General features: G+C 45.2%; 2 protein-coding genes and 1 pseudogene across 3 annotated transcripts; 1 reads left to right on the forward strand and 2 right to left on the reverse strand.

Moving 5' to 3' along the window:
- Positions 1–3,724: 3,724 nt before the first annotated feature.
- CRTAP (cartilage associated protein) lies at positions 3,725–26,239 on the forward strand. 2 transcript variants are annotated; one of them, XR_008794495.1, is made up of 8 exons: positions 3,725–4,276; positions 12,958–13,107; positions 14,737–14,908; positions 16,188–16,316; positions 22,372–22,517; positions 23,471–23,554; positions 25,452–25,654; positions 26,024–26,239. XR_008794495.1 is itself a non-coding variant. In XM_056129471.1 (7 exons), the coding sequence occupies exons 1-7, from the start codon at positions 3,788–3,790 to the stop codon at positions 25,503–25,505; spliced, it is 1,224 nt and encodes a 407-aa protein (XP_055985446.1). In that variant the 5' UTR covers positions 3,725–3,787; the 3' UTR covers positions 25,506–26,016. The 2 variants fall into 2 exon arrangements, 1 of the variants encoding a protein (XP_055985446.1); XM_056129471.1 differs by lacking the exon at positions 26,024–26,239 and having other exon boundaries at positions 25,452–26,016.
- LOC130037584 (translation machinery-associated protein 7-like) lies at positions 7,339–7,521 on the reverse strand (annotated as a pseudogene).
- Positions 26,240–36,136: 9,897 nt separating the features above from the next.
- SUSD5 (sushi domain containing 5) lies at positions 36,137–99,841 on the reverse strand. The gene is made up of 5 exons (XM_056129568.1): positions 99,578–99,841; positions 83,631–83,808; positions 78,604–78,722; positions 51,523–51,711; positions 36,137–37,524 (listed from the first exon to the last, which is right to left on the reverse strand). The coding sequence occupies exons 1-5, from the start codon at positions 99,666–99,668 to the stop codon at positions 36,233–36,235; spliced, it is 1,869 nt and encodes a 622-aa protein (XP_055985543.1). The 5' UTR covers positions 99,669–99,841; the 3' UTR covers positions 36,137–36,232.
- Positions 99,842–143,417: the final 43,576 nt, after the last annotated feature.

Raw genomic sequence — 143,417 nt, forward strand, 5'->3', positions numbered from 1 at the left:
GAGATCTGGCGCGTTCAGGGTGGTACGGCAGAGCCTGGCAAGCTCTCCGTGATGTATTCGATATGCCAAACACAGTAACAACAAGTCTCATGATAGAGATGTTACTGGGCCCGCTCGAGCAAATCGATGAACAACGGGAGGACCGTGATCCCATATGCCCTGGAGGACCATGTGGTTTGGGTTATCAAACTAGGGCCTCCCACGTGCAAAGCCTGTGCCCCTCCAGTCCTTTTGAGTCGTCTCCCTGGCCAAGGCACATTTGCTACGATCATGGTCCATTGACATAGCATTGCCACTGAATTTCTGTGGTTTACATGAGGGCTAATCTTGGTGTTGTACATTCTGAAAAATTGGAAACGACAGTTTCTCACATGCAGGGTAATCTCGGTGTGGAAAACCCCGTTGTCCTCTGCCTGTTTGTCACTCTCTCCACTGCCTGCAGCTGGCAACCTCTGAATCTTTTACTATCTTTATGTATCTGTATATTTCTTTATGTCTTTTCCAGAATGTCACACAGCATATTGCCTTTTTGGATTGGCTTCTGGCACTTATAATACTATTTTACTATTCATTCCTTTGGAAAACATAACTCAAATCTTCCGAGCAATAAGTAGCATTCCGTTATCTGGATATTTCATTTTCATTTCATTTCATCATCCTGTTATTCGTCGATTGCCTCGAGCAGGCCCCAGTAACGTCTCTTTCATCCTAGCCCTGAGATTATATTCAAGGCTACTTAGGAGAATGAGACCCATCATTGTTACTGGTATTTGGCATATTTGGTACGCCACAGGGAGTTTGCCAGACTCTGCCCTGTGGGCAGGCTACATTTGATAGCCTGCAAGTTTGTCCAAAGTAGGAATGAGACAATAAGATGTCATAAAAAAAGGTTCTGATAAGATGTCGCGCGGGGGGGGGGGGGGGGGGGGGGGGGGTCACACCCACCACCTGGTCCCCTGGCGCCGTGTAATCCCATCAGCGGCCAAGACTCAGAGACTATAAAATCCAGATCCCAGACGAGAACAGTGCAGTCTTCTGCCCCCGCGCCTGGGTGTTCCTTCCCGGAGCCCCTTGGAGGGGAGCGGGTTGAGCTTTCCTCCCCACCCCGACCAGGGCTCCGGCAGCGGAAGACCTCCAGGACCAGCCACCACCATGCTGAGACCACTCTCCGCACACATGAAGGTACTGGCAGAGAGACAAAGCCACGCGGGTTCCGGGGCCGAGACCTCCAAGCCTACTAGAATTGGAGTCGAGCATCTTCCACCCAGATCCTCCAAATTCCAGTAGGCGGGGGTCACACCCACCACCTGGCCCCCTGGCGCCGTGTAATCCCATCAGCGGCCAAGACTCACAGACTATAAAATCCAGATCTGGATATGTTCCAGTTTATTTATTCGTCAATCAAAGAATGTTTTGATTATTTTCAATATGGGTAAATTCTGAATAGAACCACTGTATGTATTCATGGATATGCTTTTGTATAGACATAATTTTACAGCTAACAAGGTTTATACGCTCATTTAAAAATTATAACATTGTGACTGCCAAATTGTTCATAATAGTTGTTTCAGGCATTCAGTGTTCCAACACAAATCACACCACCAGTGTGACCTTCCCTCCACCAAAGTCCCAATTTCCCATCCACCACCCAGCCTGCTCCCTTCGTAGTCAGAAACACATTTACTTCATATTGTTTGTTTCAATACAAAGGCAAATGGAATTATAAAAGAATAGATCAATTAAAGTCAATGTGTGATAACTGTCATATCTCACAATGGTGTTACTAAAATCATTACCTGAGAATTTACTGGCCTGTTTGGTGCTAGCTGAACTTTCTATGTTACTGGTTTTTGCTTGTTGAACTTGGTGGTTTTCTAGGCAACTTTCCCATCAGATTTGCTGTGGTTTTACTGGGCTAGAGCAATAGCACAGCGGTAGGGCGTTTGCCTTGCACGCAGCCAACATGGCTGACCTGAGTTCGATTCCTCCGCCCCTCTCGGAGAGCCCGGCAAGCTACTGAGAGTATCTTGCCCGCACGGCAGAGCCTGGCAAGCTCCCCATGACGTATTCGATATGCCAAACACAGTAACAACAAAGTCTCTAATGGAGATGTTACTGGGCCCGCTCGAGCAAATCAACGAACAACAGGAGGGCCTTTACCTTACCTTTTACTGGGCTGACAGTACTATAAAAGTTGGAGGTATCGCACAGCTGCATATGTAGACAAGGACACTCCAGGAGTTATTGAGCTGAAGTGATTTGGTGACTTGGTGACATGGTGAGGTTCATTTGTGGGGCTGGGTCATTTCTATGTCTGATGGCATCAGGTGTGGTTGGGTGCTGCTGTGCCTTCAGGCCCAAAGGGGATTCTGCGTAGGAATCCCCATCCTCGTTCTGAGAAGGACCCAGAATTTTTCAGTGGGTAGACTGGTCCCACTTGGGAAAATTCAGTTGCTTATGGCTCTTTCTGAGATTATTTGTGGATTGGGCCATTTCCTGTGCCTGCAGGTATCTGGTGTGTGACTGGGGACTGCTGGGCCTTCAAGGCAGAAAAGGGAACCTGCCCTTGTTTTGTGTTTTTCAGGCCACTCCTGGTTCTGTGTTCAGGGGTTACTTTGGTAACGCTTGGGGAACTATCGACCAAACCAGGTTTGGCTGTGTGAAAGGCAAATGCTTTAACCCCTGTACTATCTCTCCATCCCCACATTTCAGCTAATTTGGATAAATACTGAAGAGATTAGGAACGCTTGGTAGTATGGTAAAAATGTTTAGTTTGGTAAGCAACCACCAAACCGTTTTCCAATTTTGCATTCCCATCACCAATAAATAAGAATTCCTGTTGCGCCATATCCGTGTCAGCATTTATTGTCATCAGTGTTCTGGATTCTGAGTACACATCCTCATAGGTGTGTGCTGGTGCTGTTCTGGCCTGTGTTCTTCAAACATGTCAAGGAGGTCCAGAGAAATAGCTCAAAGGACTGAGCAGAGGCATCACATGCAGGAGACCTGGACTCAGTCCCTGTCACTGCATGGTCCCTGAGCATCTCCAGAAGTGATCCCTGAGCACAGAGCTAGGAGTTGCCAAATCCTTTGTTGCTACCTTGCAGAGTGAAGAACAAACCTAGGGTCTTCGGGACTGTATTCTGTAGAGTGGAGTCAGAGTCCTAAGGTGTGCCGGCTCGACAGTTTACAAAAAGGCCGCTGACATCTGATTGATTTTGTTTTGGGGGCCATACCTAGCCATGTCCAGAAATTACTCCTGGCAGGGTTGAGGAAATGGATTAGAGGGGAAACCTATGGGATGCTGGTGATCCATCCCGGGCCTGCCGCACGCAAGGCGAGCGCCCTATTCACTGTACTATCCCATGGGGCCTCAGATTAACTATTTCTAACTCTGTGAGGCTCCCGACAGTGGTACCCAAGTGTGCACCAGGGGTTCGCAGCCTGAGCCGCCTGAGACCCTGGGGCGATGGATCGGGTGTCTGGATTTTTTACAAGTCCTCCAGGGGCTGCCAGGCCGTGGGTCGCAGCGCTCTAAACCGTGTGGGACTTGCAGACGGCGAGTCCGCAAACGGAACCCCGCGGCCCCGACGTGAGCGAGCCGGAGCCCGAGCGCACAGCAGCGGCGGCGGCGCCGGCGCCGACCCCTCCGGCGGGCGGGGAGGGGCGGAGGCTGCGGTCCCCGCCTCTCGGCCCCGGGCCCGCCGCGTAGTCGCGCGTCCTCCTCCTTCCTCTCTTCCTTCCTCTCCCGGCGGGCTTGCAGGCGCCCTTCCTTCCGCCGGGCGCGATGGGGCCGGGGCGCGGGGCGGCCGCGGCGCTGCTGGCGTTGCTGTGCGCGGGGTGCGCGCTGCGCTCGGGGCGCGCCCAGTACGAGCGCTACAGCTTCCGCAGCTTCCCGCGGGACGAGCTGATGCCGCTCGAGTCGGCTTACCGCCACGCGCTGGACCAGTACAGCGGCGAGCACTGGGCGGAGAGCGTGGGCTACCTGGAGATCAGCCTGCGGCTGCACCGCCTACTGCGCGACAGCGAGGCCTTCTGCCACCGGAACTGCAGCGCGGCGCTCGAACCCGAACCCGAGCCCGAGCCCGAGCGCGCCGCCGCCCTGGCGCGCCACCCCGAGCTGCGCCTCTTCGGGGGCCTGCTGCGCCGCGCGCACTGTCTCAAGCGCTGCAAGCAGGGCCTGCCCGCCTTCCGCCAGTCGCAGCCCAGCCGGGACGTGCTGGCCGACTTCCAGCGCCGCGAGCCCTACAAGTTCCTGCAGTTCGCCTACTTCAAGGCAAGTCGGCCGCGCCCGCCCCGGGCCCGCCCCGGGCCCGCCCACCCGCAGCCCGGGCAGCGCCCTCCACGCTCCGCTGCTTCTCCGGGCTTTGGGGATGACTTGTTTTTTTCCAGACAGCCCCTCCTGGCTACTCCTCCAAATCCTCCAAATCCTGGCTCCTCCCCCCCCGCCCCCACCTCCCCCCACCTTGCCACCGCTTTCCACCCAACTTTACATCAGGATAAAGTACTTTTCCCGAAGGGGTGTTCTGAGACAGAGAAGACGAACGTAGGGTGTTTAGCTCAGTGCGTGGCGCCCGGCTGGGGGCCGATCAGTGCCACCAGGGACCGGTGCGCACACGCTCCTGTGCTCGTACACGCTGCCTTTGCCCGGGGAGCGCGACTTTCCGTAATAAGGCGGCCGAGGACTCGAGGAACGGGCTTGCCCGGTGCATAGGAAGAAGCAGGCCTGGCAAGGGGCACCGGGGCACGGGGTGGATGAAGGTCAGATTTGTGCTCAGTGATGCCCAGCTGTCTTCGTGTGTGTGTGTGTGTGTGTGTGTGTGTTTCAATACTTCTGGATGCTGCTGGCTAAACTTAGCCGCTAATTATAGTTCTTATTCTGGGGACCACAGAGGATAGGCTGAATTCTAGATAAAAAACTTTGATTTAGTCTTCAGGAGAGTGCCCTCTCAAATAGCAGTTCCTGTTTTAGCGCCTTTAAACAGTTGTGGGGTGTGTGTTTTAAAGAGATAAAATGTGTGTGTTTTAAAATGTGTGTGTTTTAAAGAGATATAGTGCGTTTATTTTCATTCATTCATTCATCATCCTGTTATTCGTTGATTGCCTTGAGCAGGCCCCAGTAAGGTCTCTTTCATCCTAGCCCTGAGATTATATTCAAGGCTCTTTAGGAGAATGCGACCCATCATTGTTACTGGTATTTGGCATATTTGGTACGCCACGGGGAGTTTGCCAGACTCTGCCCTGTGGGCAGGCTACATTTGATAGCCTGCAAGTTTGTCCAAAGTAGGAATGAGATAATAAGATGTCATAAAAAGATGTCCCGGGTTCCGGGAGCTGGATTTTATAGTCTCTGAGTCTTGGACGTTGATGCGATTACACGGCGCCAGGGGGCCAGGTGGTGGGTGTGACCCCCGCCTACTGGAATTTGGAGGATCTGGGTGGAGGATGCTCAACTCCAATCCGAGTAGGCTTGGAGATCTCGGCCCCGGAACCCGCGTGGCTTTGTCCCTCTGCCAGTACCTTCATGTGTGCGGAGAGTGGTCTCGGCATGGTGGTGGCTGGTCCTGGAGGTCTTCCGCTGCCGGAGCCCTGGTCGGGGCGGGGAGGAAAGCTCAACCCGCTCCCCTCCAAGGGACCCCGGCGAGGAACAGCCAGGCGCGGGGGCAGGAGACTGCACTGGTCTCGTCCGGGAGCTGGATTTTATAGTTTATTTTAATGAGTATAAAAATACAGCTTCATGGTGTAGGTCCGAGTCTGGAAGCAGCCATATGGTGACGCTTACATGGAACCTTATTTATTTATTTATTTATGGCTTTTTGTACCACACTTGGCAATGAGGAGTGGTTACTCCTGACTCTACACTCAGAAATTACTCCTGGCAGTGCCTGGGGGACCATATGGGATGCCAGGGATTGAACCTGGGTTGGCAGTGTTTAAGGCCAGTGACCTGCCTGCCATACTAATGGTTGGTTCCTGAATTTTGGAGTCCTTGGGCAACTAGATGTGTTTTTCAGATCCCCACTGAGATGGTCCACTGTATATTGTATTCATTGGAGCCTTCCAATGGCACAAAACCTCAAACAGAATGAAAGATGAGGTATTTCTGTTTCAGGTTTTGTATGAAGTATTTGCTTTGTGAATGTTTTGGCAATAATAGGAATTTTACGATAGAATCCATGATAAGATTTAGTTGCAGGACAGTGAAAAATTATGACGGGCTCATGCAGCACTATTTTTTGGGGATGGGGAATCACACTAGTGGTGCTCAGGGGTGACTCCTGGCTCTGGCTCAGGGATCACCCCTGGTGGCTCTTGGGGACCATATGAGGTGCCCGGCAAATGCCCGCCCACTGGACCACTCATCTCCTCTTTTCTCCTTTTAAACAAAACTAAACATTTGTTTGTTTGATTTTGATCCACACCGCAGAGTGCTCAGGGATTGCTCCCAGTGGCCCAGGTGTGGGGTGTGTGTGTGTGTGTGTGTGTGTGTGTTGCAGTGTTGAGGATGAAACCCGAAGCTCCACATGCAATGTACATGCAAAATATAGCCCTTTGAGCCAAGTCCTGGCCCTTATGTCCTTTTTTCAGTGCCGAGCCAGGGCTTCATTCATGTGAAGCACGTGTCTGCCATGAAGACACACCTCTGTCCTGTAATTTCTCTTCAAGATCCTTGTTACGATTATTTACTTGAAAGTTTGTAGACTAGGAGATGTTTTGATATTTTATGCTTTCTATAGGGCAGGGACAAGGTGAGCATATTATAAAAGGATCAAGGTCTTCACTAATTGCTGTCACTGAAAATCAGTGGAAATGGGATTTTTTTTAGGTGGTGTTATTGTGTGGTTTGTTTTTTCCTGAGTGAGACCTAATTCTTTCTTTCTTTTTTTTTCCCCCCAAATGAATTGGTTTCATTCGAGATGACATAGAATCCATGCTAGATCAAACACTTGAGAAGAGTATATACTTTGGCACAGTTCTGGGTTAGGTTTACTGACCTCAGGAAAAATAGCTGAGAACCAAAGGAAGAGCAACCTTACGAATTCTTCCTTTTCTTCTCCTTCTTCTTCTTCTTCTTCTTCTTCTTCTTCTTCTTCTTCTTCTTCTTCTTCTTCTTCTTCTTCTTCTCCTCCTCCTCCTCCTCCTCCTCCTCCTCCTCCTCCTCCTCCTCCTCCTCCTCCTCCTCCTCCTCTTTCTTTTATTTACAGAAGTTTTTTCTTAAGTGTACAATAAGTTCCAAAACACTTCATTCTAGGTACTGCTGGCAACAGAAGCTATGCAGGGAATCCAGATGTTTAATCAGAATTAAAGATCACCGTTTTCTCCAGCATGAAGAACAGCTTACTTTTTGCCAGATTTCTTAATTCCGCCAGTGGCCAGGAGGCCTTCTCCACGGTCTCAGCTTTTAAGTTCCTGAGTTTCTTCTGCTCCTCCTTCATTTCTGCTTGAATGCCTCATCTTCCTGGTCCTTTTCCTTGGCCTGCTTCTTGGGCTGTGCTTCTTGCCACCTTCGCAGCTGTACATGGCACCTGCTTCCCCTTGCCCTAACATTTTATTTTTTTTTCTTTTTGGATTACACCCAGCAATGCTCAGGGGTTACTCCTGGCTCTGCACTCAGGAATTATCTCTGGAGGTGCTCAGGGGACCATATGGGATGCTGGGAATCGAACCAGGGTCGGCCACATGCAAGGCAGATGCCCTACTGGCTGTGCTATTGCTCCAGCCCCAACATTTTCTTTTTATTTTTCTTTTTGGATTACACCCAGCGATGCTCAGGGGTTACTCCTGGCTCTGCACTGAGGAATTACTCCTGATGGTGCTTGGGGGACCATATGGAATGTCAGAGATCGAACCCGGGTTGGTGATGTGCAAGGCAAATGCCCTACCCGCTGTCCTATTGCTCCGGCCCCTAACATTTTCTTTTTAAAAAGTTAATTAATTAATTGAGGTGATGGTAGTAGTTGTGGCCGCACCTAAGACTGTGCTCAGTAGTTACTCCTGGCTCTGTGTGAGCCCTGGCAGTGCTCAGGGGACTGTAGGTGGTGCTCGGGATTTGAACCTGGGTTGTAGCTGAAATGACCGCATGCAAGGCAAGTGCTTCACCTCCTGGGCCACCCTCTGGCCACTGTGTTTCCTGTGTCAGTCTCTTGAGGAGGAAGAAAGTGGCTGGATAGAGGCTCCTACACTCTACCTGGCCCCTGCCCGCTGAACCAGGTGGCAGGAGCTGCATCCTCTCATTCCACTGATGGAGGCAGAGGTCCGAGTTGAACATGGGAGTGGAGATGGTGGTTTGGACGTTAGGATTGGGGGTGGGGTGGGGTGGGTAGACTCAAGCTCTCCTGGTCGTAGTCCCTCAGCATCAGCAAATGCAGGCGAGTCCCTGAGTGTGAGTTCCCTTGAGCTACACCCTGCCACTGCTTCTCATCCCTGCTGCAGGGAGACCGTGGGCCCCATCCCTTTATCAGAGCTTTAATGGCTTTGAACTCCGAGCTTTGACCCTATTTCATAGGCACTGTCCCCCTTCCCTGTTCCTGGCCCCCGCAAACCCCGTCAGCTATCCTCACAGAGAGGCTGACTTTGCAGAGAGTCACGGGCCACTGGCCGGGGTCCTCCTGGGCATCTGGTCCCTGCTTTTCCCTTTCCCCTCTCTTCTCTCAAACCTGCCTGGGGTCTGTCGGGTATAGCCTAGGTGTTTCCCAGACTCTGAGGTGCAGTGGATAAAATCAGCCTTTCCTCCTCAGGATGGACTTTCCTGCTGTAAAACTTAGGCCCCAAGTCAGAGGCTGTGAGACGACCACTATAGCTCCTCTGAGACTGCTCCAGTGATTTCATCACACTTGCTGTTCTAGGGCTGCATTCATGTCCTTGTAGCTGCTGCATGAACCTTTTTCCAGCCAGTGCTGGAAATTACTTCCTAGGACTCTGTCAGAGTGGCTTCCCACAAGACTCAGCACGGATATCTGGGCATCTCTCCTCACCACGCCTGGTGCTCCTCCAGTGCAGACTCAGCCTGGATCCCTATCTGGCTTCTTCCCCCCTTCCATGCCCCCTGCTATTTCTGCTCTCACCCCCCTGTGTCAAAATTCCAGGCGAATTAGAAAAGATGAAGTCATGAAATTTACATACAAGTGGTACTACGTGGAAAGTATCATGTTAAGCGAAATGAGTCAGAAAGAGAGGGATGGACATAGAAAAATTGCGTTCATCTGGGGAACACAAAGTAACAAAATAGGAGACTAACACCCAAGAGTGGCTGAGATTAGTACCAGGAATTTTGCTCCGTGGCTTGGAGGCCAGCCACACATGCTAGGAGAAAAGGGAGCTCAGACAGAGAAGGGAGCACCAAATAAAGGGTGTTGGGAGGATCCTCCCAGGATGGGAGAAGCATGCTGAAAGTGACTACAGACCAAACATGATTGCCACTCAGTGCCTCTTTTGCAAACCATGACACCCCAAAGGAGAGAGAGAACAAAAGGGAGTGCCCTGCCACAGAGGCAGGGTGGGAAGGGGGTGGGGTGGGAGGGATACTGGGATCCGTGGTGGTGGGAAATGGGCACTGGTGGAGGGATGGGTGTTTGATCATTGTACAGTTGAAACCCAAGCACAAAAATTTGTAAGTCTACAGCTGTACCTCATGGTGTCTCACTAATAAAAATTAAAAAAAAAATTTCAGGTGATATCCATAGCCAGGATGTCACTGGGGGCTGGAAGACAGCGCAGTAGCTTAGCACAGCCTCCTTGTAGGAGTTCGATCCCCAGTGCCACCACATGCACCCAGCTCGATCCTGGTGGTGCTGCTGTCAGAGACTCCAGTGAAGGTGGTCTCCTGTCACACTGCAGCCAGGCACATAGAGGAGCAGCACTGGTATCTGAGCACTGAGGCCTCGAGTGTGACCTCTGCAGACACATTTGAATGAACTCATATAAACACATGTGCAAGCACCACCACCAAGAGTCAGGACCCTCAGCTGCTCTGCGAGGATCACAGCCTGGCCCCCTGGTGGGTGCCCCCCTAGGTCATCACAGCTACAAGGACAATGGCGAGTAGAGAGGAAGGTAGGGCAGGGGGCCCTGTGGTGGTTGGGGTTGTGGACAGGTAGGTGTCTCTCCTCTGGTCTGCTTGCCCTTGTCAGCACCCCCTGCCCCCTTCTTTTAAAAATGTATCACTTGTCACTTGTCATGCCGTTGCTCATCGATTTGTTTGAGTGGGTACCAGTAACGTCTCCGTTTGTCCTTGTCACGTGCTAGTGTAGCCCAATGGTGTCTGCTTGCTCCAAGAGCATCAAACCGTTTGTTCAGGGTCTTGATGAAGTCCGACCATCTCATAGGTGGGCGGCCAGGCGTTCTATTGACATCCAGTGGAATCCAGTTGGTAACGGCTCCAGTCCAAGGGTCATCTCCAAATCGCAGTACGTGTCCAGCCCATCTAATTTTAGAAACCTTGGTAAACAAGGCAGGGTCCCTGATCCTTGATTGTCCATGGAGGTTGGAACTCTGGATTCCTTCTCACAGTTGAGTGAAGCGTGATACTCCAAGCACAGCTCTTTTGATTACTCTTTGGGAGACCTGAATAGTGTTCTCATCCTATTTTCGTAGGGTCCAGGTCTCTGAGGTGTATGTCAGTGCAGAAAGAATGGTGGAGTCGAAAAGATGTTCCCGGAGCGGGAGGTTCTTCGTCCTCTTAATAACTTCTTTAACACTCTTGAAGGTGTTCCATGCTGCTCTCTTCCTCCTGCGCAGATGTGGTGCCATGTTTGGGTCGCACCTGACAATACTCAGGGTATACTCCTGGCTCTGAACTCAGAAAGCACTCCTGGCTATGCTCGGGATCATCTGTGATGCCGGGGATTGAACCCAGGTTGGCAGTGTGCAATGCAAATGCTTTAACTGTTGTGTTATTTCTCCGGTCCTCACCCTCTGCTCCTTACTATGGGTCTTCCTTGGATTTCTGTCCTCCTGGGCACTACCCCCCAAGTGCCACCCTTGAAGCTCAGGCCCATAGCCTAGGGCTGCTCTCACAGAACCCACGGGACTCGTGACCCTAGGCTGGGGCATTTCCGCACTCCTCTTTTCACACTCAGCAACCCCCCTTCCCTCTTCTCCTGCCCCCTGCTGAGTTCTCTCTGGTGCACAGAGGACTTTTGTCCTGTGGTCATTTCAGTGTTCAGACCGGACACGTACATTCCCTTGTGTCATCAGATGCAGAGTGAGCTGACAGCTGCCTCAGGATGAGAGGAGATGAGGATGTGAATTTATTTGTGAGAACATGGATATGGTGGTTGTGGCATGTCCGAAGCTCTGGCACTTGGGTGTCCTGCCTCGTCCCAGGACGTGTGTCATGGGCCTGGAACATGGTTGCTCATGTTGCCCTCAGGGATGGTAGTCAGGAGGCTGGCAGGCATGTCCAAAGTGACGCTGTCCTACCACTGAATGAGACTATGAGTGGTACAGAGAGCAGAAGGCAGGACAGGTAACACCAAAGACAGACTCTGTTTGGTCTGTTTGCTTTTAGTCCACATGTGTCCTGGGTCAGGGGCGGGCTGCTCCCAGCTTAGTGCTCAGTGGTCACTTGTAGTGAGCTCGGGGATCGACTGGTATCTCCTGCACGCAAAGTCTGCACTGAGGTGTTGAGCTCTCAGGCCTCAGAGGATGCTGGGAGGTAGAGAGGGAGAATTTACTAGAATGATGGAGGCCAAAGGGAGGGATTTCTTCTTCCTGTTTTGCTCACCATTCAGACTCATTTTGGTTTTTCTTCATTTGTTTTTTGCATATTGGATCACACCTGGCGTTGCACAAGGGTTACTTACTCTTGGCTTTGCACTCAGGAATTACTCCTGGTGGTGCTCGGGGGACTATATGGGATGCTGGGAGTTGAACCAGGGTCAGCCATATGCAAGGCAAATGCCCTACCCGCTGTTCTATTGCTCCAGCCCCTCAGACCCACTTTGAAGAATAGCACCAGTTTATGGGGTAATCCCCACCAGCATCTGCTGGGTGGAGAGAGGAGGACATGGGGGTAGGGGTGGGGCGGAGCTGCAGACAGTGTTGCTGCGGAAGAAGCTCTGTGAGACACTGGATGCATATTGGGCTTTGCCGGGTTCCAACAGGAAAGGAAAGCACTGGGCATTGGGGGTGGCTTGGGAAACACTAACTAGGACGGTATATGCGGGGTCCACGAGGTATGTGTTGTAGCCCAGGCTGGTGGCTCGAGGCTGGAAGGGAACGGGAGAAAGTACAATGGAATGTGGGGGCCCACGAGAGGTGGGGTGCTATCCATGCAGAGGCCTGGTTTGAACCCTAGAACTCTATTCTCTGGAGTACTGTGTCGAGTGATACCCCCTTACCTCTAGCACAGCGCTGGGATCTTTCCCTGAGCACCACTGGGTGTGACCCAACACCCCCAACCCAAATTGGAAACTGAAGGAGAAACCCACCCCTTCCCTCTCAGCGCCAGTGACCATCAGCGAAGGGACATTAGCAGGGAGGGAGTGGAGGGATGGCTACTCAGTCACGCTAGTCCCTTCCTTCTGTGTCCCTCCCCCCCACCCCCGCCAGGGTTTCTCATGGATGAACCCCTGAAGGCTGGGGCGCCCCTTGTCATAAAGTTGTTCAGGCTGGCTGTGTGGTGCAGGGCAGCCCTGAGGTGGTCCTGATGGTCAGGACACTAGGTTGGTCTTTGATTGGGGCACCCTGACCGGAAACTGGAAACCTAAAGGGATGGGTGGGCTGATTGTTCTTGTTTTTGTTGTTGTTGCCACTTGGGCCACACCTGATGACGCTCAGGAATTACTCCTGGCAGTGCTCAGAGGTCCCTATGGGATGCTGGGGGTCGAACCTGAGTTGGGTTGGTTGTGCAAGGAAGATGCCCTACCTGCTGTGCTGTCTCTCTGGCCCCTGACTGTTCTTGTTTTGTGAAACTGCTGCTCTGTTGATTGGCTCTTTCTCATCTTTGTACTTTAGGCAAATAATCTTCCAAAAGCCATTGCCGCGGCCCACACCTTCCTTCTGAAACATCCAGAGGATGAGATGATGAAGAGGAACATGGCCTATTACAGGAGCCTGCCCGATGCCGAGGACCACATCAAAGACCTGGAGACCAAGTCCTATGAGGTCTGTGTACATTTTCACCCTGTGAGTTGAGGTTGCTATTTTGGGGGTCTGTACTTGGCACTGCTCAGGGCTGACTCCTGACTCTGTGCTCAGGGGTCATTCCTGCTGTTGTTCGGAAGACCATTTGGGGTGCCAGGATTGAACCTGGATTTGAGGTTTATTTATTTATTTATTTATTTTTGCTTTTTTGGGTCACACCTGGCAATGCACAGGGTTACTTCTGGCTCTGCACTCAGGAATTACTCCTGGCGGTGCTCGGGGGACCATATGGGATGCTGGGAATCGAACCCGGGTCGGCTGCATGCAAGGCAAATGCCCTACCCACTGTGCTATCACTCCAGCCCCTGATTTGATTTGAGTTTTACAAGCAGCATTCTAGAGGCATAATTAATCTTTTGGAGTCACAGGTAAGTATTCATTTACAACTTGGCGAATTTTGGCGGGTATATGTCATCGCCTCCATCATCACGAGAAAGAATCTTTTCATCCCCGTTTGGGTGTTTCATGGTGCTGTTTTGCAGCCAGACCCTTTTAACCTTAATGAATGAACTGATTTGCTTTTCGTGGTGTTGGGGTGGAAACCAGGATGTTCTAACGACAGGGCAAGTGCTCTACGACTGAGCCTGCAGTCTGCGTCCCACAGTTTGGCGTTGGTGCGGACTCCGAGCCCTGCAGGCCAGTCCTTGGATTTCTGTCACCGTAGACTTTCTTTTTTACAGTGCTCGGGAGTTGCTCCCAGTGGTGCTTGGGTGACCAGGCAGTGCCAGGGTCAAACCTGGAGCCCCTACATGCAAAGCATGTGCTCCTGGCCTCTTAAACCTGAAGTGATTATCAAGCACCTGCTATTTTTTTTTTCTTTTTGGGTGGTGTTGTGTTAACCCAGTGATGCTCAGGGGGTTACTCCTGACTGTACTCTCAGGAATTACTCCTGGCAGTGCTCAGGGGACTAAATGGGTTGCTGGGAATCAAACCTGGGTTTGCCGCGTGCAAGGCAAATGCCCTACCTGCTCTGCTAGCTCCAAGCACCTGCTACTTTTGAAATTACTAGCTAACTGAATAAGTAGTGTCCCATTGTAAAGAAAATAGAAAAAGCTGGAGAGGGAATGGAGAGATAGTACAGTGATCAGCGTTCTAGCCTTGCATGCGCTGACCTGGTTTCGATCCCTGGTACCCCATGTGGTCTGCCGAGCATTGACGGGAGTGATCCCTGAGTACAGTTAGGAGCAACCTCTGAGTGGGACTGGGCGGGACTTCAAAACAAACAGACTGAAAAATAAATAGTATGGCAGGGAGGGCACTAGCTTTTCATACGCTGACCTGGTTTCGGTCCCTGGCATCCCATATGGTCCCCCAAGCATTGATCTCTGAGCACAGAGCCAGGTGATGTTCCTGAGCGTCACTGGGTGCGGCCCCTCCCAACAAAACAGGACATGGGGTGTGGACCAACCCTCCCCTTCTCCCCAATAACAACAGCAGCAGAACAATAATCTGGAGAGAAGCCGCTTCTGGCCGTGCGTATTGCTTCATAACTTGCCTGAATGGAACCCGCTGCCGGGGAATAGTCCTTGTGGGGTGGGCAGGCTGTCCCCTGCACGTCAGGAGCCTCACCTGCTTCTCCTTGCCTTCCAGAACCTGTTCATTCGTGCCGTGCGGGCCTACAATGGGGAGAACTGGCGCACATCCATCACCGACATGGAGCTGGCCCTGCCTGACTTCTTTAAGGCCTTTTATGATTGTCTGGCAGCCTGCGAGGGCTTCAGGGAGATCAAGGACTTCAAGGATTTCTATCTGTCCATAGCAGGTAGGGTGTGTGTGTGTGTGTGTGTGTGTGTGTGTGTGTGTGTGTGTTGTGTGTGTGCGTATGTTGTGTGTATGTATCTGTCTAAAGTAGGTATGTGTGTGTATGTTGTGTGTGTGTGTATCTGTCTATAGTGTGTGTGTGTGTGTGTGTGTGTGTGAGTGAGACCATCATCAGCACAGTATGAAAGGGAGGGGAATGTGAAAGAAAAGAAAATCCAAAACACCGCAAAAATGCTGGGAGACAGTGCAGCATGCTGAGCGTGGACTCTGGTGTAGGAGGCCCGGGTTCGATCCCTGGCACTGCACGGTCCTCAAGCACGGCCAGGAGAGACCCCCAAGCACTGATCTGGGGGTAGTCTCTGAGTACTGCCAGTTATGACCTAAAATAAAAAAAGAACCAAAAATGCCACTCACTTAAAGAAAAGTCCTTTTGTATTTGTCATTTCTGGTTTTTGGGCCACACCTGGCATAGTGCCCAAGGTTTCCTTCTTCTGGCTTTGTGCTCAGGAGTCACTCCTGGTGGGGCTCAGGGAACCATGTGAAGTACTGGGGGTCTGAACTAGGGCTGGTTGCCTGCACAGGAAGCCCTTTGCTCTCTGAGCTATCTCTGCTCCCTGTATTTCTCATTTTGGGTGGGGGAAACTTCCCAAGCAGTGCTCAGACATTCAGGGGCTACTCCAGGCACTTCTTTTTTGTTTTTGGGCCATACCCAGCAGTGCTCAGGGCTTACTTCTGACTCTGCGCTTAGGAATTACTCCTGGTTGTGCTTGGGAGACCATATGGGATGCTGGGGATCAAACCCGGGTAAGCCACATGCAAGGCAAATGCCCTATCCGCTGTACTGTTGCTCCAGGCCTGACTCTGGGCAGTTCTTGTTGCATGACTCAATGCAGGGCCCGGTGCTGGTTTGACCCATGGTACCACTAGGCTGTTCAGAAGGCTGTGTGGTACCAGGGATGGAATTCTGGTCCTTGTTCATGTAGGCCATGCACTCTCACCCCTGAGCTATTTCCCACCCCTGTAGCTTTTATTTCTTCATTATAAACCTACTTTTGCACAGTGTTTATGAACCACTTTTATAATTCCCTTTGGTAATAATCCTTTGGCCTTGAAAAATATTGGTTGCTTTTTTTTAAATTGATTTTAAGGAACTTTGTGTGTTAAAAAAAATCTAGCCTTATAGCAAAGTGGCAAGTATTTCATCTTGTACGTTTGCGTGGGGAGGCAGAAGTATTAAGAAAATGAATGAAAAGAGGAAAATATTGTGTCTCTTCTTCCAGATCATTACATAGAAGTTCTGGAATGCAAGATACAGTGCGAAGAGAGCCTCACACCTGTGGTTGGGGGCTACCCAGTGGAGAAATTTGTGGCTACCATGTATCACTATTTGCAGTTTGCTTATTATAAGTGTGAGTAATCCTCTTCTCCAGTTTCTGAGCGAGCACCTGCAGCCTTCTGGGGCCCGGCTCCCCTCCCTGGAAGGACCTACCCGAGGCTGTTGTAAGCACAGCTGACAGCTGACTCAGGATGCAGACCTGGGGCCCCAGGGGGCCTCGAGGTGAGGGTTCAGATTCCAACTTGCTCCCAATCCCCGAGAAAAAAAGAAAGCCATGAAGATTCCAGCTCTTGCACCTGCTACCTGGTCGCAGTCTTAACTTCCTCCTCTGTAAGGTGGAGACAAGGCCACCAGGTGTGGCCCTGCTGGTCCCCACATGGACCCCGCGGCAACCAGACAACTAGAGTTAGGACTAAGGTCCTAAAGTTGTCCCGGGTACATTGGGTTCACAGCCCCAGCTCTGGGTGCTCCTGTGTGGGCAGGGAGTGAACTCTAGACCGGCTTCCACTCTTCCTCTCTGAGTTCCTGCATGCTGTATCTTTCCCAGCCCTTCCTTCCGGTGGGCCCTGCCTTGATTGGAGGGTTGAGGGTTCATCCTTCAGAACATTCCAAGTGGACAGCAGAGAAAAACCATGAGGGAGGAAGTAGCTCTCTGTGCAGATTTGGGGTTCTGCTGCGCTGGAATGATAGCCCAGCGAGTAGGGCGATTGCCTTGCACGTGGCTGACCCAGGTTCGATTCCTCTGCCCCTCTCGGAGAGCCCGGCAAGCTACCGAGAGTATCCCGCCCGCATGGCAGAGCCTGGCAAGCTCCCTGTGGCGTATTCAATATGCCAAAAACAGTTAACAACAAGTCTCACAATGAAGACGTTACTGGTGCCCGCTTGAGCAAATCGATGAACAATGGGAGGACAGTGCTCCAGTGCTCCAGTGCTGTGGCTGGCGTATATGGGTGCAGCCATGGGAGGGCATGCGGGCAGGAAACCACGGTCGCCTACCTTAGCTGCATGCTAGTGTCTGCCTAGGTCTCTCCCCCTCCCTAACCAACTCTCCCCCTCCCCCCCAACCAACTGCTGCTCTGGAATTCCAGGAGGTATGGGACAAGTGGGAGCGGGGAGTGGGGAGCAGGAGGTGGCTCTGACCACAAAGGTCCTGCTTCTGCTGTTGCCATTTTATTCTTTTATTTATTTATTTATTTTTTGTTACTACTGAAACACCATGAGGTACAGTTGTAGATTTACAATTTTTTGTGCTTGGGTTTCGATTATACAATGATCAAATACCCATCCCTCCACCAGTGCCCATTTTCCACCACCATGGATAATATCCCTCCCACCCCCATCCCCCCATCCCCCCTGTCTCTGTGGCAGGGCAATCCCCTGTGTTCTCTCTCTCCTTTTGGGTGTTGTGGTCTGCAAAAGAGGCTTTGAGTGGCAAACATATTCAGTCCATAGTCTACTTTCGACATGCATCTCCCCTCCTGGGAGGATCCTCCTAACACCCTTTATTTGGTGCTCCCTTCTCTATCTGAGCTGCCCTTTCCCCTAGAGTGCCCGGCTGGCCTCTAAGCTATGGAGTAATCCTCCTGGTGCTGATTTCAGCTATTCTTCGGTATTAATTTCCTATTTTGTTACTTTATATCCCCCAGATGAATGCAATCTTTCTATGTCTATCCCTCTCTTTCTGACTCATTTCGCTTAGCATGATACTTTCCATATTGTACCACTTGTATGTAAATTTCATGACTTCATCTTTTCTAAGAGCTACATAGTACTCCATTGTGTATATGTACCAAAGTTTCTTTAACCAGTCATCTGTTCTTGGGCACTCAGGTTTCTTCCAGTTTCTGGCTATTGTAAAGAGTGCTGCAATGAACAAACAAGTGCAGATGTCACTTCGACTATACATTTTTGCCTCTCTGGGATATATTCCCAGGAGTGGTATTGCTGGGTCAAATGGGAGCTCAATTTCTAATTTTTTGAGAATCGTCCATACTGTTTTCTAGAAGGGCTGAACCAGTCGACATTCCCACCAACAGTGAAGGAGTGTCCCTTTCTCACCACATCCGCGCCAGCATTGTCTTTTTTTTTTTAAATGTAGGAGTACTACTATTTATTCAGCCACTGATTAGCTGATTGAATTGGGCATGAACTCCACCTTACTTTTCTTTTATTTTCATTTTTTATAATTTTATTTAATGAATCACCATAAGAGCAGTCATAAAGCTTTCAGGTTTAAGTCTCCATCATACAATGAAACACCTGTACCTTCACCAGTGCCCATTCTCCACCACCAAAACCCCCAGTATGTTCCCATCCCACGTCCTCCCCCTACCTGTGGGGCAGATGATTTCCACATTACGCTCTCTCTTTACTTTGATTACATTCAATATTTTGACATCAGACCCACTGTTGCCATTTTATTCTTGGTTGGGACCCTCCTTTGGTGATGGTCTCCTACCTTTAATTTAGAGAGGGGGAGTGTATTTGAACCATTCCTTGTGGTACTCAGGGCTTACTCCTGGCTCTGTGCTCAGAGATCACTCCTGATGGGGCTCAGGGGACCCTAAGGGGTGCCAGGGATAGAACCTGGGTTGGTTGCAGGCCAAGAATGTCCCCTATGGCTTACTGTCTCTTTGATTCCCCCTTCGCCTCCCATCTTTTCATCCTCTCTCCTGCCCTTTTTGGGGAACACTGAAAACCTTAATTGCTAAAGTGAAAAAAAAAGTATGTATATGTTTATTATATGTTTTTGTTTTTATCGATAATCAACTTTTTTAATTAAAAAATTCTTTTTTTTTTTTGGCCGGGGGGGGGGGGGCACATGTGACTTTGCTCAGGGCTGACTCCTGGCTCTGAGCTCAGGGATTTCTTCTGGTGGGCTCAAGGGGCCATATGGGGTGCCAGAGATTGAACCCGGGGTTGGTCATATGCAAGGCAAATGCCATACCCCTGCTCTGTATTATTATTGCTCCAACCTCAATAATAAGCTTTTTCAATTAATTTTTTTTAACCCATATGCACTTTTTTTTTTTAATTAGTGAAACACCATCAGGTACAGTTGTAGATTTACAAATTTTTGTGCTTGGGTTTCGATTATACAATGATCAAGTACCCATCCCTCCACCAGTGCCCATTTTCCACCACCATGGATCCCAATATCCCTCCCACACCCACCCCACCATCCCACCCTGCCTCTGTGGCAGGGCATTCCCTTTTGTTCTTTCTCTCCTTTTGGGTATTGTGGTCTGCAAAAGAGGCATTGAGTGGCAATCATGTTCAGTCCATAGTCTACTTTCAACATGTATCTCCCCTCCTGGGAGGATCCTCCAAACACCCTTTATTTGGTGCTCCCTTCTCTATCTGAGCTGCCCTTTCCCCTAGAGTGCCTGACTGGCCTCTAAGCCTTGGAGTAATCCCCCTGGTACTGATCTCAGCTATTCTTGGGTATTAATCTCCTATTTTGTTACTTTATGTCCCCCAGATGAATGCAATCTTTTTATGTCTATGCCTCTCTTTCTGACTCATTTTGCTTAGCATGATACTTTCCATGTGGTACCACTTGTGTGTAAAATTTATGACTTTATCTTTTCTAACAGCTACATAGTACTCCATTGTGTAGATGTACCAAAGTTTCTTTAACCAGTCATCTGTTCTTGGGCACTCAGGTTTTTTCCAGATTCTGGCTATTGTAAAGAGACGCACTGGTCTTTATGGTTACTCCGGGCTTGATGCTGGGGGCACCGTATGATGTTTTGGTGTTTTTAGGTTGTCCATTGGAGTGGGTGTACCAGCAGGATGCTGGGAGGTACCATAGAATGTCGGACTCTGAGCAGTCTCCATGTCTTCTCCTTAAGATTGTTCATGAGAAATTTTCGGAGCTGACATTCACACCAGGTCTCCCTGAGGAAGGGAACAGAAGCTTCTCAGCAGCCACGAAAAGCTGCTGCCCTGGTCGGGGCAGCACCAAGATTCTGTTGACCACGCATGCTCTTTGCAGAATTTCCCCTGCCTGGGTGCCTGGTGGGAGTAGCTGCAGTAGCCCTGGCCCCGGATGAGAGGCCAGTTCTCAAAAATCTTTGTGCGTTTTGAGGGCTGGAGCAATAGCACAGCGGGTAGGGCGTTTGCCTTGCACGTGGCCGACTCAGGTTTGATTCCCAGCATCCCATATGGTCCCCTGAGCACCGCCAGGGGTAATTCCTGAGTGCAGAGCCAGGAGTGACTCCTGTGCATTGCTGGGTGTGACCCAAAAAGCAAAAAGTAAATAAATAAATAAAACAGGACATTAAAAAAAATCTTTGTGCTTTCCTATGAGGCAGCAGAGAGCCCCCCCCACCCAGTTTTTAGGATTTCATTGTCATGCTAAGGGGCCAGCTTTCTCCTCGGCAGTGTTTTTGCTGTGAACAGTCCCCTCTTAAAAATATGAATGATTGCTCATTTCTTTCAAAGAGGCTTGTTTCTTTCAGATAACCAAACAACTCAGACCAATACCGAGAAATACCCAAAGCAAGCCACCTCCCCGTCTCCCCACTTCCCTTTCATCCACTTGGAAGAGCCTTGTGTCAATGAGAATTGTGAAAATTGTGTGGGTGGTGTAGAAGAGTTATGGTATTTAAATAGGGGCATTTGCGCTGGGAGGCCCATCACCCTGATTCAGCATCCTGCACTTTGGCAGTCTTGGGCTCACAACCGAAAGAGTTTTTGGGGAGATGAAAACACAAGCTAGCGTTTTAATTTCATATGCATGAAAACCTGTGGAGTCCTTGGCTGAGTGACCCTTGGGGCACTCAGGAAGGCGCCCCTCAGGCTGCTCATCCCTCTGGGCATGGCTGGGACCAGTGAGGCTGGAGCTGGGCACACAGTGATGTGGAGCATATCCAACTTGCCTGCAATACCAGCGTTGGGGGAAATTGTGGCAACGGCTTCTTGGCGGATAAGTTCCTTTTACTCGACGTACTCCTTCCTAGGGCTTTTTCATTTTTGGAATTACAGGCAACCATGTGTATAAAATTCATGTCCTGGGACTGGCTTCTTGAAAGTGTGGCTCATCCTGAGCTCTTTCTAGATGGTCCACAGATGTGAACAAAATGAACGCTGTCATTACAGAAAATGACCACTGGGTGGTGCGCTTGAGTCACCCGCATCCTGGAGTTTCTTGGACCAAACCCCGCTTTACTCAAAGCTGGTGGGATGTACCGGAATGCAAAGGTCTTGTCACCTTTTCCCTCTGCACTCTTCAGAATCACAGGTGGGGGTGACCAAAGAGGGAGGAGCAGCCTCCGAGGGATGAGAGGGCAAAGGTGGATTTTCATCTCCTTAGTGCAGAGTCCAGTGCTTTTTGGGTTTCCTAGTCTTGGTTGAGGTGTTCAAGGGCTACGTAGATCTGAGACCTTCATCCTTGATCTAGATACAGTCTCCCATCTTCTTGATAATAAACTTTTAAAATTATTTTATTTATTTATTTTTTTTACCTAGGCTCACTGCTATTTATGGCTACTCCAGGCTTGATGCTAGAGGGACCATGTGATGCTTAAGTGTTTCTAGATTGTCCATTAGTGTGGGTGTACCAACTGGATGCTGGGGGGTACCATACAATGTCAGACTCTGAACAGTCTCCCTGGCCTCTCCTCAAGATTGTCATGAGAAACTTTCAGAGCTGACATTCACACCAGGTCTCCCTGAGGAAGGGACCAGATGCTTCTCAACGGCCATGGAAAGCTGCTGTGTTGGTTGGGGTAGCAACACCAAGATCCCGTTGTCCACAGATTCTATTCTCAGAAGTTCCCCTGCCCCCTGAGAGCCCATCCCTGTGTCCCATCCTGCTCAGGCCAGGCTCTGCGGCCCCTCAAGTGCTTACACGTCATGGCGTCCATAGGCTGTCTCAGGAGATGCTTGTGTAACTTCATCCTGGATGTCAGGTTGCCACGGAGACGCCTGGCACCCTGTCACCTGCCCCTGGAAGTGTCATTATACCTGGTGACCTTCCGAGGGACAGGCTGCAGAGAATGAGATGGGGCAGGATCATGATCTTTGGCTTGAGGAAGGTGCCCTTCCAGGTGGGTGACTGGACAGGCTGGGCCCGACAGCCATGACTGAATTCCTGCTCCTCTTTCTCCCCTGACCAACACCAGTGAATGACCTCCAGAACGCAGCCCCCTGTGCTGTTAGCTACCTGCTCTTCGACGCCCAGGACAAGGTCATGCAGCAGAACCTGGTGTATTACCAGTACCACAGGGACAAGTGGGGCCTCGCCGATGAGCACTTCCAGCCCCGGCCGGTAAGAACCACAGGCCGCGCTCTGGGTTTCCACCTCCCCGAGGCCATGGGCTGTTGCAGATATGAGGAGAACCTCCCCCTCCTGTCGTTTTTGTTTTAGTCTCCTAACAGTTTGGTCTTTTGATTTCTTCAGCCTCAGGAGAAACTGAGATATGCTTCATGTCTGATAAAAATCACCTTCTCCAAATATACAGTTTATTTAAATTTTTTTTTTATTTTGGGGGGCTTTTCTGGGCCACACCCAGCGCTGCTCTGGGGGCTACTCCCAGCTTTGTACTTAGGAATCACTCCTGGTGGTGCTCAGGGGATGCCAAGGATGAAACGTGGGTTGGCTGCGTACAAGGCAAACTACCTGCTGTACTATTGCTCCGGCCCACAGTTTATTTTTTTTTTAATTTTTTAATGCTTTTATTTTGCTTTTTTGGGTCACACCCAGTGATGCACAGGGGATACTTCTGGCTCTGCACTTGGGAATTACTCCTGGCGGTACTCGGGGGGAACCATATGGGATGCTGGGAATCGAACCCGGGTCAGCTGCATGCAAGGCAAATGCCCTACCCGCTGTACTATTGCTCTGGTCCCCACAGTTTATTTTTTAGTTTGGTTTCTGGACCACCCCTGGCAGTGCTCAGGGCTGCTCCTGGGGCACTTGGTGCTTGTGAGGTGGTCCTGATGGTACTCCAGGAGACCTTGAGGTTCTGGGGAATCAAACCTGAGCCTCCCCCATTCAAAGCAGGTGCCCAGCCCTGTGAGCCATCTGCCCAGTCCCTGGAGTGTGTAATGCATAAGGGGCAAGGGGAAATGTCTTTTATTTCCTTGGCATGAAGTCTTGCAAGCACTATCACTCTCTGAGTTCAGATGTTTCCGTCACTGCCCCGGATAAATCTGTAAAGGCCACTTCCCCTGCTCCGTCTTGCCACGATTGGTCATCATAGCTCTTCTTTGTCTGTACAGGAAGCAGTTCAATTCTTCAATGTGACGACACTCCAGAAAGAGCTGTATGACTTTGCGAAGGAGAACCTCATGGATGATGACGAAGTGAGTGGCCATGCCCAGCACACAGCTGCAGGAGAGGATGCGATTCCCCTCTTGGCTGTCATCCCGGACCTGAGAAACAGGCCTGTGGAGAAGCACAGCTTCTGGGGGTATTTTTCTGAGAGGCAGAGCTCGGATGAACATGGCCTTCTTGGAAAGCAGGCCGAGTGCTGTGAGGCTTCCTGACAGCGAGGATGGAACCATACTCAGGGATCCCCTGCACTCACCTTCCTATCTCTTTTGTCTGTTTGTTTCTGGATGGTTCCAGGGGGAGCTACTCCTGGTTCAGTGCTTACAAGGCAGAGAAAAGTTGTCTCCCTGGCAGTGCTCAGGGAGCATGTGGTGCTTGGGATTGACCTGGGTCTCCCACATGTAAAGCCTGGGCTCTAGCCCTTTGTGCTCTATCCCTCTATCCCTGGACCCAACTGTAAATTTTTTTTTTTTTTTTGGATGGAAGGGTCCTCCCAGTTGCCCTCCCCATTGATTCCCCAATGGGAGCTCAGTTGAGACTGATGGTGCTAGGGATTTCCAGGACCACAACCAGTGATGCTCAGATGATTATGTGGTTCGAGAGATCAAGTCAGGATTGGCCACATGCAAGGCCACATGTATCTCTTCAGTCCTCAGTTGTCATTTTTAACTTACCTTGCATTCTTAGGTCGGATAGATAGTACAGCGGGTGGGGGACTTGCTCTGTACCTTGACCTGGTTTTATCATACATGGTGCTGCTGGGGACCTCCAGGGCTATACCTGTAGAACTGGTTGGGGGTGGGGATCGGGAGCCACACCGTCGTAGCCAGGAGCAAACTCCAGGCATGCATTCTGTTGCTGTGAGCTTGCCTTTTGGTTGCAGATCAAGCTCTTTTTTTTTTTTCTTTTTGGGTCACACCCAGCAATGCACAGGAGTTACTTTTGGTTCATGCACTCAGGGATTATTCTTGGCGGTGCTCAGGGGACCAGTGGGATGCTGGGAATTGAACCTAGGTCGGCTGCGTGCAAGACAAATGCCCTACCCACTGTGCTATTGCTCCAGCCCCGATCAAGCTCTTTTTAAAAAACTTTTTTGAGGGGGTCTGTGGAGTTTGGGCAGTACTCAGCAGTACTTGGCTGTAATCTCTGACCTGAGAAACAGGCCTGTGGAGAAGCAGTGCCAAGTGCTTAGAGTCACTCCTGCTGAACTGTGGTCAGGGTAAGTGCCTTAACAGCCCCATACTCTCTTTCCGGACCTCTGGATCATACTCTTTTTTCTGTTTGTTTGTTATTTTTTTTATTTCTGGTTTTTGGATCATACCCAGCAGTGTCCAGGGCTTATTCCTGGCTCTACACTCAGGGCTTATTCCTGGCTCTACACTCTACACCTCTCTGGAGTGCCGGAGAGAGGGTCTGGAGTGGGTAGGGTATTTGCCTTGCATGCGGTGGCCCAAGGTTCGATTCCCAGCATCCCATATGGTTCCCTGAGCACTGCCAGGAGTAATTCCTAAGTGCAGAGCCAGGAATAACCCCTGAGCATTGCCGGTTGTGACCCAAAATGCAAAAAAAAAAAAAAAAAAAAAAAAAGGGCGAGAGAGCAGCAGGTGTTTCTGTGTGAACTGCTTGAGAGGGGGTTATAGGGGGCCTGGGGCAATACGGAAGTGGGGACAAAAGTCAGGGTCTCTCCGAGGTGACTGGACTGCCTGTTCCACTCAGGTCATCTGTGGAAGATGCAGGACACTGAACTCTAAGTTCACCTGAGGTCGAAGCCAGGAGAGCCCAGGAGAGGGGCCTTGGGTCCTGGGCAGTGGTGACAGGCTGGTCCTGCTTGCAGAGGCAGCTGGGGAGTCTTGTGGAGGGTCTCTGCTCCCCAGAGCTTGATGGCCCCCATAACAGACGCTTAACGGAGTGCCCCCTTGACTCTTGCAGGGAGAGGTAATTGAATATGTGGACGACTTCCTGGAGACGCAGGAGACAGGCTAGTCACGGCAACCAGAGACCTGCCTTGGACATTCTGGAAGCAGTCTGTGTCTTCCTTTGCTCGATAGGCCGCGTGGCCGATACCTCAAGGTCTTCTCTTTCCTCTGTGATGTGGAAGGAAAGGCCCCATTTCTCACTACACACAGCCCAGGGTGAGCCTGCCGTTCCTGTGTCCACATCGCCTGTCCATCTTCACCCCTGCCTCCTGTGTCCAGACCCTCATCTTCATTGTCACCCCAGTGTTTCCCGTGTCCACATCATCTTCCCCCTGTTCACGCTGGCCTTCCTTGCCATTTTGGGTAGAAGCAGTCTTCGTGGTTTGTTGTTTTCCCCAGGCAGGAAAAAACAAAAAACAAGACAAAACAAAACAAACCCCCAAACAGTATTTTTAAATAAGAAAAATACTTGAAAAAGATTATTATGAAAACCTAATTTGATCTTCCTGGGCACCCAAGACTTTAGAACTTTATCCCTATTTCCTGAACCAGAAAAGATGGCGGAGGTGCTCTTCTGCTCCCCAGGGTGACCTGCACACGGGCTGACCTGGACGGTTTCTGGAACCCACTGGAAAAGAAGTTGGGTAGGCCACATAGTATACAGAAATGGGACTTTTGCATCTCTGACGTCTTTCAGTAGTTGGTTGATCCCATGGGAGGACCTTGCTCAGGTCTTGTAAGTATAAAAGTTGAAAATAGATGAAAGGAAAAGGAGCCTAATTGCAAACATTTTCTCAGTGAGTATTTATTGAGTACCTACTTTGCTCTCGGCATTGGGCCGGCCACTGGTGATACAGAAAAGACTCTTGCCTGCATGGATCCAACATTCTACAAGGAGGGACAGACTGCCAGTCAGCAAAATACAAAGGCGAGAGATCAGCAGGTCATAATCATGATGGAAAAAAATCAAAACCCAAAGGAGGCTGGAAGGTCTAGAGATAACACTGTAGCTTGAACTAGGTGGGCTGGCTGGAGACGGATCTCAGCAGTAGACCACCTGCCTTGCATGTGTTAGACCCTAGTTTGAATCAATTAACCAAGCATCACAGTCACTTAACCAAGCGGTGGGTCAGGAAGGCCTCACAGTGTCAGATCAAAGCATAGAGAGCAAGTGCAGAGAAGCAGGCCTCAAGGAAAAATACTCCAGACAGGAACACCAGGTGGGTATCGTATTTGGAATGGTCAGGGAACAGAAAGGACGCCAAGGAGTGGGCAAAGGGAAGAACAGGGAGGGAAGGCAGAGAGGCCTGAATGTCTGGGATGGGTAGAATAAAGACCTCCTTAGGCCTGGTAAAACTTTGACTTCTCCGCTGAGTAAGATTAGGAGTCTCTTGTAAGTATAAGCAGAATATTTCTTGATTGACTGGCATTACATTGTACCAGTATGAAAAAATCAACACGAGCAGGGGGTAGTAGATGCAGGTAGACCAGTTAGCCCCGCTATTGCCAAGTTCCAATCAAGAGAGATGCTACACCAGACCTGGGCAGTAGTAATTGAGATGATGGGAAGTGGGTCAATGCATTAATTTTGACAGCAAGACCAAGATTGGCATGGCAGGTAAGAGAAAGACTTGCACACAGTGTCCTCAAGGTCCTTGGACTGAATAAAGGGAATCATGGAGCTGCCACTTCTTGATGTGGGGAAGGTGGTTGTTGAGTGGCTAAGCCAGGAAGCTGGCACAGAGCAGGCAGCTGGGATTGAGAAGGGGAGTTCCCATTAGCAAATAAAACTGGAGCACTTTCTCACAACAGGTCTTGAAGGAGTGCTTGAGATGGTGACCTGCATGCATGTGCTTTATTGGGACCGGGAGTGTATTCAGAAGCCCGTGAAGGCCTCTCGGAGTCTGAATCTGGCTGTGGGAGGCTTCACAGGGCACAGGGGTGAATCTTTGAAGCAAAATATGGTCTTCTCAGGGCAGTTCTTCCTCAGGAATCAGTGGACGGGCGCATTTCAGGGACTATGTGGTGCAAAAGATCATTTAGCCTAGGGTTTGAACATGCAAGACTTGTCCACTAACACCAGAGTCACATCCTCCGCCCCCAAGGCCATTCTGTTTATTTGGTTGTTGGTTTTGGCCACACTAAGTGATGTTGAGGACTTACTCCTGGCTCTGCACTCAGGAATTACTCCTGGTGGTGCGCTGGGAATCGTATGGGGTGTCTGGGATTGAACCCGGGTTGGCTGTGTGCAAGGCCGGTGCCTTACTGTACTATTGCTCCAGCCCCCTGCTCCTCCTGGGCATTATTTAGTTGGGGGCTGATACCCTGAGTGCAGCCCACAGGCTCAGATGGAACTGTGAGGTGCTGCTCAAGGAGAAAGGTCTGGGAGAAGCCCCACAGCACCCCCTGCTGGGCCCAGGCGTGTAAATGGAACTTGAAGCTGAGGCTGGCTGGGTCCTCTGTGAGATAATTTGAGTCCTCTCTGTGAGGTAATTTCAAGGCAGGAGAAAAGGGCCTAGAACCTAGAATATCCCCCTAGAAGTGAGAAACATAACAAGAAGACAGAGCGGAGCCTGGGGTGCTGGTATTCAGGAGCTGCTGTTCTTAGCTCTTTTATTATTTTTATTTTCTGGGGACACAACCGTGGTGCTCTGGGGCCACTCCCAGTGCTGTTGGGAGATAGAGCGTGGGGGAACATGCAGTGTTGGGGTTTGAAACTGGGTCTCCCGCCTGCAAAGCATATTCTCTGGCCCTTTCAGCCCTTCCCCGAGTAGGCTGTCTGACTGTCAGTGGGCAGTCAGAACGAGGGAGGTCAGCTTGAGGAAGCCCAGCAGCATGCCCGGAGCGCCATGCAGGGCTGAGGAAAGGACAGCCTTCTCGGACCTGGCCTGGAGATTCCCACAGACCTGCCCACACATTGGTTTGTGTTCAGCAGACAGGTGGCCACCAGCGAACCTCAGAGCTCCGAATCCAGGTGTCCTCTGGGTTTTCGAGAAGCGGATCACTGACAAAAACCCCCAGGAAAGAATCTAAGGTGCTATCTCTAATCATTCATGCTGGACACTCAGAGTGAAGGGCTGAGGGGAGCTTTGTGTGTCTGCGGGGCTTATTGTTTTATTTCGGGCCATACCTGGTGATGTTCAGGGCTTACTTCTGGCGCTGCACCCAGGGATCACTTCTGGTGGGGATCAGGGAACCCTATGCGGTGCCAGAGATTGAACCTGGGTGAGCTGAGTGCAAGGCTTTGAACCCCTTTAGTAGCTCTCCAGCCCTGTGTTTCCAGGGGACTCTTTGGGGCCAGAGAGATGACTCAATGGCTCAGAGCATGGTTTGATCCCCAACATCACATGGTTCCCCAAACACAGCCGAGGAGTAGCCCCCAGGCACCATGGCATGTGATCCCAAAACCAAAGTAAACCAAAGTAAAGAAATGAATGAAGGCTGGAGCCATTGCACAGCAGATAGGGCATTTGCCTTGCATGCGGCCTACCCAGGTTCAATTCCCAGCATCCCATATGGTCCCCTGAGCACTGCCAGGAGTAATTCCTGAGTGCAGAACCAGGAGAACACCTGAGCATTGCCAGGTGTGACCCAAAAAGCAAGAAAAAAAATGAAAGTAACTATGATCATGTCTCCTACACTGACATAATCAATTAACAAATATTGTCCCAGGCCTCTGTTTGTGGTTTCAGTTCCCTGTGGTCCACTGGGTCTGAAAATACTGGCTGTAAGAAAATAGTGTAAGAGAGAAAGACCACATTGACATAGCTTTCCTGCATGCATGTTTTTTAGGATTGGTCTCATTGTCAGTCTGCCTAATTTCTAACTTACATTTGAACTGTAAAACAGAAACACTGCATGGTTTTGGTGCTCCCAGACACCCACGTGGGGCTTGGAACCTGTCTGAAGAAGATAAAGGGTGCATCTGTCTTTTCTAGGACTTGCCACTAACCTATCGGGCTCACCTCTGAGAGCCAGGAGAAACCACCGCGGCTGTCTTTGGCAATGTGGCTCTCAGGAGCTCTCGCTCAGATTTTCATTTTTCAGAGCACAAAAATTTTATTGAGCCCAACTCAGTGGCAAACAGAAAATGATTTGTTAGGCTGTCGATGGGAAAGCGTTTATTATGACTGCCGGTGGAATAAACAGGGGTCGGTTTCTGCCCACATTTATGGAAATAAGGTTTTTAAGTTTTAAAATGTGAGCTGTAAACCTAAGCTACTTCAGTTTGAAAAAAAAATTCAATACTTAAACTGTGGGGGAAAAGTGGCCAAGTGCCAGCGAAAACATTCTCACTTAATAGTGTTTGGGCTTGGGGCGGTGGCATAGTTCGTAGCGAGGTACTGAGAAAACCCACAACTAATCCTTCATCGCAGCTGTCTGAACTCTTGATCATCTGCCATCCCTCAAACAGCGACTTCTTTTTTCTGCTAAGTCCAGGCTTGAATGACCTAGTGTGGAGAGTTTAAACTCTATGCAAGGCGGGAGGAGGGGAAGGAAAGGAACCTTAAATAAGCATCAGCCAAAGGTTTTGTACATTGGATTTCCTGTGCCTGCAGCCGGGCAAGGCACTTCCCTACCTCGTTCGATGGCATGGGACCCATCAGGGATGACTCCACAACAGCCAGGCTTTGCCTGGACTGACCCACTCCTAGCCCCAAACAAACGTCCAGAGCTGGGCATTGTGCCCTCGTGGAGAAGCTCCCTCTCAAGACAGGCGCCCGGACCCCTTAGGCAAGCACCTCACCCTTGGGCACCTCGTACACACAGCTATGTGTCTTCCGTGGCTGCTAAATAAATGAGTTGGCTCACAGTCTTCTTGGAGCTGAGCGGGTGAGCTACTGGTGCCCTTTCTTACAAGGAAAGACGGGAGAGATGGAACCACCTGGCCCACAGCTACGGGATCAACCCTGGAGTCTCGAGGCCCACTAGAGGAGGGGCAGCCACAAGATCCACCGTGGCTGATGTCCTTCTACCTCCCCTTCTTGGGTTGGGCAGAGATGTACAATCTCACTCTTGTGGGACTTGAGGGCTTGGGAGATGGTTGAAAGAAAAGAGATTTTGGGAAAATGACAATAAGGGGTCAGAGAGATAGGACAGTGGGTAGGGTGCTTGCCCTGCACCTAAATAACCCAGGTTCAGTGCTCAGTAACTATAGCACAGTGGGTAGGGCGTTTGCCTTGCACTTGGTCGACCTGGGTTCGATTCCTCTGCTCCTCTCGGAGAGTCTGGCAAGCTACCGAGAGTATTTCACCTGCCTGGCAAAGCCTGGCAAGCTACCCGTGACGTATTTGATATGCCAAAAATAGTAACAACAAGTCTCACAATTTGTTGTGAGATGTTACTGGTGCCGGCTCAAGCAAATCGATGAACAATGGGAAGATAATGCTACAGTGCAGTGCAGTGCTCAGTACTGCATGTGGTCTGAGCACGGACAGGAGGAGCTCTTGGGCACCACCAGGCATGGCACAAAATTTAAAAAAAAATCATTTAATGTTATTTGCTTGTTCTCTTTTTTGGGGGTGGGGGTTTATTTTGTTTTGAGAAGAATAACACCTGGCAGTGCTCAGCGCTGACTCCTGACTCTGTGCTCAGGGCTCACTCCTGGTGGGACTTGGGGGATCATATGTGGTTCTGGGGATAGAACCTGGGTTGCCTGTGTGCAAGGTAAACGCCCTATTCCCTGCTTTGCTATTGCTTCAGCAATCTTGTGTGTGTGTGTGTGTGTGTGTGTGTGTGTGTGTGTGTGTGTTGTGGGTGGAGGCCCACACTCAGGTGTACTCGGGGCTTATCCTCCTGGCTCTGTACGCAGGATCACTCCTGGTGGCTTCAAGAGTCTCTGTGGAGTACAGGGGATGAAACCTGGGCTGGCTATATGCAAGGCAAGTGCTTTATCTACTATTCTAGTTCTCTACCTGTCCCCCGTTCTTTCTTTCCCCCCTGGATGGGAATGTCTTAACCACACTCAGTTATGCCAGGTTGCATGTTTATAACATGTTCTGTTTCCTGTCCTGAGATGTCTGCTGCTCATCTAGCATACAGTGTCCTCATCCCAAACTGCATAAGATCTCACAGGGGGTACTAGAGCGTGTGTGTGTGTGTGGGGTGTGTGGGGGAGGTGGGGGTGGTGTTTATCTGCCAAGTACTCATCAGGAGTCTTTCTAGAGGCAGAGGCTCACTCCTCCCCAGAAGTTTCTCTCAGATATGGGAGCCCCCGAGGAAAAATATTTGGAATCCAGGGCCTGCTTTGGCTCTGATGGGCTGGCTCATTCCTGCCAATATCTGAGACATGATAGAATAGTTCCTCCTTCAAACAAGGACTAAAAACAGCAGGCTCGGGCAGGCCTGCTGGCCACTACCAAAGCTGCGTGTGTGGCACTGCTGGACAGGCAGGAGAAAGAACCTCAAATAGAAAGAGGCAGATGGAAGCTGTAAGGAATCAACCGGTGCTGAGATAGAGAAGCATGGAGTGGAGACTGAAACCCCTGCTGTTACAAGAGGTGGAGGACAGAGGGTTTTTCTGGGTCTCAGAGGACCCCGTGGAAAGTCTGCTCTGAAATGGAGCAGCCATGTAGGGCCAAAGAGTTTGACAGCTGATGGATGGCATAGGTGGGAATCCTTTGAAGCCTAGTCTTGTGCAAGGGCTGGAGGACTTGAGAGAAGGTGCACAAGGAAAGCTGTAAGGAGCCAGCTAGTATAAGGTCTCAGTGGACACCGGCTCCTGCTGCCCAGGAGGTTGGCCAGGCAGAGGGTGGGCCTAAGTCCTAAGGGGAGAATCTCCCTGGGCCAAGGCAGTTGTCTGCGTGTGATTATGAGTGTGTTAGTAGCCACCAGGGCTGCTGGAGGACAGTTCACTGTGTAGTAAAGGGGATCTGGGTGGGCATCAATATCTGTGACACTGTTTAGCTCGGGGGAGCTCCTCATGCTCATGGGTGTGGAGAGGAAGTTGAGCAGACCAGATTGCAGCCAACAGCTTCCGAGTTGCTTCTCTCCATTTGCTCCTCCAAGACCTCTCTCTTTTTGGGGGGTGGGGAGCTTGGGCCACACTAGGCAGTGGTCAGGGCTTACTCCTGGCTCTGTGTTTAGGGGTCACTCCTGGTAGGCTTGGGGAACCGTATAGGGTCCTGGGGATTGAACCCAAGTTGGCCGCATGCAGGACAAATGTCTTGCCCCCTATACTCTCACTCCAGTCTCCACTTCTCATATTTCTTTTCCATCCTGCCCTGTACTCCAGGGGCCTTACCCTATGGTTGATATTGTCCCTCATTCACCCTGACTTTCCATGGTTGCTGGGTGGTTGCTGTATTGTTCAGGCAAGAGAATTCAGAGCGGTTCAGAAGAGGTGTGGGTCTGGCAACATTCTGCTTCCTTTAGGCCCGAGTTGGGCCAGGGCAGCCTTCCTGAGCCCAAGCTCCTGCGAAGTTCTCCTCTCTTTAACAGCCCTCTGATGCCTCTTGAGGGTCTCTTGCCCTTCCCATACTTTTGTGATTTGGTCTTGTTTAGTGATTCTTTTGAGCATTGAGTCGGTTCTGATCTCTTGAGCTGGTACATGTCGAAATTCATTTCATGCTCCCCGCATTGTGTTAAATTTAGATGCTGGGCCAGCAGGTCAGGGAAGAGGCCGAGAGATACTTAATTTCTAACAAGCTCCCGAAGGATACCTGTCTTGCTGGCCCAGGACCCACACTTAGAGTGAGTGAGGTCCTGGGCTTTCTGTTGGGTGTGAGGAGGAGGGAGGGGAGAGGAGGAAGGGGAAGGCTGTAGACCTGACTAAATTCCTGCTTCAGCAGGCAACAAGCTTAAACAGAGCTATCTTTTTGTTCTGTTCTTTTTTTTTGTGCCACACCTGGTGCTCAGGGCTTACTCCTGGCAGGCTCTGGGAATCATATGGGGTCCTGGGGATTGAACTTCGGTTGGCTGTGTGCTTTACCCACTGTACTATCTCTCTGGGTCCTTAAACAGCGATGCCAATCAAGATTACTGGAGAATCGGTTTTTGTTGTTTTGGGGCCATAGCTGGCAGTGCTCAGGGTTTACTCCTGGCTCTGAGCTCTGGGATCACTACTGGTAGGGCTCAGGGGACTGTATGGGGTGCTCGGGATCAAACCCGGATTTGCCATGTCTAAGACAAGACAAGTACCCTTGTCGCTGTATTATTGCTCTGGCCCCAGGAGAATCATTTTCTAAAAAAAAAAAAAAAAAAAAAAAAAAAATGACATTATGCAACTGTTGGAGGAAAGAATTATTTATTTTAAATATTTCAGAAGCTTTGTGTTAATGGGTGCTCTCTCCTGCCAGTTTTCATAAGCCTCAGCACATGCGTCCCAACAATTTAGTTTTACTTACATACAGCATTGCATTGTTACTTTTCTGCACAGATGTTTAGATCCTGTGACATTAATTTAGATGACATCAAACCAATAAAAACTTAAATGTATTGGGTTTATTTTGCAGTTCATTTTTACAAAATATAATTTTTACATGTATTAATAAAAGGTAAAGGTAAAGGCCCTCCCGTTGATCGTCGATTTGCTCGAGCGGGCCCAGTAACGTCTCCATTGGAGACTTTGTTGTTACTGTGTCTGGCATATTGAATACTCTCGGTAGCTTGCCGGGCTCTCCGAGAGGGGCGGAGAAATCGAACTCGGGTCGGCCATGTTGGCCGCTTGTAAGGCGAACACCCTACCCGCTGTGCTATCGCTCCAGCCCATGTATTAATATATTGGTAAAATTTATTAATACATTTGTATTAATATTACTTATTTTTGCCTTGGCATTAAGTCAGTGTTCTTGGGTTATTACAATAGTTGAACAGTGAACAACATGATCCCGGTGGTTGACATGGAGATTATCTTATATAGTTAAAAACAGAAAAGTGATCTTGTAAAAGATTAGGAAAGAACCTAAATGTATAAATACATAAAATCTCTGGCTTTTATTCTGTTGTGTTTCGCTTTGGCTACATGCAGACAGCATCTCATTCCTATTGTTCTATTGATTGGATGCACAGCTATTCCACTTGTTACCTTCGGGTCTTCATTTGACCTAGGTCTAGGCACTAGGTCTTTCTGATGCTGTACCACCTTTACGGCCCATCAGCCTATTCCTTTCCCAAGGATCGAATCAAAAAAGAGGGGACAGAGTAGAAAGTATCTTATAAAATTTTTCTTCCTCGGGAAAACACCACCGATAAAGAGTTCCACTGTGAGAAAGAGCAGGACCTCTCTCGGGCCACATAACAATGCTTGAGACTCTGGTAAGGGCTGTATTGCCTTCACTTTTCACCACTGAAAACAACTGTCTAAGAAGATGCCTTCTACCAGAAAAACAGATTGCGTTTCTGCACCAATAAGGGGAGACCACTGGTGAGGGATGTGAGGGCTGCAGAGCTCTGGTTACATCTGATTCTATGCAGGTCACAGAAGTTCCTTGGTCTCTGTGCCTCAGACTCAGACTTAAGTGTCTCAGAATAACCTGGTTGTCCCCAACTCATTTCTGTTTCCTAAGACTGGGATGGCACTTGATCCCTTACATGACTAGTGAGTCCCCTGGTTGTATGGGTGCTGCAGGTCTCAGGACTACCATGCTTGGAGGTCCATTGTCATAACTGATACTAGGGACTGTGAATGGGGCATGCCCGCCAGCCAGGATGTATTCTCCCCGGATTCATTCTGTGCTCATGGAGTCCCAACTTCCACCACAAAGTGAAGCTTTGGTGGGCCTAGATCGTCTCCTATTCTTTGATGATTCCTCTACTTCTTTATTATGTAGCTACCCATTGATAAACTTATCCTGGGATCTCTGACATAGAGCAAGAATACAAAGACATTTCTAGGCTAGCACTAGTCAAGGACAACTAGGCACCGCTAGAGATACGAGACAGTGCTTCCAGGCACAAAGGTGACTTTGTCATTTAGAAAGGATGGACTGTCTACAGAAGGGAGGCAAGCGAGGTCAGTATGTAGGAAGCCTCTCTTCTTCCCAGTGTGCGCCCCACCCTCCCCACCCCCCATTAAAATATCCATCTTACATGGACTCTAATCTCAATTGGATAAAAACCCCCAAAGCATCTAGATGATGTCCTGGTTCTTGGGGCTCCTCTGTCCTCAGCAACATCTCAACCCTAAGAGGAAATAACCCATTATTTAATTAATTTATTTATTTAGGCTTCTTGGGTCAAACCCAGCAATATTCAGGAGTTACTCCTGGCTTGGCACTCAGGAATCACTCCTGGTGGTGCTCGGGGGACCATATGGGATGCCAGGGAATGAACCCGGTTGGCCGCATGCAAGGCAAACGCCCTCCCCACTGTCCTATCGCTCCGGCCCCTAGCCCATTATTCTTGTATTAGCACATTTCCCAACATCCTAACAAAACACTGCTCTTGGTGGCTCCATTTCGCCCATCTTTTTGAAATATTCAGGTCCCAGAGTAAGTTATTTCTTTTAAAAGAAGAAGAAGGAGAGAAGTAGAGAGTACAATGAAGCAAGAGGTGAGTTCTGACCTCCTGTTGGCACGAGGGCCCAAGCATGGGTCTTGGATTAGTGCAATTCCTCCTTGGGCAGACAGTGGAGGAGACAGTGATGGGTGTGAGGGGGCACACAGGACTTCTTGCCCTGCCAGGTGCCTCCAGAAACACTTCTCAGCCTCTGAAACAGAGACTCAAGAAAGGATACAGAGGCGCCCTTTTGGCAGGCACCCTGCTGGTGGTGTGGATGCTGAGTGTTTATCTGTGGGAACTACGCGCCACCTCTTCCTCCCCAGAGGCTGTGGCCTTGCTCCCTCAGGGGGCAGCTTAGACCTTCTCCATCTCGATCTGCTGGTGGTAGTGCCGAGCCTGCCGCTGGCCCACGTTCAGCTTGTACACCGAGCTCTTGTGCTGGCATCTGCGGTAGCCCCACACGGCCCCCACCCCTGCCAGGAGCAGCAGCAGACACAGGACGGTGACAACGGTGGCGATGACGGGGCCTCGGCTGAGGTTGGGACACTCCTCCCCAAAGCAGGGCTTCAGGGTCGGGAGAAGCTCCTCACCTGCCTGTGGGCCTGGGCCTTCCTGTTCCAGGAAGTCCTCGGAGAGCAGGTAGGGGAAGCTGTCCTGGGCCTCCGGGGATGTGCTCTCCACGGGCATCTGGGTGGCCACCACGAGGGTGGAGGGAACGTGGCGAGGCATCTGCTGGACGACGGTGCCTGTGTCCAGGGCGGAGGCGGTGAGTTCAGAGGCAAGGGTGGGTGCGGAAGACTTCTCGGTGGTCAAGCTCCAAGGGAGAGTTGACTGCTTCAAGTCACCGTCCCCCCTGCCAGGGCCTGTGGTGTCAGACATGTTTACAGGAGTGAGGGCCAAAGCTTCTAAGTCGAATATTTGGGATGGAAGAAGTGAATGACGGGTCGTGTCCACACCTGGCGTGAGGGTGGAACTCTGGGGCTTCTTGACTCCCACGAGAATGGGCTGGGTGAGAGTAACGAGGACACTTTCCTCCAGCCCTACTGACCCATCCCCCTTGTCCCCGTCTTCTTCCTCCTCTTCCTCAGCTCCTGTCTTCCTCCACGCACTGTCCGTCACAGGGTAGCCATCTAACCAGGACTCGTCACTGCTGCTCACCATCGAGTCCCCAGCCCTGCTGTCATTCCTCCCCGCAAATGTCCCTGAGAGAGTGACAGAGCTGTTTGAGGCCACCTCGGCCTCCAGCTCACTGGTGGCCAGTGTGAGGCCACTGTGGTTGTCTCCAGCAGGCAAGAGCTTTTTGGTGTCATCATTCACCCCCTTTTCCAACTCGGGCTTGTGGAAGGTCTCGGCAGGAAACCAGAACAAGTACTTCTGGTTTGGTTGGGGCCCTGGCAGGGCTGTGGGGACATTGCTCCCAGCTCTGGGCCAGCCCATTGTGGGTACAAAGGTCGAATCCCGGGCCCTGTTTTCTCTCCCTGCAGCGGTGGAGACCAGGTGGTCTCGTTTGGAGGCCTCCTCAGATGCCTCTGCCTGACTCCTGTCCTCTTCCTCCTCTGTCCGGGAATCCTCCATGAGTTCTCTGAACGACACGGATCTATCATCAGGGAAATTTTCTTCATAGTCAATGTGTGCCTCAGCCTCATCTGGAAGGAAAGAGGAGAAGACATCAGAATAAGCAGAACACAAGAAAGGAAAAGGAGGGGCCACAGAGATAGTACAATGATTAGAGCACTTGCCTTTTATCCTGCCAAACCTGGTCTGAATCCACAGCACCACATATGGTCACCTGAGCACTGCCAAGGGTCTCTCTTGAGCACTGAACCAGGAAAAGCCCCTGAGCATAGTTAGGTGTGGCCCACACCCTCCCTTTCCACCCACAAAAAAGAAGAGAAAGGGAAATGAAAAGGAGATGGGAATAGATGAAATAAAACTGTCATTTACAGATGAAATGTTTTGTGTATCTCAGACAAACCCAAAGGACACATACAATTACAGTTAACCTGCTAGTTTATCATGGATATGGGGTCCAAAGTCAATAGGAAATATCTTTTATATTTCTATATACCAGCAACAAACAGTTCACAGTTGAAAGCTTGCCACAAGTTGGGGGGAGAGGACAGTTAGGATAAAATAGGGATCACTATGACAACAATAGGAGGGAATGATCACTCTGGGAAATCAATCAATTTCAATGATTGCTGAAAGTATGTAAAGGGATATACTTGATAACTTTCAGTACCTGTATTGTAAACCATATGCCCAAAGAGAGAGAGAGAGAGAGAGAGAGAGAGAGAGAGAGAGAGAGAGAGAGATAAAGAGACAGAAAGAGAGAAAGAGAGAGAAAGAGAAAGAGACAAAGTGCCTACTGTAGAGGCAGTCTGGGGGTAGGTGGAGGCAGGGAAATGGGATATTGGTGGTGAGAAATGTACAGTGGTGGATGTTGGAACATGGTATGACTGAAACCCAATCATGAACAACTTTGTAACTGTATCGCATGGTGATTTAATTAAAAAAATAAATAAAGAAAATACAAGTGCGGAGTTGAAGGTAAACTCCAAAGGACTAATACCCAGTATTTATTTATGAAGAACTCCTACCAATCAAAAATAAATAGGCAGAGAAGCCATTGAAAAGCTGGCAAGATACTTGAGTCAGCACATCACCAAAAAGATATCTAAATAGTCATCAAACATGCATAAAGATGCTCAAATTCATTAGTGCGAGAGAAATGCTAATTACAGCCATATTACGATACCATCACATAGCACCAGAATGGCTAAAATTAAACAGATTGACATCTAGTGTTGACAAGCTTGTGCATGTGTGGTGCTGTTGTGGGGAGTGTGACTTGGAGCAGGCACGGTGAAAAGCTGTCTGGGCACTGCTACTAAAATGGAACATATGCTCTATTCCTAAATATATACTCCACGGTTATGTGTGCGTATGGGTACCAAAAGGCAGGCAGGAAAATGTTCAGAAGAACTCCACACTGGAGGCAGCTCTAATGTTCATTAACTGCAGAACTCACACTTACATCATAGTCTATTTGTACAATGAAAATCTGCACATCAATGAAAATGAACCAACCATCGCTTCCCACAATGACGGGGATGCATCCCACAGTTAAGCCAAAGAAGCCAGGCACAAAAGAGCACGTTCTGTGTGAGTCTATCTAAAAAAAATTTTTTTTAAAGTAGAAATTCCACACAATGTAGTCGTCCCATTTCTGGGTATTTACCCAGAAAATACAAAAATACAAATTGGCAGGGATTTGTGGTAATTGCAGCATTTATCTACCATAGCCAACAATGGGGAACAACCTAAATGCCCACTGACTGATGGACATCTATGCACATATTAGAATACTGCTCAGCTATAAAAACAAACAAACAAACAAACAAACAAACAAATCCTGGGCTGGGAGATAGTTCAGTGGGCTACAGCACATGCTTTGCATGCATAAACTCCAGGTTCTGTCCCTCGCACCATATGGTCCCCTAAGCATTTCCATGAGTGGTCCCTAGCTCTGCAGTTGGAATAGCTTCCTGAGCACCACTGGATATAGCCCTCAAACGGATAAAAAAAATAACATGGATGGGCCTAGAGGGCATTATGCTGTGATTTAAGCCAGATGGAGGAAGACAAACACTGTATGTTTGTACTATATTCCGCTAAAGAAATAAAACAAAAATAAATTTAACCAACACCTCCCCCCCAACCAAAACCAAAAATAAAAAGACACTTCATTTTGCAACTTGGAAAATACAAATGCAAAGAGTTCTAGGATTAAGGTCTGAATGGAATGTTGGGGTATCCCATGGTGTATTCCTGGACATTTGGCTTCTTTCTAGTGGTCTTTGAAGAATAAGATTCCGTAGCTTGATGACTGAGTGGCTCAGAATTATAAATAAAATTAAAAATCCTTCTGATCTGCTATTAAACCTTCAGTCAAAAATGAAAAGCAGCGGGTGAAGAGCAAACATTGCTAATAAATGTCAATAGCATGTAGGCCGTATGCTTAGCAAACGCCAGTCAGTAAACCTTTCCCTCCACGGCGTCCAGAGATTCTCAGGCAGAAAGCGCAACAGATGGTTGGATCATTCTTCTGGGCTCACAGAAGTCAGATACAAGCATTGAGCATGGAGCAGGCTTCCTCTTGCACTCTCCCTGCTCTCTCAGACCACCTCTTGCCTTGTCCCACACTCATCCAGGTACAGCACCCATTTACTCCCTCAACAAACTTCCCTGAGAACTGTTTTGTCATTACTTGGGCTGGGCTTCAGGTCTCCAACAGGACAATCAGTTTTTGCTTTCACGGAGCATGTGAAACAGGACCCCCTGGTCTTGAGATAGATCAGGTTGAATTGCAAAGTCTGTTCACAGCTATTTTGCTGGATAAACATCAGGCTTGAGGCTGGAGAGAGCTCTAAAGGCCAGAGCTCTGCATGCTGCAGCCCCTGTTATGCCCCCCATTGTATGATCTCCCCGCACTGTTGAATGTGGCTTTCTCTACTGAAAATAAAATTAGTTTTTGCATTTAAGTACCATCTTTTCTTTCTTTCTTTCTTTCTTTCTTTCTTTCTTTCTTTCTTTCTTTCAGATTTATTTTATTTATCTATTTATTTAGGCATTTTGGGCCATACCTGGAGATGCTCAGGGGTTACTCCTGGCTCTCCACTCAGAAATTACTCCTAGCCATGCTCAGAGGACCAGATGGGACGCCAGGAATCAAACCCTGGATGACTGCAGGCAAGGTGAACATCCTACCCACTGTACTATCACTCTGGCCCTAAGTACCATCTCTTTTTTAATATACAACAAGAGGAAACGAAAGACCACTATGACAAAATTTTTCTCAAATTTACCCAGAATAGATACATTATACTGAGCCCTGCTGGAGTTGGTAGGCAACTCTGTCCTTCAGAAAATGTGCTCGGATGTCTGACTATGGGAGGTGACACAGATACTCACAATGCTCTACTCTGCTGCACCAAGTCCCTTTGTGACTGGATAGCTTTGCCTTTCACGAAGTGATATGACATTGCCTGTCTCTTGCATCTGAACAGGCCTTGTCACTGAAATAAAGGAAAGGCCTTTCCTGCTTCCACTTTCTCTCTTGGAACTCAGCCACCTGGTCACCAGAACTGGGACAGCTGCTGAAGGCTGACAGATCACGTGGGAGAGAGGGGCAATGTGTTCACAGAGGCCATCCTCATCCAGCTAGCTCTCACTGACCCTGATACTGACTTTCTCACCTGTGTGAGCTCAGCCCAGACTCGTAGAAAAATTTAGCTGAGCCAAGAACAAACAGATGACACAAGAGAAAATCACTGTCACTGTTCTCCCATTGTTCATCAATTTTGCTCGAGCGGGGCCAGGTAACATTGTGAGACTTGTTACTGTGTTTGGCATATTGAATACGTCACGGGTAGCTTGCCAGGCTTTGTCGTGTGGGCGAGATACTTTTGGTAGCTTGCCAGGTTCTCCAAGAGGAGCGGAGGAATCGAACTTGGTTTGGCCATGTTGGCTGCATGCAAGCCAAAACCCTACCCGCCTTGCTATCAATCCACCCCACAAGAGAAAAATGGAGCTAAATAAATGATTGCTGTATTAAGCCATCAAACTTTGTGGGGAGTGGCATACTAGGCAGAAAATAAAAACAAAACAAAACAAAAAATCCCACAAAAACAAAAACCAACCCAATAAATCCATGAAACCAAAATGAACTCATGTACTAGCCATGAGCTACTGGATGACAGGAACCAAGGTATCTATCTCACCCCTAGAGTGTCATGATGTCCAAACTGCTGTGGACATTTTTTAAAACAGGGTTTTTGTTTGTTTGTTTTGCTTTTTGGGTCACATCCGGAGATGCTTAGGAGTTACTCTTGGCAAAGCTCAGGAGGACCGTATGGAACGCCAAGGATAGATCCTGCGTCTGCTGCATGCAAGCCAAATGTCCTACCTGATGTACTATTGCTCTGGGCCCCTCAAAGTAGGGCTCTGATTGGTTTGATTTTTGGAGTCTCCCAAGTCATACTCAGGAGACCCCTGGGGACTCCTGGTAATTCTCAGCTAGGTGTGACTATGGTTCAATGCTCAGCCCAGGGATGCGGTTCTGCTCAGACCCTGAGGGGCCCGGAATTACCTGGGCCACCTTACAGGGCTCAGGGGACTTATGTGGTGCTGGGGATGAAGCTGGGGGTGTCTGTATGCAAGGCACATGCTTTACTCCCTCGCTGGCTCCCTCCAAGGTACTTTTGAATGATGGTGCAGGAATACACAGTACTGGGAGAAACCTATAATCATTCAGTTTCTTCATCTCACTGCAGAGCCACTCAGAACTAAGATTGATTTGGGAGCACAGTGCTCCAAAATCATGGTTTTCAGTCTTCTTAGGCCCTGGAGCAGCACCGGCTTACTGACAGGCTGGTGGCTGAAAATCCACTGCTTCAAAGCACAAATGTCGGGGCAGAGGTGGGACTGGCGGGGGCGGGGGGGACAGGGGTGGAATGGCTCAGCCATAGAACACGGCCCTCATTTGCCTGAGGCCTTCCCAGTACACAAACAAAACAAAAAATTAAAAATGGACAATGAATTCTCTTCTGAGTTATGGAATGAATTACTCTAACCATCCTCTCCTCTCACACCCCGTGCATCCTCTGAAATCAGGTCATAGTTGATCCCCTCATTGCATACAAAGCTGCCCCCCCCCCCCCCCGGCACACTCTCACACATCGGGGAGCAAATTCAGCTCCAGCCCGGCCCCTAAGAATATTCTTCTCTTCCCCATCTCCTGCTCCCATCAGCTTGAAAGGGCACCCGGGTAGAACTCCCCCCAGCTGCTGGCATATTTGTCATAATCAAGCAGAGAAGAGATCCTTCACCGTCAAAATTGAGGGGGGTGGGAGGGATACTGGGATTAGTGGTGGTGGAGAATGGGCACCGGTGGAGGGATGGGTATTCGATCATTGTACAACTGAAACCCAAGCACAAAAATTTGTAAGTCTACAACTGTACCTCGTGGTGTTTTACTAATAAAAAAAAAATTGAGTCCTGATGCAGAGGTTCCACTCCCATCTTGCCCTCATTCTGCCACAACCAGTTTAATATGCAAAAAATGTACTATGCAAAAAAACAAACAAAACCAGTTGCATTCTATGTTATCACGGAGACAAAGGATTATTTTTGCAAAACAGGATCCATTTGTCATCTGTCCCCCAGTCTTGGTGCTGTGGAGGCTAGAGAGCACAGTCCCTCTCACGGACAGGAGAGGCCTGAAGCAGGTGTCTCCACACTTGAAGGAGCAATCTGTTGGCTGGACATATCCTTCGCCATCCATTATGTCATTGTGTGTGGGCTTTTTGTTTGTTTGTTTGTGAGCCATGCCCAGCAGTGTTTGGGGGCTAGTCCTGGTTTTGTGCTCAGGGGTTACACCTAGCAGTGCTCAGGGGACTGTGTGGTACCCAGGACGGAACTGGCAAAACCTGTGCTCCAGCAATTTTGTTCTCTCTGTCCCTTGTTTTTTTTTTAAATTATTATTATTTTCTCTGTTATTATGGTGTGTTTCTGGGATCAAACCCAGTGTCTCATGCACACAAGGTGAATGCTCTACTCCCAGCCCAGAATATGAATTTTTGCGGGGAGGTTTTAGGTCATACTCAAAAGACTGGCCATACTCAGGGCTTACTCCTGACTCTGCATTCAGTGATCACTCCTAGTGGGGGTCAAGAGAACCCTATGGGGTGCCAGGGATTGTACCCAAGTTGGCTATCTGAATGAGATACAATGAATGATTGTATCCAGTCTGAATAAGAACTTTTTATTTTTATTTATTTATTTTGCTTTTTGGGTCACACCCAATGATGCTCAGGGGTTACTCCTGGCTCTGCACTCAGGAATTACTCCTGGTAGTGCTTGGGGACCATATGGGATGCCGGGGATTGAACCCAGGTCAGCCACGTGCAAGGCAAACACCCTAACCACTATGTTATTGCTCCAGCCCCTGAATGAGAACTTTTTAAATTAGAAAAACGGTTTTGCTGATAGCATTCACACAGAAAAGGGTCCAATATATTTTAACAAATTTCAAAAACTACCAATTGTCAACACTGAAGATTCTGGAGCAAAGCAAAGAAGGGCAACATGGCTAAACTCCTAAAGCCAACCAGACACTCCAAAGTCTTTACTGAGGGCTGGGGCTGGGATATGGCTCAAGTGGTAGATCACAAGCTAGACCTTGAGTTTGATCCCTATCACTTTAGCTCCCCCTCTGCTTGCCTACCCCCAGTAGTGCCAACTATGGTCCCTATTTTAAAAAAACAAGCAATATTGGAGAATCAATAATTCCTGGAGAGAAGTGAAGTAGGTGGAGAGAAACAAACTAGCAAATACCAGGTTGATTCTTCTTGAAAAAATTCTAAATGCCAGGACTCAGATGGTGAAATAAATCTTGACGCACTGTCAATTCTGAAGAGAAAATAGGGCCGAGGATTTTTCCAACCAACAGGGAGTAGACGTTCATACCTCTGGAGCATCCAGCTACCTGTCCATCTGGGTGGGAGGAGATGCATGGAAAGGCAGAGATCCAGGCTGAGAAGAAACAACTGTGGCAGGAACAGAAAGAAATCTTTCCACTGCTTCTCAAGAAGCTTCATAAGAGGTCTGAGTACAATGGGTAGGGCCCTTGCTTTTGCGTGTGACCAACCAGGGTTCAATCCCCAGCACTCCTTTGATCCCCTGAGCCTTGCCAGGGGTGACTCCTGAGTGCAGAACCAGGAGTCACCCCTAAGCATTGATAGTTTGGCCCCCAAAGTAAAAACAAACAAGAAAGAAAGCTTCATGAGAAAGGAGAGCCAGAAAATAAAACCCTGAAGAAAGGGAGCTCAATTAGGATGACACGAAAATGGGAATTTCTTAGCTTTAAGGAATCAAATGCGGACAGAAGTAACCTCATGTTTGAACTAAACAAAAAAAAAATAAAAACCAAATTAATCAGAAACCACAAGGAACAGGTCTGGCCAGGGAGTGGAGGAAGCTGAGGGGAAGACAGGAAGACGCCTATTCCAGTTACTGTGAATCTCCAGCAGAATAAATTCATGGCAAAGGATGCGCTGGCACCACACATAAAAGCTGCACAAAACCAAAGGCAGGAAGGTGTAAATGCAGCCAGGACAGCAAACTCAACTTTCAAAATAGCTGCAGTAAGCTTGAGAGGCCACTTGTCAAAAGAAAAAGTGACTCCCAGTTGTTAAAAAGACAAAGGGGTCCCACCCTGAGTGCTTCCTGTGAAAAGTTTCTCCCTGAGTGCTCAGAACAGCAGTGAGGAAAGAATAAGGTAAAGAGGTAGACAAGGGGCCCCTTTGGGTGCCTGCACAGACACACACAGACCAGGATTCAAAACATTCAACAAGAGCCAGCCCCGCTGGGAGGAGGAAATAGAATAGAATTTAAGAAGGTATATGAATTGTCTACCAAATAATAAAGGTAATCTTTTTTCTTTCTTTTTTTGGGTCACACCTGGTGATGCACAGGAGTTACTCCTGGCTCTGCACTCAGGAATTACTCCTGGCAGTGCTCAGGGGACCATAAGGGATGCTGGGAATTGAACCCGAGTTTGTCGTGTGCAAGGCAAACGCCCTACCCGCTGTGCTATTGCTCCAGCCCTGGTAAAGGTAGTCTTTGATAAAGTGCTTGTGCAGATATCCAGTGACCAATGAGAAGGTGCTCAGTAGCCCACTCAAGAGTCAACGCTGGTTAGCAGTGACAGAGCCATAAGAAGTATGGCGGAAAAAAATTAAAAAAAAAAAAAAGTATGGCAAGCGAGCCTGGCTTCTTCATGAGAAACAGTCAAGCTTATTCTTGAGCTTCCACCAAAACTTCAATCCTGCTGCTCAGATGGAGACACCACGCAGCTCTTGGCCTGCTGAGGCCTTGTTTCCAGTACCCCCCCCCCCCCCACCCCTGCTGGCCTGCGCTTGTGCTCTCCCTAATCACCCAGGGATCCTTTTAACCCTCTCCATCCCGGTGAACCCCTGAAACTTATGCTAACATAAGGGGGAGTGGGAAACCTCTGATTTAGATCAGCTAATCCAGGAAGTGTCCAGTTCATGGTTTTCTTGACAAAAATCCGGCCACTCCCATCCCCACCCCAGCTATTTATATGTAATGGTGACTTTTGGCAAACAGAGATGTGCAGACAGAGAGAAGGCAGGCGTCACGGGCTGAGGTCTGCCATCATGGTGGGGCTTGGACAGGAGCCGGCGCACACAAGGCTAGGGTCCAGAACCCCAGGGCTCTCTCAAAGCTCCAGGCTCCATCTCTATTTCATATTGCTGCCTTTCGGGAAGCCCACATACCTTCTTATTTTCCCCTCTGGTCTTGGCCACACTGTCTTTAAAAATAGCAATTTTAAAAAAGACACCCAGACAAGCCAGAAATAACCAGTGGTTCAATGACCCTCTGAACAAATATGGCCATATTGACAGGGAAATTCTAAATGTGGTTTTTAGTCTCATGCTTTTTTTCCCTTCATTCCCCCCTCCCCCCGCCGCTCCCCCCCTCCTCCCCACTCTGCCCCCCTCAGAAGGAAGTTAAGTTCAAAAGTTAGAGAAGAACAGAACTGGAAATTAATTTAAGAAAAATAAAAGGCTTTAGAGAGGAGGAAAAAAAATGAAGGAGCTTGCTGAGGGCTTGCATGGGGGACCTGTGCCCCAGTGTCCTGCATTGGGGAACCCCTAAGTGAGTGACCCCTGAAGAAGTACACAGGTGTGAGAATGGTGTTGAGGTGGATTTTCACATCCTGCCTGACTCCCCTCTGGCTCCATGACATGAGCAGACTGTTCTCTTCCTCACTTCTCCCAGGGGCAAACAGGAGCTGGCCACTTCTCTGAGGCTTGTGATGAGAGCGTGAAACTCTCAGGAGGGGCGTGAGGGCTCCACGGCACAGGGGACAGAGGCATTTTGGGTGAGTGTGGCTTTTGGCACCATGATCCAGACGGCTCTTGGAGCCACATGCTGGAGTGTCCCAGTCTTCTGCAGCCTGGATCTCTGTCCAGTCCTGGGGCCACGTGCACAGCAGCCTCCGGAAGCATGGCCGCCGTTCTCCAGAATCTGAGACGCCCGCTGGCCAATGCTGACTACTCGCCTGGGACCAGGCGGGCTATGCCAGATTGCCTTTCATGATTTGCCGCAGGACCCAGAGCCAGGACCACTCCCATAAGGGAGCAGGCACACAAGCCTGTAGATGCCTTACGACGGGGTGCGAGGTTCCTTAGTGAGTTCCTTTCCTTGAAGGGGAAATAAATGAGCCTTTATTCAGCCCTGACCCTGTCACAGGTACCCTTTGAAGCGATGTACCTTCAAAAAGCCCAGGTGGGGGACAATGGATAGTATAGAGGGTAGGGTGTTTGCCTTGTCTACCTGGGGTTCAATTCCAGACATCCCATATGCTCCCCCACCCCCACCCCCACCCTACCTGGGATGGTCAGGAATAATTCCTGAATGCAGAGCTAGGAGCAACCCCTGAGCACTGCCAGGTGTGACCTAGAAAGCAAACAAAACAAAACAAAAAGAAAACAAAACAAAAACCACCAACAACAAACAAACCAATGCCAAACCAAAAAGCCCAGGTGGGCTGACGCAGATGATCAGCTTCCCTTTCATTTCACATGAGTAACTTCTCAGTTTTCCCTTCTCTTCAGTCTTTCTCCTTGTCATTGCAATAAACTCAAGTACTTGCTACCTTAAACAACAAAAATAAGCAGGCAAACAAAATGTTCAACCCCTCAACCATTCTGATCTCCTGACCCTTGGCCTCTTGCTTCCTCCTCTTCAGGATCAGCAGAACCTCCAGAATGAGGGTCTATTGTGGCCCTCTTCTTCACTCCTCTGCATTCTGGAACACCTTGATGTAGGACTCAGGAGCGGCTCACTCCCCAAAGATATGTGGAAAGTACAAGACCTCCAGAACCTTCTTACACTGTGACACTCTTTAGCCTTCCCTGGTTTGGTTTCTGCAGCCACCAGGTTCCCTGAGCATTCCATTTGGAAACACCTTCTTCCTTTAGAGTTTCACCTTGCTTCCCCTTCTAATCACATCTAAAACCCCAGAGCCTGTCTCTGGTGTTAGAAGGAAGCATCTGGTTTACTAGAGGGTCCTCTAGTGAGGGCTGGGCAGTTTGCTCGACATACACAGCACCGAGGCCCTGATGAATGCAGGGGTATGGAAGAAGGAAAATAAGTGGTCAGTAGGCTGGTACAAGGAAGACTTGTCATCCAACCCACACAGCCCAACTTCAAAACCTGTGTTTGGCCCGTTCTCCTAAGATGGTTCTTCTTCGCGATGAGGCAATTCTCTAATCAGAGAAAGCTGAAGCACCTTGGATAAAAGAATGTGCAAAAGGTAGTGAAATTCCTGGGGAAGTTATTCTTGTAACACACCCACACACACACCCACACACACATCCACACACACACACACACACACACACACACACACACACACACACACTTCTAATGGCACAGGTACTCTGAGTGTTAAATCTCGAGAGTTAAAAATAAATAAATAAATAAAAAACCAACTGTGGCTGTTTGTGTCCCCAGCCAAGTGTCGATGCCCAAATTCCTACCCAGCAGCTGAGAGCTTGGACAGCCTCTGCCTTGCAGTGAGAAAATAAACACCATTTCAGACACACAAACCCTGCATTTAGTCCCCATTCTGCCAGGGCCAGTAAACAGTGCCCTTGGCTGAGGGGTGTGACTTCAGGAGGCAAGTCAGCTCCTAACCTCCTCCTGGAGACCCTGGGTCCTTTAGGAAGTGACAACAGGCAACAAACAGGAAGCTGGAGGCTTAGGCCTGATTTCGGCAACAGGTGAAAGACCAGAATTGGCAAAACATTCCTGCCTGCCACAAGGCAGCCACAACAGAGGAAAGTTGAGGAAAATGCAATTGAAGGATTCAGGTTGCTCCCAGAACTTGTCCCAGCTTATAGCTCTCTGTTATGGGTATGCAGCAAAGCGTACATACAGATACATCATGAGAAAGGGTTTTTAGAAGCTTTTGTGACCTTTTGGCAGGACATTTTGTCTATTTAATTTAACAAAATATTGTTTTCGTTTGTAGAATCTTTGTTTATTTTATTTTTGTATGGATTCATTTTTACTAAAGTGTGTCAGTCACTAGGCAGAATATTTTTAATGGTTGGCAGAGAATTTGGGAAGTAGTGAAATAAACAAATTTTTTTTTTTTTTTTGCTTTTTGAGTCACACCTGACGATGCACAGGGGTTACTCCTGGCTCTGCACTCAGGAATTATTCCTGGAGATGCTCAGGGGACCACATGGGATGCTGGGAATTGAACCCCGGGTCGGCTGCGTGCAAGGCAAATGCCCTACCCATTGTGCTATCTCTCTAGCCCCTCAGGTTGCTTTAGAAAAAAAAATTTGGGGGCTGGAGCGATAGCACAGCAGGTAGGGCATTTGCTTAGCACGTGGCTGACATGGGTTCGATTCCCAGCATCCCATATGGTCCCCTGAGCACTGCCAGGAGTAATTCCTGAGTGCAGAGCCAGGAGTAACCCCTGTGCATCACCAGGTGTGACCCAAAAAGCAAAGAAGAAAAAAAAAAGCAACCTGATCATTCGTCAAAGGACACTTAAGAGGGGAAAAAAAAGCCATAGGATATTAAAAAAATTTTTTGCAGGTCTGAGAGATAGTATAGGGGGATAAGGTTTATGCCATGCGCGTGGCCAGTTTCAATTCAAGCACCACATGTTCCCCTGGTACAGGCCTAGAGGCCCCCCAGCATGGCCAGGTGTGGCCTGGATGCCCTGAGCTCTGCTGGGTGGGGTTGGGGGGCGGGCTGGCACCACAGAGCTTGACCATGTCCTCAGCTCTTCACATCAAGTCACACTCCTAATTGGGCATAAGTCACGGGAAGGGCCCCCCAGGCCTCCTGAGCACAGCGTGGGTCACCCTAAATTTTTTTTTTCAACACGTGAATTAAGAAAGTTGTATATGAGGATCGGCCGCATGCAAGGCAAATGCCCTGCCCACTGTGCTATCGCTCCAGCCGATTCCTCTGCCCCTCTCTGAAAGCCCGGCAAGCTACCGAGAGTATCTAGCCCTCATGGCAAAGCCTGGCAAGCTCCTCATGATGTATTTGATATGCCAAAAACAGTAACAGTTAAGTCTCACAATTTGTTGTGAGACGTTACTGGTGCTCGCTCAAGCAAATTGATGAACAACGGGAGGACAGTGCTACAGTGCTACAGTATGTAAGGATGGGAGCGACAGGACAGCAGGTCAGCTGCTTGCCTTGTATGTAGGCGGCCTAGGGGCTATCCTCTGCCCCCCCTTATTGCCTTCCAAGTCCTTCTAGGACTGATCCCTAGGTGCAGAGTCAGGAATGATTCCTAAACACAGCCAGGGTGTGACCCCCCCAAACAAACAAAACCAAAAAGGAAAGTTTTTCTAAGAAAGAAATCCTAGCTTATGAAAGTGACAAAAATCAAGTTGATTAGAAAAAGGAGTCAACACTTCAGCAGATGTGTTATTGAGGAGAAATCAGGGTTTTTATATCTCATTTTCCTTATCGACATTTTCCTTATCTACATATATATCATTTTCTTTATCTACTTGAGTTTTGTTTGTTTTTTTGGGTTTGTTTGTTTTTTTGTTTTGTTTCTTTTTGGGTCACACCTGACGATGCACAGGGGTTACTTCTGGCTCATGCACTCAGGAATTACCCCTGGAGGTGCTCGGGAGACCATAAGGGATGCAGGGAATCGAAACCCGGTTGGCCGCGTGCAAGGCCCTACCCGCTGTGCTATCAATTCAGCCCCTCAGAATGTCACAATCTGTAGTAGCTGAGGAGGCTGTGTCAGCCCTGTCCCACATTTCTGGGACAGAGGGAACTGTCCAGAGATGCCTCAGTGCTCCCGCAGTGCCACCAATGCAGAACCTCCCACCCCCATGCTCCAAATGAGAGATTTGTTCTACAGTTACCACAGACAAGCGACCAACAGGTAGGGCAGAGCTGCATTGTACGGGCACCAGCTGGCAACAAGTCATTGTCCATTCCAGGTGGAAGAAATAAAGGGTGGAATGTTCACATGGTAGATGGTATCCAAGCAGGGAAGTCAGCACATCACAGGCAACAACACAGACCAGACAATACCAAGTGCTGTCTCCGATCCCAGGGAACTGGCAGGCAAACTGAGTCCCACTGTGTCACCTGGTGGTGCTGGAGTCAGCACTGGGAACCAGAGGCTGAGTGTTGGGGCGGGAGGGTGGGTGGGAGGGGGGGCGGTGGTGTAGTAGGAAGGTAGGAGGCCCTGGCAGAGGGTAGCGATGAGTGTTTCCAATGAGGTCAGGGAGCAGTTTCAGGAGCATCATGTTTGGCTCCATCAAGCACTTTCTCTTGGGACCCCGCGAGGCTGTGTGCATGGGGCTGCCAGGGAAATGAGGTGGGAAATTACTCGGGGTCACAGAGAAGATTGGCTTTGGCTAACCCAGCTGAGACTGCAGAGGTGGGTGGACAGCTGAGAAGTGCGACAGAGACACCCCAGAAGGAGCGTGGCTGCCTCTGAGCTCAGCTCAGGGCAAAGGCTCTGTGACCAGGGGCCTTCACAAGGCTCTTACCTTTCCCGCAGGCCTGCGCCAGGCCGTACCACTCGCCACAGCTGTTGCACAGCAAGGTGAAGGCGGTCTCTCGGCGGCCTGTGACGTGGCCCGGTGCGCACACGTACAGCAGCTCGTCCCCCATCTCCAGGCCCGTTCGTCCCTGCAGGATGGTGTGTGGGAAGGAGGGCGGGTCTCCGCATGGCTTCTCTGTGGAGAAGGAAGCACAGTTAGCTCCCAGCTTCCAACCTGCAGGACTGGCCAAAACTGCTCTCCCTCTCCTCCCCTCAACCCCAGCCCCGTGTCCTGAGCTGGGGCAGCAGACTTGGTTTCCCCTTTACCCTCGCACCCAAGGGCTGACAGGGAGCCTGGCACAGGCAAAGGTAAAGGTAAAGGCCCTCCCGTTGATCGTCGATTTGCTCGAGCGGGCCCAGTAACGTCTCCATTGGAGATTTTGTTGTTACTGTGTCTGGCATATCAAATACTCTCGGTAGCTTGCCGGGCTCTCCGAGAGGGGCGGAGGAATCGAACTCGGGTCAGCCATGTTGGCTGCGTGCAAGGCAGATGCCCTACCCGCTGTGCTATCGCTCCAGCCCTGGCAAAGTCCTCAAAAAAGAAAAAAAAATGTTTCTTAGGTGATAAATAGGCTATGCTTTTGTATTTGATTTTGTTTCCTTGGGGGTATACTCAGCAGTGCTCAGGGGTAACTCCTGGGGGTGTGCTCAGGGTTCACTCCTAATAGTTCTTAGGGGATTGAACTGGAGTCAGCCATATGTAAGGCAAGCACCTTAACCCCTATACTATCTCTCCAGCCAGGACTCTGTGTTTTACAATCTCAAAGCAACAGGATCCTGCAGTGTCCCCTTGAAAAGAGGGCCCAGGGCTGTGGCAGAGCACAGGCACAGCATATGGGAGACTCCGAGTTCAATCACAGCGCCCCAGGATCCTCTGAGCACCTTTAGGCATGTTCCTGCTGAATCACTTTCTGAAGAGAGAGGAAGAAAGAAAAAAAGAAAGAAAGAAACGAAGGAAGAGAATAAAGGGAAAAGAACAAAAGAAAGAATGAAAGGAAGGGAAAAAGAAAAAGAGGGAAGCAAAGCAAAGTAAAGAAAGAAGGAAGAGCGTATAGGAAGAGGATCCAGAGACATATGTCTGAAAACAGCTCTTTTTGCTTTGACCTCAGAGTTGACCCTGGGTCAACATGGTCTGAACTGCATGCACCCTGTTCTGTGAGAATTTTCTTGTAAACAGACAAGGTAAACATACAGAATTTTTTCCCTTAGTATTTTCTTTTCTCTAGCTTTCTTTAGTGTAAGAATATGGTATGCAACATCCATACACCGTACAAGGCATAAACCACACCTGTGATTTATGTTATAGGTGAGTCCCTGGTCAACAGTAAGCTATGTAGTAGTTAAGGTTTTAGAAATTCAAAAATTTATGCTTGGATTTTCCACTTTATGGGGGTTGGTGTCCTAACCTCCAAGTTGATCAAAGGTCAACTGTACTCACCTAAGGGAACAGTTACTTTATTGAAAGTGAAAATGTGGCAGGCCAGAGAGGATGTCTCTGCCTTTCCCCAGATTTAGCTCTAATATCACAGTTTGTTATGTACAAAGATAGATTCATATGAGCAAACATAAACACACATACACACATCTATATGTATCAGGAATACACTGCTAATAGAACTAATGCCCTGTATATGTTTTAATATACACAAAATTATGTCATATCTATTAAGTACTTATTTTATTTGGTTTTTTTTTTCTGGGACACACCCCACGATGCTCAGGGGTTACTCCTGGCTTTGCACTCAGGAATTACTCCTGGCAGTGCTTGGGGGACCATATGAGATGTTGGGGATCGAACCTGGGTTGGCCGCATACAAGGCAAATGCCTTACCTGCTGTGCTATCGCTCCGGCCCCTAACTACTTGTTTTAAAAAATAAAATAGGGCTGGGAGATAATTCAAAGGCTGAAGTGTGCATACTTTATATGCAGGAGACCCAAATTTGATTCCCAGTACCTCATGGTCTCCTGAGCACTGCTGGGAGTGACCTCTAAGCACCAAACCATGAGTAGCCAACAAGCACTTTGTTTTGGTCCAAAGGTGGCCCAAAACAAAAACAACAAGTACAGAAAGTAGTTTTGTAAAGGTAGTTTTAGGTTCACAACAATATAGAGTGTAATAACATAAATTCCCTCTCCCATACACACAATCTCTCCAGCTAGCACCATGCTGACCCATGGCAGTCCATTTGTTAAACTTATGTACTAATACCAACATGTCATTGCTTCAATCCCAGCATTTGGGTTCAGTTGATGCTCTACTTTTTGGCTTTTGATAAAGGAATTATTATGTAGCTCCACCCTTGTAGTATCACACAATTTTACCGCCCTAAATGTCTTGTACTCTACTAATTCATCCCTGAACAGACCACTAATTCTTTTAACCTCTTCATAGTTTTATTTATATGAAAAATTAAAGGAGGGGAAGATTGGGCTCCAGCTCCTATGTTCATGGCTTACACCGGCTCAAGATCACTCCTGGAGGGGTGTAGGGGACTATGTGTGATGACAGGGATCAAATTGGGGTAGACTGCATGCAAGAAAAAAGCCTTCAAGGTACAATGCTGTCAGCAGGTCAACCTGTAAGTGCGAGCGAGTGCATCAGCAGCCTGATGGTGCTTTCAGGCTTCCTGACACCCCAAAATTTCCACTGTGCCTTTGGCCAGACCCCAGCAATGTGGGACCAAGTTTACCAAGAAATTAAACAGCCAAAAGTTAGGTATGTCGGAGCCATGCCCACAAACCACCTCCGGCTCAGCTATACAAACTCATTTATTGGTCTTATTTCAGAGACTCATAAATCTCGAAAGAGACAATAAGCCACAGTTAATCTCGGAACTGAGCATGGCTCAACAGACTGGGGTAAATCGGAGGGGTCAGGTTGGCCTGTGCCTGCCCAAGCAGAGCCCCCAGCAGTCACTTGCTTCCACAATTCAAAATTATCACCATACACCCGGCCTGACACTACTGTCTCAGGACGGACCTCACCAAGATATAATCTGGTGAAAATTCAAGTATGTATGTGAGACTGAAATCTCCAGGTTTTCACGAGTTGGGGTAGGCTACCTCTCCCTACATCCCAATACACATGGAAGTACTGGAAGTCACTCCCACGAACCAACTCCAGCACCACCCTGTAAACTCTATTACTGGCCTTGCATTAGAGACCCACAAATAAATCTCAATAGAGATCAAAAGCCAGAGACACAGCAGCGAGTACTGGAAGATACCACAGAACCGGAGACCTCTCTGGGCCCCATACACAGTCAATTTCACCAAGACACCACAGATGGAGCAGATGCAGTCTCCCCGCCTACTCCAAATGAAATCCCGTTGACTAAGAGCTTCCACCAGCAAGGCCTAGGTATGTGGGTTCCAGGATTAAATTTCCATGCCACATGGTGGCAGAGGCATGAGGCTGTCTCTCCTCAGCTCCCTGCCTGCTTGTTGGTCTGGTTGTCAGTCCACAAATGTGTATCCGGGCGTCATTTTAGCACATCAACAGCCCTGGTCCAGCGATGTCCAACTGAATCCCAAAGTGGATTAGTTCCCTACAGAAATGTCTCTGGAACCCGACCATCTATAATCTAGGGTTCAGAAGTGCGCAGTCGCAGCAGCCAAGATTTAAAAAATGATCAATGGACAATAAATGACCTAGCATCTGCCCCTAGCAGGTAGACTTGAGTGATGGTGGGAAATTTTGAGCAAAACATAATGCTCCAAAGTAGAAAGAGAGTATTTTGGAAATTGCCTGCCATGGAGGCAAGGTGAAGACTGGGATGGGAGGGTAGAATATACTGGGGACACTAGTGGTGAAAAGTGTGCATTGGTGGAGGGATGGGTGTTCGATCATTGTACGGCTGAATCTTGTACATGAAAGTTTTGTAACTGTATGGTGATTTAAAAAAATAATAAAAAATAAAAGAGCCTTAATTCATGAACTATCTCTCTAGCTCCTTGTAGTTTTGTTCCCATTCTCCCCATTCCTCCCAAAATGCCTTCTAGCTGGAGCTATAACAGTATGTAGCTGTTTAGGTCAGCTTTCACTTAAACAGTTTGCATTTAAGGTCCCCCCCAGGTATTTTCCTCATTTATTTTAAGCAGTGAATAATATTCCATTGTCTGGATGTACCCACTTATCCAGTCACCTACTGAAGGATGTCATGGTTGCTTATAATTTTGAGCAATTATGAATAAAGCTGCTATGAACATTCATGGGCAGGCACTCGTGCGGACATACGTTTTTAGTTTATTTGGGCAAATACCAGGAAGCGTGATTGCTGGATCATATGGCAGGAACATGTTTAGCTTAAGAATAAGCTCCCTCTATGCCTTATTTTCATAAGCGAATAGGTACTCTTTGTCAAATGTGAAACGTTACAGACTAGAGTGGAGTTGAGCAGAGGTGGCCCTGTGTGCCAGTCTTCCAAAGTGACAATGCAGTTTTACATCCCCACCAATGTCACCAGGTTGGGATTTGGGATGTTCTAACAGATGTATGTGCTTCTCATTACTGCATTTCTAAGCACTTCTAAGAGGTTTTTTTTATATCTTACTCAGTGCCATAGACCTTCTTCCCCCCCCCCCCCCCAGGGTGATTTATGTATTTATTTCTGTCTTTACTATATTTTTTTTTGTCATAAATCTTCTAGGATAAGGTGTTTGTTCAGCTCCCGCACCTATTTTTTTAAGTTGAATTGTTAATTTTCTCACCATTGAGTTTTAAGAGTTCTTTACGTATATTTTGCACAATAGTCCTTTATTCTGTGTCTTTTGCTAGTATTTCCCAGCCTGGGATTTGTCTTTTCATGTCCCTGACACAGTCTTTCACAGAACAGATGTTTCTAATTATTAAAGAAAGTCCAGATCATCAATGATTTCTTTCATGTATTGGATCTTTGTTATTTTATCGAAAAAATAATCAGCATATGAAAGATCACCCAGTCATTTCTATATAGCATCTTCCAGGCATTTTATAACTTTCAGCTGTGGAGTGATAGCACAGCAGTAGAGTGTTTGCCTTGCACGCAGCTGGCCGGGCCAAACCAGGTTCGATTCCTCCGCCCCTCTCGGAGAGCCTGGCAAGTTACCAAAAGTATTTCGCCCACATAGCAAAGCCTGGCAAGCTACCCATGACGCATTCGATATGCCAAACACAGTAAAAACAAGTCTCACAATGGAGACGTTACTGGGCCTGTTCAAGCAAAATCAATGAACAATGGGAGTACAGTGCTACATTCTAGACAGTACTACTTAGTTTACCATAATTTCTTTTAGCGGGGATGGTACTCAGACACCTGCTGGTACTCAAGTTTTATTCATCTAAGGGTTTGGGGGTTGCTCCTGATGGTGCTCAGGGAATCCTATGGTGCTGGGTATTGGACCTGGGTCCCCTAAATGCCTACGTTCAAAGAATGTGCGCAGTTCTTTGAGCTAACTCTCCATCACCTCTACCATCTATTTTAAATTAGTTTTTTTGGGGGGAGTGAAGACCATAAGATCCATGTTTGGAATTTTCCTTTCTTCTTCTCTTCTTTTTGGCAAGTGAATTTTTGATTTTTTTAGCACCTATATTATAAAGATAATTTTTGTAGGGTGAAGTGATAATACAGCAGCAGGGCACTTGTCTTGCTTATAGCTGACCCAGGTTTCATCCCTGGCATCTCACATGGTTACTTGAACACCACCAGGAGTGATCTGTGAGCACAGATGCAGAGTAAGTCCTGAGCACCACCAGGTGTGGCCTCTAAATACAAATGAACAAAGATGGTTTTTGTTTCATTGTAATGCCTTTGGTCCTTTTTCAAGATACAATAATATGGGTCTATTTGGGAGCTATTCTGTTCTCTTGATATTTGTTCTTTTGTTGGTACCATAGATTTCCTAACCATGAGCATGGAATATTTCTAAATCTATGATGATTTTCATCAGTTTTATAGTTCTTATATAGCTCTTGCGCACACTTTATTAGATTTAAGTTGTCTCATTATATATATGTATATATACATACATATATTCTTTTTTTTTGCCTTTTGGGTCATACCCGGCGATGCACAGGGGTTACTCCTGGCTCTGCACTCAGGAATTATCCTTGGCGGTGCTCAGGGGACCATATGGGATGCTGGGAATTGAACCAGGGTCAGCTGTGTGCAAGCAAGGCAAACGCCCTACCCGCTGTGCTATCGCTCCAGCCCCAGTATATCATTTTTAAGTGTTATTATAAATGGTGCTTTCCATTTGAAATTCCAATTTGTTCATTTGCTGGTACATAGGAAATAATTGACTTTTTATTTTTATTTTTTCTTTTCTTATATTTATTTATTAAATCACTGTGGAAAAAGTTACAAAGCTTTCAAGATTAAGTCTTGGTCATACAATGATCGAACATCTTTCCCTTCACCAGTACTTATTTTTCACTACCAATATGCTCCCCCCCACACCATCCCCCAATGCCTGTGAGGCAGATGATTTCTACTTAACTCTCTACCTTGATTACATTCATTATTTTGACAAAAGATGCACCATTATTGTTTATAATTTCCCCCCAACAATCAGAATTGCTGAAAAGGCATTGCGAAATAATTTGTTTTCTATAGCTGGTTATGAGAACCATATGATGTCGTGCAGCCGTGATAGTGGCCACGCAATTTTGGATTTCTGATATTTTACTAGGTAAGTCTGGAGGGATTTCTGCAAAGAGCCAGATAATTACGAGATTGGCTTCTGTGCATCTGGTGTTATGGTCATGCTGGAGAGCTGCTCGTGGGGGCAACTCGTGACCTCGGTAGGGTGTGAAGGACGAGCTGGTACCGCCCCCCTTCCCATGAGACTGCAGTTGGCCCGTCACCGCTGGCTCATATCTGGCTTTTCAATAAGCTCTGAAGCAGCGGCCACCTTGCTGCCAGGAGGGAAGAAGGTGGAAGACTTTTTTTTTTTTTAGAATTGACTTTTCTATATTCATATATCATGCAACTTGCTGCAATTTGCTGTAATTCTTTATGAAAGATACTGATACATGATTTTTTTCTTGAAATGCCTTGGTCTGTTTTTTGTATGAGGGTAATGTTAGCCTTATAGAATGAATTATCAATCATTAATAACCTGACAAAACAGGCAAGAGTGATAGTATAGCATATAAGATATTTGTATTATTCTTATTCTCAGTTTGGCTTTTGGGCCAAATCCTGCTTTGCTCAGGCCTTCCTCCTGGTTCTGTGCACAGGGGTCACTCCTGGTGGGCTCATCAGACCATCTGTAATTGAACCTGGTTAGCTACACGCAAAGCAAATGCTTTGCCTGCTGTACTATCGCTCTAGCCCTGTTTTGGAAGTGTATTAATGATTGATTCCATTTATTTCTTTTCATGTTGAACCAGAGACTGGAGTCTGGTTTAAGAGTTCTTTCCATGTTAGCCCTACAATCTACCTTCATCTTTTGAAAGGCTTATGCTGTAGTATATATTATTTAATTAGCATGTGTGTTGATTTCCAGATTTCACTATTATAAATAATACTCACGGTCACAGTCCTCCTGTTGTTCATCGATTTGTTCGAGTGGGCCCAGTAATGTCTCCATCGTGAGACTTGTTGTTACTGTGTTTGGCATATTGAATACGTCATGGGTAGCTTGCCAGGCTCTGCTGTGCGGGCGAGATACTCTTGGTAGCTTGCCGGGCTCTCCAAGAGGGGCAGAGGAATCGAACTTGGGTCGGCCATATTGGCTGAGTGCAAGGCAAACACCCTACCACTGTGCTATCACTCCAGCCCCGTATGCTATCACACAGCAGGTAGGGTGCTTGCCTTGCATGCGGCCCGACCCGGGTTCAATTCCCAGAATCCCATGTGGTCTCCTGAGCACGGCCAGGAGTGATTCCTGAGTGCATGAATCAGGAGTAACCCCTGAGCATAAATAATACTAGTATGAAAAATATCTTAAGTATGTTTTTGTATGTATCTTTTTGTTAGAATAAGCTTCTAGATGTGGAATTGCTGCATCAAAATGATAATGACTTTTTTCGCCCCCTCAAAAGAAAATATATTTTATTCAAATTTTGTCTTCTAATTTTTTATAGTGGAAAAGAAAGTCTTTATTCCTCATATAGTGAACTTTCCTAAGAAGCATTTTTTCTTTTGATTTTTGGGTCATACCGTGTTGTGCTCAGAGATTACTGCGCTCTGGAAATAGTTCAAGGGGTAGAGCACATACTTGGCAAGCACAAGACCTCAAGTCTAATTTTCAGTACCACGTGGCCCCCAACACCATGGGGTGTAGTTGTGATGTCCCCCCAAACCACTGGGCCTGAGCCCCAAACCATCAGGTCCACACAACCAGGCCAAGTACCAAGTATCACTGAGTGTGACTCGAGGACCCCTAAGCACAGCCGAAAAGTCTCCTCTCCTCCCCACCCTCTGCCCCTATACACACACAGGAGTAGATATATTGACAAAAGTTGATAGTTGTAGTTGTGGTTGTACTTTTTTTTTGGGGGGTGGCGGCATGCACACCCAGCTGTGTTCAGGGTTTACTCCTGCTCTGCAGTCAGGAGTCACTCCTGGTGGTGCTTGGGTTCCATATAGGATGCTGGGTCCTGAACCCAGTTGGCCAAGTGCAGGGCAAGCACTCTACCTGCTATAATACTGCTCTGCACCCCTGGCTGTACTTTCTTAGAGGGTCATGTTATGCAGGTTCTTTAACATGAGAGACATTTGTTTATAAATTTTGTTTCTGTTTTGTTTTGTTCTTGTCTTTAGGCCACACCTGACAGTGCTCAGGGCTTACTCCTGGTAGGCGTGGGGGACCACATGTGGTGCCGGTGATAGAATTCAGTTTAGCTGTATGCAAGGTAAATGCCTTACCACCTATATTATTGCTCCAGCCTTATTTTAAAATTTTATAAGGGTTACCAGGGCAGCGTCAGCCGTACTCTGGGGCTATGAGGTGCCAGGCATGTTGTCAAGCCCTTTGAGCTACCTCCCCTGCTAACGTGAGACTATCTTTCAGCAAATAAGCACAGAATGTGGCTTGTGTGTGTGTGTGTGTGTGTGTGTGTGTGCGCACGCGCGCGTGCATGTGTGTAGGGGGCATACTCGGTGATGCTCAGGGGTTACTTCTGGCTCTGCACTCAGGAATTACTCCTGACGGGGCGTGTTGGGGACCATATGGGATGCCGGGTATTGATCTGGGGCACTGTATGCAAAGCAAAAGCCCTGCCTGCTATTTTTCACTCCAGGCACAGAATGTGGCATTTTAAACCAAACCTACCGTGACTGTGTAGCCCGTATTTGGACTTGATTGTGCCAATGGGGGACAGGCAGTTATTTGACGATCACCACCAATTCAGGGGTTATCCTCACTGAACAGTCATCCCTATGTCTCCTTGGTCTGGCAGGGCACCTTGACCTAAGCACCAGCCTCAGCCAGGCAGACAGGACAGAATTCCAGCTGGCACGGTGGGTCCAAAGGCTGTCTCTTTCCACCATCCTTAGCTGCCTTCAACTCACACTAGATGTTCCAGATTTTTCTCCTCCTACCAGGATTGAGCTCATGGTAACGAAAGACTCTTTATCAGCACTATTAAAGGACCAGTCTGGACTCTATGTCTTGCCCAGCCAGCTCTGTCTGTCGAACACAACACCTAGTCCTTGGAAGGAAGATCCAGAAGCAGGGTCATAGTCTGGAGAGTAGATCAAAGGCAACTTCTGGCTAACTTCTCACCTGACCAGACTTTTGGGATTAGCTCCCTTCAATTCCAGAGGCAAGGGCTCAAATTTGGCTCAGGAAATCCACAATAAGGTTCATGAGAGTCTGGATATATATTCCACATGTTTCTGGATTTCCTACAATCGTTCAAGACAGGAAACATTCTGCTTCGTAGCTGGTGTGCTTTCAGAAACCCCAGGACAGCAGTCCCTTGCGTTCACCCAAGCATGTGTGTGCCAAAACCACCACGTAGATCCAGATGCAAACTGAATTAGTTCCTTTCACTAACCTCCCCATCTTGAACTTCACAGAAAAGCAATGGAAAACAGCTGGCTATAAACCTCAGCCCTCTTCTCTCCAGGGACACTTTTTTTTTTTTTTTTTTTTTTTTTTTTTTTATAATTTATTTATTTATTGAATCACTGTGGGAAAAGTTACAGAGCTTTCGGGTTTAGGTCTCAGTCATGTAGATACCGAACACATTTCCCTTTACCGATACTCATTTTTAACCCCGAACCCCAATAGACCCCCACCTCCCACCCCTCCCAATTCTTGTGAGGTAGATGAGTTCTAGTTAATACTCTATCTACTTTGACTAGATAGATTATTTCGATAAAAGATGCACAATTATTGTTAAGAGTTTACGACCCACCCCCCCCCCCCAATCAGACATGCTGAAACAGCGTTGTGAAATGATTTGCTTTCTACAACTTGGTTTAAGAATAAAATGATGTCGCGCGGCCGCGATAGCGGCCGCGCGGTTTTGAATTTCTGCTATTTTACTTATTGACCCTGGAAGAATTTCTATTAAAAGTTAGCTAGTTAAGAGATTGGTTTCTGTGTCCTGGAGTCGTGGCCGTGCCGGAGAGCCGCTCGTGGGGGTCCAGGGACACTTTTATCCGGGCAGTCTTTGCTGCCACTTCTCCATGATTCTGAAGGTAGGGATTTTGGTTTGTGGATTTCTCAGAACTTACAACAGGCTTTCAACAGTTTCAACAGAAAGAACAATTTCTATTATTTCACCTTCCAAAGGGAGAAGATTCAATAAGAGGATTTTCGGTCAAACAAACTAAATAAAGAATGAATCACCCTTTTTGATGAAAATGGCACATTTGCTTGCCAGTTCAAGCTTTTGATAACCACTGTTTCCACATTTTAGAATGCCTATGAAAGCACTAGACTAGAGAAATAGCTCAGCGGGCTGAATACATGCTTTGCATGCAGGAGGCCTAGATTAAATTCCCGGCACAACAAGTGCATTCCCTGAGCTCCACCAGGAGCAACTCCTGAGCAGAGAACTGGAAGTAGCCCTTTGTATTCCTGGGTTGGCCCCCAAACGAAACAATGCTAAAAGTTCCAGTTTTGGGCTGGAGCATTAGTACAACTAGCAGGGCATCTGCCTTGCATGTGGCCAACCCAGGTTCGATTTGTAGCATCCCATATAGTTCCTTTAGCACTGCCAGGAGTAATTCCTGAGTGCAGAGTCAGGAGTAACCCCTGAGCCTAGCTGGATGTGACCCAAAAAGAAAAAAAAAGTTTGAGTTTTCCCTTCCAGGAGTCACAAGACTTACATCACAGGTTTTGAAATTCTAAAAGTCTGCAATTATTTTTTTGGCTTTTTGGGTTATGCCTGGCGATGCTCAGGGGTTACTCCTGGCTCTGCACTCAGGAATTACTCCTGGCAGTGCTCAGGGGACCATATGGGATACTGGTGATCAAACCCAGGTTGGCCGTGTGCGAGGCAAACGCCTTACCCTCTGTGCTATCACTCCAGCCCCTGCAATTCTTTTATAATTTCACAAACCAGCTTTTGATACAAATGCTTGGTTTTCCCTCCTTCTGCTGTTGTTACCTAAGATCTGTGAAGTTATCTTTTTTATAAGTTAACTTTCAATTGAAGTATCAGAGTTTACAATACTATTGAAGTCATTGTTTCACACTCACAGGTTACCACAGCAATCCCTGTGGACCACCTGCCCAGCTCCCTCTATCCAATTGACAACAAGCAGGGCCCTCCCCAAACACTGTGAAACACTGTCCTCCCATTGTTCATCGATTTGCTTGAGCAGGCCCAGTAAAGTCTCCATTTTGAGACTTGTTGTTACTGTGTTTGGCATATCAAATACATCATGGGTAGCTTGCCAGGCTTTGCCATGGGGGCGAGATACTCTTGGTAGCTAACTGGGCTCTTCGAGAGGGGTGGAGGAATCGAACCCATCTTGGCCAGGCTGACTGTGTGCAAGGCAAACGCCCTAACGCTGTGCTACTGCTCTAGCCCTTGGGCCCTCCCCATGCCATCAATATGTTAGTTCAATACCAGGGCTCAGATGTGAATGAACATCAGAAGCACTTTATCAATAGACAGAAACATACACACATATGGATGCGGGTTTTTTTTTTTTTTTGGCTTTTTGGGTCATACCCGGCGGTGCTCAGTGGTTACTCCTGGCTGTGCACTCAGGAATTACCCCTGGCGGTGCTCAGGGGACCATATGGGATGCTGGGAATCGAACCCCGGTTGGCTGTGTGCAAGGCAAACGCCTTACCCGCTGTGCTATTGCTCCAGCCCCATGGATGTGTTTTTGAGTTTGTGACTCAGTTGCTTGTGGTTGGAGCCCATAAATCTGCTTATCTAAGGGGAGGTTAATTTTTTCATTTAATTGAATGATGCTACTAGTCAGTTGCCATCCTCAGAGAACTGGGGTTCTAGATAATAACCTAGGTTTGTATTTGTATTAATAACCTTGGTGCCAGAGTGATAGTACAGCAGGTAGGGTACTTGTTTTTCACTAGGCTGACCCCAATTTAATCTCTGGCACCCCATATGGTGCCCTGAACTTCGCCAGGAGAGATCCCTGAGCACAGAGCAAGGAGTTTAACCCTGAGCACCATTAGGTTGTGGCCCCCAAACCAAAACCAACAGTCACAGCAACAACAACAAACCTAATGATTTTTTTGGGGGGTCATACCTGGTGTTGCTCAGGGCTTACTTCTGGCTTGCACTCAGGAATTACTCCTGGCAGTGCTCGGGGGACCATATGGGATGCTGGGAATCAAACCCAGGCTGGCCGCGTGCAAGGCAAACACCCTACCTGCTGAACTATCGTTTCGACCCCCTTAATGGTTTTTAAACCAGGCAAAACTCATATTTATGTTTGAAGAATCAGTGTCTCTAGCTTTGCTGGAGTAGGAAAAGACAGGACTTTTGGAAATAAGTCCAGGGAGCTTCGTAGGACTGGAAAAAATGTTCTCTAAATTGATCGGGTATTGATTATACAGCTGCATACATTCTGTTAAAGCTCATCAAACTTAAGACCTAAATCATTTGCTGCTATAAATTATACTTTAGTGACATTAAAATTAAAAATTAAATAAAAAATTACCTCCACTCCAGAAAACTTGTAATTTATTTGGTGCAATGCAGAAATGGATGAAAAGTATTCACAACCTCAGCCAACAGGAATTGTATTTGACAAGGGACCAGGCCTTAAATGGTTTTGAATTTGAAGGACTTGAAATTTGGATGCTTTACAGTACTTGCAAAATGTAGGTGAGTTCATATGCAAATAAATCCAGAGCAAATCAATAAATCTAAATTAATATTACATTGACTATATATACACACATAAATAATGGCAGTTACTGAGTTTTGTCTCCTACATTTCCCCCCCAAATGTTCCAGAATTTAATGACACAATATTTAGGATTTGCTTTAAAATATCTCAGTGGGGGCTAGAGAGAGATAGTATAGGGGTTACAGTACTTGCCATGCATGCTGTTAACCACAGTTCAATCTCTGGCACAACATGTAGTCCCTTGAGCACCACCAGGAATGATCCTTAAGCACAGAGCCAGGAGTAAGACCTAATTAAAGCAGGGCTATACTCCCCCCCCACCTGATTAATTAAGTATCTCTTTAAAAAATAAAAAATATCAGTGGGAGAACATTGAAGGAATCAGATGTACTAAATTGGCAAGATACTGACAATTACTGAAGCTGCATATTGAGTACATGGGGCTGTATAATACTCTCCTCTTACATTTATGTCTAAGTGTCTTCAAGATAAAAAAGGTTTTATTTCAAACCCCTCTTCCAAAAAAAAAAAGAAATAAACAAAGAGGCCAGAGAAATAGTACAGTGGGTAGGGCATTTGCCTTGCATGTGGCTGACCTGGGTTTGATCCTGGGTATCCAATATAGTACCCAGAGCACTGCCAGGAGTAATTTCTGAGTGCAGAGCCAGCAGTAACCCTTGAGCATTGCCAGATGTGACCTAAATCCCTCCCCCCCGCATTAAAAAAAAGTTTAATTTCACAGGGGCTAGTCCTCATGGAACTCTGGGGTGGGGAGCTCACTACCAGCCTGGCAGCTGATGGTCAGTGCTCAGATCCAGGGCTGCAATGTTGTTCCATCCAGCAGAGCTGGAGACTACTGGATCACATCCAGGGATGCTTGGGGACCAGCAGTGCCAGAGACTGAACTCAGGGCCTCCTGCCATCCCACTACCATTTGCGCTACCGTCCTGGCCTGCCGTGATGTCAAGTCCATAGAGGGCTGGGCCGAGAACTCAAAGGGCTCATGGGCCTGCTGAAGGCACCACTAGTAGCAGCTTCTTAAGCACTTCTGGTTATGGCCCCTGACAACAAAAAAAAGGCATATAGGTCATTTTTTGAGGGGGGTTACACTTGGTGTTGTTTGCGGGCAAGTCCAGGCTCAGGGTTCAAAGGTGGCTCAGGAGACCACACAGTGCCAGGACTAAACCTGGGGCTCCCACATGCAAAACTTGTGCTCCAGCCCTTGAGCTATATCCTTGCCCCCGCCCCCAACCTGAAACGATTCCTATTATACTAGTCAGAAAACCTGAAAACTTTACAGGGGAAAAATTGCACAGGAAACGTTGAAATTCTTCTCTGATTTGACCACTGTTAACTATTATGAACATGGTTTCTACCCTTTCAGTTTTATACCTTACACACCATGTCTTATAGTATTTTGCCACATTGTGACCTATTTTGTAGCACATTTGTTCATTGATTTTGATATTGTGAATTTTTTATCATCAACAAACATTTGCATTTGCTTCTAAATAACCATGTATCATTCATTTGCATGGATTTTTCATAATAAACTCCTTAATGGTAGACATTAACTTGTTCCCATTTGGGGGCACTGGTGGTATTTGGGCCAGATCTGGCAGTGTTTGGGGCTATTCCTAGGTCTGTGCTATAAGATTGCTCCTGGGGTACCTTGTTCCTGGGGTACCTTGCTCTGGATACCTTGCAGTACTGGGGATCAAATTGGCATTGACTACATGGAAGACAAATGCCTTCACCCCTGTACCGTCTCTCTGGCCTTTCATTTTCCCTTTAGTAATGAACACGTTTTTCCAATGATTCTTAGGAGTTACTTCTGACCCTGTGCTCAGGAATTACTCCTGGCATTACACAGGAGACCATATGGGATGCTGGGGATCAAACTCAGATTGACCATGTGTAAGGGCCCACTGTACTATCTCTCAAGCCCTAGTAATGAACATCTTTGTAACTTGCTTTTGAATTTATTATGCCAATTTCAGTAGAATCAAACAACTTTTTCTTTTTTTTGGGGGGGGGGGACGGAGGTGGTAGTGGTGGTATCACACCTGGTTGCACTCAGGTTATTACTCCTGATGGGCTCGGGAGTGCCAGGGATAGAATTTGGGTCAGATGCACGCAAGACAAGTGCTTTACCTGTATGCTATCTGTCCAGCCTCATCAATCCTTAACGTTCTTTTTTTTTTCTTTTTTGGGTTATATTTGGCAATACCCAGGGTTACTCCTGACTCTGCATTCAGGAATTACTACTGGTGGTGTTTGGGGGACCGTATGGAATGCTGGGGATTGAACCCAGGTCAGCTGTGTGCAAGACAAATGCCCTACCCACTGTACTATTTCTCTGGCTCCCCATTTCCCCAAATTCTTAACCAATCAACCAAATATTTTGGAAAAATCCAGTCAGCCTATTCCCACTGACTTGGAGTTTCACCCTGGGTTGCCATTATTACACACTTATGTATGTTGGATATGCTTTGGTGCTTTCAGTCTCTCACATGGGAACATTTGTTGATTTGTATCTCTGCGCCAAATGGCTTTGTTTACTGTGGCTTCAAAGTGTGTTTTGATATCTGACCATCTCTTTTTGTTGGAGAAGAGGCAGCAACTCAGTAAGATTGGGGCATAAAACACAAGGCAGGAAGCTGGGAGGCTTATAGTAAGGAAGGTAATGGGCATGAGTTCATGGAGAGCTGAATGAGCCAGGTAGGAAGCCTGGAGTTTGTCTGGAGGGAAGTGGGAAATGATTAAAGAATTTTAAATAGGAAATAACACAATCCCCTCAGCACTTAGAAGAAACACTGCCTGCGGTGTAGTGCATGGATAGAGAAAATGAGCCTGAGACTGGAGAGCCTGGTATAGGCCACTGGAGATGTTCATGAAAGAAGCTGAAATAGGTGCAGGTGGCAAGAGCCAATTGGGTCTGAAAGAAGAGTCTTTTCCCCACAGAATTTATGACCAGGCTTAAGAAAATTCTTCATATGAAACTTAAATGTACTGGAGTCTTGAGAGAGAGAAAAAACAAACGCTCAGTTCAGAATTTGGAGATGGTGAGGAAAGAATGAAGAATTCACACAGAAGACCACCACAATCAGAAATACACACAAAATCACAATTCAAATGAAGGGGAAATGTGTCTTAAGAAACCAGGCATGACGAAGCTCTGGAAAAGCACAGCTATTCGGGACTTTGTTACTGAGAACACTGGATTCAACAGGATGGGGAGTGGAGATACTCTGCCCATACCCCCCTGTCTCCTACAAATCAGCAGTCATGCCCATAAGCCACCTCTGGCTAGTGGCAGATAATCTCATCATCAGCCACCATCCAGATCTCCTGGAAGGAAGCATAACATTATGCTTGCCATAACCATGCCACTGGACCCCACGCCAGGCTGTTTCATTCAGAGAGCCCCGGGGAGGGGTCTCACCTGTCCCTCTCTGGGACCCCTCCCCGCCCCAAGGGACCCAGCCCTGGCAGCCAAAAACCTTCAGAACCCAACTGCTACCATGCCCATGGTCACTGTCCACATGCTCAGGCTGAGCATTACCCATGAGTGAATCTATTCCTGGACCACACGGCTGCATTTGTGACCACATGATACTGTAAGTCACACACCCTATCTATTATTACCAATATTACCGTACCACAATTGATAGGGTTCAAAGTAGGAGGCAACCAATCTTAGAGGGAAACATTATATATAAAGCACACAAGGCTCAACCTTTAACAACATGTTAGTGATCTCTTACAGAAGGGATTAATACCCCTGGGTGAAATACAACAACCTCCACACTCTTTTCTCTTAATGTCACGGTTACGGTCCTCCCATTGTTCATCAATTTGCTGGAGCGGGCCCAGTAACGTCTCCATCATGAGACTTGTTGTTACTGTGTTTGGCATATCGAATAGGTCACGGGTAGCTTACCAGGCTCTGCCGTGCAGGCGAGATACTCTTGGTAGCTTGCTGGGCTCTCCAAGAGGGGTGGAGGAATCGAACTCGGGTCGGCCATGTTGGCTGCTTGTAAGGCAAATGCCCTACCGCTGTACTATCATTTTCAGAGGTTTTTCATAACAAAAAATACAAAATATATGATTTCAGTTCTGCCTTGGCTCAAGGATTGGGGTTTTGGATGGAAACATTTGAAATATGGTTATGGGAAGGTGCAATGGTGGTGGGATTGGTGTTTGAATATTAAATGTAACGAAATGTTGTGAATTACTTAATAAAATTAAAAAATAAAAAAAATATAAAAAGAAACTAGGCATGATCGAGAACTGATGGCTGAAGAAACAGCCAGAAAAACGCAGTCTTGGAAACAGCCACTTAGCAACCACATCACTGTGGTGGTACAATTTTACTTATGAAGTCTAACCCTATGTTTACGGCAGTGATTGAGTCAAGATTTGAACCCAGGGATTCTCAGGACAGAGCCCATGGTTCTAACCACTTTGTACTCATGTTCTGAAGTGGTGTTTCCTCTGGGTATCTGTTTTAGCTCTTATGAGCTTTCTTGTCATCCATGGAGTAGGGAGGAGCACTTTGCAGAAGACAAGTCAAAAACTCTACAAAAGTTGTCCACTTTCCCTAAAACTCTTACTCCAGCAAATCTAGCACTGCTCCAGCCTTATCTTGGACTAACATCTCTGACTTGAGCCTCTAGGCATGTTCTTCAAACGCACCAAGATCTATCCTGCCCCAAAGAAGTGATTTAAAAAACAACCAAGCCAAAAAGAAAAAAAAAAACCCACAAATTAGATTATGTCATAGATTCTGAGACCTGTGTAATAGGTCTTGGAAAACTTTCTGTGTATTCATTCTCATTCCTGTCACTCCAAGTTCTCACTCCAGTCCCTCTAACTGCCATTTTCTCCTCCTGTCTCCCACCCCAACTTCCTTCCTTCCCCCTTTCTTCCTTCCTTTCGCCTTCCTTTCTCCTCCCTCCCTCCCTCCCTCCTTCCCCCCCTCCCTCCCTCCCTCCCTCCCTCCCTCCCTCCCTCCCTTCCTTCCATCCTTTCTGTTCTTTCTTTCTTTCAGTTTATTTACATAGCTTTTTGGGTCATATCTGGCTATGCCCAGGGGTGATTCCTAGCTCAGCATTCAGGAATTACTCCTGGTAGTGCACAGAGGACTGTATGGAATGCTGAGGATCAAACCAGCGTCGGCAACATGCAAGGCAAACACCCTACCAGCGGTACTATCACTCCGAACCTCTCCCCCTTTCCTTTTGTGATCACAACTATAAATTCACTCAGTACCTGGGTGTTAAGTTCAAAAGTAAAAAGTTATCTTCCCCAAGAGTAGCCTGCCCTTCTGATGGTCAGAGGTGAACCCACTACAAGTTGGAAAGTTAGATTGCAAGTTTAGAAGTTTAGAGTTTGGAAGTTAGCTCTGACTTCCCCTGAGGCCCATGTGGCCTTTGGCTTTCCACCTGACCTGAAGAAAATTTACTCTACATTGATAACAACTCCGAATCTTCTCCCAGCCCAAGCTGAGATCCAGATACCAGGGAGTGGTTTGGCATCCCCAGGGATGATCAGTACATGATTTTACAATAATATTATTCTAACTCATGCCCAAAGACTATAGAAATGAAGAGCAATAGAACTGGTCCTTTAGGAGGAATCTTGCCTATAGGGTCAGGGGCAGATAGGTCAGGGAAGGAACCACTATGACAGTGACAGGGAAAAGTGGTCACTCTGGATTAGGACTGGGTACCAAAAGGAGGTAAAGCGACATGCATGACACTCTTAGTAGCAATACAGTAAACCACAGTGCTTAGAAGGGAAAAAGAAAAAGGAAAAATTACCTGCCTGAGGCAGGCTTGAGGATGGGAGGGAAACTGGGGACATTGGTGGAAGGAAGTAGATATCGGTGAAGGGATGGGTGTTGGAACATTGTATCCCTGAAACCCAGTCTTAATAATTCTGTAATTCACAGTGATTAAATAAAATAATAATTAAAAGAAATAATGCTATTCTGCTAAATTCTACTCACTGGTCCTCCCCAGACAGGCTCCTGGAATACGTTACAGTTTTCTCCTGTCCTGTTGGTGGCATCGGCTGTACAATGTGGGACCCCACACTTGAGGGATGGTGAGGCTGGGATGGCCACGGCTGCGGAAACCAGCCCTCCGGGACATGCAGTCATAGGTGAGGGCCACTTCTCTCTAGGAAACATGCTCTGCCTGTAAAGCACACCCATGACCCTCTTCCTCTAGACAGCGCAGACCCAGTGTGCTTCACTGCAGGGAGAACTGGAGAGGACAATGCCCAGGTGTACTGAGCTGATAGGTGGTTCCAAAGTCTCACTAGGAGAGTTAGTGGTGTGGCCTGGAGCTCACAGGGTTGGTGCTTTTTTGGGGTCACAGTCTATAATGCTTGGGGGCCATTTACTCCAGCAGAGCTGGAGCTCTAGATAGCTCCCTGTGGTCCGTGGGATACCATGCGATGCCGGGGATTGAACCCAAGCCTTGCATGTGCAAAGCTTCTTTCTTTTATTTAAATTTGGGCACCATAATCTATGAAGCTGTTGCTAACAGAGTTTTGGGCATCCAATGCTTTAACTCCAAACTCACCGTTGATGGCAGTGTCTGTCCACCCAGGGACCCCAGTGCACGTGTTCTCCTTCCCACCCTGCTTCCTTGGCAAAACAGTTTTGGTTTGCTTGTTTAATTTACGGTTGACTCATGCTTACATTGGTTTTGATGATTTGGGGTTTTTCTTTTTTCTTTTTGTTTGTTTTATATTTTTACTTTTTTTTTTAAATAGGGGTTACATTCAGAGGTACAGAGCTGGGGTGGCAATATAATGCCAGGGAATCAAACTCTGGGCCTTACACATTCCAGGGAGGGGTTCCATCCCTGGGAGTCATATTCCCAGATCTCTAAATCAAGAGAGCGAAGTTCCCTCTGTTCTGTTCATGCTGGGAGCTTATGTATGTGTGCATGCATGCATGCATGTATGTGTGTGTTAATGTATGTATAGATACATGCATGTGTACACATGTGTGTGCATGCGTTCCTCTCACGTTTCCACATGGCAGAGAGTCACACATTGCTCCCTGACTGTGCTGGCAGGTCTGAAACGCAGCCCTCACCTGTCTGAGCTTTGTGGGAGTGAAGTTATCAGGCTGTTAGTTCTGACACCTCAGCTATCCCAGAGACACTTGACCTATGGGCTGAAAGACCCATTGGCAGGGGCTGGAGCGATAGCACAGGGGGTAGGGCGTTTGCCTTGCACGCAGTTGACCTGGGTTCCCAGCATCCCATATGATCCCCTGAGCACCACTAAGAGTAATTCCTGAGTGCAAAACCAGGAGTAACCCCTGTGCATCGCCGGGTGTGACCCATAAAGCACTGTAGCACTGTCCTCCCATTGTTCATCAATTTGCTCCAGTGGGCACTAGTAAGTATCCATTGTAAGACTTGTTGTTACTGCTTTTGGCATATCAAATATGCCACGGGGAGGGTGGGATACTCTCAGTAGCTTGCTGGGATCTCCGAGAGGGATGAAGGAATCGAACCTGGGTCGGCTGCATGCAAGGCAAATGCCCTACCCGCTGTTTTATCGCTTCAGCCAAAACCAAAAAGAAATAAAGAAAAGAAAAGAAAAAAACTCATTGGCAACAGCTCTCTCTCTCCCGGGGCTCCTAACTGGCTGTTAGTGCCTCAGGACCAATCTAGCCCACACTTCCGGATGTGATTTCTTAGTTCTGGAAAGCAAGTCTCTCGTTACCCAGTCCCGGGTGAGCAGCAGGGAGTGGGCATCTGTGCTGGGGATTATCTGGGCTGCCCTCTCCAGATAGCTCAGACTCGTCTGGCTGCTCCTCACTCTGTGAGCAAAGGCACAATGGCTGGCCTGGAGGGAGTTTCCTGGAACCGTTCTCTGAAGATGGTTAAATTTCTAGTGTTTTGCTCCATTTGTTCTCTTGATGTGCAGGTGCCCCTTCTTCCTTTCTTTCCCAACTATCCCCATGAAACAAAATTCTCCCAAGTTCCACTTGAGGGAAGGCTCCCTAATTCCCCTCCCCCACCTCGTGTCATTGAAATGGATCCATTTCTTACTTGTCCTTATACATGATCCTCTTCTTGAGGGTAAAGAGGAATCTTCTCTCTGCCTACCAGTCTGTCTGTCTATCTATTCATCCCTCCCTCCCTCCTTCCATCTATTTCTCTCTGCCCCCTACTCTCTATCCATCTATTCCTCCCTTTCCTCCCTCAGTCCATTTAATCACACCTGTATCTGAAGTACCCATAAATCTGAGCATTAGAAAAATAAACCAATGGCTGATGCCATTTCACTGGAAATGAACTCTGATTTTCTATTTTTCCTAGGATACTATCAGCTGTTCAAAGCAGGTGATTTTGTGTGTGTGTGTGTTTGTGTGTGTGTGTGTGTGTTTGGGTCACACCAGGCAATGCTCACTCCTGGTTTTGCATTCAGGAATCACTCCTGCTAGTGTTTCCGGAACCATATGGGATGCTGGGGGTGGAACCCAGGTCAGCTACGTGCAAGGTAAATGCCCTACCCACTGTTCTATCATTCTGGCTCCAAAGTAGTGTGATTAATAAGTTGAAGTCCTGTGATTACAGCTGGAGAATGTCCTGGTCATTCCTGACCTGATCAGTTCTCTCCAAGATCACTCAGGGTGCTCAGGGATCACTCCTAGAGGGCTCAGAGAACATATGCAGTTCTGGCAATTGAACTGTGGTTGGCCATATGCAAGGCAAGTGTTTTACTCTCTGTACTCTCTCTCTCTCTCTCTCTCTCTCTCTCTCTCTCTCTCTCTCTGGTCCTAGCTCCCTTCACAACAGTACAAAGGAAATGAATCAATCTATTTCCTGTCTTTCTTTCTTTCTTTCTTTCTTTCTTTCTTTCTTTCTTTCTTTCTTTCCTTCCTTCCTTTCTCTCTCTCTCTCTCTCTCTCTCTCTCTCTTTCTTTCTTTGTTGTTGGTTTGATAGTTTTTTTGTGGTCACACCTGTTGGTGCTTTGGATTACTCCTGGCTTTGCATTAGGGAATCAGTCACAGTGGGCTCAGAGGAACCATATGGGATGCCTAGGATTGAATCAGGGTTGGCTGTGTGCAATCTCTCTGGCCCCGTTTCTGGTTTGGGGCAAGAACCAGGAATAGATAGAAGGAAGTGAAGGGGAGGTAGGCTAGTAGGGAGGAGCAGCAGGCAGCCTCTGCTCAGAGGGAGGGCAGCAGGAACCCACCCAGAGTGGAGCCTCAGGGAAGTAGCCAATGAAGGCCGGAAGAGACCTGTGGCCTCCAGTCTAACCTCCAGCCCCAGACAAGTTGCCAAGAGCAGCAGAGCCAGAGAACCCAAGTGGAGGCAGCTTAATTCATCAGCATCCAGTTGGTTAAAAATAACTTCACTTATTAGTTTAAGTGAGATCACCATGGGGCTGGAAACTCGCCGTCAGTGAAACAAAAATACAGAGAGGAAAAGGAGAAAGGTTTACATTTATGATGAAGTTTGTTTCCCAAAAGAAATCCAGGAGGAAACTGCCTACACATTCTGCCCCATTTCCCTTCTGGGTGCGTTGGGCCTGGCAGGACTTGCAGTTTCAGAGGTAGGAGCTGCCTGCAGCCCCACTGTTGGGCCCAAAGAAAATCAGAGCTGTGTGCCATGGAGCCTCCTCAGGGATAAGGACATGCTGAGAAATAAACAACGTGGTACAGGGGCGAAGCTGATGTACTGGTCTCTACACCTGCAGTCTCCTTCCTTGCACCGAAACATGCAGCTGGTCCTGGCTATCCATGACATCTCACTGTGGAGAAGCAGTGCCCCACAGTGCTGGGGAGCACTGTCGGAGTTCTTTCCATTGGATCACCAGCCAATGCCCAGAGAGCTTATTTTGACATCCCTCCTGCTTTTTTAGAAAGGTAACCCCTCCTACCTAGGCATGCACACAGCGTCCCTTTCTTGGTCAGCAGGAAGCCTCCTCTCAAACCAGGCCCTGACGAGACCAACTCCACGCTTCCCTTACTCCCTACCCAGAGAGCCTCGCTGAGCTGGGGTGCAGGGAGTACCTATCTTCTCTGGACACAGGACCCTGGGCATTTGGTCTCTGGTACTGTGCGAACTGCCTGCTCCACCAAAGGGAAAGGGTGTTCACATTCATGAAAGGTATGAGAAATTTCCTTCACAGCTCCTACAAAATCCTAAGGATTTTTGTAAATGATGGGTGTTTTGTTTGGACCCTGGAGATCTACTCCAGGACCTCATACTTGCTCAGTAAGCATGTGCTCTATCATTGAGTAAGCTTCCCAGCCCCTGTAGAGTATTTGGTTACTGTTGTTTTGAGAAAAGGAAGAGTCCGTTCTTAAAAAATGTTGATTTTCATAATTATTTCACTGTTGGAGAGAAACGATAATAACTGCAATGTCTTGAATATTCTCTACCTCGTACACCAACGTATTTTCATTCTGTCCTATTTGCCTTATTATTCTCTCTCCCTTCCTATGTTTCTCCTTCTCCTCACCCCCATATACACATACATATATAGAGAGATGTATTGAGCTGTAGAGATAGGTAGCTATATGTAAAGAGACATATAGAATACATTCGCTATGCCAAAAACAGTAACAACAAGTCTCACAATGGAGATGTTACTGGTGCCCACCCGAGAAAGTCAATGAACAATGGGAGGACAGTGACAGTGACAGTGACATATGTTGATGTGTTTATGCATACTTGTTAATAAGCATATTGTACATTTTTAGTGGTAAGTCTATTCTGAAGTGTTTGAGAGGACTTTGTAGATCTGAAGTTCCTTTGTTCCTAAAATCCTCAAGGTGCAAATCCAAGAACAGGGATGCTTTTCTTGCACATAACTATGGTGCAGTCAGCAAAGTTGGGAAATTTAAACATTAATATATGACCTCTAATTCATAATTTCTATTCAGATTTCATCAGTTGTAGATCTTTTTGTATTGTTTTGTCTTGGGGCCACACCCAAAAGTGTTCAGGGCTCACCCCTGGCTTTCAGAGACCATTTCTGGTGGTGCTCGGGGACCATATGGTGTGCCAGATAAAAAAAATTGAACTCAGGTTGGTAGGCTACAAAGCAGGCAACCTACCCACTGTATTATCTCTCTGGCCCCTGTTGTGTAGATCCTTTATTCCTGGTCTAAGATGCAATTGAGGACCACAAATTTGTTCACAAGTCTTTTTAGTCTGTTTGAGTCTAGAACAATTGCTTGGTCTTCCTTCATCTTTTTTATCCTTGACAGATTTTAGAAATACAGGGCTGCTGATATTTGGTAGGATATTTTTAAAATTTGTTTGGCTAATTTTCCTCATGGTTCGGTTCAAGTTATTCATTTTTGGCAGGAATCCTACTGAATTGAAGCTGTTTTCTTCTAAGTGCAGTGTATCAGGAGGCACATACATTGTTTTGTCCACAAACCTAATATCATGATTATGTCAAGAGACAATATCATGATTATAAACTCAAGGTCCTAGAGGATATGGTATGGATATTTCCAACTTAGACTTCATGCACTACAATGGTGGGTAAAAGCAGTACATACTTGCATGTACACAACCTACTTGAAAGCCTATGAAGTGGGAAGCCCAGGCTAGTCTCCTGCATGATGAGAAATACTGCCTCCATCATCCTCATCACCCCAATCAACAGCCAGACAGTCATGCTACTTGAGAAGCACAGCTATAGAACCAACAACTGATGGTCGACTCATGCTTGTACCTAGCCAGAACAGAAGTTGCTTGCCCCACAGCACAGTGAACTAACTAAACACTTGTGTTTTTGTAGCCTCTAGAGTTTGAAGTGGCATATTACATAGCAAAAGCTTCATCTTCACTGCAGGGAAGAGGTGACTCAGAAGACCTAGAGATCCACTTGAGATCCCCAAATAAACAAGGTCATACTGTTTTTCTTCTAGCTCTACTGAATGTCTTCCAGAGAATGAAATCTTTGTGTATGTTTGGCATTCAAAGGATAGTCTCAATGTTTAAAGAAACACACCATGGCTATGGTTTTCCCAAGCCTTTTGAAGGCAAGACTGTACCCTACAGTTGCTTGATAAGTCAGAAGATAATAGGAGACTGTCACTGTCACTGTCCTCCCGTTGTTCATTGATTTGCTCGAGTGGGCCCAGTAGCATTGTGAGACTTGTTACTGTGTTTGGGATATGAATATGTCACGGGTAGCTTGCCAGGCTTTGCCGTGTGGGTGAGATACTCTCGGTAGCTTGCCAGGCTCTCCGAGAGGGGTGGAGGAATCAAACTTGGGTAGGCCATGTTGGATGCATGCAAGGCAAATGCCTTACCCGCTGTGCTATCACTCCAGCCCATAGTAGGAGACTATCCCAACAAATTCTTTCAGAGAAATAAGCAACTGAGGAAGCTTTTCTGCAGGAAGACCCATAGTAGGAGAGATACTTATACCAGTCAACATCTAAAAAGCATCAGCCAGGGCCTTAGATTCACTACTGATATCTAATTTACTAACCCCTCTGATCCCACCTTGGTGATAGAATTGGTGTCTTTACAGCATTGATATTTGTATTTCTACCAAGTTCATTTGGTATTTCTCATTCTTAGTAATATATGGGGCAAGACAGCATGTTAAAATTACAGGGAAGCTTAAAAAGAAATGTTCAGAACATTATATTAGAATCTCAGAGCTGGCACTCAGACATCAGTATTTCTGAAAACTTCCCAGATGAGGCTTATGTGCAGCCAGGCAGTAGAATCTAATCTGACCTCTAGAACTGATCCGTCAGCAGCTAGATTTTTCTGCAATTTCATGGGCTGGAGCGATAGCACAGCGGTAGGGTGTTTGCCTTGCACGTGGCCGGCCCAGCAAACCTGGTTTCAATTCCTCCACCCCTCTGAGAGAGCCCGGCAAGCTACCAAGAATATCTAGCCCGCACGGCAATATGCCAAACACAGTATTAAGCAGTCTCACAATAGAGACGTTACTGGGCCCATTCGAGCAAATTGATGAACAACGGGAGGACAGAGTTAAAGTGTGTTCATGAACATCACCTCATCATGACATAGTCATGATAATCAAGGTTGTACTTTTGGTCAGTGTACAAGAAATGCTACCCCCGAGATTCTTTTATTGTTAGATCCTCATTGCTTGGTTTTCCAGAAGGACGTTCAATATTCTAGGGGACATTTCCTCATTACTAAACATTTCCTTTTGGGAAAAAAGAAGTTCGTTTTTAAAGCACAGTTTTCACCACAGAGAAAGACGGCAGAGCATTGTGCATCAGTCAGATGCTAGCCGAGGTCTTCCCTAATCCCTAGAGAGCTTTACCATTCCCATGCAGAGGGGGGCACCTGAATGCTTTTGTCACAGTGGTACTCAAGCTATTGAACCCCTTCGGTTGTGCAACCCAAACTCAGAATATGCAAGGAATCAAGATCTCCTGAAAGCATCTCATAACCAGTGGCAGGCAAGTGCATCTCCCTTGCTAATGGTCAGGAAAAATGCCTGCACTAATTCCAGAGACCCTTTGGTGGGACTGAGCCAGAATTATTTCTCACCTCACCATCCATCCTGTAGACTGTGCTCTATGGCACCTTTGGTTGTCCCCATAATTTCTCTGTCCTCTAGTTTCTCTGTCCATATTCCCCAGACACTGGCTTGACTTTGGAAGACTTCTTGATAAATCATGCTTAATGAATGGATCCTCATCTGTTTCTAGAGAACACCACCTAAGGTGCTTTCACAACTTGTAAACTCCTTATAAGTACTGACCTTCATCCTTAATGCAAAGGGCATTGTATGTGCCTCCAGGAACTGGATTGTTGTCAATTCTGACATCAACAGCTCTCATGGTCTGCTGTTCACCATTCCCCTTGCTACATACAGTTGTCCTGAAATAGACAAAGAATGCATGGGGTCAAGTTAGCCAAATTAACCAAAATGTAAAATAGAAATTCTTTTCTGTTACCACTACATCAGTAGAGATATTTTTGATTCAGGGGGTTGAGTTTGAAAGTACCGATGTGGAAACTCTCTTCGAAAATATATAATCAGGAAGACATAAACAATACTTAAGCTGAGTTCATATGTTTTGATTCAAGTTTCAGATGCAATGCATTGATAATCCCTTCAAGTATATGTTTTCTATCTCAGGAAATTATGCTCTTCATCTTTTTTGGTTTCTTTCCTTTTGAGGAAGTTTGCTTTGCTGTTCTAGATTCCTTAACACAGATAATTAGTTCATGGAATTCATTCTTTTCCAACATTATTAATCTAGATTTTCCCCCAGGAATATCTTCAAATCATAATATCCTACAAGTAGAGTATATTCTTAATATAATGCAGTTGTCTATATAGCTAATTTCATCATAATTGACTTTCTGTCCCATTATTTATCTGGGGATGTATTTTATAAACTAAAAATAGTAGAATCTTAAAAAAAATTCACCGGACAATTTTTTTTTCTTTTTAAATCATATAGTCTATTTATATTTAATTAAACTACAGCTATCTCTTAAATTAAATTTGCCATATTATAAGTTCTTTCTATTTAGTTTTTTAGATTTCTCTTTTTGGGCTATTTGAAATATCTTTTCTTTGACTTTCTCTTTTTCTGTGTTGGTTTGGTAATTAGATAATCTTTTTCTGTTTTTTAGTGGTTACTCCAGAGATTACATAATGTTTCCTTGACTTGAATGTATTAAATTTAGCATTCCCATTATTTTAACACTATTTTGCTCTCTTCCCCAAAAATATAATTCAAAATAAACTATTCTATTACATATATTAAATACTTTCTGACTTTATACAATTTTTGTGATCATTATTTTTTCTTTAAAAAATAACATAATTCTATTGACATACATACTTAATCATTCCATTCATACTTTTTCACATCTCTAGTCTCTGTATTTATTTTCCTTCTGCCTAAAGAGTGTCCTATAGTGTTTCTTTCGTTGTAGGTCTGATATAATGAATTTTCTCTTTTATTTTTACTTTCATTTTTACTCTTGAAAGATACTATAACTGGGTATAAAATCCCATATTGTCAGCAATTTTCATTCAGCAGTTTGAAGTTATAATTCAATTGTTTTCCTTTTTTGCCACATTCAGTGGTGCTCAGGGGCTTCTCTTCTCCTGGATCTGTGCTGGGGGAGTTGTTTGTTCCTTGAGTTTCTCAGAGGAACATGTGGTGCCAGGGATGGAACATGGGCCTCCTACATGCAAAGCCTGCATTCAGCCCACTGAGTGCTCTCTCTGGTTCCTCCCCCCATTTTTTGCCTTCTAAGGGTGCTCACTGGGTCTTGGGGCCACTCACAGCAACTCTCAGTCAGTTAGGTTGACTGTTGGATGCTAGGACACAATGATGCAGAGATGCTTGAGCCTTGTACTGCCAGGTGCCACAGGGCCACACCTGCTAGTGTTTGTGGGCCTTAAGGGCCACAATGGAGGGTGCTTAAGAGGTCATGTGGTGCTGAGTTGGTAATCTTTATGCTATCTCCCTCCCCATATGTTTGTCTTTTGGTTCAGTTTATTGTTTCTTTTTTGAATGTATTTTCTTTTTGTTCCTATTGATTTTAATAATTTTACTCATGTTTAATTTTGTGAGGTCTCCAAAACGGTGCTCAGGGAGCCCAGTGGCAACTCTTGGCAATTCTTGACCAACTGGATAAGGTGTTTCAATGCTTAGGGCTGGAGCGTACAGAACTTCTCTGGCCCTTTGGTACTATGGCATTAGGGGTACACTGAATGTGCTTGAAGGCCTGCAGGGTCATACCTGGCAGTGCTTGGATACCTCTAGATGTTTCTCTTCATTATGGTTGTCTTGGGCTGGAGTGATAGCATAGCACGTAGGACGTTTGCCTTGCACACAGCTGACCTGGGTTCGATTCCTCCACCCCTCTCAGAGAGCCTGGCAAGCTACTGAGAGTATTCCGCCCACACAGCAAAGCCTGGCAAGCTACCCATGATGTATCTGATATGCCAAAAACAGTAACAACAAAGTCTCACAATGGGGATGTTACTGGTGCCCGCTCGAGCAACTCAATGAACAACGGGAGGACAGTGCTACAGTGCTATGGTTGTCTTATATGTTTAACCTTTTTTTCCCCTCCTGTTTAGAATTCCAATTATATGCATCTTCTTTCTTTTTACCACTTTGAATCCCCTTTCCCTCTGAAGGGAGAGAATTCTAGATTCTATATTTGTCTGCATTTTATGTGTATTCAATGTAAACTGATGGCAATACTAATAAAATCGACTATATGCCTGTAATTTCATCAATCTCAAGATATACCATACGTTAAATAGTTTTCATTTGGTTGGGGGAGACATTGGCTATGCAGGAAAGATTCCTGGTAAAATGTATATACTAATGTTCAGTTCCTTCTTAGCTACAAAAACAGTAAAACAGAAAAGACTATTTTTATTTATTTATTTTCAGTAGGTTCACAAGCAGTAGTGGCTCTTGGAGGCCATGAAACGCTGGGGATCAAACTTAATGCCCTACACATGTGCTCTACCACTTGAGTTATCTGTTCCACCTTCAAAATGAACTTATCACAGAGGCATGTTTTCTTCTTTCAAAGTAATAGCTAACCAATATAGAAATCTATTAATACTCCTCAGCATCTCTAACCACAAACCCAGAAAGGATAGCCTTTCCAATGACCCTGTCCTGACTTGTACACCACCAGGATACCCCTAACTCCAGTATAGTCTTAGAGAATTTCTGAATAATTTGGTTATCTAAGGCAGTGAATAATGGAAAAATTTATACAGGACCATATTATGCATGCACATACTACTTGCCTATTTAGGAGCAAGGGTGTAAAATAGGATGCAGAGGGGGACACATGTCTAGATTCACAGAAAAGCACTGGCAGTGGTCATGGGTGTTCTTTAAGTTCAGTTCTTGCTTCCCAGGTGGCACATGTGGAGATGTGAGTCAGTATGACTATGTATTTTCCATGGCCAACTGCCATCCAGACATCTCCAGGGTTGTTATCCACTAGAGGAAATCTTTGAGCACATTTTGTTCTTTCACATTCCTTGTGGCATGCAGGGGGCGCTTCCTTGAGACTGGCTAATAAGGCAGGCACTGGCACTGTGGAGAACTTTTCTCCTAGCTAACCACAAGATGGACTTCTCTCCAAGGAATTCATGGGTTAGGGTCCCAGACAGTGCAAATTGGGAGTAGCTCACTTCTGCTCTATAATGATGAGGTCCTGCAAGACTGGTGGTAAATCAATAGACTAATGTGGCTGGCTAGAATCATTCGATGGATGAACTGCCTATTGGCTGGGACATTGAAGTTCCTGCTGACAGTATCAACGTGAATCACTTCTATGTGGCCTTCTTCTGCAACATGGCCACTGCAGGATAACCAGACTTCTCCCCTCCATCTCACCAGTGAGAGAACCAGAACCAGAACCAGGTCTAATCTCATAAGTCATGTGGCATCATGTTTGCTGTAGTTAGCAGGCTGAGGCTCTCCTATGCAGTCTCTGATTTAAAGGGAAAGGACAGAGCATCCACTGCTTCATGAGAAGCATGTTAAAGAACTCATGGCGTTATCTAAAGCCCCCCAAACCATCTTTCTATACATGTGAATGTGCAGGAAGATGCACAGAGAAAAGGAGATAAAGAATATAAGCCAATTTTTAAAAACTTTTTACCTCTGAGGTACGAGACAAGAGAGAATCCCACTATATACTTTTTATAGATCTGTATTATTTTAAGTTTATTAGTGCTGCAAATTAAAAGGGAAATTCAAAGTAACAGAGGGTGGGAAACGGGAAGGATTCCAGAATAATTTTTTGAATGTGAACAGTCCAAATAAGAATGTTCTAGAAGCCACTGCCCACTCTACCTTGCCTGTGCTGGCAGCAGCATTTTTTTTTTTTAACCACAATTTACCTATCCTCAACAGGATAATTCTTTTAATTTACTCATGGTGAATTCCAAAATTACAAAGTTATTCTGATCCATAGTCAGACGCGTTATCCATTGCGCCACTGGCCCATCATTGGGCTGGAGCGATAGCACAGTGGGTAGGGTGTTCGTCTTACAAGCGGCCAACATGGCCGACCCGAGTTCGATTCCTCCGCCCCTCTCGGAGAGCCCGGCAAGCTACCGAGAGTATTCGATATGCCAGACACAGTAACAACAAAGTCTCCAATGGAGACGTTACTGGGCCCGCTCGAGCAAATCGACGATCAACAGGAGGGCCTTTACCTTTACCTTTTACAAAGTTATTCATGATTTGGTTTCAGTCATACAATGCTCCAAACACAGACCCTTCACTAGTGACCATTTTCCTCCACCAATGCCCCCAATTTCCCTGCCCCTTCCTAGCCTGCCTCTATGGCAGGCTCTTTTTGCTTACTTTCAGCTTTCTTGTTTCCTTCACCAGTGACCACTCTCCTCCACCAGTGTTGGACTGTACCTTCCCTGACCTGTCCCACTCCCACCCCATGTGGCAAACTTCCTACTGTAAACCAGTTCTCTTATCCCTTATTTCTATTGCCTTTGGGCATGTGTTATCTCCCCCACTATGTTTGTTTATATCCCACATCTGATCAATAGGATCATTTCTTGAGCCCTTCCTCCTATTATATATGTGTCCTGTATAAATTTTTCCATTATTCTCTGTCACTGCTTAGATAACCAAGTTATTCAGAAATTCTCTAAGACTATACTGAAGCTATATATTATAGCTATACATTAGCCCTGGGGGATATTCAGGTAGGGTGTGAAGGAGAGATTACCCCTTCTTCCTCTCAGGTTGCCATCCTTACCCGAGGGTGCCATCTGCCAGCCAGCCTGTGGTGCACACGGAGAAGGCACAGTCTTGGACTACTCTTCGCAGCTCATCCGCAGACACCAGGTGGGCGCCCCGGCCCTTGCAGGAAAGCCGAGCTGCTTCCAGCTGCAGGCCCAGAGAGCCGTTCGGAGACTCCAGCACAAAGAGCTTTCCTGTGTGAGGACAAGTACAGTATAGACTGGGTTCAGGATCCAGGGGCAATTAATCTCAGTGAACACCATCTCTGACAGGCACCTGTCAGAAGAACTGTAGCTGCTTCCTTAGCTACAGATGCAAGCAGCTCCTTCACAGTGCTCAACTCAGGGACTGACCAGGTAATGACCATTCGTATAAAGTTTTCATCCATTTTTTTGTTTTTCTTTAAGAAAACCAATTTAATCATCTGGATTAGACCTTCAAATTCTCCAGTCACATGGGTATTTGTATAACAATTTGGCAACCTAGTTCCTTGAAATCACTGTCTTGGGTGGAGCTGGGTTGGGTCATGTGGTATTCAAGGCATCCACACAGACCCAAGTTGTACCTTCTACTGATTCTATTATTGAAAAGTGTCTTTATACCCAGAAGGTTGCTTCCCTCCTGGTCTCAGAGTCTATTAGGTCCTTCCAAAATGAACTCAAGTGTTTGCTGTACAAATCCTGGTCTGGACAAGATGACAATGACCATGCCCAGTGCATCTTGGTTCACAACACATCAATATATAGGCATTAGAGGACATCAATATATAGGCATTAGAGGACGTCAACAATGTGTGACAGAAGGGGTTGGAGAGATAGCATAGCAGGTAGGGCATTTCCCTTGCATGTAGTTAATTCTGGTTATATCTCCAGCACTGCATATAATCCCTGAACATGAGCCAGGATTAAGACCTGAGCAATGTTATGTGTGTCCCCAAGAAGACAAAAACAAAAACAAAAAGAAAAGAAATGTGTGATGAATGAAGCGAGTCAGGCAGGGGTACATTTTAAAGCACTCATAAAAGAGCTCATGGAAGGAATCCAGGATACAGGGGAAGCACTGGAGCCACTGCCCCAGGAGGGACAAAGCCAGGCTTCAGGTGGCTCTATTAAGTTTAAAGTCAAGGGGAAAACAACCCAATGAGAACAAGAAATCTTCATTTCCATTTGCCGGAAAAACTTCGTATTTGTTTTACTGGACTAAGACACATAACCTATCTACAACAAAATTATGATGATACGTAAAACTCCCCCTCTCTAGTTTTTGATAAAAGGGTCTTAATACAAATGCAAGATAAGCACTAATCACAATGGCCAAAATCCCTGTCCAGGAACAGATGACTGATAAAGACACTAATACATACACACAATGGGATACTACTCAGTTATAAAAAAATAAAGAGATAAAATTGCACAATTTGCTGTGACATAGATGGGTCTGCTTTTTTGTTTGTTTGTTTGTTTGTTTCTGGGTCACACCAGGCTATATTCAGATTTACTGCTGATTCTTCACTCAGGGATCACTCCTTGTGGTTCTGTGGGTACCATATAGGTTGCTGGCATGGATGGATCAGATCTGGAGAATATCATGCTGTGTGAAGTCAGTCAAAAGGAGAGTGACAGACACAGGATGATCTCTCTTCTATGTGGGCTATAATGACTCTAAATAGGGGGAAAACAAAAGCCTAAGTCGACAGAACCTGGGTTTCAGTAGGAAGATTATTCGGGGGTCAGGGGGGCGGTGTGGGAATGGAAAACTTGCACAACAGTGGACGGAAGACTCACTTGGGTGGACAGTGTGGTACTGGAACATTTTATGTAAAAGCCCCTATTAATAACAGTTTTGTAACCTCAGTGACTAAAATAAAATACATTGTTTTGAAAAGTGCAAGGTAAAGTTCCAAGTAAACTTATCTTTGGTGACTGTTGCATCCTCAGAACTTGACACAGCTTGAATGATTAGACATGGCAGGTGCTCTCCCAGGAGAAAAGAATCATTACACTTTGCATGAGTAGTATTGGATTATGTGTGTGTGTATGGGGGAGTTATAAAAATTAAATTGAGGTTTTATTGGCCAAGGGGGATTTAAAGATCACAAGAGAGAGGGAAGCTGACAGACTTCTTGCTTCTTCACCCCCCACGACACAGAAGTACACAAATCAGGGAATCTTAATAGTAAAACTCTCAGAAACCAAGAGAACAAGGATTAAATGTAACTTCTCTCATTTTCAAGGGGCTGTTGGAAAAATTACCCTGGTAATAGGAACCCATTTGTCAGTCCTCAATGGGAATTACAATCCTAACTAACACTGATGTCTAAGACAGTTTTAGTCATAGGTTTAAAGTAGATTGAGATGGACATTCGCCCACATATATGGTAAGAATAAGTGTGAATCATTTCTGGAGAAAAAATACTCAGAGAATCCCATGCAAACAATTTTTCAGAGTAAAATTGTTACTCTGAAATTGTTAATTTTTCAGAGTAAAATAATCACTCTGTAAAATGCAGCCAAAAGTATAAGGAAGCTAGGTGTTTCCATGAATGACAAGTGACATATAACAAGCAGCAAAACTGACATAAAACAATCCTGATACATTGGTATTACATAATGATAATACCAATGATAAACAAATATGTAATGGGTATTTGGGGGTGTCATTTTACTATTTTTAAAAATTATTTTATTATTATTATTATTATTATTTCTGATCTACACCCAGCATTGCTCAGGGCTTACTCTTTCTTTGCTATGCACTCAAGGATCACTCCTAGCAGGCTTGGGGCTCATATGGGGTGCCAGAGATTGAATTCTGATGACCTGGTGCAAGGCAAACACCCTGTTTACTGCACTATCACTCCAGCCCCTTGATATTTTAGACACAAGTGAATAAAGAACTTATCCTTGAAAGGGGAATTTTAAACATTCACCAAAATGGAGTAAAGAGCAAAAAAGATGAAAAATATGATGATAAACATGGAGGAAAGGATTAGGATGAATATATATATATATAATCCATGATTTATATATATATATTTATATATATAAATAATCCATTACTTATATATATAATCCATGATTTGCTAGTAGAATCTTACAGTTATTGAAAACATTTATCAAGAACAAAAGTGAAACAAACACATTTTCAGATAGATAAAAATGAAGCCAAGTAGATCTTTATATAAAATCCTAGAAGTATTTCAGTCAGAAAGAAAATCATCTGAGGCAATGTGGACAAGAAGGAAGGAATCAATACATGGTAAAATATAAATGAACACTGTCAAACGTGTAAAATGTCACCCAACCATAGCTGAGTACACTTTACTCCTAAGAGCACATGCGATATTCTCTAGTATACACCATATGCTAGGCCACAAAAATGAGATCAGATAAATTTAGAAGGATTACAATTGTACAAAATCTGTTTCCTAATTACAGTGAGTTGGACTTAGACATTAATAACAGAAATATGTTAGGGAATTTACAAATTGGTGAAAATGAAAAAAAAAAACCCTAAATAAGTCAAAAGAGAAGTCACAGTTGAAACTTGAAACTACTTTGAGATAAATGAAAACAAACTTATTGAAACTTACCTGATATAACTAGTACAGTGCATAGGGGTAAATTTACAGCTGTGAGTTTCTGCATTAAAATAAGAAATATAGAGACTTGAGAGATCATACAGTGGGTAAGGCCATTGTTTGCACACAACTGATTCCAGTTCAATCCCAAGCAATGTATATAATCTCCTGAGCATTGCCAGAAGTTATCCCTGAACATCAGGGGGAAAAAAAGGAGAAGAAATGAGAAAAGTAAAAAGAAAGAAAGGGAGGGGGAAAAGAATTGCATAGATGATGAAGTGGGTAGATCAAACAGATCAAGGGTCTATTTGGCACTCAAAACTCAACTAACATAATATACCTATCAACAGAATAAAGAACAAAACCTTATGGATCTTCTCAGTACATGGATAAAATGCACCTGATAAAATTCAGTGCTACTTTGACAAAGCACTGAACAAGGCAGTAAAGGAGAGGAAAGATTTCTTTAATCTGATAGAAAGCAACTACAAAAATCCCATAGCTAAAATTATACTTAGTAATGAAATGTTGACTACTTTCCCCTAAGATCTTTGACAACAAGAATGTCTGTCCCTGTCATTTCTATTCAACACTCTACTGGCTGCTCGAGACAGAAAAATTTGGAAAGAAAACAAAATAGAAAGCATCCAGATTTGAAAAAAGAAACATAACCATCTCTCCTTAAGATCAATATAATTTTGCAAATAAAATTTTTTAAATAAATGTTGGAATATTGTAAGTTTGAAACTCTATTATTAACTATATGCACACCATAGTGCCTAATGAAAAATTACAAACAAATAAAAGAACTAATGAAAGAAAGAAATAACAAGAAAAGGGAAGGAAGGAAGAAAGAAAGGATGGAAGGAAGAAATTCCATTGAAAATTACTAGAACAAGTATAGCAAGGTTGCAGTACACAAGCTCATATCAGTTGTAGTTCTCAACTCTAGCAAGGGATAGTCTAAAAACAAAAGTACTATTCCATATCACCCCAGAGAACTAAAATATGTATTATTTTAGTTTGATAAAAGACATGTAATTCTGGAGGTCTCTGAAGGTCCCAGTGGCCTCCAGAACTGTGGGGACTGAGCAGCACTGTGTCACGTGCTGGACGATAGAACAGTCTGATCCAGTTCTCGGAGTGCCATAGGGAGTGGCCCAAGCTCCCTGAGCATTGCTTCAGAAGTCTCCCTGCCCTCAAATATGTAAAATGTGTACTCTGAAAATTGCAAAAACACTATTGAAAGCAACTAAAGAAGACTTAGGTAAAGGGGAATTCCTTTTCTTGGATAGGAAGACTGCATTGTTAAGATAGCAATGCTCACCAATAGATCTATGGGCTCAGCACCATTTCCATCAAAATCTCAGTTGCTTTTGTTGGTCTTAGAATTCAGAGAGAAATGTAAGGGTCCCAGAGTAGCCAAAACATATTGCAATTATCACACTTCCCAATTTCAATTGCTATGGTAATCAACTCAGTGTGGTTTGGCATATGATAGAAAAACTGGTAAGTGGAATTGTGAGTCCAGAATAAACTTTTCCAATTACAGTCAATTTGTATTTAACAAGGGTGTGAAGACCACTCAATGAGAAAAGAAGTTTTCCCACAAATGGTGATGGAGCAAGATAGCTCCATGCAGAAGAACAAAGTTGAATTTCTTCTTCACACTATAAACAGAGATTTGCTCCAAGTGAATCTTATTAAATCTAAGAGTCAAAACTATAACCCTTTTAAAATAACATAGGAGGAACCTTTGTAATCATAAATTATGCAATTATTTGACACAACACCAAAAGCACAAGAAATAAAAAAAACTTTATTTAATTTTTTAAAACAAAAAAAAATCAATTGTTTCAGTAGAAAAAATCAAGGACCAGAAAGATCACTCAACAAGCTAAATACATGCTTTGCATACAGGAAGCTCAGGTTCAGTCCCCCCAAAAGCATGGTCCGCCAAGAACTATCAGGAGTAACTCCTGAGTATTGAGCTGGGAGTATCCCCCCAAGCACCACTGGGTGTAGCCCAAAAATCAAAAACAGAGAACAAAAATCAATAAAATGAAAAGACAACCACAGAACAGGATGAAAAATTGTAAAATATATAACTGATAAGAAACTCTAAAAGGGCATTCATTCTCTTAGTCTACCAGGGATAGATATGAAGGGGCTTCTCTGTGATATTGCTGGAATTGGGAGAAATTAAACATGCAGTCTTCTGCCCCCGCGCCTGGGTGTTCCTCACTGGGACCCCTTGGAGGGGAGCGGGTTGAGCTTTCCTCCCCGCCCCGACCGGGGCTCCGGCAGCCGAAGACCTCCAGGACCAGCCACCACCATGCTGAGACCACTCTCCGCACACATGAAGGTACTGGCAGAGGGACAAAGCCACGCGGGTTCCGGGGCCGAGACCTCCAAGCCTACTAGGATTGGAGTTGAGCATCTTCCATCCAGATCCTCCAAATTCCAGTAGGCGGGGGTCACACCCACCACCTGGCCCCCTGGCGCCATCAGCGACCAAGACTCAGAGACTATAAAATCCAGATCCCGGACGAGAACAGTGCATTTGCGGCCGCGCGACATCTTATCAGAACTTTTTTTTATGGCATCTTATTATCTCATTCCTACTTTGGACAAACTTGCAGGCTATCGAATGTAGCCTGCCCTCAGGGCAGAGTCTGGCAAACTCCCCGTGGCGTACCAAATATGCCAAATACCAGTAACAATGATGGGTCTCATTCTCCTAAAGAGCCGTGAATATAATCTCAGGGCTAGGATGAAAGAGACGTTACTGGGGCCTGCTCGAGGCAATCGACGAATAACAGGATGATGAAATGAAAAATGAAAAACATGCAATTGAAGCGTGGACAAAAAAGAAACCTGCATCTCAATAGGTGTAGAACTCAATAACAACAGATCAAATAGTCTGATTTTAAAATGGGCAAAGAAGGGGCCGGTGATAAAGTTCAGGGGTTAAGGTACTTGTCTTATATCTGGCCAAACCCTGTTTGAAACCCTGGCACCACATATGATCTCCAGCACCATCAGGGGTCGCTCCTGAGCACAGAGGAGGAATAATCTCTAGTGCCACTGACTTTGACCTTTCGAAAAGGGTGATGGTAAAGGAATTGAAAAGAAGTCCTTGCCCTCACTGCTCCAAAGAAGTACATAAATAGCCAATGGGATATGAAAATATGATCTCGATCACTAATTTTTAGGAAACTGTGACTCACCACAATGAAGTAATGACTATATATATACATTAGGGTGGTTATATTTTCTAAAACATTGTCAAAAACAGCAAGTTTTGGTGAATAAGTGAGGAAGATGTCCCTCTCTGCCCATCATTGGATCTTGAGCATGGAACACACCCTACTAGAGGACAGAGAGTGGTGCCCAGGTGGCCCCCAACTATTGCAGGATCAAGCACTTCCAGAAGTAACTCAGGAAAAAGGTAAAATCAGGGACTTGGGGGATATTTGTATGGGTTCTAGCATCATGATTCACTATAACTATAAGTGGGAACAACCAAAGTGTCCAAGACCATTGAGAACATAATAGGATAAATGTGGCACTTAGGTTGTTACTGTTGTTACTGTGTCTGGCATATCGAATACTCTCAGTAGCTTGCCGGGCTCTCCGAGAGGGGCGGAGGAATCGAACTCGGGTCGGCCATGTTGGCTGCGTGCAAGGCAGACGCCCTACCCGCTGTACTATCGCTCCTAAGTGGGTATATTCATCAGTCTTGAAAGGGAATACAATTTTGTATCACTGTCTTGGGCTTTTATCTTATGGTATTTAATGCACCATAAGGGCTATACCTGGCCATGCTGGGAAGTCATGTGGTGATGGAGATCAAACCCAAGGCTTTTGTTCTATCATTTGAGTCGCATCTCCAACCCCAAAAGGAACGTAATGTGACAGATACTATGACATGAATAAATTCTGAAGACTTTGTAGGAAGTGGGGCTGGGGCTATAGCACAGTGGGTAGGGTGTTTGCCTTGCACACGGCCGACCCAGGTTCAATTCCCAGCATCCCATATGGTCCCCTGAGCACCACCAGGGGTAATTCCTGAGTGCACAGCCAGGAGTAACCCCTGTGCATTGCCGAGTGTGACCCAAAAAGAAAAAAAAAAAGACTTTGTAGGATGTGGGGGAAAGCCCGTCACACACACAAAAGTATGGTTCCATTTTACAGGAAGTTCTTAGAGCAATCAACTTTAGAGGAAAGAGAATGGTGTTTTCCAGGAATTTTTTGGGAGGAGAGGAGGGCAGGATGGAGAGTTATTATTTACTGGGTAGAGTTTTAATTTGGGAGGTGAAACAGTTCTAAAGATGGATAGTAGTGATGGGTATAGAACAATGTGAAAATTTTAAGAATTGTATGTTTGAAAGTGACTAAAATGGCAAAAATTGAACAAAAATATGAGCACACATTTCTTCAAAGAAGATATACAAGTGTCAATAAACAAATGCAAGGATGTTCAACATCATTAGCTATAATAAAAAAATAAAACCACAATAGAACCTTGCACCTTCTAAGATGGCTATAACAGGTAATTAATGATAGTGAGGATTACACAAACCTGTAAAACTAGTGATAGAAATTATATTGGTTGAGCTGCTTTAGAAAATCATCAGGCTGTTTATTTTTATTTTTTTTTATTTTGGGACACCGTGGTTTACAAACTATTATGAATAGGATTGATATATGATTGAGTCCACCATCAAACCCTTCACCCAGATGTCTACTTCCCTCCACCATTGTCAAAGGGACCCTCATCCACTATTTCTACCCCCATGGGAGACCTCTTACTGTAGACAAGTTCTAGCTTCTGTTGCTCTGGGCATATGTTATTTCCTTATTCTGTTTCTTCAGATCCTGTCTATAAGAGAGATCATTCTGTGTCTGCATCTGGCTGTTTTTCAAATGGTTAGACATAGAATCACACATACCCTCACAATCACACTCTTGGTTGAAAACTCAATATAATTGAAAACAAATATTTATATAAAATCACAAAAGTGTCGTATGAGTGTTTGATAACAGCATCATTTATAACAGTAGGCGAAAATAGAATCAATCTAGTGACCATTAACTGATGAATGGATGAACAGAACATGGTATATCTATAAAAGGGAATACTGTTTGGCAATAAAATAAGGTACTAATTTCACAAAAGATTATAAGATATGCTAAGTAAAAGAACTCAATAATAAAAATCCACATACTATATGATTCTATTTACATAAAAATATTCAGAGTAGGCAAATTCATAGAAACAAAAAACAGATTAATAGTTACCTAGAACTTGGTGCATGGGGTAGGGAGGAAATGAAGAGTAAATGCTGATGGATACAAAGTTTATTTTTGGCTTAATGAAAGAGTTCTAAAATTGTGTGTGGTGATGCATACCTCTGTGAGTATACTAAAAACCACTAAATCACATACTTTAAATGAGATAATTGTATGGCAAGTTAATTATACTTAAAGCTGTTACTTAAAAAGGCATTGTTAGAAAAAGATGGATTCTGTTAGGACAATGGTTATTTCATCAGTAATATAAAAACTTTTGGGGGGCACACCCGGTGATGCACAAGGGTTACTCCTGGCTTTGCACTCCTGACAGTGCTCAGGGTACTATATGGGATGCTAGGAATCGAACCCGAGTCGGCTGCATGCAAGGCAAACACCCTAAACACCCTACCTACTGTACTATTGCTCCAGCCCCAGTAATATAAAAACTTTAAACACAAATAAACATCTCTAGATTACAAAAGGCAATTATTAATAAAAATACAAGGAAAAAGAAAATTCACATCTTATAAAAATTTTAGTCACTATTCCTCTAGTAATTGATGAAACAGGAAAAAAATTGAAAAGGATAAAGATACAAAATTAACAGACTACACATATGGACCACTGCATAATACCATAGACTGCAGTATTCTGAAAAACCCGTTAGAAAAACTGCAAATAAACATTAATTTTAGGCACATACAGGATACTTGTAAAATTGATCAAGTACTAGGCTATGTTTCTATAAATGTGAAAAGTATGTAAAAAAATTTACATCTAAAACATATTCAAAATTAAAAATATAAAATATAAAAAATAATCCAAACCCAAAAAGGTTTTTTAATTTCCAAAAGGCCTAAATCATACAAAGCATGTTTTCAAAGTCACAAAACAAATAATCTAACATTGTTTTGCATATCATTTATTTACTAGGATCCAAATGTTGTTCAAAATCTTTTATAAAGCTTCATTAAACCAATCTTTATAACATCTCTATGACGTAGGTGTTATCATTAACCTTATAGTTAAGTTTTGGTATTAATAGTTTGTCTAAGATTACACAGTTGGTAATAAAACCAGGCAGTTTGGTTTTATAACAGTAAGCCTAACCACTGAATTATACTGCTTCTACAAAACAAAGGACAAACTAGGAAAATCCCCTTGTGTACGTAAATTACAAAACACACTTCTAAATGAACCATGAATTCAGAAGAGAATCCACAATTGAAATAATGCATCTTCACTTATGTGACAGAAACTTGTAGAAAAATTACAGTAGTATTTGAGGGAAATTTATAGCCTCAAATACTTATAATACAAAAGAACAATGGTTGCAAATCAAAGATTTAATTTCTACCTCAAAAAAAAAAAGACAAAAGAACATAAAATTAAAGGTTCTAAGAAAGAAGGAAATAAAGACAGCAGAAACCAATGGAAGAAAACCAGATGTTTTAGAAAAAAACTAAGATCCGAGTCTGCTTCTTTCTGATGAATGACAGAATTGATAAACTCCTAGTCACACTGATGAAGACAAAAGAGAAAATATAAAACAGGGGATTTTACAAAAAAAATCCCATAGATACTGAAAAGATATTAAGAAATTATTAATATCAATACATTCATATTAGTCTACATTTGACAACTTAGATAAAATGAACACTTTTTTGAGGGGGGCACACTGGGCAGTGCTCAGAAATTATTTCTGTCTCTGAGCTCAAGTTTAACTCCGGATGGGCCCAGGGGGCTATATGGCGTACAAGAGATCAAACTCTGGTTGGCTGCATAGAAGGCAAGCTCCCTACCTATATACTATTGATCCAGTTTCTGGGCAGTTATTTTTCTTTTTTAAAAACAGAACAGCATAATGGACACAAAGTGAGTAAGAAAATTTTAGTTCTGTACTGAGTCCAAATGGGGATATTCTTTTTCTTCTCTTTCCTTCTCTTCTACTTTCCAATAAACTTATATTTTCTAAAATATAGAAAATTGGGCTGGAGCAATAGCACAGTGGGTAGGGCGTTTGCCTTGCACACAGCCAACCCAGGTTCAATTCCTCTGCCCCTCTCGGAGAGCCCAGCAAGCTACCAAGAATATCCTGCCCAGACGTCAAAGCCTGGCAAGCTCCCTGTGATGTATTCTATATGTCAAAAACAGTAACAAGTCTCACACTGGAGATGTTACTGGTGCCCACTTGAGCAAATTGATGAACGATGGGAGGACAGGACAGTGCTACAGTGCTATTTTATAAAAAAAAGAAAAGACCTAATATTCCTTCATCTACTAAAGAAATTTAATTCAGAGGGCTTCAGTGTTAGTATGGTGGGTAAGGCATTTGCCTTGTATTCAGCCAACCTGGGTTCAATCCCTAGCACCCCATTTGATCCCCGGAGCCCTGCTAGGAATGATCCCTGAGTGCAGAGCCAGGAGTGAGACATGAGCACCGCTGGGGGTAATCCCAAAACAAAACAAATTTGAATTCATCATTTAAAACTTCTGCATATGGGGTCTGAGAGATAGTACAGTGGGTAGAGCGTTGGTCTTGCATGTGGCCAACCAGGTTCTATCCTCAGCATCCCATATGGTCCCTTGTGCACTGCCAGAAATAATTCCCAAGTGCAGAGCCAGGAGTAACCCCTGAGCAACATTGCATGTGGTGTCCCCAAAATAAATTAAATTTTTACATAAGAAAAAAAATTCAAACACAAGGACTCTCCCACCCAAAGTAAACAAAGCAAAACAAAAACCTCTCTTGAGCAAAAGGGAATGTCCTGCCACAGAGGTGGGGCAGGGTGGGGAGGGATGGGGGGTGGGAGGGTTAGGGCAGGGTGGGGAGGGATGGGGGGTTGGGAGGGTTACTGGGTTCATTGGTGGTGGAGAATGGGCACTGGTGGAGGGATGGGTACTTGATCATTGTATAACTGAGACCCAAACATGAAAGTTTGTAAGTCTACAACTGTACCTCATGGTGTTTCATTAACAAAAACAAACAAACAAACAAACAAAAAAAAACCCCCAAAACCAAAAACCTCTCTTTATGGAAGCCCTTTCAGAAAACAAAGAAGGAAATAATTTTTCAGTTTATTTTAGGAGCTACTATAACCCTGATGCTGGTATTTGACAAGAAGATATAAGAAATTAAAGTTATAAGCCAATATAGTTCATGAACATAGACTCCAAAGTTTGAATCTATTTTTTTCCTCCCTCTAGACTCAATTCCAGGTTATATCTTCACATAGTAGTTCCTTTCCCCAGGATTCTACTGACACACATGCTTTCAAAGACTAGTTTACACAGATAAGACAATGTTCTCCCCAGTCCAGTTCTATTCCATTCACTCCACCCAGCTTCTAGCCTAACCTTTTCTAACATGGACAAGTAAAATAGTATCCTACAGGCCTCTCTCAATCCAATCTTGCCCTGGTTCCATATATTCTCCCTATAACACCACTGGGGTGATCTTTTCAAAATGTAAGTCCCATCAGTCACTCAATTTCTGGAAAACATTCAAAAGATTCCTTTCCTTTTTTGGATTAATTCAAAACTTGGCCTACAGAACCCCACAGTGTTGCACTCATACCAATTTCCCTAGCATCATCTCAAGCCATTTCCATCCTGAAATCTTGGCTTGATCACATGTTCTTTTTGTCTCTTATCACTTCTTCCATTTTTCTTGGCCACTCACAGTCATTGCAATTCTATTCTCTACCCTGACACACACACTATTCATTCCTCCTCTATTCCCAATTCATTCTCAGTCACCTTTCAGATTCTCCTACATCAAGTTAAAAATCTCCTAAAGGGAGGCTGGAGAGATTGTACAGCAGGTAGGGCATTTGCCTTGCATGTGGCTGACCCAGGTTTAATCCCCACATCCCATATGGTCCTCTGAGCACCACTGGGGTGATTCCTGAGTGCAGAGTCAAGAGAAACCCCTGAGCATTGCCAGGTATAGCTCCCTTAAAAATTCAAAATCTGTTAGAAAGGCTGGGTATATGGCTCAAATGGCATATGAACCACATTCCTAACATATGTAAGACCCTGAATTTGATCCCCACCACCAAGTGCTCCCCTTCCCACCACAGAAACTTCAGGCCTTCAATCCATAGAGTGGTTCTTATAAAAATCTCCAATTATATAATGGTGCCTTCTGTCCATTCAATTCTGCATTGTACTAATTACTCACTTAGTAAATTCCCCCCATTGTTGTTTAAGCGCCCTAAGAGCAAGTAACTATTTCTTGTATCATTCTATCCTTAACGACAAAGAAAGTACTTCACCTGTAATAGACACTCAATAAGTTAGCTGTTGAACTAAATGGCTATTGCCTAAACAGACCTAAATTGTACTTAGTTAATGTGAAAATTTTTACCTTCATGTGAAATCTTTTTTTTCTTTTTGGTCACACCTGGTGATGCACAGGGGTTATTCTTGGCTCATGCACTCAGGAATTACTCCTGGCGGCATTCGGGGGACCATATGGGATACTGGAAATTGAACCTGGGTTGGCCGTATGAAAGGCAAATGCCCTACCTGCTGTGTTATCGCTCCAGCCCCACATGTGAAACCATTTTTTTAAGAAGCCAATTTATTTAATTTTTTTTATTTTTTGGGTCACACCCAGCAATGCTCAGGGGTTACTCCTGGCTTTGCACTCACAAATTACTCCTGGTGGTGCTTGGGGGACCATATGCGATGCCGGGGATCAAACCCGGGTCAGCCGTGTGCAAGGGAAACGCCTTACCTGCTGTGTTATAGCTCCAGCCCCACATGTGAAACCTTTTTTTGTTTAAAAATATTTTAAGTGTACAGTAGCATATCTTTTCATGCATAAGAAGCATGTGTAGTTAGTCAAAAGCAAACTAAATAGGGCTGGAAAGATCGTACATGCAAGGTAAGGTGCTTGTCTTGCATGCTGTTGGCCCAAGTTCCATCCCTGGCACCACTTCTGATTCTCTGAGCCCATCAAGAGTGATCCCTGAACACAAGTCAGGAGTAAACTCTGAGCACAGCTGGGTGTGGCTCCAAACCAATAATAACAACAACAAAGTAAACAATTTCATTAGAATTGATCTCACTGACTCATATTTGGAAAGAACTTTTGTCCAGCTCTCTCCAAACATCATGTCTGTAATACCTCACAGTTCAATGAAACTTTTCTTCCTTCTCCTCCCATCACTGTAGCCCATACTAACTAAATGTGGAAAGTGGTGACTGTTGAGCATATATTTAGTAAAGAAAAGAATCCTTTCATAATACAGGTTATAATTTCTCAATGGCCCTATTATAATGTTGAAATAGAGAGTGGAGTTTCTTGAAAAGCTAGTGGATCTAAATTCTCCACTGGGAAAGAAGGAAGAAGGAAAGGAAGGAGAGGGGAGAATCAGGCATTTCTGAAAGTCCTAATATCTGCTTGGGGTACTTGTTACTTTCCTCCTTGTCCAGTATTCCTCCCCTTATATTTTTATGACTCATATCAAACCAGTTAGGCACCAAATATCAGTCCATATCCATCTGGCATTCAATTCAAGTTGTTAAAAATAGGTGAAACCAAAAACCTCTTGGATTTCTAGATAGTTTTTAAAGGAATTAAAATGGTTATAACAGTGAGCACTGTTCGAGAGTCAATGCTTCCTCTAATTTATTCTACTTGCATTCCTTAAAAACCAGTTTCATTTTCATGACTTAATGACAAACAAAAAACAAAAAAAGTAAATAATAAAACTGTTGATAGGCATGTGATTTCTTTTTCGGGTAAGAAAATGTTGAGAATTAGATGGTGGTGATGGCTGTTCAACCTAAAAAAACTGAAAGTCATTTATTGCACATTAAAAAATAATAGATTTTATGGGAATCATGACTTAATTGCAAACTTAACGAACACTAACAGCCTTCAAAGTTAAAAAGTGTTCTCTAGCGCTCTAAAGAAAAGGAGAAGTAAGACATTCACTCTTAAATAGAAGCAAAGAGTTTATCAAGCTGGCACTTGGTACAAAAAAGTGCCGAGAAATCCTAAGATACTGCGTGAGATTTCTCCTTGTTTTTTCTCTTATGCTTATCAGCAAGCCTCTTTTTTTCAGTCTTCTGGCTTCACCCAATATTGCTGGCACAGTCACATTAAAAGAAAAAAATCACGAAGAACCCTCAAGATAAACGCACCCATAGTTAACCAAGGGGTTTTCTCCTTTAGGCATCTAACTTGCCCCTAGCGAGCTCCAACCTACTAGAACCCCCTCAAACATGCAAGAACTGCCGGCTCGCTCTCCTCCAGATCCTGCTAAGCCAAGTCGGCTGGGGTGGGGGTTCGGCTCCAAGCTCTCAGTACAGCAGAACCCGTTTAAGGAAACCAATTAGTAAAGGGCTCTGACCCTGCTAATTTAAGGGAAGTTAAGTCTTGCGAGCTACATCTAGTCTCAAAACAGGCGGCTCTTGGCCCCGCGGACCTGGTTCCGGTGATTTCCTCTCGCGTCCTCGGGCCGCTGGCCGGCTCCCCTTCCCCCGAGGACGCTCACCTCTTCCCTTTGCCTAGTGGGTGTTCACTCTGCTCTCACATCTTCCTGGACCGAGCTCCAACACTAGGGAATCTTCTAAGCACCAGGCTTGCTGGCAGCAACACATATTGTCCGAGCTGTTTCTGAGCCACACCTGTGCTCCACCCAAGCTGTGTGCAGGGGGTCTCTCCCGGCACGCCCGGGGGCACCGACTCGGGGGCCTCTGGCGTGCAGCTCGGTGCGTCGCGCGAGCTCCCGGGTTCAGAGACGCCTTTTGCTCAATGTGGAAGAGAACGCGTTTCTCTGCCCAGGAGGTTTGGGGGCACCCTTAGACGTGATTTCATGAGAACCAAACCCAACAGCCTGGGGACGGAAGCATCCGAGTGCGGAGCCAACGCACAGGCTTGTTGGGGCGCGCGCCCCAGATCGGGAGACTTCGGGGTGGGGGTGCGCCGGAGACTTTGTGGGGGGAGTGCGCGTGGCTCCGGTGGGACGGGGAGGAACCGCTCCCCTCGACCCGGTTCCCAGGCGCGCTGCCTCCCGCCGCGGGCCGCTGCATCCCCCCCTCCCCGGCCGCACGCGCACCCGGACACTCACCCTCGGCGCGCACGGCGAGGCGCGGGAAGCCCAGCAGGAGCAGCGCGGCCGCCCAGAGCGGGGTTCGGGGGCCGCGTCCCGGCGCCGCCATGGTCCCGGACTCGGCCCGGACGGAGGGCGCCGCTCGGCCGTGCGCGCTGCGCTCTGCTCGCGCCTCTCCCGCCGCGAGGGAGGAGCGCGGAGACTCGCGGGAGGCCCGGGGACACCGCAGCCGCCGCGCCGGGGCCCCCCAACTCCCGGGGGTCTGGGCCCTGGCGCCGGCGAGGCGGCAGGAGCCGGACTCCGCCTTCGTGCCGGGCACCTGGAGGTCTCGGTGCCAAAAAGAGGCTCCGCCGGGGCGGAGGGTGAGGGCGCGGGGGAGGCGGGGAGAAGCGCGGGAACGGCGGCAGGGAAACCCCCCGCCTGCCCCCCGGACCCGCGGCCAAACGCTGACGCAGTCCGAGAGGCCGGGCTTCTCCGGCAGGCCCCGCGGGGAAAGCGGATCCGAACTCTGTCCAGCGGGCGCCCTGCTAGAGAAGGGACCGCACGGAGAAGAGGAGGCTCGCTCGCACACTCGTGCCAAGACGCGAAACGCGCGCTGCAGTCATCGCTCTGCCTTAGACGCCCGCGCCGAAGGTCCTCCCCTCCGAAACGGCCTCCCCCGGACGTTTCCTTCGCCGCGTGTCCAGGTATCCGCTGACTTGGCTCCAGGCGCGCCGGGAGACAGGTGGGTGCGCTGGGTGCTCCAGCTCCGGTCTTGGCGCTTCTGACCTGGAGGGGGCTGACACTCCCGGTTCCCAGGGCATTTGCGGCAGGGGCCCTGCCTCTAGGAGCCCTTCCTTCCACTGGTTCCACCTCCACCCCCAGCCCCGCCCGGGTCTGTCCCGTGTTAAAAGAAGGTGGGTGTGCACGTCTCCAAGGATGCTTAGAGCTGCGGCGGAGAGGCACTGGACACTTTACAAATCCGGTCCAGTTTGTCCTGCTCCGCTAAGACACACTGCGAGGCCACCTGCCTGCCTCCTGCGAGGGATCCCGAATGAGGGTTCAATCAGTCGCGACACTGCAGATTCAACGAAGTGGGACATTGTCCTGGGAACATTGCTTACTGTGCTTGCCCCTGAGGAAATTGCAGGTGCCATTTTTCAGCCTACGTAATTTGGGGGTGCGGGAGGCATTCATTTTTAGTCACAGTGACTTAGGGTATGTTGCTACCTCACATTCACCATCACGACACCCCCATCCTCATCCCTCCATTTCCCCCCTACCCCCACCCCTTGCTCCATCTGTCTACAGGTCATCTTTCATCCACTCTATCCCCTACTTAGCAAACTTGGCTCAGTCGGGTTCTCTCAGGGTTTGTTTCTGGCCATTTTTGTTCCTTCACTGTATTTCCTTACACTCCTCATAGAGGAGAAATCATTCGCATTTGTGGTTTATCATGTGGGGTGACTTATTTCACCCGGCTCATGAATAATACGCTCTGCCTATTTCCATCCACCTAGCAGTGAACAGCAGGATTTCATCTTTTCTGACAGCCGAGTAGTATTCCATTGTGTGTACATATTTCCACTTGGACACTTGTTTCCAGATCTTTTGTTTGTTTTTGGGGTCACACCTGGCAGTGCTCAGGAGTTACTCTTGGCTCTGCTCTCAGGAGTTACTCTTGGCAGTGCCTGGGGGACTGTATGGGATGCTGGGATGGAACTTTGGTCCCCAGTGTGCAAGGCAAATGCCCTACCCACTGTACTATCACTCGGGTTCTGTTTCCAGATCTTGGCTAGTGTGAATAGCACTGCAATGAACATAGGAATTCAAATACTTAATGAATTAATGTGATTTTCCTTTTGCTCTTGGGGTAGATGCCAAGGAGTGGAATGACTTGCATAATTTGGAGGGATTTTTTTTTGGTTTTGTTTTGTTTTTGGGATACAATGTCATGGTACTCAGGGCTTACTCCTGGCTCTGGGCTCAGGGATCACCCCTGGTGGGGCTTGTGGACCATATGAGGTGCTGGGGATCAAACCCAAGTTGGCTGTGTGCAAGGCAAATGCCCTACTAGCTATACTATCTCTCTGACCCCATCTATCTACCTATCTACCTATCTATCTATCTATCTATCTATCTATCTATCTATTTTGGCTTTTTGGGTCACATCTGGCGATGCTCAGGAGTTACTCCTGGCTCTGCACTCAGGAATTATTCCTGGTTGGGCTTGGGGGACCATATAGGATGCCAGGGTTCAAACTTGGTCAGTCGAGTGCAAGGCAAATGCCCTACTTGCTGTACTATCACTTCGGCAACCACAAAAATTTTGATGTGCACTGAAGTCCCAAAGTTCTCATCTTTCCCTAGTCTTCCCCAAATTTCATCCCCAAGACTATTATTAGTGATTCATTCCTTTATGAAATAAAATGATGTGCATAAAAACACAAATACTTTGGGCCAGAGTCATTAGTACAAGGATTTAGGTGCTTTCTTTGCATGCAGCCAACTACTGTTCAATCTGTAGCACCACATAAGAATCCCCCAAGCACTGCCAGGAGTGATTCCTGAGCACAGCCTGGTGTGGCCCCCCAAATCAAAATAAATAAATTTCAAAGATATACTCTGTGGTTTTAAATTTAGAGACATGGAAATCATTCACATGTGAGTGTAAATGAAAGTACTTAGCTCTTTCTCTTCCATCAGCTAACTGGCAGCCTGAGATGTGAGATTTCGCATGTCTGGCTGGAGAGGATCTTTTAAAGCATGGTTATTGCTGAGGTGGGAAGGGAGGGGCCAAAAGGCACCTGAAGCATCTACTCACTGTCCTTGAGCTGCTCCAAGTACTTTTAGATTAATCAGGTGGATATTACTATCCAGTTCTAATGGTATTAAAATTCTGTTTATTTACTTTTTTTTTAAAATAATTCTGGTCATTGCCTTTACCATTTTTATCATGCTACTTAAATCACAAATCAAGTCATATAAATGGAGCAGACATTGCTTTTTATTTTTTTCTTTTCATAAAAATGGTTTGGTACTACATAGTTTGTTTTGTTTTTTTTTTGTTTTTGTTTTTTGTTTTGTTTAGTTTGCTTTTTGGGTCACACCCGGCGATGCACAGGGGTTACTCCTGGCTCATGCACTCAGGAATCACTCCTGGCGGTGCTCAGGGGACCATATGGGATGCTGAGGATCGAACCCGGGTCAGCCGTGTGCAAGGCAAATGCCCTACCCACTGTGCTATCACTCCAACCCCTGTTTATTTACTTTTTTTGGCCTCAATCTTTGTAAAATCTCTCCATGAGAATCCCCACCCTCAATTAAAAAAACATCCCCTCATCACTTCTGTCCTTTACAGTGTGGTTGTCATTAATGTTGTGATGATGACCTGACATATGGGCTTTCTGAAGCAGAAGCTGCACATCAGGCTATGGGGTTGTGTGTATGACATAGTGCACACCCAGGTTGGCACTCCTCTAGTTGAGATGCTTGAACAAGTTGGGGTGTTCACAGGGGGCTGCAGCAGTGCTCACACCTGTGCTTGTCAGAGCCATGTTTCTTGGTGGTGCCACTTACAAATCTCTGTTCCCCGCAGTGGCACCCCCTTTTATTTTTGGGGTAGGGCGTTTGCCCTGCACGCGGCCGACCCGAGTTCAATTCCTCTGTGCCTCTTGGAAAGCCCAGCAAGCTACCAAGAGTATCTTGCCCGCACAGCAGAGCCTGGCAAGCTCCCCATGGCATATTTGATATGGCAAAAACAGTAACAACAAGTCTCACCATGGAGACGTTACTGGTGCCTGCTTGAGCAAATCAGTGAACAACAGGAGGACAGTGCTACAGTGCATACAGCTAGTTGTATTGTCGCTGGAATTTGCTTGCAGTGCTATTGCTCATGGACAGCTGGCAGCCAGGATGGCACTTGGTCCACATATGGGACTCTGGGGATTTGAACTGGTGACCATATGCTTGCAAGGCACATGGTAGTACTCCTGTGGCATTCTCTAATCACATTTTATTTTATTCATTGTGTGTGTATTGTGTGTGTTGGGGATCAAATATATTGGGGATCAAATCCAAGCTTTCACACATGCAGCACACCTCTGTCACTGAACCAGAGCCAACATTCACTCATATATATTTTTTGGGAGCACTACAGTGTTGTTTTGGGGAGCTGCTTGCAACTGTGTGCTTGGGTGTTGCTCCCAGAGGTGTTGGGGGACCACGTGGTGCCAGGATTCAGACCTGGATTTCTGGCAGGCAATGTACTCAGTCCATTGAACTGTCTCCTCTGACTGCTTAGTGGGTTTATTAAAGCATTTTATTTATTTATTATTTTGTGTTTGGGATCATACTTGGTAGTGCTGAGAGGCTACTCCTAGCTCGGTCAGAAAACAATTCGAGCTACTGACTACCAATTTATTGACACGTCTCTGCTCATTTACTGATGAAAGTATTTCTCACTTTGCCCACTGAAACCTCCCAATTCCTCAGGCTAGACATTGTGGGGATGGGATACAAGACTTTATTAGGTGGGTTATCTATGTGTTACAGAAGAAGAGTGCTCACTTCTTCCACCTCCACTGCTTAGCTCACAGACCATGTGTTATGTCTGTAAGAGAAATGACACCATATAGGGACTGCTGTTTCAGACACACACAGTATTGTGAATGCCCTGATCTCCCCATCTGGTTACCCAGTGACCTCACCTTTCTTCTGTCAAGGTATCTGCTTCTGGCTAATGGGGCGTATAGTAAAATTCATGGACATGAGTCCATTGTCTTGATGCTCTGCTCCCAGCCCCATTTCCTGGTTACAGAGGCAGTGATGTGGGCTTCTGTGATAATAGGTCAAAAATCTTAACTAGTTAAAAGTCTTATCTAGTATGTTGCAATGAGGACAAGTAGCTGTGATCTTTATTTTAAAAAGAAAAAAATATTTTATGTAAAAATCACACCTGCTCATTCATATCCTCTCCTCCTTCTCCTTCTTTCTCCTCTTCTCCCCCTCCTCTTCTTCCTCCTACTCCTCCCCTCCTACTCCTCCTCTCCCCCTCCTCTTCTTCTTCCCTCATCTTCCTACTCCTTCTCCTCTCCTCCCCCTCCTCCTCTTCCTCCTTCTCCACATTTTCCCCTCTCTTTCTTCTCCTCTTCCTCCTCTCATCCATCCCTTCTGGGCATTATGGTATGCAATAATTTTTCCCCACCCAGGAACTTGTGGGGGCCTATACAGTTGGCATGTTAAATAGTTCAGCAGTAGTGGTGATCTACTCAGCAGTGGTGGTGATCATATCAAGTATTAGAATGGAGTTGATGTTACAGCATTCCTGTATAGCTTCCATATCCTCCACAATGGCTCTTAAAACATGGTTCTATGTGACTGTAAAAGGAGACAACAGACAGCTACATGATGGTTCTAATTCTTCAAACATCTACCTGACTGTTAGTGCTGCCCTCCTCAGATTAATGTCTCAGAGAGGGGAGACTACATGGACATTCATAGGCTACTCACTCCAGGACACCTACATGATGAATGTCCTTTGAGCAAGAGGTTATTCCATAGCTTTGCTAGTGGTCTTTCAGTCTCGAACCTTTTTCTAACCAACATGAATGCCTTTTATTGCTCTTGGCTTTATTACACCGATGCAGCGGTGATTTTTTTTAATTAAAGGTTTGTGGCAACCCTATGTTGAGGAGTTTGTTGGTGCCATTTTCCCCACAGCACGCACTCACTTCACATCTGTCACATTTGATTAAGGTATATGCATTTTTATTTAGCACAATACTAGTGTATGCTTAATAGTACTAGTACTATTGTAGACACAATTAGTACTGTGTAGACACAATTTTTATACAAATGGGTGAACAAAAATTATGTAACTAGAGGTCAGAGAAATAGTTCAGCCTGGTGTGCCTCCAACCTGGGTTCAATTCCCAACACCCCATAGTTTTCCAAGCACCTCCAGGAATAATTTCTGAGCGGAGAGCCAGGTGTAACCCTTGAGCACAGCCTGGATAAGATCCAATACCTGCTATTCCTCACCAAGTGTGACTCACTTTGTTGAATATTTGCTTTGTTGAAGTGGTCCTGACCGAAGATGCTACATTGCTAAGGAGTACCTGTACTGTCTTTAGCAACACCAGATCAAAGTGGCAAGGCAATTTGCTGTTACTCTGATTTGTTTCCCAAACGTTGTGCCTTCCAGATTTCCACAGTGTACATGGTTCCTGTCCCAACTAAATTTTTCACTCATGGTGGTGGTACACAGTTTGCCTCTAGAAACAGGACTGTGATAACACAGCGAAAGTGTACTGCTCACTTTGCTAGATGAAAGCATGATCTTTGCTAATGGAATTAGAAATAATCCATTTGGATAATAGAGACAGGGGCCCGGAAGATTTCTCCACAGTTGGAAGCCTGTCTCATGACCTGGGGGAGAAGGCATCTGGGATAGAGAAGGAATCACTAAGTCAGTGATGATTGGAGGAATCGCTCAGCATGGGACATGTGTGCTGAAAGTAGACAAAGGATCAAATATGATGTTCTTCCAGTATCTGTATTGCAAGTCATAATATCCAAAAATAGAGGGAGAGAGTAAGAAGGACATGTCTGCCATGGAGGCAAGGGGTGGTGGGGGGCTGGAGGGGGTGGCGAGAGGGATAATGGGGACATTGGTGGTGGAAAAATGTACACTGGTGGAGAAATGGGTGTTTGAGCATTGTATGACTGAAACCCAATCATGAAAGCTTTGTAACTATATCTCATGGTGATTTGATAAAATTAAATATATATATATATAAATTTGCTATCAGGTAGGGTAGTATAGTAGATAGGATAGTACATTTACCTTGCACACAGCCAATCTGGGTTTGATCCCCCGAGCACTTCCAGGAGTAATTCCTGAGTGCAGAGCCAGGAGTTACCCCTGAGCATTGCTGGGTGTGACCCAAAAAGAAAGAAAGAAAGAAAGGAAAAAAATAATAAACCATTTGCAGTAGATCCCTTTTAATCATGGAGGAATGTGTTCCAAGATCCCTAGGAACTGAATATAGTACTGAGCTCACATCCTATGCTTTTCCTATGCATACACACATATAATAAAGTTTCATTTATAAATTAGCCATAGTAAAAAATGAATAATAATTAGCAATAAGATAAAAGTGATTACAATGTACCGTAATAACAATTAGGGGAATATGATTTATTAATAGCCTGTGGGTCTGTATTGAAAACTATAACACCCAAAAGGAGAGAGAAAGAGGAAATGTGCCTGCCACAGAGGGTGGCAGGGGTGGGAAGAAGTGGGGGTGGCAGGAGGGATGCTGGGAACAGTGGTGGTGGAGAATGGGCTCTGGTGGAGGGATGGGCATTTGAACATTGCATGACTGAAACGTAATCATAAAAGTCTGTAAGTCTAACTGTATCTCATGCTGATTCATTAAAATAAAAATTTAAAATATAGCCTGCGGAATAATTATTTTTTTATGTGGCAGATTTTGAGTAACTGAAATCTTGAAAACAAAATTTCAGATAAGGGTGATACTGCATGGATTAATAGCTATGTAATAGGTGCTGTACTGACTTCTTCTAATAGTGATAATATACTTAGTAAGGCAGCTGTAGTTAACATCAATTTCTGATTAATTTAATGATAAATCACTAATATTTCCAAACTCTTTGCTCTGGCAAGCAGGAAAGAAAAATTAAATTGGCCAAATATCCTGGCTTGTATCCGGATTTATACCTATTGCCCCAGCATCCCATCCAACTTAATAGTTAATGTTTCATGGCTGAAAGAAATATTAGCAATAGCAGAATAAACATAAGTTGGAATGGCAGTTCTTATTTTGCAGTAGGAACTTCTGCATGTGCTACTTTAGTTATGTGTAATGAATTGCAGTCCTCACTTAAATGCTCTCTTGAGCATGAAAGATGATCAGTGACTTGTCTCATTTTCCATTCTCCCATTCTGATGTCATGCTGCCAACTTTTTCCTTTTAAAGTCAGGTATGCGGAATAATCAATGTGCTGAATAAAGTGTATCATCAGATAAGAGTAGCAAGAAGCAACTCACTCTTTTCCCTTAGTCAGGGTGAAAAGAAATTAGAAGTCCTTGCAAGTAACTTCTTTTTTTTCTAGGTTTTGTTTTTGTTTTTGTTTTAGACATCTGTAATATTGGTCTTCAACCATCTGTCCACTGTCCTGTATTGGTCTTCAGGTGCAGGAAAGTTGAAAACCACTGTTAGACCATCTTGCGGATTGCTATGTAGGACAGGAGCTGGTCTGCAGGTGGCCAAAAGATTGAGGAATACTGGTCTATACTATGTATGAGTATTCCAAGAGTAGTGGTTTAAAGTAGAAGGCAACCAATCTTAGAGGGAAATATGTTTTTACATATATATATATGCACAACCTTTAACAAATGTTCGTGATCTCTTATAGAAGGGTTTAGTACCCCCTGGGTGAAATATAACAATCTTTACACTTTCCTCAAAGGAAAGTTTTTTGGAATATTTTCAGTGGTTTAATCATAACAAACAATACAAAATAAATTATTTCTGTTTTGCTTTGGGGCAGGGGTTGGGATTTGGGATGGAAACATCTGAAATATGGTGGTAGGAAGGTGTAATGGTGGTGGGATTGGTGTTTGAATATTAAATGTAATCAAATATTGTGAACTACTTTATAAAAATGAAATTAAATTTTTAAAAAGTTCTAAAAACACACAGCAGAAACACCATCTGCACCGCTATGTTCATTGCAGCACTATTCACCATAGCCAGAATCTGGAAACAACCTGAGTGCCCAAGAACAGACAAATGGATAAAGAAACTATGGCACATCTACACAATGGAATACTATGCAGCTGTCAGGAAAAATGAAGTCATGAAATTTGCCTATAAATAGATGGACATGGAGAGTAGCATGCTGAGTGAAATGAATCAGAAGGAAAGGGACAGATATAGAATGACTGCATTCATTTGTGGTATATAAAATATATATAGTAGAAGAATAATATCCATGGCCAGGGTAAACAGGGGGTTAGGAGGACTGGTCAGTTGTTGGAACTAACCACAGGTGTGTGTGGAGCTGAGGGTAAGTAAGATAGAGAAGAGACTGTTATGACAATAATAGCTGGGAACAATCATGCTGGACAAGATCTGAGGGTTAAAAGTAGGTAAGAGATATTCCTAATAACCTTTCAGTATCAATATTGCAAACCACAATGCCCAAAAGGAGAGAGGGAGAGAGAGAAAGAGAGAGGGAAGGTAGGAGAGAGTGACTGAGAGAGGGAGACAGAAAGAGAGAGAAAGTGAGAGCGAGAGAGAGAGCGAGAGAGCAAGAGAGTGAGAGCAAGAGAGAGTGAGCAAGAGAGAGAGAGAGAGAGAATAAAAGTGCCTGTCAAAGAAGCAGGCAAGGGGTGGAGGTTGGGGGTGATGGGAGGGAACCTGGGGATACTGGTACTGGGAAATGTGCACTGGTGGAGGGATGGCTATTGAAATATTGTATGACTGAAATTCAATCATGAATAGCTTTGTAATGTTCTAAGAATAATTAAAAAAATTTTTAAAAAGATATATGAGGAGACCAGTCAGTAAGTCAGTGGGAAAAGTGGGTCATTGGAGGTTGGGTTTATGTACATAAATGCTGAAAATAGAAACTTGAAAGGGCCAGAGCAATAGTACAACAGATAGAGTGCTTACTTTTCTTTAAATCGAATCATCATGAGATATAGTAACAAAGCATTCATGATTGAATTTCAGTCATACAATGATTGGACACCTATCCCTCCACCAGTGTACATTTTCACCACCAATGTTCCCCAGTATCCCTCCTGCCACCCCCACCCTATACCACCCCCTGCCTCTATAGCAGACAATTTACTTCTTAATCTCTCTACTTTTGGGCATCATGGTTTGAAATACAGATACTGAGAGGCCATCATGTTTGGTCCTTAGACCACTTTCCTCACACGTCTCCCATCCGAGCGATCCCTCCCATCATCATTAACTTGGTGATCCCTTCTCTATCCCAGTTACCTTCTCTCCCAGCTCATGATGCAGGATTCCAGCTGTGGAGGGTGCTTACTTTGCACACAGCCAACTGGGCTTGAGCCTGGTATACAGTATGGTTCCCTGAGCACTGCCAGGAGTGATCCCTGAGTGCAGAGCCAGAGCCAAGTACTGAGCACCGCTAGAAAGAAAGAAAGAAAGAGAGAGAGAGAGAGAGGAAGGAAGGGAGTGAGGGAGAGAGGGGGGAGAGGGGAGAAGGAGGGGAGGGAAGGAGTGAGAGGAGGAAGGGAGAGAGAGAATAAAAAAGGGAGGGAGAAAGGGAGGAGGGAGGGGTTGAAGAGGGCAGAGGGAAGAGAGGGATGAAGGAAGGATGGAAGGAAGGAAGGTAAGATGGAAGGAAGGAAAAGAAAAGAAAGGAAGGAAGGAAGGAAGAAAGAAAGAAAAAAAGGAAGAAAGAAAGAAAAAAGAAAGAAAGGGAAGAAGGAAAGAAAGAAAATAGTGATATGGAGAGTTCTATCCTAGACCACTTACTTAGTTCATGGTTAGGTTGGTTTTTCTTGAGGGAGGAAGGAGTTTCCAAGCAGTGCTTGAAGTCTGAGGAATCACATCCAGCAATATTTGTCTGGACATGAGGGCCTGAAATTGAGTGCTTGGACCTAGTGTGTAGATATTACCAGGGTTACACCTGACAGTGCTTGGGAGGCCATATATTGTTGTGGATAGAACTCAGGGCTTGTTCATGCTGAGCATGTGCTCCTGCCCTTTGAACCTTCTCCCCAGCCCCTTTGTACATAGTTTGACTATTACTGCTACAAAGAATAATCGTTTATTGCATGGTGTAAATCCTGGACTATTTTAGTTATTTGTTAGGTAACTTTTCACGTTGTAATGAATCCTTTTGATAGCAACGAGTCTAAGAAAGGAAGGGTGGAGGGCAGGAACATCTTCCCCAAAAGGCTGGCGTTCATGTTTTACATGCCAGAGTCCTGGGTTCCATCCCTGCCTGGTGCTCTGAATACGGGACAGTGAGTAGCCCCCAGTGCTTCTAGGTGTGACCCCTTCAAAAGAAAAAAAGAAGCACATATTAATTGAAAAATTAAGTGTTGTATTTTTATTTCTTCTTTTTTTGAAAGTAGAAAAGTTAATTGGAAAGTAGAAGAGAGAAGAAAAGGAGCTCCCAAATGGGAAGGAACTTAGTATAGGACTAAGTTCTGTATTTTTTATTTCTCAAAATAGTTAATAGTGAACATAATATGTGCCCAAAATACTTGTCAATACCATTCATCATGGACCCGATGGACAGCACCAAAAACACCAAACTCAAAATACATGAATATGCTGAAGAAGCATTAACAACTATTTCCAAAGTGGCCAGTTGTTTTAAGAACATAGTATAAAGGCATCATGTCAACACGTGCAATGCAGAAGGTCCCTTTCTATGCCATTCTGTGAAATATAGCCCTTCAATGAGATCAAATGACTGTTCTAAATTATTTTCCTCTTTTATTTCAAAGTTTCTTATGCACATCTGTTGACTTCATTCACAGTTAAATGATGCCAGTTTTACTTAATATCAGCAGACACTTTCAATCTGATGCTTAACTTTTTAATTTCTAAAGAAAATCTGTTAACTTGAACAATAATTTAATTTTTAATACTCATACATGAAATGAGATTAATATTATTCTGGCAAGAGAAAAACACTGGTCATTATTAAAATGCTATTATATATTTGTTTTATTTCTTTCTGGTGAATAACAATATTGGCTCTGTCCCCATACCCCTAAGGTGAGAATCCCTTTTTCACCACTAGGGCGAAGAGGAGGTGAACAAAACAATCAGAAAAATCCAGCTTCTGAGTCCATGGGCTCTGTTTTATTCTGCACTGCTTCCCATAGTTCTCAAAGTTAAAGTAGTACTTCCTCCACCACCCCAAAAAGCTAGGTATAGGGGGAGACCTAGACTGAAGCTTGAGGATGTTACAGGATGACACATCTAGAACTTTGCCTTTCACATGACCCAGAAAATCACCCAAGACCACTCGCCCTAACATTGCCCTGGCAGCCAAAAAGCTCTAGAACCCAATCACTGCCATGATTGGATTTGGATGAGCCTCATCCATGAATGTTGAAAAACTCAGGTATGTGGGTTTTGTGACCAGAATATCCAGGCTTTCATGGAGTTGGGGATGGGGATCTCCCCCCCATTCCTCTGTTCTCTGAGAGCCTGGCAGTCACGCCCATGAACTGCCTCTGGCACCACATAAGGTCATTAACTGACTATGATCCAGACTCACAAATAAATCTTGGAAGAGACTGACAAGCTTCAGAGATGCCTCAGATCCCAAAGTCATCATCCAGTTAAAATTTCATCATCCTATTTAAAATTTTAAAATTCCTGGAGATGCAACTGCATTTGCAGCCATGTGACATTGCATACTTTATACTACTGATGTACCAGGAGTAGCACTCATTGGATAGGATGTAAGGTAGAAGACAACCAACCTCAACTAAAAAATATTAGCACACAAGGCTCAACCTGTTAACAACATGTTAGTAATCTATACAAAGGCTCAATGGCTCCAGGGTGAGATACAACAATCTTCACACACTTTCTTCTAAGGAAAACTTTTGGGATCATTTTTAGAGAATCATTCATAATAACCAATACAAAATAATCATAATAACCAATACAAAATAAACTATTTATGCCTGCTGTTGGGGCAGGCTTGGTTGGTGTTTTGAAAACTTGGTTGGTGGTAATGGGTAAGGAATAATGGTGGTAGGATTGGTGTTGGAATATTGAATGTCATAAATTATTGTGAACAGTCTTAAAGGTAAAGGCCCTCCCGTTGATCATCGATTTGCTCGAGCGGGCCCAGTAATGTCTCCATTGGAGACTTTGTTGTTACTGTGCTTGGCATATTGAATACGTCACGGGGAGCTTGCCAGGCTCTGCCGTGCGGGCGAGATACTCTCGGTAGCTTGCCAGGCTCTCCGAGAGGGGCGGAGGAATCAAACTCGGGTTGGCCATGTTGGCTGCATGCAGGGCAAACGCCCTACCGCTGTGCTATCACTCCAGCCCAGTGAACAATCTTATAAAAATAGGCCCTCCCGTTGATTGTCGATTTGCTCGAGCGGGCCCAGTAACGTCTCCTTTGGAGACTTTGTTGTTACTGTGTTTGGCATATCGAATACGTCACGGGGAGCTTGCCAGGCTCTGCCATGTGGGCGAGATCCTCTCGGTAGCTTGCCGGGCTCTCTGAGAGGGGTGGAGGAATCAAACTCGGGTCGACCATGTTGGCCGCTTGTAAGGCGAACGCCCCAAAAAATTAAATTAAAAAATTATCCAGGAGTGCTACATTAATGTGTTCAGGCACAAACACATCACCTGTGTCCAGTAGTAAAAGAGCCTTGCAGTCAGTCTCCTACCTCCTTGGAAAAACTAGAAAATGTCCAAGAAGCAATTTGCAAAGATTCTGATGAAGCTGTTTCATTGGCAGAAGGCCTCTTCATGGGACTTGAATCCCAGAGAACTTGTGTTTCCCACTGGGATTGCGTCAGAGCACACCTGTTCTTTATGCTTGTCTGCGGATGTGTGATAGGCAGCTAAGATACAGCAGGGATGGAAGGAAAGTGAGAGGAAAAGAAGATTTGTCTAATCCCATGGCAGGACTTTTAGAGTTTTTATAGACACCCCTGGGCTGTCAAAAGCTGGGGTGGTCGAGAAAGGAGACTTTACACAGTCACCAAAGGTGGCTGGGGGAAAGAGCTGACAGTGTTCACAGCTGAACTCGCATACAGACTTTTCACTGACAACCAAACAGAGAATGAATGGAAACCAACACACCAACTAAAGAGCGAGTTCCACCTTTGTTTTCAGAGTTTCTTTCTTTTTGGTATCGAATAAAGCAGATTCAACAGTTTGCTCAGTTTTAAGGAAACATCAGTTTTTTCCAAGAAAAAAATAATGTAAAAAGGAATGATGTGGAGGGACTACCAAAATCAGCGACGAACTAAAACATGAAAAGGGAAAACCCAGAAGCCACCAGTGGTGTTCAACCTGAAGCCAGCCTCTTGGAGGGGGATTGGACGCCCACTTTCTCAGTGAATTCTGAGCTTTCATGCCTTCACAAAACCTTTCCCGAGGACACATATGAACCAGACAGCTGTGACATAGGTAAAGCATATCTTATACCTCCAACAACATAGTTGGTGTTTCCTTGTGATTATGAGAAGAAATCTCTCTTGAAGAACAGTGGAGACTACCCCCAACCCCACCTGCTCTCCCTCCCACACCCCCGCAGCTGTTATTCAATGGTAATTACCCTGGAAAACCCATAATTTTTATTATTTGAATAATGAATATGCAAATTTATTCATTTATTATATAAAATAAGGTTTTTCTATTCTGCAGGATCCAGATGCAATCGTTCAAGTAACCATCAAGTTCCATGAAAATACCCAAGTTCACCCAGAGGTTTCTAAGAACTTCAGACCCTTGGGTACTCAGAATCACCTCTGTTTGTCATTCCTGCCCTTCTTTATTTCTTTCTTTTTTTAGTTTCTAGGCCATACACAGCAATGTTCAGGGCTTACTCCTGACTCTGCACTTAGGGATCACTCCCAGTGCACTCAGCGGACCATAGGAGTACCAGGAATCAAACCCAGGTCAGTTGCGTACAAGGCATGCACCCTACCCACTGTAGTATTTGTCCGGTCCCTCTGTTTTTCATTTTAAAAAAGTAGATTTCTGGAATTGAATAGGGCACTTGCCTTGCATGCAGCTGACCCAGTTGATGATTCCCAGCATCCCATATGGTCTCTCAAGCACCACCATGAGTAATTCCTGAGTGCAGAGCCATGTGAAAGCCCTGAGCACTGTCAGGTGTGGTCCAGAACAAAAATAAAAGCAAACAGCAAGTAAGAAAGATAGCTTTTCAGGAGGATGCCGAATAACTTTTTTCTGAAAAGGGGTTGATAGGCCAATTAAGTCTGGATGCATTCCACTTAAAGTTTTTTAATCTACTCTCTCTCTCTTTCTTTTTCATTTCCTTTCTCTCTTTTTTCTTCTTTCTTATTTTTCTGGGGGGAGGCACCTAGTGATGCTCAGGAATTATTCCTCGTGGTGCTCAGGGGACCATATACCTTACCAACAGTACTATCTCTTGGGCCCAACTTTTTTTTTTTAAATGATGTACGAGTACTGCAATTTGTTCAGCCATTGATTAAGCTGATTGAATTGGGCATGAACTCCACATCCCTTTTTTTGTTTTTAATTGTATCACTGCGAAATAGTTACAAAGCTTTCATGTTTGAGACTCAGGCATACAATGATGAAACACCCGTCCCTCCGCCAGTGCACATTTGCCACCACCCACATCCCAGTCCTCACCCTGCCTCTTTGGCAGACAATTTCCCTAATACTATCTCTCTCTCTCTTTCTGTCTCTAATTTTGGGCATTACGTTTTGCTAGAAATTTCCCACCACCATTCAAGCCTACCTGCCAGGGGCAGATACTAGATAATTTATTTTCCATTGCTCATTTTGAATATCATGAGAGCACGCATGGCCGTGATCGTAAACGTTAATTTCTAGATTGTACATGGTTGGGTTCCAGAGACATCTCTTTATGGCACTAATCCATTTTGGGATTCGATTTGGTATCTCTGGGCTAGGGCTGTTGGTGAGCTAAGATGGCACCCAGAGGCAAATTGTGGGCATGACAGCCAGTCTACTGGGAGGGCGGGGACCTGGGGAGGGGCATCCCAGCCGGGTCCTTTGTCACCATGAGTCCTGGAGATTCAGTCCTGGAACCTGCATATTTGGACCTTGCTTGTGGAAGCTCTTGGTCACCGGGATTCCATCTGGAGCAGGCAGGGAGACTGCACTTGCTCCATCTGGGGTGCCCCAGTGATATTGGCTGGGTATGGGCCCCAGAGAAATCTCTGGCACTGTGGTGTCTTCCGGGACTTGCTGCTGTGTCTCTGGGCCAGGGCTATTGGTGTGTTAAGATGGCACCAGGAGGCAAATTGTGGTTGTGAAAGCCAGTCTGCGGGTTGGCGAGGACCCAGGGAAGGCCAACTTAAAGGAAAAAAATCTCCTTCTTTCCTCACCTCTCTTCTCTCTTCTTTTTGTTATGTTTTGAAACCACTCTCTGTGATGCTCAGGGCTTACTCCTGACTGGGTGCTCAGGAATCACTCCTGGCAGTTCTGGGAACCATATGCAGTGCCAGGGCTCGAGCCAGGGTCTGCTGCATGCAAGGCAAGTGCTTACCCACTGTACCATCTCTGGCTCATCTTGCTCTTCTTTACTCTTATCCATACCACCTCCCAAATTCATTCTGTTTTCATATCTTCCTCCCTTAGCAAAACATAAAAACTCATTTTTTATGAATATTCCACGGTAGGGGTATTTGTAAACATATGAACTTAGATCCTACTAAGAATCCCATTATTAACATTCAAAAGATTTTTCTTACTTAAACACTAAAGTTTGTAAGTCTGTAACTGTATTCACGGTGATTCATTAAAAAATTTAAAAATTAGAAAAAAATTTTCTCGGGCTAGAATCTTTCAGAGTTTACACATTCTAAAAGATATTTCACTATGCACAAATCCCCAGGTAGTCCATTGACCAAGTCCCTCAGTAGTAGAAAAGTTGATTTTTCTGTCTATAATCTGACCAATGACCTACTTTAGTAAGCAGGATTTCTTGGTATAGTCACTACATATTTTTTAAGACATAGCCCATTAGACCTAATTTTTATTTTATTCCCAGATTTCTCCTGGTCACATAGGATCAGAAGGTTTAAAAGTGATAATAGTGTTTTGGGGACTGGAGAGATAGCACAACAGGTAGGGCATTTGCCTTGCACACGGCCGATCCGGGTTTGATCCTCGGCATCCCATATGGTCCCCTGAGCACTGCCAGGAGTAATTCCTGAGTGCAAAGCCAGGAATAACCACTGAGCATTTCTGGGTGTGACCAAAAAAAAGAAAAAAATGATAATAGTTTTCTTAACAGTGAAGCAATGGCGATAGTTATTGACATGAACTTAATGTATTTTTGCTGGAAAATCACAATGTGACATATACAATAAGAAGTAATTATATTTTGATTCTTACAATCACTGGCTTTAATACTTTTCCTCCAAGTTTAATAACAAATCTGTAATGACATTGCTGATAATAAAATGAATTGTTTTTTTGTCTATGTAAATTATGAAAATTTCCCAAGGGCATAGAACTAATCTGGTAAAAGTGGGATTTGAACCCAACGATAAATGATTCCCAAGTGTCTAATTTTACTTTCATACAATTTTACTAATTGCCTCTTAGATACTTTGCAAGCATTTCTTCCCATTAAATTGATGTTGAATTTCAGGAAGGAAGAATCTGATGTTGATTTTCTGTGTTCGGTTGTGAGAAAAAAATAACTTGGAAGTATTTATCACAATATATTTATTGGGATAATACCTTCATAGGTCTGTCTCTCTCTTTGGAAAATAAGTTTTTACTAGAAAGGAGTACAGTTTTACTGTATCATCAGTGCCTAGCACAGCCCATGTTGATGGACATATGATGGGCATTCAATAAATGTCTGATGAATGAGTGAGGCACTTTCTCAATACTGTGGACCGGTATTGTGAACACTCCACTTCCTATGGCCCATGTTATTGAACACCTGCCTATCTTGACTTATTACTCACACCAGCTCCTCTGCCATCTTCTTTGAGACTTGGTCCAGGATTTCCTGTAGTGAGTTGCTCCTTCCACTTTACCCCGCATGATGGCCTCAGTAATTTTTGAGTGTTAATAGGACTATTTGGTCCTAATTCCCCTAACCCTGAAAGAGCCCCCAGTATGCTATCGGGCTACACTGGCATGTGACAGGGATGAATGGGCACATTACTGGCACCCGCTCAAGCAAATCGATGAACAACGGGATGATAGTGATAGTGATAGTGATAGAATAGGACTATTGTTTTGAAATCAGTCTCTTCAACTAGTTCCAATGTCCTGTGGTCAGAGATCATGTGTTTTCTGTGTCTTATTTCTATTGCCTTAAGAAGTGTCTGCTTCACTGTAATTTCTCAACTTGTATTTGATGAATCAATCATATACACAGCAGTCTGTTAGGTTAAGTCATAAAGAAACTCCAATGAGAAAACGTATCAAGGTAATATTCTCAGTAAAATAAAGAACTGTGCAGGTCTCTCTCTCAGCATCCTCCTTTGGGGGCAATGGCCACTTCCTTTTATGTCTTCTTATTGATGGTGCATGGTGCACAGTGGGCATTTGATTAAGCTTTGATGACTAGAAATAAGAATTAATGAGCCTGAAGCAACATCTACCAGCCAGTGTAGAATTTCAAACCTGATGGATGTGAAACAGCCTCACAAATCATCTGCCACCAGCCAGAAGCCACAGAACCGAGAAATTCTCTGCACAATGTAGCATTTACATGCAGGCTGCCTTCAGGGTAATGGAGGTTGTGGGCAGGGTCCCGAGTAAACACTGGCTGCACTGAAGGACCATTGTGGGAGCTGGTAGTTCTTTAAGGTTTGCTTTGGGGTCTGAAGTTGATTTGCTGTTAGCTCCAAGTTCCTCGTCGCCCTCCACTTACCTTGCTTTCTCCCCCACCTCCCCCTGCCCTACTTTATATTTGCAGTTGAATTAAGAAAACCTTCCAGGGTGTGGCAGTTAGCAGTCAACTGCCAATGGTAGGGAATGTTGTCTTAGTTTACTCAGAGTGTTTGCACCTAATCTTGCAAAAAGTAGAAATGAGTCCTCAGAAAGCAGTTCCAAGTCTGGCTCAGAAGGAAGACGGGCTTGGGATGGGCAGGAATGAACTGCTGAAGTCCCACGGGATACTCCATATAGGGGTCACACATGGGCTTTTCGGGGCCATCACATACTAGCTTTTCAGGGACCCTGGTAGGGACCAGCTCCAGTCTCCCAATGTCTCCTACAGTCTCTGCTGTGAGTCTTGTAGTTATCGTCATGACTGTAAGTACTGGGCAGGGAACAGTTTGGGGAGGGAGTGCTCTGATCCTTGCTTAGGTCTGGTCCTTGCAACCTAACATTCATCAAATTGTGAAAACATGACTTTTCATCTCTGAACCCCAGTTTCTTTACCTATAAAATTGAAATGATGTTGGTGGTTGTAGGAAACTTCTGTTTGAGGGTGTGGTGTGAGATAGAGTATACATGAAACCCTGTCATTAACAGTAGTGTAAAGCATGGTGCCTCAAATAAAAATAAGATATCTTTTTATTTATTGTTGGGTTTGGGGACACACCAAGCAATGTTCAGGAATTACTCCTGGCTCTGTGCTCAGAAATTACTTACTCCTGGAAGTGGTTGGGGAATGATTTCCATGATTCTATTTGGATCCAGTAATATATTGGATATTCTGGATTGAATCAAGGTTGGCTACATGCAAGGCAAATGCCCTGTCTGCTGTACTAAAGATCAGGCCCCTGCTCTTTATATATATATATTATATATATACACATATATAGTGACTTACAAAGTTGCTTATTATACAATCATTTCAGGTACTTTTTTTCTTATTTTAATATGGGGTATTGCTATTTATTCAGCCATTGATTAGGCTGATTGAATTGGTCATGAACTCCACGATTTCAAGTATTTAGTGTTCCAACACCACCAGTGTGACCTTCCCTCCGCCAATGTCCAATGTCTCCATTTCCCCTCCCATCCTCAACTTGCCTCGATATGCCAGACACAGTAACAACAAAGTCTCCAATGGAGACGTTACTGGGCCCGCTCGAGCAAATCGACGATCAACGGGAGGGCCTTTACTTACTTACTCCTTAGGCACATAACAAATTTACTTTATATTATTTGTTCCAACAAAGCTTTAAGAAATGGCAAATAGAGTAATCAGAAAATAAATCATTAGGAGCCAATTTGTGATTGCTATATGATTTTAACCTAAGTAAATAAGGAAAATAAAACACTTTAATACAATATAACATTTTATGCTTATTCTTATTTAAGTTCTCAACTCTGGAATCTAAAGTTGATTGTATTTGAATCTCATTAAGATAATAATCATGCAGAGATCATTTCTAAGGAGACTTCCATGATTCTATTTGGATCCAGTAACCCCTTTCCTCATGGATTGTCTTCTGTGTTTAGATGACTCCTACTCGTCAACCCTCACACTCCCAAAACTAGCCTAAGCATGGGACCAAACATGTGCCCTTCTGGGGAGAATGTTGCCATGTCTTGGACCTGCCACACATGGCAGGTCATTTTGGAAAGGCAAAGAGATTTACTTCAGCAGGAAAAAGATAGAGGTTTAGGTAGCCTGTACAAGGGCTGAGCCAAGAGTGCTAAGAGGGACTTGGTTCACAGTGTGGGGGTGAAATAGTGCCTACCTTTCAAGTAGAAAGCTGAGAGTTTGACCCTTGCAGCCACCCACATGTGCAGTGTGGGGCCAATAGCTGTGCAGTTGGCACATCTCCTCTCCCGAAGCCACACAGTGTCATTTCTGGCTCTCTTCAGCCAGGTGTGTAGGTTCCATGCAACAATATGTGCAGGCCCTGGAGAACACTGCGAGGACAAGATTTGCAGTTACCAGAGTGGGGAGTTCATCCCCAGCAGGTACCACAACCAAAATGTGTGAGTACCGCAAGGAATAGTGTGTGAGCCCAGCAACCAGAGTGAGCAGGGGAAATGTACTTTTCAGGCACCTCGTCAAATGTGCTTTTCAACAACAAAGGGAATGAAAGAGAAAAATTAGTCTAGTTAAAATAAGCCCTACAATAGGGACTGGAGAGATAGTACAGCAGGTAAGGCACATGTCTTGCACATGGCTGGTTCAATATCTAGCACTCCAGACTCTTATGGAGTCAAAGATGGGTGACCTCCCCACAGTCCCTTGTTGTCCTGGGAGCCTGACAGTCACACCCATGAACTGCCTCTGGCACCATATAATCTCATTAACAGCCATGATCCAGAGACTCACAAATTAATCTCAGAAGAGATAGAGAAGCATCAGTGATGCCTCTGGACCCCAAAGTTACCATCCAGTTAAAACTTTAACTCCAACTGCATCACCCTATTTAAAATTTTAGAATTTCTGGAGCGACATTTCATACTCTATACCACTAATGTACAAGAAATAGCACGCCTCATTGGATGGGATGTAAAGTAGAAGACAACCCGATCTTGGTTTAAAAAATATTAGCACATGAAGCTCGAGATTTTTGTATCTCATCTGGAGACACTAAGCCCATGTATAAGAGAGCACGACACTTTTTTTCAAAAGAAATTGTTTTGATCATTTTTAGCAAATTATTCATAAAAGCAACACAAAATAAATAATTTAGGGCCTGCTAATATTGAATGTAATAAACTATTGTGAACAACTTTATAAAAATAAAATAAAATAATAAATAATTAAAGTGTATGTTATAGTGGGGGAAGGACCTAGCAGTAGTTGGAACCAGGGATAATGATTCCCACTAAATAATGACTTAAGGAACAATGGAAAGTAGAAATAAACTTGTATTTTGATCACAGTCCATGCCTCATCATTGTTTAGCATGCTGTCTGATCTACTTTAAACATTTTTATATTTATTTGGAGCCGTAGTTTACTCTCTGGTGATATATATCAAGCTACGTACAAGTATTTTCTTTTCTAATAGTGTTCACTCAAAGATAAAACCAGTTACTACTGAGTGAGGCTATCAAAACTAAGTCATCTACAAATAATGGTATATATGTACATTGATAGGAATTGACACATGCAATTAACTAGTTGACTTGGACTCAGAGAAGTAATGGGGAAAGGGGAGAGAGTTAGTGTTTCCTCTGTGTTCCCTATAGTGGGTTGTAGAGTGCTGAAAGAGAAAAAAATAACTTCTGCTACTTGGCAATGCTGTGAGCATGAACAAATTGTTTAGGTCTTAATCAGCCTGCCTGCCTTTCCTTCCTTCCTTCCTTCCTTCCTTCCTTCCTTCCTTCCTTCCTTCCTTCCTTCCTTCCTTCCTTCCTTCCTTCGTGACTGAAGCAAAGTATTGGCGGACATTTACATTGGAGGAGGTTGACAGTGAATGTTTCAGGTGAAGTTGGGTTGGGGTCAAGAGAGGGTAGTCAGAGAGTGCAGAGGATCCTGCAAAAGCAGATAGGTATAAAGAGCCCCCACCAGAGAGTGAACCCGATCCTGCTCTGGGGAGCCTTGCCTGTTGGATGGCTGGGCATGCCATCTGCTGTCTTAGTTCCTGAGCACTTTTTATGCCATCGATAAAAAAGTGGCCGAGTTTGCTTTAATTTGTTGAAAAGGGTAGGAATAGCCTTGGGAGAATAATTAGAAGCCCACTGTTTTTCATTACATTATATTTTAAGACAGCATATTTTCCTGTCTACTGACTTTTAAGAGGCCTTGCCAAATAGTCTGTGTAAGAGTAAATGAGCAAATAAAAGGATTGCTCTGTAGCTATTTGGACTTGGTTTTAAAGGAACTTTATCTTCATTCACATGAAAAAATAAACAAACTCTAAGTTCAGCTTTTCCAGGTCCCACAAAAATGTACAATGTGTGCCTACAGAAGCAAAAGGGTACCAGGGATGGAAAGAATGACTCAGTGTTCCGAGAAAAAGATTCTGTTCCCCATGAAGACAGGACACTGTATGAACTGACTAGGTGGTGATATCGATCAAATTATTAGGGGTGGGGGAGCTGAGGAGGAGCAGGATCTTTTGAAATGCTGCAGAAGAAAGTCTACTATAAACACAGTATGTTATAAATGATCTCCAAATGCCAAAAAAGTTGTCTGGCAGAGTGACATTCTCTTATCCAAACATCTTCTGTTCTTCCTGAAAAAATGACCTTTTGTTGGTATAATTCAGATATTTTCTAATTTTTTGTTGCACAGAGAAAAATGAATTTATTCACGATGTGAAAAATAAAAATGTTCTATTTAAAGCCAAACTGCCATTACTAACTGTATCAAAGGCAACAGGGGGGTCACAATAAGTTTTGGTATTATTAAGATAGCATGGTACTGGACTAGAAACAGATCTGCAGACCAATGGAACAGAGTTGAATATTCTGTGACAAACCCCCAAATATATGGCCACTTAATTTTTGACAAAGGAGTAAGAAATGTGAAGTGGAACAAGAAAAGCCTCTTCAGCAAGTGGTGCTGGAAAAAAAAAAGAGTAAGACTTAAAGCTGTGAAATAGAATATTGAAATGCTGTGTGCATGAAACAATCTCATGGACACTGTCATAAAGAATGGCACCTCCGAGTTTTAAAAATGATGATAAATTATAAAATAAAATCTTATTTTCATAAAGCTGCTGGAAACAATCCAGAAGCTTCAGAGAACAAAAAAAAAAATATGGAAGTATGATAAAAAGAAAAGTTAAGGATTCGACCAGGGGTACTGGGTTTACTTATAGGGAGTAATGGGAGGAGAGGGAAGGAAGAAAGGAAGGAAGGAAGGAAGGAAGGAAGGAAGGAAGGAAGGAAGGAAGGAAAGAAGGGAGGAAGAAAAGAAGGGAGGAAGAAAAAAGGGAGGAAGGACACACAAGAAGAACCTAGGGACTATGGTGGAGGAATATTGACATTTTAGTGATGGGTGAGGTGTGGTAGCATTGTATCCCTAGAACATAAATACTAATACTATTGTAAATGATACTGTATCAATTAGAAAATAGAAAAAGAGAGAAAAGAGAATAAAGTTAAAATATAGAAATCTGTATATACTAAGTCTAACATACTGATACATTTCATTTCATTTCATTTTATCATCCTGTTATTCGTCGATTGCCTCGAGCAGGCCCCAGTAACGTCTCTTTCATCCTAGCCCTGAGATTATATTCACGGCTCTTTAGGAGAATGAGACGCATCATTGTTACTGGTATTTGGCATATTTGGTACGCCACGGGGAGTTTGCCAGACTCTGCCCTGTGGGCAGGCTACATTCGATAGCCTGCAAGTTTGTCCAAAGTAGGAATGAGATAATAAGATGTCATAAAAAGATGTCCTGATAAGATATAAGTTCCAGGAGCTGGATTTTATAGTCTCTGAGTCTTGGCCGTTGATGGGATTACACAGCGCCAGGGGGCCAGGTGGTGGGTGCGACCCCCTCCTACTGGAATTTGGAGGATCTGGGTGGAGGATGCTCGACTCCAATCCGAGTAGGCTGGGAGATCTCGGCCCCGGAACCTGCGTGGATTTGTCCCTCTGCCAGTACCTTCATGTGTGCGGAGAGTGGTCTCAGCATGGTGGTGGCTGGTCCTGGAGGTCTTCGGCTGCCGGAGCCCTGGTCGGGGCGGGGAGGAAAGCTCAACCCACTCCCCTCCAACGGGCCCCGGCAAGGAACAGCCAGGCGCGGGGGCAGAAGACTGCACTGTTCTCGTCCGGGAGCTGGATTTTATATACTGATACATATTACTGACAAATAAGAATTGAACTGAATATATATTATACTGTTCATGTAAAATGCTCTATATGATATATAATATTGCATTATATATGAATATTTACCATATCTATTATATAACTGTATATATTATATTCATATCAACATCTATAGGACATTAATAGAAAAGGTTTAAGGAGATTTTTACTTCTGGTAACAGTGAAATATACTACAAGTCTTTCTGAGGAAAAAAATTTTTTAACTCATTCAATAATTAATAATATTATCTTAATAATAAGGCAGAAAGCAGATAATAGCAAAGTAAGTCATTACTAGACTAGCATCATGGAAGATCCAGGCTCAGGGAGACTGTCCTAGTGATGAAATCCTCCTTTCCCAGGGAGATTACTTGCTCATTTCAGAGAAACTGCTTACAGAAGAAACCAAGTGGTTCTTTTGAAAGCCCTGTCAGGCTATTGGATCAGGAAAACAACAAGTTTCCATCAAGAGGGATGTTCTTTTGCTTTTAGTTGAGATCTCCTGACTCCACATTATACCAAAAAAAGAAAAAAGGCAAGTACTCATGGAGATTGCAGTTCAAGTGTGAATAGTCTTATTCACTGAATTTGCCTTATGGTTAACCCATTTTACCAGGGCATGTATGTGCTTACTAGAAGTAAATCAATCTCTAAAGGAAGAATAGCTATTTCTGAATCAGAGTCTGTAACACTGCAAACTCATAGCTGGTCTGCAATTAAAACAAAAGAGGAACATGAGAAGTTGGGACAGAGGGGAGGAATGAAGGTGGGCCCAGAATAGCACATGGTGGTGGACCCCTTGCAGACATGAAGCTGCACATTTAATCCCCAGCACTGCCTTATAAAGCTGAGTACAACTCCATTAGCAATGCTATGGTGCATCCCAAGTAAGTGTGTGACCCCAAGGGAACACCATTAGCAAGTATTCCAGTAATAGAATCAGGTGTGCCAGCACTACAACCAAACATAGGTACAACCCCAGTTATCACAAAAGGGGTCGAGGGTGTCCTTTCACATTAAAAACAATAAAGGAATAAAAGGTAAAGGTAAAAGGTAAAGGCCCTCCCGTTGATCGTCGATTTGCTCGAGCGGGCCCAGTAACGTCTCCATTGGAGACTTTGGTGTTACTGTGTCTGGCATATCGAATACTCTCGGTAGCTTGCCGGGCTCTCCGAGAGGGGCGCAGGAATCGAATTCGGGTCGGCCATGTTGGCCGCGTGTAAGGCGAATGCCCTACCCGCTGTAATCAGAGGTAAAAAAAAATCAGCAAATGAGGCGTTGCTTTTCTTTTCTTTTTTTTTTTTTATTTATTTATTGGGCTGGAGCGACAGCACAGCAGGTAGGGCGTTCGCCTTACATGCGGCCAACATGGCCGACCCGAGTTCGATTCCTCCGCCCCTCTCGGAGAGCCTGGCAAGCTACCGAGAGTATTCGATATGCCAGACACAGTAACAACAAAGTCTCCAATGGAGACGTTACTGGGCCCGCTCGAGCAAATCGACGATCAACGGGAGGGCCTTTACCTTTTATTTATTTATTGAATCACTGTGGGAAAGGTTACAAAGCTTTCAGGATTAGGTCTCAGTCATGCAAATATCAAACACATTTCCCTTTACCAATACTTATTTTTTACCATGAAGAACCCCAATAAAACCCCACCCCACCCCTCCCCGTCCCTGTGAGGCAGATGAATTCTAGTTAACATTCTATCTGCTTTGATTAGATTCATTGTTTCAATAAAAGATTCACCACTATTATTTAGAGTTTACCCCCACCCCCCAAATCAGACATGCTGAAAAAGCATTGTGAAGTGATTTGCTTTCTACAGCTGGGTTCAAGAATTAAATGTTGGTTTTGGATTTCTGCTATTTTACCTATTGACCCTGGAAGTATTTCTACTGAAAGTCAGATAGTTAAGAAATTGGTTTCTGTGTTCTGGAGTCGTGGCCGTGCTGGAGAGCCGCTCGTGGGGGCAACTGGTGGCCTCGGTAGGGCGTGAAGGGCGGACCGAAACGTCCCCCTTCCCATGAGGTTTTAGTCGCCCCCACACTCCCGGCTCATACCTGCTGTCCACAAGGCTCCCATGTGGCCGCCATCTTTCTTTCCAGAGAGGAGAGGGCGAATGGGGCAACACCCTTTCCCCTCCGGCAGACTTGATGGCCTGGATCAACGCATAGTCCGTTCACTTTTCTGCTCCAAGCTGCCGGGTTCTGCATTAAGTCCTTGTGCTTCTGGGGCCGTGGCTGTGCTGGAGAGCCGCTTGCGGGGGGCGACTGGTGACCTCGGTAGGGCGTGAAGGACGGACCAGAATGCCCCCCGACCCATGAGGTTTTAGTCGCCCCCACACCCCCGGCTCATACCTGCTGTCCACAAGGCTCCCATGTGGCAGCCATCTTTCTTTCCAGAGGGAGGAGGGCGGAAGGGAGCAACACCCTTTCCCCTCTGGGCAGAAATGATTGCCTGGATTAACGCATAGTCCTTTCACTTTTCTGCTCCAAGCTGCTGGGTTCTGCATTAAGTCCTTGTGCTTCTGGGGCTGTGGCCGTGCTGGAGAGCCGCTCGTGGGGGGCAACTGGTGGCCTCGGTAGGGCGTGAAGGAAGGACCGGAATGCCCCCCTTCCCATGAGGTTTTAGTCGCCCCCACTCCCCTGGCTCATACTTGCTGTCCACAAGGCTCCCATGTGGCCGCCATCTTTCTTTCCAGAGAGGAGAGGGTGAATGGGGCAACACCCTTTCCCCTCCGGACAGACATGATGGCCTGGATTAACGCATAGTCCGTTCACTTTTCTGCTCCAAGCTGCCGGGTTCTGCATTAAGTCCTTGTGTTTCTGGGGCTGTGGCCGTGCTCCAAACTTAACTCTGATTTTCAGGGAGAAAGATTGGGTGGTTTACTTCTCATTGGTCACTTTGTATATAAAGAGATGTTTTGAGAAAAAGTTTTGAGAAAAAGTCCTAGTTCCCGCATACTCGAGCTGTGTTTGTAGAGGCTTCTGGTCACCGGGATTCCATCTGGGGGAGGCGGGATGCGGCACCTACCCCATCTGGAACTTGCCGGTGATCTCGGCTCTTTTTGGAACCTTTTTTTTTTTTTTCCCCTCCGGGATCTGTGGTTCCCGCACCCTCCATGTGGTCCTTCTCTTAGGCTGGGCGTTGCTTTTCAAGTCCATGTTCTTGCTTGAACACATCTCTCGTTTTTCTCTGTGTTTCATTGCTTGCTCATTCCATTCAGAGAAGTTCATATTCTTTCTTGAACATATACTTCCTCTCTTTCTCTTCCCTCATGTTATTTATTAAGTCTCACCCAATAAAAATGATCTTACTTTATTGAAAAAAAGAGAAAAAACAACAAATAATAAAAACAAGAACCCTAGATATTGTAGCTACTAGATACATTTTTTAAAAAAAAAATCTATTCATGGGGCTGAAGTGATTGTACAGTGGGTGGGACTTTTACTTTGCATACAGTAGACCTGAGTTCAATCCCTATGTCCTCTGAGCTAGCCAATTATCTAAGCACAAAGCCAGGAGTAACCCCTGAGCATCGCTTGATGTGGCCCCCAAACAAAAAGAAAACAAAACAAAAAAATCTAAAGGACAAACCATAAATGTGACAAAGAAATCGACAAATTTAAAAATTAATGAAGTATATAACTGAACATTACAATTTAAATAAGAATTTCAATATTTTTTTTAAAAAATGGCGATTAATCTGAAAAAAGATTTCTTTTTTTATCACATATTTTGAGAGTTTTCCTTTAATGGTGGTGCGGATTTTAAGAAGACCATTTTTTTTTATGTAGGAGTACTGCTATTTATTCAGCCACTGGTTAGCTGATTGAATTGAGCATGAACTCCACCTTACTTTTTTAAAAATAATTTTATTTATTTGTTTTTTCTTCTTATATTTATTTATTGAATCACTGTGGGAAAAGTTACAAAGTTTTCAGGTTTAAGTCTTGGTCATACAATGATCAAACACCCTTTCCTTCACCAGTACTCATTTTTCACCACCAAGAACCCCAATACACCCCCCTCCCACCCCTCCCAATGCCTGTGAGGCAGATGATTTCTACTTAACTTTTTTCTACATTGATCACATTCATTATTTTGCCAAAAGATGCACCATTATTGTTTAGAATTTCCACCCCCCAACAATCAGAATTTGTGAAAAGGCATTGTGAAATACTTCGTCTTCTATAGCTCGTTATGAGAGTCATATAATGATTTTGGATTTCTGAAAAGAGCCAGATAATTATGAGATTGGTTTCTGTGCGTCTGACGTTATGGCTGTGCCGAGGAGCCACTGGTGGGGGGCAACTCATGACCTCCGTAGGGCGTGAAGGGTGAGCTGGTACCGCCCCCCTTCCCATGAGACTGCAGGTGCCCCATCACCGCCGGCTCATACTTGGCTTTCCTATAAGCTCTGAGATGGCGGCCACCCTGCTGCTGGGCGGGGGGGAGGGGGGGCGGGGAGCGGAGAGGGGGAGAAGGCGGAAGGGAGCAACACCCTTTCCCTCCTGGGGAGGCATGGTGCTGTAGTTTAATGCATGGTCCTTTCACTTTTCTGCTGCAAGCTGCTGGGCTTTAAATTAAGTCCTTTTGTCTCTGGAACCATGGCCATGCCAGAGAGCACTCGTGGGGGGCAACTCTTGACCTCGGTAGGGCGTAAAGGATTAGCCGGTACCACTCCCCTTCCTATGAGACTGCAGTTGCCCCGTCACCGCTGTCTCAACCCTGGCTTTCCTATAAGCTCTGAGGCAGCTGCCACCCTGCTGCCAGGGAAGGCCGAAGGGAGCAACACCCTTTCCCTCCCGGGGAGGCATGCCACCATAGTTTAACACATGGTCCATTCACTTTTCTGCCGCAAGCTGCTGGGCTCTGGATTAAGTCCTTTTGCCTCTGGAGCCATGGCTATGCCGGAGAGCCGCTCATGGGGGTCAACTCATGGCCTAGGTAGGGCATGAAGGACAAGCCAGTACTGCCCCCCTTCCCATGAGACTGCAATTGCCCCATCACCGCCGGCTCATACCTGGCTTTTCTATAAGCTCTGAGGCGGCAGCCACCTTGTTTGTGGTCCAGATGCACTTATGCCAAAAGCTGCTGGATTTCAAGATTTGATTCTGAGTCTCTGGGATCATGGCCATTAATCAGCTTGATCAGGAGCCAGAGAGGCCGTTTGTAGGTGGCGACTTGGGGTCTCGTTGGGATGGGGAGGAAAGGACTGGTTCCACCCCCATCTGGTGAGGCCCCGTGTGTCTCGGCACTGCAGGCCCAAACCTGACTGTCCAGTGGCCTCTGGAGAATAGCGGTCACTGGGCCGCCAGGGGGAACAGGCCAAGGCACGGAATCTATTCCCACCTGGAGTGGCCCAGCGCCAGTAACCTACTGCAGGGACAGGACGCATTTCTGCCAAAAGCCTATGGGTTCCGAGATTCATTTCTGAGTCTCTGGGATCATGGCTGTTAAGCAGTTTGATCAGGAACCAGAGAGGCCATGCTTCCAATTATATAGCTGAGCCCTAGGTGGTTTGTGGGTGTGTCTCCCACATACCTGACTTTTGGCTATTTACTTTCTTGATAAACTTTGCCCCAAGTTTTGGGGATCTGGCCAAAGGCACAGAAGCAATTTTGGGGGATCTGAAAGTCTGATGGTGCCATCAGGCTGCTGATGCACTCGCCTCACAGGTACAGATTGACCTGCTGGCGGCACCATACCCCCATGAAAAGAGATTTATTGTAACAAAAGATATGTGAGAAGAAAATGTCATAGGAGAGACAGTGAAAAAACACTGTAAGAAATAAAAGGGGTCAAAGATATAGTATTTGCCTTGGGCATTTGCCTTGCATGTGGCTGACCTAGGTTTGATTCCCAACATCCTATATGAGCACCACCAGGAGTGATTCCTGAGTGCAGAGCCAGGAGTAACCCCTGAACATTGCTGAGTGTGACCTAAAAACAAACAAACAAATTAATAAATGAACAAAAATAGAAATAAAAGGACTTTCTAGTCTGCATAAAGAAAAATAAAAGGGCCCCGAGATTCCAACCCAGACAGCCTTATATATATCAACTTCTGATAAAAACTTTGAAAAACCAATACCAGCTAACTGCTGGAACATGCTCAATGAACAGAACTCTAATTCTGACCCTACTTCACTTTTTTCCCCGTTAAACCCAAAATATATGTTAATTTACATGCCCCCCCCCAACTGCATCAATAGGTGTTAAGATACTTGTGAGAATGAGCGGGCAGGAAATGATCACATTGGACAAGAATTGAGTGTTAAAAGTAGGTAAAGGGTGGAGGGGGGGAATGTGTAGCGATAGCACAGTGGGTAGGGCATTTGCCTTTGCATGCAACCGACCCGAGTTCAATCCTCGTCATCTCAATGGCCCCTGAGTACTGCATTGCTGGGTATGACCCAAAAAGCAAAAAAAAAAAAAAATAGGTTAAAGGGATATTTCTGATAACCTTTCAGTACCTGTATTGCTAACCATAATGCCCGTAAAGGGGGGGCAGAAGGGAAGAGAGAAAGAGAGAGAGAGAGAGAGAGAGAGAGAGAGAGAGAGAGAGAGAAGAAATCTGCCTGCCTGCCATAGAGGCAGATAGTGGAGGACGGCAGGAGGGAAAGTGGGGACACTGGTGGTGGGAAATGTATACACTGGTCGAGGGATGGGTGTTGGAACACTGTATGACTAAAATCTCTATAAGGGTCTATCTCACAGTGATTCAATTAAAATATTTTAAAAACAAAAGAATGAGTAAAGCATGCAGTCCTCCTACTCATGACCAACTACTTACGCATATTCCTCCCCAAAGTTCCCTCCTTAAAAAAAAAAAAAACTTATCCTAAAACTCAGTTTATGACTCTCCCTTGAAAACACCTCTTGGGTGTGTACCACTTCTTTAAAATATCTCTCTACTATTGTTAACACTGTTTTGTCCCAGAATTCTTTCTCCAACAAAGACAGAGAACTAGCATACTGGGATATGGTCTATCTTTACCCCTGCATCCCTTTTCCCAGTAACAAAATATCTAGAAATAATCTTACAGAAATAAGAAGAAAATATATAATTTAATAGTAAATTAAAAAAGTAATAAGTAAGTGACTGTGAAGATTATGCAGGTGACAACCAAATATCAAAAGAAAAGAAGAGAAAGAATGGAGCAGAAAAATATTGATAAAAATAATTTCTGAGATCTCATCTTAGTTTATTAATATATAAGCTCCAGATCCTAAAAGTCTTAAAAAAACAAAGCAGAATTCAATAAAAGTCATTCTTAAGAGCATAATAGAAAAAGTGCTAAAAATCCAAATGACAAAACTCAAGCAAAAAAAGAGAATTCAACTTCAGATGAGAAGTAACAAAGCTTACAGACAATATCCCAAAGAAAGAATAAAAATCCAAAGACAATAGAGTTATATATTTAAACTGTGGAGAGCCTAGGACTGCCAATCAAGAATTCTATTTCCAGTGAAAACTTCCTCTGTGAAGGAAGGCAAAATGAGGACCTTTTGTTTTCAGACATGCAAGAACATAACAGCATATCCACATTAGAGGATATACCAAAGTCATTCCTCTAACAGAAGAAAAATAATCCATGATGGAGAGGCAAACAGAAAGGATTTTTGTTTGAATAATGCAACAATACTATCTTCTGGGGTTTAAAGAGTTTAATAAGCTAAAATACAATAAAATAGCACAGAAGCCAGAGAGATAGTATAGGAGTTAAGGCAATTGCATGTGATTAAATCAGGTTAGATTCCCAGCACCACATAAGGTGTCTCCTAAGCACCACAAGGAGTGATTCCTGAGCACAGAATCAAGAGCATAGCTGGGTATGCATAGACTAACTCACAACCCCTCAAAAGAAGGAAAACAGCATATATGTTGGGCAAAAGAGATGAAGTTAAGATGTGAGGGTTTTGTATAGTTACTAGGGAAGGGGCATACAACTGGATGAATATTTGTATCCCTTAACTCCAACACTGCACTCCCAGCCCCCTATGTGATATTAGGAGGTAGTAGTTACATATGGGAGGTAATTAAAAGTTGGGTCTTCACAGCCACATGTGCTAGGTGAAAAGGAAGCTCAGATAGAGAAGAGAGCACCAAATAAAGGGTGTTGTGAAGACCCTCCCAGGGTGGGAGAGACATGTTAAAAGTAGTCTATAGACCAAACATGATTGCCACTCAATGCCTCTCTTGCAAAACACAGTACCCAAAAGAAGAGAGAGAGAACAAGGGGGAATGCCCTGCCACAGAGGCAGGGTAGGACGGGGGGAATGGAGGGGTGGGAGGGATGCTGGGACCCATGGTGGGGGAGGATGGGCACTGGTGGAGGGATGGGTACTTGATCATTGTATAACTGAAACCCAAGCACAAAAATTTATAAGTCTATAACTGTACCTCATGGTGTTTCACTAATAAAAAATGATTAAAAAAAACACACACACACAAAAATAAAGTTAAAAACAAAAAAAAAAAGTTGGGTCTTCAATACCCATCAGATAAGGGGCTAATATCCAGTACATAGAAGACATTAGTAGGATTGTACAAGAAAAAAACCCTCCAACCCCATCAAAAAGTGGGGAGAAGAAATGAACAGAAGCTTCCTCAAAAAAGAAATACAAATGGCCAAAAGGCACATGAAAAAATGCTCTACATCTCTCATCATCAGGGAGATGCAAATTAAAACACAATGAGATATCATCTCACACCACAGAGACTGGCACACAACAAGAAGAACAACTAGTGCTGGTGCGAATGTGGGGAGAAAGGGACAATCTTCCATTGTTGGTGGGAATGCCAACTGGTCCAGACTTTTTGGAAAACAATATGGCCATTCCTTAAAAAAAACTAGAAATTCTAGAAATTGAGCTTCCATATGACCCAGCAATACCACTTCTGGAAATATATCCCGAGGGTCCAAAAGAGTACAGTAGAAATGACATCTTCACCTGTATATTCATTGCAGAATTGTTCACAATAGCCAGAATCTAAGAGTACCTGAGAACAGATGACTGGTTAAAGAAACTTTGGTGTGTCTATACAATGGAATACTATGCAGCTGTTAGGAAAGATGAACTCATGAAATTGCTTATAAATGGATGGTCATGGAGAGTATGAGTGAAATGAGTCAGAAAGAGAGGGACAGACATAGAATGACTACACTCACTTGTGGAATATAAAATATCATATGAGACTAACACCCAAGGGCAGTAGAGACAGGGCCAGAAAGATTGCTCCACGGTTGGAAGCCTGCCTTATGAGCAGGGGGAGAAGGCAGCTGGGATAGAGAAGGGATCATTAAGTCAATGATGGTTGGAGGGATCGCTCAGGATGGGAGATGTGTTCTGAAAGTAGATAAAGGACTAAGCATGATGACCTGTTGGTATCTGTACTGCAAACCATAATGCCCAAAAGTAAAGAGAGAGTAAGAAGGAAATTTCCCTATTTGCCAGAAGGTGAAGTGGGATGGGAGGGGGGAGGAACACTGGGAACATTGGTGTTGGAAAATGTACACTGGTGGAGGGATGGGTGTTTGATCATTGCATGACTGAAACTCAAACATGAAATTTTTCTAAGTGTATCTAGTGGTGATTCAATACAAAATTAAAAAAATAAATAAAAGTTGGGTCTTCATTAACAGGCTGAAAAGACCATGTGAAAGGGGTTTCAGAAAAGTCTCAGAGAACTCTTTTGCCCTCTGGACACATCTGGCAGTGCTCAGGGCTTACTCTTGGTTGTATGCTCAAGGATAAATCCTGGTGGGGGTTTGGGTTGACTTCTTTCTGTTATGTGAGGCCACAGTGAGAAGATGGCAGAAATAAATGTTTGTTGTTTATACTTCACTGGTTCTAGAGCTCTATTAAGAAACACCAAGACTATAGAGACAAAGGGGAATTGGGAATGTCAATTATGATTAGAATTAGAGGACCTCTGATGTTGATCCAGATAGTATATGACAACTACAGACAGCCTTTCTCTATAGGATATGGCAACAGGACACACTGGATAGAACAGGGAAAAAAAGGACCAGTGTAATCTGAAAAATCAACACAAGTAGATAGATTGGAAAGAAAAGTTGAAAGTAGAGAAGTTTCTTATTTTGTCTTCATCTCCCTAATCTTACCTGAGGATAACTGACATTATGGAACTGCACAGAGAACGTACAAAATGAAAACTGAGTGAGAGCCTGTGAACAGTCTTTAAGACAGTCTGAAATGGTCTCTGCCTCTGGGATTTATTGTTGAATCTCTTTATCTTTATTATGGTCGGTGATTAGTGCAGTGACTTTAAAGATATGATCATCTAGGGACTTAAAAGATATGATCATCTAGGGAGCGCTGGAAAGGTTCAAAGCTACACTGGTGGTCTCGGGTGCAATAGATGGCACTTTTGGTTTGCTTGCTTAAAGAAGGTTAAATTTCTAGGGGCAAAATGGGCGATTTTCTTTTTATGAAAGCAAATAGTAGACTAAGTAAGTATGAGAACTTCTGGTTGAGTGACATCTAATGACCAGGACATGGCAGAGAGATAGGCTATTATTTCCATTTGGTTATAAAATGACTATGACCTTCATAAGTGAGTATCCCTTCTCATCAAAGAAAACCATCTGACAGTCTATGGGCATCTCTCTAGAGAGGCCCTCATGGCAATTAACTGAAGAAGGTCTCCATTTGACAGTTAGCATGTAACTAACCCTGTTCCCCCAAAGTAAGAGCCGAAGTCATGGTGTTTCACTAATAAAAATTAAAATAAAATAAAATAAAATAAAAAAATTTAAAAAAATGTCCCAGCCAGAAAGCTGCAGGGGTGGAGATGCCTAGAGAAGCATTTTTTGGTAACTGTATAATCAAATTTTATTAAAATGCAGAATTTTGTCTTTCTCTCTCTTTCTTAAGGTGTGGTGTTGGCACAAAGAATAATCAATTGTTTTAGGGGAAGAGCATAGGTCACTAATAGAATGTCTCCAAAGCTGGATTGATGGGGAAAAGCAACTATTTTTTAAAATTTATTTTTATTTATTTATTATAATGAAATACAAACTTTCATGATTACGTTTCAGTCATACAATGATCAAGTACTCCCCATCCCTCCATCAGTGCCCATTCTCTACCACTAATGTTCCCAGTACAGTATCCCTCCTCTGGATCCTCCCCCACCCCCCACCCCCCGCCCCTGGCCTCTGTGGCAGGCACGTTCCCTTTTACTCTCTCTCTCCTTTTGGATGTTATGGTTTGCATTATGGGTACTAAGTGGTCATCATGTTCAGTCCATAGTCTACTTTCAGCACACATCTCCCATCCTGAGCAAGCCCTCCAAGCATCATTTACTTGGTGGTCCTTTCTCTAACTTGGTGGTCCCTTCTCTAGAGAAGCAACTTTTCCTATGAATTTTGAGAGTTTTCCTTTTGGGTCCCAGGAAGAAGGGATTCTTGATGTTAACACACATTTGTCACTTTGGAGCACCTCCTGGTATACACCTGGTGAATCCCAATACCACCAGGCCCAAGCAGTATGCATTGCTGGGTCAAGCACCAAACCATATGACCAACTGTCATGGAGAGTGGTACCTAGATGGTCTACCACAAGCATAATCAGAATCCAAGGACATATTTTTTTTATTTTATTTCATTTTTTCATTTTTTATGATTTTATTTATTAGAATCACTGTGATTCTAATATCTATTATCACAACAAGCTCCTGGGAGAGCACAAGGCAGAGTCTCCTACCCTGTGCCTGAATATTCTCGCCAGGGCCCAAACAGCTGAAGACCTCCAGGCCCCAGCCAAGGCCATACTGAGGCCACTCTCCACACATTTGGATAAGCCTCAGGCATAACAGAACTGGCAGAGGAACCCAGGTGTGTGGGACCCGGGGCTGAGATCTCCAAGCCTGCACGGTTTGAGACTGGACCTGTCAGTAGCTAGACAGTTACACCCTCCAACTGCTGTGTAACCCCAACAACAGCCAGGATCCATAGATTATCACAACAAGCTCCCGACTATTTATTTACTTTTCTCTAAGTTTTCAGGGCACCTTTAAATATCCCACCTGCACGGCAGCGCCTGGCAAGCTATTCGTGGTCTATGCCAAATAGACCAAATTGATATGCCAAATCCAGTAATAAATGGATCTCATTCCCCCTAACCCTGAATATGGCAGAGTCGAGAAGGATATGGAAGGAAAGGCTGATAAAATACCAAGGCAGAAATAGGTTGCCAAAATGAAGAAAAACAAAAATGATTGTCTGTACTTTTAATGCTCGTACGCTGACATCTACTGCATCCATTGAAGACCTTATGGTACAAGCGCGAAAGATCAAGTACGACATCATTGGTCTGACTGAAACGAGAAGACATCAATCACATCATGCCGTTTTCGACACTGGAGAAGAACTGTTCCTTGGAACATGTGATAAAAGAGGCGTCGGTGGTGTCGGTATCCTTGTCAACACAAACTTAGCCACGAGCATTGATTCATTTGAATGCCTAACAACCCGAATCGGACGATTACACTTGAATAGATGTGGCTCACTACCAGCAGTTTCTATCTTTGTTGTCTATGCACCAACATCCAGTTATGGTGAAAGAGAAACTGAGAAGTTCTACATGGAGCTGGAGAAGTTCTATAAAGAAGATCACACCTTCTACAAGATCATTGTCGGTGATTTTAATGCCAAGATAGGACCAAGAAGATCAGTCGATGAACTCCACATCGGGACCCATGGCCTAGAATGGAACGAACAGGGTGAAAGACTGTCTGAGTTCATCATGTCAACCAAAACCTTCCATGGTAACTCACAGTTCCAAAAGGCTGAATCTAAACGTTGGACATGGGATTCTCCCGATGGACGGTTCCACAATGAAATAGACCACATCATATTCAATCGGCAGTTTTGCCTAACCGATGTTGCTGTTGTCCCAAAATTCCAAACGGGATCAGACCACCATCTTCTTCGTGCAAAATTCTACCTCACAGAACGAGGAGAAAAGAATGCAAGGTTTAAGAAGAGGATGCCCAGAACGACCACCAACTGGGAGCTCTTTGGCTCTGTTGCACCAACATGGGAAGATGCCGTCATTGACAACACTGATGAAGAATACGATCGAATGATTCAACACCTCCATGATTGTGCGAGGAATGCCAAGAGAGAGATAACCACAAAAAACCGCCTTTCTTTGAACACTCTTGAACTTATTCGCCAACGTGGCTTGGCACATGCCTCAGGCAACCACAAGCAAACATCCGAACTGGCAAAACAGTGCAGAGAAGCCATCAAGGATGACCTCAAAAACAGGATAGCAGCAGTACTGGTAGATGCGGCAGAAGCTAGGAAAAGCATTCGTAAAGCCCGCCTGTCCTTCACCAACTACAAAACCAAGATGACTGCCCTCCGACATCATGATGGATCTATCACATCTTCCAGAAGGGCAATGGAGAAGATTATTCATGACTTCTACTCAGATCTCTTTAATAACCACGTCCACTTGCCCACATACCACATACCACATGATGGATATGTTGTTCCCAATGTTCTCCCTTCCGAAATCCAACATGCCATCTCGTTGGTAAAGAAACAAAGAGCACCTGGCCCAGACAAGATCAGACCTGAACACCTGAAGAACTTACCATCAGTACTCATCAATACATTGGCTCGGCTCTTCACACGCTACCTGTCTGAATGCAAGGTTCCATCCCAATGGAAAACCAGCAGGACTATACTACTATACAAGAAGGGAGACATCCACGACATTGGCAACTATCGCCCAATCTGCCTATTGTCTGTCGTCTACAAACTGTTCACTTGAGTCATCCTGAATAGGATTAGCAGAACATTAGATGAAGGAAAACCATGTGAACAAGCCGGATTCCGAAAAGGATTCAGTACCATCGACCATATCCACACGATTACTAAGCTCATTGAGGTTTCTCGGGAGTTCAAGATGCCGCTCTGTCTAATGTTCATTGATTTAAAGAAGGCCTTTGAGTCTGTTGAGATGGAAGTGGTCATGGAAGCCCTAGCCAATCAGGGCGTACAAACTCAATACATCAGGATCCTTCGTGAGCTCTATTGCGGATTCACTACCAAGATCTCACCATTCTACAAAGAAGTAATCATCCATATCAAGAGAGGGATTCGACAGGGTGATACCATTTCACCAAAACTCTTCAGTGCTACCCTCGAGAACATCATGCTACAACTGGAATGGGAAAGCATGGGAGTGAAGATAGATGGTCGGCAACTACACCACCTCCGCTTTGCTGATGACATCGTTCTAATAACACCAAACATCAGCCAAGCGGCACAAATGCTGAACGACTTTAACCGTGAATGTGGAAAGGTCGGACTACAGCTGAATCTTACGAAGACAATGTTTATGAGAAACAGCCTTGTTCCTGACGCTCCATTCGCTCTCAACAGAACCATCATCTCCGAATGCAACAGTTATATATACCTAGGTCGAGAAATCAACATGATGAATGACCTGGCACCTGAGTTGCGCAGGAGGAAGAGAGCGGCTTGGAATGCCTGCAAGAACGTTGAAGAAATAACTAAAAGGACAAAGAACCTCCAGCTACGAACACATCTCTTTGATTCCACTGTTCTTCCTGCATTAACATATGCCTCAGAGACCTGGACCCTATGAAAACAGGATGAGAATGCTATTCGGGTCTCTCAAAGAGGAATCGAAAGAGCTATGCTTGGAATATCACGATTCACTCAAATGAGAGATAGAATCCGGAGTTCTGATCTTCGTCAACACTCAAGAATCAGGGACGCTGTCTCATTTGCCAAGACATCAAAAATCAAATGGGCTGGACACGTAATGAGATTTACAGACAACCGCTGAACTAGAGCCATTACTGATTGGATTCCACGGGACATCAAAAGATCACGTGGACGCCCACGTACAAGATGGTCGGACTTCTTCGTCAAGACCCTGAATGATCGATTTGAAGCTCTGCATGTTCCTAGAACGAACAGATACCATTGGGCTACGCTAGCATGCAACCGGGATGAATGGAGACGTTACTGGCACCCGCTCGAGTAAATCGATGAATAACGGGGATTAAGTGATAAGTGATAAGTGAAGAATCACTGTGAGAGCAGTAACAAAGCTTTCGGGTTTAAGTCTCGGTCATACAGTGAAACACCCGTACCTTCACCGTCGCCATTCTCCACTCCCCAAAACCCCAGTATACCCCCATCCCAAACCGCCCCCTACCTGTGGGGTAGATGATTTCAATATTACTCTCTCTCTACTTTGGTTACATTCAATATTTTGACACCAGAACCACCATTATTATTTGGGATTTTACTCCAACATTCAGATCTGCTGAAAAGGCAACAGTAGACAATTTGTTTTCTATTGCTGGTTATGAATAACATATGATGTCATGTGGCTGCAGCAGTGGCTGGGCGATTTTGAAATTCCGAAATTTTTTTTTCAATTTTTTTTTTATTAGTGAAACACCATGAGGTACAGTTGTAGATTTACAAATTTTTGTGCTTGGTTTTCATTTATACAATGATCAAATACCCATCCCTCCACCAGTGCCCATTTTCCGCCACCATGGATAATATCCCTCCCCCCCATCCCCCCCATCCCACCCTGCCACTGTGGCAGGGCATTCCCCCCTGTTCTCCCTCTCCTTTTGGGTGTCGTGGTCAGCAAAAGAGGCATTGAGTGGCAAACATGTACAGTCCATAGTCTACTTTCAGCCTGCATCTCCTCTCCTGGGAGTATCCTCCAAACACCCTTTATTTGGTGCTCCCTTCTCTATCTGAACTGAGCTTTCCCCTAGAATACCCGGCTGGCCTCTAAGCTATGGAGTAATCCTCCTGGTGTTGATCTCAGCTATTCTTGGGTATTAATCTCATATTTTGTTATTTTATATCCCCCAGATGAATGCAATCTTTCTATGTCTATCCCTCTCTTTCTGACTCATTTCGCTCAGCATGATACTTTCCATATTGTACTACTTGTATGTAAATTTCATGACTTCATCTTTTCTAAGAGCTACATAGTACTCCATTGTGTAGATGTACCAAAGTTTCTTTAACCAGTCATCTGTTCTTGGGCACTCAGGTTTCTTCCAGTTTCTGGCTATTGTAAAGAGTGCTGCAATGAACAAACAAGTGCAGATGTCACTTAGACTATACATTTTTGCCTCTTTGGGATATATTCCCAGGAGTGGTATTGCTGGGTCAAATGGGAGCTCAATTTCCAATTTTTTGAGAAACGTCCATATTGTTTTCCAAAAGGGCTCAACCAGTCGGCATTCCCACCAGCAGTGGAGGAGTGTCCCTTTCTCGCCACATCCGCGCCAGCATCGGTTGCTTTTGTTCTTTTGAATGTGGGCCAGTCTCTGAGGTGTGAGATGGTATCTCATTGTGGTTTTGATCTGCATCTCCCTGATGATTAATGATGTAGAGCATTTTCTCATGTGCTTTTTTGCCATTTGGATTTCTTCTTTGTGAAAGTTTCTGTTCATTTCATTGCCCCATTTTTTGATGGGATTGGACGCTTTGTTCTTGTGGAGTTCAACCAGTACTTTGTATATCCTTGATATCAACCCCTTGTCAGACGTGTATTCGGCGAATATTTTTTCCCATTCTGTAGACTGTCTTTGTATTTTGGTCACTGTTTCTTTGGAGGTGCAGAAGCTTCTTAGTTTAAGATAGTCCCATTTATCTATCTCTGTTTTCACTTGCTTGGCCAGTGGCGTGGCGTCTTTGAAAATACCATTAGCCTCAATGTCATGGAGGGTTTTGCCAATTTTGTCTTCAATGGACTTTATGGTTTCTGATCTGATGTTGAGGTCTTTAATCTATTTTGATCTTACTTTTGTACATGGTGTTAGGCAGAGTTCTGAGCCCATTTTTTTGCATGTAGCCGTCCAGTGATGCCAGCACAATTTGTTAAAGAGGTTTTCCTTACTCCACTTCACATTTCTTGCACCTTTATCAAAGGAGCTGGAGCGATAGCACAGTGGGTAGGGCGTTCGCCTTACAAGCGGCCAACATGGCCGACGCGAGTTCGATTCCTCCGCCCCTCTCGGAGAGCCCGGCAAGCTACTGAGAGTATTCAATATGCCAGACACAGTAACAACAAAGTCTCCAATGGAGACATTACTGGGCCTGCTCGAGCAAATCGATGATCAACGGGAGGGCCTTTACCTTTACCTTTACCTTTACCTTATCAAAGATTAGATGATCATATGATTGAGGGGAGATGTCGGTGTATTCAACCCTGTTCCACTGGTCTGCAGTTCTGCCTTTGTTCCAGTACCATGCTGTTTTGATTATTACTGCTTTGTAGTAAAGTTTGAAGTTAAGGAGGTTGATTCCTCCCATTTTCTTTTCCCCAAGAATTGCTCTAGCTATTCGTGGGGGCTTATTGTTCCAAGGACATATTTGAACAAGGTTAAATAAGTGTTTGAAGAAATAGTGGCAAGGTGTTTCTAAAAGCTGATATGCACTAATCAACACATGGAAGAAGTTCAGACTATCGAATATAATTACTATCCCCCCTCAAGACCCCAACAAAATATTCAACTAGGCACGTAAACTGTTGAAACACAAAAGCAGGATGTCATGAAATCAGTCAGAAACATCACTTACTTTTCAAAAGAGCAAAGATAAGAATTAGATTCCTGGGCCTGGAGCAATAGTACAGTGGGTAAGGCATTTGCCTTGCATGCGGCTGACCTGGGTTCATCCTCAGCATCCCATATGGTCCCCTGAGCACAGCCAGCAGTAATTCCTGTTTGCAGAGCCAGAGTAAGCTCTGAGTGGGTGTGACCCAAAAACAAACAAACAAACAAACAAACAAAAAAGAATTCGATTCCGTATCAGAAGTGAAATAAGCTCAGGCTGGAGAGATAGAACTAGTGAGTACAACTAGCCCTTGTCTTGCATGCAGCCAACCTTGATTGAATCCCAGAACCACATAGAGTCCTGGGAGCACCACTAGGAGTAATCCTTTATCACAGAGCTAGGAGTAAACCAGGAGCCCAGCCAGGTATGGCTCCAAACCAAAAACAAACAAGCAAACAAAAAAGTGAGACAAACACAGATATACTGGAACATCAGCTTTTTAAAAGGCAAGCAAATAAACACAACACCTAGGGACACCAGAGTTTTATTTTATTTATTTATTTTTTTAATTAATTCATTTAATTTATTTTTTAATTAATTCTACAGATTTAATTGCCTGCTACAGGCAATTAAACCTTTCAACCTTGCCTCTAAGCTCAGGAATATAAATTTTTAAAATATTTTATTTTCAAAGAGTTGCTCACCATAATTAATTACATTCAATATTTCAACACCAAAGTCACCAGAATTTTAGAGGCAACAGAAACATTTGTCAATAGTAAGGGAAAGAAGGGGGTGTGGTGCTGCCAGCAGGTCAACCTTTACCCACAAGGCAAGTACATCAGCAGCCTAAAGGTGCCTTCAGGCTTCCTGATATCTTAAACCCACTGCTGTGCCTCTGATCAGACCCCAACAACTCAGAACCAAGTTTCCCAAGGATTAAATGATCAAAAGTTAGGAATGAAAAGAAATAAAGGGATAGACATAGAAAGATTGCATTCATCTGGGGAACATAAAGTAACAAAATAGGAGACTAACACCCAAGAATGGCCGAGATTAGTACCAGGAATTTTACTCCATAGCTTGGAGGCCAACCGCACATGCTAGGGGAAAAGGGAGCTCAGATAGAGAAGGAAACACCAAATAAAGGTGTTGGGAGGATCTGCCCAGGATGGGAGAAGCATGCTGAAAGTAGATTATAGACCAAACATGATTGTCACCCATTGCCTCTTTTGCAAACCACAACACCCAATAAGAGAGAGGCAGGATGGGATGGGGGGGATAGGGGGTGGGAGGGACACTGGGATCCGTGGTGGTGGGAAGTGGGCGCTGGTGGAGGGATTGGTATTTGATCATTGTGTAATTGAAACCCAAGCACAAAATGTGCAAGTCTGAAACTGTACCTCATGATGTCTCACTATTAAAAAAAATAAATGGAGATGTTACTGGGCCCGCTCGAGCAAATTGATGAACAACGGTAGGACAGTGTTTGTTTGACAGGTGTTTAAATAAAGTGGAAAAAAAAGAAAAATAAAGAAAAAAAAACAAATGATAAAAAAAAATTTAGGAATGTGGGAGCCATGTCCACAAATCACCTCCAGCTCAGCTATACAAGCTCATTTACTAGCCTTGCTTCAGAGACCCATAAATAAATCTCAAAAGAGATCAAAAGCCACAGTTTATATCAACCACAAAAGGCTGAACAGACCAGGATAAATCAAAGCGGGTGGGTCAGCCTGGTGCCCGCTCAAGCAGAGACCCTGGCAGCTGCTTGCTCCCACAATCCAAAATTCCCCCCATGCCC

The sequence above is a fragment of the Sorex fumeus genome, unplaced genomic scaffold (genome assembly GCF_029834395.1).
Source record: "Sorex fumeus unplaced genomic scaffold, SorFum_2.1 ptg000072l, whole genome shotgun sequence".
Taxonomy (NCBI): Eukaryota; Metazoa; Chordata; class Mammalia; order Eulipotyphla; family Soricidae; genus Sorex; species Sorex fumeus.

Bases quoted from the DNA above. Each gene is read 5' to 3' on its own strand.
- SUSD5 (XM_056129568.1), bottom strand. From the start codon at position 99,668: ATGGCGGCGCCGGGACGCGGCCCCCGAACCCCGCTCTGGGCGGCCGCG. The intron at 83,809-99,577 runs GTGAGTGTCCGG...GTCCTCACACAG, and splicing joins CCTCGCCGTGCGCGCCGAGG to GAAAGCTCTTTGTGCTGGAG. The intron at 78,723-83,630 runs GTAAGGATGGCA...TGTCTATTTCAG, and splicing joins CTGGCAGATGGCACCCTCGG to GACAACTGTATGTAGCAAGG.
- CRTAP (XM_056129471.1), top strand. From the start codon at position 3,788: ATGGGGCCGGGGCGCGGGGCGGCCGCGGCGCTGCTGGCGTTGCTGTGC. The intron at 4,277-12,957 runs GCAAGTCGGCCG...TTTGTACTTTAG, and splicing joins TGCAGTTCGCCTACTTCAAG to GCAAATAATCTTCCAAAAGC. The intron at 23,555-25,451 runs GTGAGTGGCCAT...TGACTCTTGCAG, and splicing joins ACCTCATGGATGATGACGAA to GGAGAGGTAATTGAATATGT.